Below are 140678 nucleotides of genomic sequence, written 5' to 3' on the forward strand. Positions count from 1 at the left end.
AAATGAACTAGGAAAACACTGTAACATTTGGCCATCAACTCAAGGAATCTGAATGCTTGTGGAGATCTGATAGGAACTGAACTTATTCCACCCTCACATGTTTCTCAGAATTTGAGCAGAGTGAGCTGAATGAGTCTTCCCTTCCACTTGGGAAGGAAGATAATGCAACTGAGCACTAAGGCATAATAAACCTTGGCCAAAAACAAGGATAAAGCATAATAACTGTAGTGCAGAATTCCACAAGGTCTGCCCGAGCAGAGCTGTCTATGTTTACTCACAGAGGCAATGGAGATTGCAGTTACCAGTTGCGTTAAATGCACCATTCAAAACAAGCTTCTAAAATGTGATACTATAAGGCGCCACCTTAAAGTTCTCCAGAATGCAACTGTGCAGAAATTTAAAATGGTTTCGTAAATTTAATTTTAAACATAACATGAGAAGGTGTTAAAACTGGTGGAATAGCTTCTGAGAATTTGGAGGAAGGGGTGAACAGGGAGATATTCAGTACCCTTCGCCAGCCCCACCGCACGGCCCAACGTCGCCGTGGGGTTGGGATCAGTCTATAACACCAGCCTGGCGGATCTTTCTCTCTGCACCAAATCCCTGCAAGGAAAACAGAACACACTTTTAGCTCTGGCATCACACAATCATGAAATCATTTAGGCTGGAAAAGGGCTTTAAAAATCATCAAGTCCAACCGTGAACCTGGCGCTGCCACTGGGCTTTGGGGCAGAGCCTGATCTGTTCCGCCCAAGCAGCTCCCTTCTAATTAGTCCTGTTTGTTTTCAGAAACAGAGACAGCAACAAAACAGGCTCTGTGGGGTGCTCTTTGTAGTCCAAAACACAACAGAGATTCCAAACACTTTTCTCCTGTTTATCAAGAAGTGCCAGAACGTTGTGTGAAAGCCATGTCTAGGTAAATGGACTTCACTTGCTCTCTCTGAGGTTTATAAATTAAGAGCAAACGAAGACAAACCATGACAGAAAAGCTCCAACACAGGCAGCAGTGGGTTGCTTCTCTCCCATGTGCTCCTCTGAAAGCACAGCACACAGCACTGACACAGGGAACAGCACCGTGCACAAACACAATCCACCCTCGCACAGCGGAGCTCGCTACAGAACAGCAGCAGACACAGCTCAGGCCCCTGAGAGGCAGCAGTGCTGTGTTCCCCTGGCCAGGCAGTCCCTGCAGGGCTGCAGCCCTGCGTGTGTACCTTTGAGTTGTCGGGGCCCCGGGGCTGGCGGAGCACCGTGAGCCGCGGGGCGTTGGCATCGTCCAGGTTGATGCTCTTTAAACGGTTCACGAGTCTATCGGGACGCGGAGCAGCCACGGCCTTGGCGCCTTCGCTGCAAGAGAGCACACACAGGGCAGGGTCACCCCCGAGCTGGACGAGGCACCCCGGGCTTCCCCAGGCCTTGAGCACAGCCATTTATTGCAGGTCCAGGCTGCAGGATTGATGCTGTGTGACAGCAGACCTGGCTGACGGGCTGGCCCTGCCCCAAACCTTGCTGTCCACACTGCACTCTGCACTAGCAGGAGCTCAGTGATCTCCAGAGGGTGTTCTTTAGGGAGCAGAGGTCTTGTATTTATTCTCATGCACACCTAACCAGTGTTTCCTACATTTCTATTGCCCAGAGAAGCTGTGGCTGCCCCATCCCTGAAAACCTCCAAGGCCAGGCTGGATGGTTGGAACAACCTGAGATAGTGGCAGGTGTCCCTGCCCACGGCAGGGGTGGAATGAGATGGGTTTTTAGGTTCCCTTCCAACCCAACCCCTTCTGTGATTAAACTGCAATAATAAAGGCTTGCAAGTTGCCAGCATATCATTAGAGCATTAACATCTCTGAAGATGATGGGAAGACAGAATTTTGAGACAAAAACACTAGCTTTCTGTTACTGCTGAAGTGCTATCTCAAGCTTAAGCAAAATACAAATTATGCAGTTTTATTCAAGTGTGCATATTAGTTAAAAAAACCCCAAATCCATCACTTGTAAGAAATGCCATGCCAAAAGGAAGAGTCTCTAAAATATGAGTTTTCTATTTAAAAATTAAAGCTGCTCTTCAAGAAAGAGATGGCAGCACTGTGAAGTGTGCTGGCCAGAGGCCAGCAGCCACATAGGAGAGCCATCAGTTTCCTTATCGTTAACTTCCACTTGCAAGCCTGTATCCAAATTCCTGCTACAGGGGGAGTTTAAGAATAGGTTAAAAAGAGAACAAGCCATCTGTAATTAGGAAGAGCTGGGAGTGCTGCTGCTGCCTCTACTGGATCTCCTCCAAGAGCTGGGAGCTCTCAGGTGCGGCTCTCCCTGGAGCCAGCTGGAGCCCAGAGCTCCTGCTGCAGGATCATCCAGCTCAGGCAGATGCAGCCTGCAGGGCTCTGCTGGGCTGCAGACACTGCCAGGGTCACTCCCTTCAATCCCAGAGCCTCACCAGACACGCCACACGTTGCAGGCACTGCATTTTCCTGTGCGCTGGTTCAGGATTACGGAGAACTCCACTTCATCCCCAGCCTGGAGCTCCACACCATCCTGCACTTCTTTGACATGGAAGAAGAGCTTTTTGCTGTCACCAACTTCATAGTTAATGAAACCAAACTGAAAAGCAACACATCACAAGGTTATTGATTTGCTCTGTATCCAGACAAATGCAGTAACCAACTAATCACTGTAGTTTAACTACTTTTAAATAAAACTTCAAAACTGTGGTGCCTAATAGAAGTGGAAATGCAATTTCTGCAGTGATCAGAACATTCTGTCTGGAAACAACACTTCTGGAAATCCAGGCACTCTTCCTGGCACTGTAAAGTCACATTTAAATCCTAAAGCCTATGGAACAAGTTCTGAAAACTGCCCCCAATGTTGGCAGCTGTATTAAACAGAGAAGAGCAGTGCCCCAAGCTCTGAAACTCCACTCTTAAGTTACACAAGAGCAATCACTCAATTTTTGGCCTGTCACTGGGATAAGAAGCCATTTACTGCTATTTTCCATTCTACTCATGTATAAGCCAGGAATACTCATCCAGCCTCTCCATAAATGACTGGAGATTAGTGCTGCATGGTAGATATAAAACCAGAAAGCATGTGCAGCATTTAACTTTTTAATCATTCCAAGATGCAACAAGGGCAAAGATCAGCCATTGCATTTCAGGTGAGCTGTAATCACTGACTACTTAATACTGCAAAAAAGCTTCTTCCAGAAGCAAAGTACATGCATCTTTTGTTTTTCTGAACACTTTTAAACACTCTGTGCAGCAGAAACCAGTTAGAGCAATTTGTAGGACATCTCAAACCCAAATCTTCAGAATTATCTGCTGCCCAGCAGTTCTGATATTTCGGCACCAAACCAGGCTCGGAGCCCACCTTTACTCAAGTCACACCAGGATCTGGCATAACCTGGGTTACCACACCTGCTCCCTAGAGCTGGAGTCCAGAGCAATCTGTTTGGGCACAGCTCCCTGAGTCCCAGTGCTGAAGTGGTTCTGAGTTGCTCTGTGCCAGCTGGAGCAGCGATTTCCCACCACCACGGCCCTGGTGCCCAGAGTCACTCACCTGGTCCTTGACGCACTCCACGGTGGCCCTGCGGAACGGGGTGATGTTCACAGCCATCATCTGCCCGTTCTGACCCAGCACACACAGCTGGAACTTTACTGTCTCCCCCTTCTGCAGACAGTCACCTTTGTTTGCCATGCCAACAATTCCAAAGGGATAGACCTCTCCTTTCATCTCACCTAGGGGGGAAAGTATGAGACAGAACTGAGAGGCCTTTGCCAACTGATGTCAGATTTCCAGTATTAGAAATGCTGCTTTTACAGCCAGCCTAGCTGTGTGGATACAGTTTGTAGTGTGAACAAAATCTCCATCAGCTCTTTTTACAGTGCATTCAACTTGTGCACTTGTGAAAAGAACACTTAATTAAAAGGAACCAATCTTACCATCCTCCATGACTTCAATCATGCCCTGGTACTCTGTCTGTGTGGGATCTACACTCCTCAAGGGACGAATAACTTTACCAGAGTAAACAGTTGGATCAGCTTCTTCAGTGATACCATTCACTGAAAAGAGACAGAGAACAAAGGAACAGGATGTTTTAATCATAGTTTATTTTAAAACTGGTTTAAATAAGTGATTCAGATTGACCAGGAGTCAACATTTTGCACTACATGACACCAAATCAAAATCACACTGATGTATCATACACGGAAACAGAAAAACTTTTCTCAAGAAACTTAGGGTCAGGAAGGTTGAAAAGCAAATCAAAGTGTTTCCTTCCTTTCTCTTCCACATTCCCTACTCATGTGTGTGCATTCCCCCCACCCCCAAGTCCTTAATACCCTCCCTCCCCATCTGCCCTGCTTCCTCTGTGAGGTACAGCACAATTAGTGCATGTACTGATCTGGCCAGTTCTGCTATCCAGCCTCTCCTTATAGCCCCCAAGTGAGGAGGATTGAGGACACTACAGGTCCACAGAATTGCTACTGTGCACAGAACTGTTGGCCTATGCTTGTGTGTTCTCTGCAAGCACAGGCAGCAGCTTTCAGGGAACCAATGACCACCCCACACTGAGCATCTTCTTGCCCTCAGCTCCAATTGTAAATGGACGATTAATAAACTTTACCCCTCACCATGGGCCAAGAGCCCTGCAGACAGAAAACATCAGGTACAACCTTACCTGCATGTGTTTTGTTTACTTTCTCTGCACTAACTTTGTTTCCTTTGCCTTTTGACAAGCTGTATTCAACAGTGTCTCCAAGTTCCAGGCTATCGATATCGCCACAATATTCACTACAGGAACAGAATGATAAACAGTTTTCCTTTATTTTCATGACAATAGTGATGCTCACCCAACATCCACATCAGTTATCTGAAATTATTTAAATGCCTCATCAGTTCACAAGGAACCTCCATTCAGGAAAATGAAGCATTTCAAACACATAACACAACTGGATTTCTTGGCCTGGGAATTAAGAGGCACAGAACACCAGTTCTGCTGACTAACAGAAAAGCCTGAACCAGCCCAGCAGAGATGATAAAACTGCAGATATCTAAGCATATATAAAAATACAGATATATTGTGTGTGTGTGTAAAGTGCAAATGGGTTCCACACTCAACCCAACACAACTCCACACACTCCCAACTCTGCCCCCCCAAACAGACGCACAATCAGATAATAAAACTGTCATTCACCTGTAGTGGAAGAAGATCTCCTTATCATGATTGGCTGTTTCAATAAACCCAAAGTTATCTTTCAGGGCTGCCACGTATCCCAAGAGCCTCTTGGAGCTGTAGTTGCGTCCCAGCATCCTGACAGAAACAGCCGTCTGCAGCCCGGTTCTCTTCACCTCACACACGCAGAACTCAACCTGGTGGAGACATGGCCATCAATACCAGACAGAAAGAGGCAAAGAAAACCATGACCACCAACAAAAAGACCCCAAGTTGATTCTGAAGCTGTGCAGCTCTGCACAGCACCTGGTCTCTCCAGAAAGTAATTTCCTAGCCACTACTTTCCCATAACCACATCAGTCACTGACTTTCCTACATTCCAGGGAGCAGCACCACACCTGGGATACCTGCAAGGCAAGGCAAGCCAGCCTCCAGCACTCAGCTTTTCACCCCCTTTAACAGGAGAACATTTCTGTCCATGGGGATCACCTCCTTTCCCTACACTGCTCACCAGTGGCCCACAGTGGGATGTACCTCACTTCACTCCTTGCTTCAGTTTTTAGAGACAATAATCAGTAACTAGAATGGCTCCTGAGGGTTTTGTTGCTCTTCCTGATCTCCAAGCTTTTTCCCTTTCATGAAGGAATATTCTCCCACTTCAATATCTATCTTAGTCTCTATGCTAATAAATTTCCTCTTGACAAGCAGTGTCCACTTAGTGATAAAAATTCTTTGTTTAAAAAGCATCATTTACACAGCAAGACACTATTTCCATCTATGTATCACCAGGGTATTTTTGGAGGGTATTTTTCACTTACAGAAGATTGACTCATTTAAACACAACATTCCAGGTGATATCACACCTTGTCCTCCATTTGTTCCAAGTAAAGGCAAAGAGAAGCTCACACCCCACAATACTCAGAACAGCATTTCCCAATACTACCCTTCATTCTCTTACCTTATCTCCTATCTGGGGATTAGTAGATCCTTCCACATCCTTGGCCTGGTAAGGAATGGTGAGTTTTACTCCACAGTCATCATACACAATTATTCCATCCTCAGCTTCCTGAAAACAAGGGGTCAGAATTCAGTAATCAATGTCTCTTTAGGACACACAGTTCAAGCGCTGCTCATTGGAGTCTCAGTGGTTTTACAGTAACTGCTCAAAAACACAACCAAACTCTAGGTAAGGAGCTTTAAATGATGCCAGACAGTATTTTAAAAGGCAATGAAGTATTGCCACCAGCTCCAGGAATTATTTATTGGAACTTTTAAGTATTCTGGCATTGTTTAAAACAGCAGAACAAAACAGTAAGAGATTCTTCCCATGAAACTTAAATAATTTTATCTAGAATCTTGTGTACTGAGAGGCAAAAAGAAACTCCCCATCAATTTCCTGGAAATTTTCCTCAACAACAATATGATCATTAACAATTAATAACAAAACTTTTATTATCTTGTTCAGATCATTTATTTTTCACTGACTGCTCTCATCAGCTGTAGTTCACATCTATACAGAATGAACAGTGCTTCAAACCCAGCTGAACTAGAGATTTTAAGGAAGCAGCCCCAGTCCGCAATGGCAGGAATGCAGAAGAGAGAGTCACAAGCAGAAGAGCAGCATTACCTTCTCTTTGCCTTTATTTGGGCTAGTGGCTTTGGCTGGAGTGGCTTCTTTGTCTATAGTGCCCACAAAGCGATGCTCTGACTGGGTGTGGAAGGAAACTGTGCCCTTGGGGAGCTTTTTAATCCTTATGGCATGGTTCCTCTGGGCAGACAGCATATCCTGGAAAAGAAATCCATCAGGTTATAGACAGACTGTGCATAATTCCCTTCAATGCTGAGATTTTATAGGAGTTTTAATCCCACTTACAGGAACGACGGTGAACTCTACTTCATCTGAAATATGGAGCTGATTTCCATCCATGATCTCACTGAAGTGGAAGAACATCCGAGCATCCCTGTCCACACACTTAATGAAGCCAAAGCCATCCCTCATTGCTGCAATCACACCCTGGAACAACCAAACCAACAATTACAGTTTAATCCCTGGTATGTGACACCTGTCCAGCTGCTCCACGTGTCAGGAGTGGACAGAAAGACCTAAATCCTAGGAAAACACCTGGTTTAAGCAATGTCCTTCCTTGCAAACCCTGGTGCTCACGGCCCTGGTCAACCTGAAATGCAGACAAGTTCTTCTGATGAAGAGTGAAGTGGAGAGTATTAATTCAAGGACTGAAGTTAAAGAACCTACCAGTACAGGGAACACAATGGGGCAGCTCTACAAACACTGTATCATCCACATGAATGTATAAAACATACAAACACACACTAAAAGTACAACCATCTATAAAAACAGGAAATAAAGTCTGTTTTCAGAGGAAAGTGTAAGAGAAAAACCATCAGATTTCCAGTCACAAATGAAGGAATTATAAAGAAGCTGATAAACAAGACTCCCATACCCGTGGGTGTGTTATGGGAACACACTCCCATGTGACACAGGAGTTTAGTGGCCTTCCTGATAACCACTAGAAATGGAATGCTGAGCGATAAACAGAACATACTGACAAAAACCCAAACCCTAGTACCAGATGCTGCCAGAATTAAGGCAGAATTTATTAACATATTGCCTTCAACCCATTTAATACAGAGTTTAGCAAGTCTCAGGACAAGCTTAGAGGATCTGCATGACAGTGCAAAGGTACCTTCCACCTTTAGAACATTTAACAGCTAACCCTTTAACAGCTTTCACAAACTCCAGCAAACCAACCAACCTTTCTACAAGCTGCCTGCACCTACCACCCCCATGACAGCTCAACTCAGGCAGGCAGGTGTATGTAGCCAGAGCAGAAATACAAGAAGTCTATAGGATAGAAACCCAAAATCTCAAAGGATGAAATCAAAACTCAGGGTTTTTTTAAAGCCAAGGGACAGTAATTCACAGCACACTGTCGTGACAACATTGTAACTGAACTCCAAATTGTAAAGGAAAGCAAAGTTACAGTCAAGCTGGAACAGAACCAACATTCCAAGTTACAGGAATGAAAGATATTCTGTAATACTCATTAGCACATCCATCTTAGTCCCTGTAGTCCACAAGGAGTTTCTTGTACTGAGAAAACTCTGCTCTTTACCATCCTTCTACTTGACCCTCAGACAAAGATTGGCCACAAAACTTGAAATACAAAAGCTGATCACAGTCCCTTGTCCAATTATTTACACTTTTCACTACCTGAACCAGGGTAGTCGCAGGGTCTTCCAAAGGAAGATGAGTAGTTACCTCTTTAGACTCAAGTATGTGCATTTTAAACTGTCAGTTCAAGACTACATACCTTCTGTCTGCTACAACCAGCCAGCAATCCCATCCAAGAGGGCCAGTTAAGGTCTAATTTCCTAATAGAATTTCATTTAAATGTTAAAAAATAGTTAAGACTTTATTCTTTTAAAGGCAAAGATGCAGAGTATTAATTCTGAATTTTCTGCTTTGCTTGCACTGCAGGTCCTAGAGCTGGATTTCAGAGCAGGCAATGGAAGACACAAGTGATTTTTGTATCTGTTGTAGAAGACAGCCCCCAACTCGTGTATAACTTTCACTTCCCCTCAAGAATTAGAAATGGATACTTTAGAGAATTTAAAAGAATTTAGAGATGGATACTTGCCATTTCTCTGGTTTCATTAGTAAACTGGAAGGTGTTGGGGAGAACCTCAATGTTGGTGGCTCGTTCCAGTTTGTCGCGCCTGTCCGTGGAAATGTTGAACCGAACGTGGTCACTCTCCAGCAAGGTCACCTTGGATTTTGTGTCCTTGTCCCCAAAGGGAAGCTCTTTAGGAATCACAAAGTCCACTTTGATGCGGCCGGGTAACGGATCGCTCTGGGGACAGAAAACCCAGGGGAAAGCTGAGTTCACCTGCAGGGCTCAGCACAGCTGCCAACAGCACAGGGGTTCCTGCCAAGTCCTGCTGGACTCAGCCTCTGCTCCATCTCCACCACTCCTCATCTGGAACGTGCCCAGTGCAGGGTGGCTTTTGGAGCTGTTGGCTGGCTTGAAGGTTTTTTAAGCCCCAGCCATGTCCTGCTGAAGGAATTCTCTCTATTTCAAGAATGAAGTTTATAACCATAACACTTCTAAAATGCAGGCTCTTTCTTACTAAGACTTCAAAACACACCAAACCTTCCCACACTAACAGAAGCTCACCTAAAACCTTAGTGGAAGTGCACATGAACACTCCTCCAAGTCAAACATTACAGCCCAAAAGCCTCATTAACTTAATGCTCACAAGAATCCATAGTTCTGGCTTATCCCAGTAAATATTTTTCCCTTTTTCCTTAGTCTTTTGCTTTAAGGATATGTTCTAACTCCACAAAAATGTATAGCCAGTATTTGAAACAATGAAGTATTTGAAACATTAAACACACACTCCATCATGTACCACTACGTTAAGTCTTCCTCTTTGGATATGAAATCAAGAAAAAGAGTAAATCTTAATCCTGACATGACGTTTATGCAGCAAACAGGTACTGGGAAATGGGAATAAATGTTTCCAGGTATTCACTGGAATTCCATACAACCAAACCAGCATTACATAAATTTATTTAACTACTGAAATTCACCTGGTTTTTGCTGGGTACTTTTGGAATTACTTTGGTTACAGTTCCTTCAAAATGTTCAATGCTGATATCTTCAAAAATGACAGTTCCTTGAGGCAGCAGTCTAACATCTGTTGCAACTTCTTTACCCTAAAAGCACAAAATTTAGTCAAACACCCAAAGAAAAGAGAGAAAGTAACAGACATTTCCCAATGAACCTCCTCCCCCTTTTTTAAAGCTGGGGAAAGCAGAGAGTTGTGCAGTTATTCCCTAGGACCTTTGCTTCCGTTTTACTGGATTTCGTCTTACATTTCTGTCTTTGATTGTAAACTCCACATCATCACCAGGCTGTAAGGTTTCTAGGTCACCTTTAAATTCACTATAATGAAAGAATATCTCCTTCACGACATCACCTCTCTCAATAAATCCAAAGGCTTCCTGTGGACAGAAAAGAAGTGTTTAATTGTCCATTATTGGAACATACCAATAAATCATTTGACAGGTTCTGTTAAACACAAAACAATCTCTGAATCCCAGCACAGCACTTCGAGGTGTACACAGCTCACTACCACAAGAAATATATGAACAGAAATAAATGGAACTTTCTTTGTTAAGAAGAGTATCAGTATCAAAGATGAGCTGTTTAAACCATTTCACGCAATTTACACCCACAGCCCAAGCTGTTAACAGCTCTAAACAACTTAAGTATTACTTTGAACAGCACTCTTCAAAATAGCATTTCATTTTCAAATGAAACTTAAAATCACTTACTTTCATGGCACAGACTACTCCTTGACAGCGAGCTTGTTTCTTTTTTAATAGCATAATGTTACGAGCACTTACAGCACCAGTACTAGAGAAAAAAAAAATAATCTGAAAACTCAAAACTGAAACAATTAACTAAGATTATATTTCATATAATAGTTCTTGGAATAAATATAAATTCTGCCTGACTACTAAAACAAAATATGAAGCCAAAAAAGCAACATCAACTTACTGTTTATTTGTATCAATTATAAAGTTTATTTTATCTCCTGTTTCCAGCTGTACATTTCCTTCAACATCCTCTGGGGTGTAAGTCAGGTAAAATACTTCCTAAAAATTAACATAAACTAAAGTTACTCTATTTGCAGAATAGTTGCTTCAAAGAAAGATTAACACAGTTGTAATAACAATATCTGCTTAATTTAGTGAGAAAATCAACAGTAATAAGCATGGCATGCAAAACATTCTTTTTCTGTCGTGCTGTTTTGGTGAGCATGTAACAAGCAGCTTAAGTTGAAAGGTTTTGTACATGACCATCTTTAAAGGCCAATTTCTAAAGGTCAGAAGTTCAAGGTAAGGAGACAGGAACTTCATCAAGTTTAAAAGAGAACAACTATTTGGCTCTGGGAAGTTCTCCACAGATACAAGCAAGCAAACTGTCTAAATAACATTATTTTCCGTAGTAATTACCAAAGCATGCTTTTTTTTTTTTTTGCCAAAAACGGCACAGTTTTTCAGTGCAGTGTCAATTGTCTACATTAAACTGCATTTTTAGTTGTGTTTTTTTTTTTCATAGACCGCAGTGATGGACCAGTGAAGAGTTCAAGTAAAATACGCAAGCTTTACCCCATTACGTTCGTAGCAAACACTCCCTGTTGGACTTTGACCCGGGGCAGCTGGAGATTTACTCTCTAAATTGTGAGGAACAGCACACACAACCTACCAGTCAAAAAAAAAAAAAAAAAAAAAATCCATTGCTAGTCATTTCAGGAGTGGCATTGTTGTACACAAAATGAATCTCAGTATCCTCTACTATACACCCAGCAGGGAATGCCACGCTGCAACTTTTCAGTTTCACAGAACCCCTCTTGGCTCTAAGAAGTGTTTGGAGCCAAGTAAGAGCTCAAACTGGACCTCTGAATTTTTACCAGAGCACACTGAAGTATATTTCAGTGTAACTATACTGAAGGTAGTTAATATCTATGCTCAATTAACCCAGTTTTCTGTATTGGAGTAAAGGATGGAAACTATGCAGGTATAGAAAATAGGCACTAACTTGTCCATTTATTCGTTCTTCAGGTAAAATTTCTGGCTTTATCTTCACCAATTTAATAGCAATGGGTTTTCCAGTTCGGCGATCAGAAGACACTTCAAACTCAACATCGTCTGCAAGTCAAGCAAACATTGCAATGCTGTCAGAGCTCTGGCTGGGACTGGGGTTTTTTACAAAAATCATTAAATGGCTGCCTTTAATTCACTGCTTGTAGCCAAACACAATCAAGTAGAACTCAGGTCCTTTTGTTACCAAGGAAGGACACATGATTTGCAAAAATTTTCTGGTTATTCTGCTTATTATCTCCTGCTGCCAATAAACTATTCTGGTGTAATTCCACAGCAATTCCCTCCCCCTGCTTTGCTCGCTGCACAGCAGACTCCCCACTAAAGTTCAGACAACACAACAAAGGCCATGAAACAGTTCAGAAACTTCACTCTCATGGTAATTATCAGCATGAAGTTGCAGCCTCCTCATGCTGAAAAACACCTGGCCACCCTCAAACTAACTCTAACTAAAGATAGAGTTTTACCTCGGGAGCACAAGAGCTAAATTCTCCCACAGTCTGAGTACTTGTCTCCATCTCAGCTAGACAAGCTTGACCTAACACTGCACCTTTTCCTTCTCCACACTGGTTTGTACCATAAGCTGCACAAAGTGCTGGGAAGGGCTCCCACCAGGAGCAGTGGATTATTTACAGGCAGTTTCTTTACATTATCCGTGAAAAAGAAAAGGATGTTGGGAGAGAAGTGTTCTAAAGAGTTTGTTTTGATTCTTACTACTTTTTATTCTTTTCGTTACTTTCAATAAAACTTTCTTTATAACCTTCTAAAATTTTAAACCTACTTTACCTTTCTCCTAATCCTATCTCAAAGCAAGAAAGAAATACCTTAATAATCAACCAACACTGAAGCTCACCACACTCATCAGCGCATTAATCAGCAAATCCCAAAATTGGGAAAAATCTGAAATTAACAAACCAAAACCACCCAGAAGCAACAGAGGGTATTTTCTGACAAGTGCAGAGCCTGCTGCTGGTGCCAAAGCTCAGGTACCTCCTACTTTGAGCTCCTGCAGGTTGCCGTTGTACTGGGAGCAGTGGAAGAAGAGCCGGGCCTGCCGCTCCGAGCACTGGATGAAGCCGTACGAGGTCAGCAGCTTCTCGATGACCCCGGTCTCGCGCAGCGCTGCCGAAGTACCATTGGGGTACCCGTTGTGTCCATTGTTGTGGAGCAGGTTTGGATCAAAGCTCATCTGCGCCACGCAAAGCAAAGAACAATGCTGAGCAACGGCTTCCTTCGCATCCCCATCACACAGTAAGAGCTTGCGTAGTTACTGACACGTTCCTAAAATGTGTTTTAGGAACGTTCCTAAAATGTGTTTTAAGAACGTTCCTAAAATGTGTTTTAAAACCACCGAAAGAGTTGAGCTTTTTTTAACAAAGTAATCCTTCAAATGTATACAAGCAACGTATTTATAAAACAAGCCAGAACTGTAACACCAAAACAAAGCTTGCTTAGAACAAAACAGACTTCTGGCATTTTTCAAGTATTACACCTCAAAGTACTCCCACATTCCCTGTTTCGCACCAGAGCCTGAAAATATCTGAAGTATTTACTCTCCCAAATTAAACAGGTGATTAGGAAAATGCAACAGTTCTGAATCAACACAATTAGGTTCAAATCCCTGCATAGTTTCTCCTTAGTTCATGTGTTCAGTCTTTCATATTAAAAAATGCTATTAAGTAATTAAGCATTTTTGCACAGTTATGGAATAAATAATTCTGAATTCAACATTCCTGTGGCATAGAAGCTCAAGTGCTAGAAAGACACAGAAAATTTGAAAATAGCACTAAAGGTGTAATGAACTCCTAAATTAACTGACATCTATTAAAACATTTTATTTTATGGGGTGTTTTTTCTTTTCTAGTCACAGATTCACCCATGAAACATTCCCAATCCCTTTACCAACTCATTGGCTTGTTTGATGTACAAGTCTCCTTTTTAAATCAGGGCACTTGGACTTCCACGTTAGCAATTAAATCAGATGAGATGCATTACACCTCACTAAACACTGCAATTCAAGAGACAACTGAAACAACCCTCTTCCCTCCAAACATCAATATGCATCTTAAAATATACAGGATTATTTGTTAGTTTCCAGAGGTTTTAATTTGGAAACAGTGAGATCATATCGGTTCTCTGCTTTCTTGCTGCAATAAGCAGAGAGATTAAAAATTATTCAGCAATGTGTTTAGTGGAGATAAAAGACACCTGAGCAACTTGCAAAAGGGTCATGTTCCTCGCTCTAACACAGCCAGTGAGTTACTCAACATATTAGGAGGCACAGCATTCTTATTCTGCTGTTTGGGAATCAGTTTAAAAGTGATCAAAGAGCACAAAAAAAAAAACCACCTGCTGTGAAGTTCTTGGGCAGAAATCTTTGGTCTTCGAGACTGACAATAAAACAAATAAATTGGAAACAAGCACACAAAGTAAAGAGTGACAGTATTTTGACCTCCAAGAAGAGGAGCTCTTCTCCCCCCTTCTGCTTCAGACCCTCATGGGGTACATGTAGATGAAGAAAAACACAAGTAACAGAAGGCGGGGGAGTGATTTGAGGGGGCAAAAGGATCCTAGGACACTGTGTAATAGTCTCCAGCCCACAGCACTGGTCAGCACTTCCACAGTACACTGTTACCACCCAAGGCTCTTTAAGAATTCACTGAACTGCTGAATCTGCTGTGATATCATTTCTGTAACATGCCCTGCTTATTTCCTTGCTCTACATCTCACTTTTCCTTCCCTTAAAAACTAGTAACACTCTTAATTTCAATGCTGCCCTCTTACTCTTACCCGACCAACCTGCAATAAGTGGCACAAATCAATACCCTTAACATGGCACAAATCAATACCCTTAACATGTTCAAGTCATGAAACACTGCCACGCCAGAAAATAATGAATCAGAAACAAGACCCCGTTAGAGACACACAGAGAGCTCCAGCCCATCCCTCCTCAAAGGCCTCCTGCTAACAAAGGCAGCCATGGCTTTGTCCAGCTGAGTCCTGGAGACCTCCAAGGACAGAGGTTCCACCACCTTTCTGGGGTAACTGGTGCCTCAAAGTTCTCTTTCCCCTTCTGTCCAGCCTAAGCTGCTCAAATGACAAAAGCCACAGCAGTCACATCATTTTTATGCACTGGATTGTATTTAAAAGGACATATTTTCTCTGAGTATTTTACAAAAAGCACTTGACAAAGCTGCTAAGGTTTACTGACTAGTTCCTATCAGCATCATCCCAAGATAATAATCCTCATCTTCTGAGGAAGGCAACCCCAGGACACTCCACACCAGAAAATGTCCTTGTGGGAACACAACAGCTGAAGTGTTTTAGGCTATCCTAGAGTTTGAAATACTTTTCAAAAATAAACTGGTCCTGCAAGTAGGGTGGCTAGGGGAAGAGAAAATGATATGTTATTATACCTTCTCCCAGGAGAATTACAGGCCATAGCATTAACCCATTCTGCAAGCTGGAATGGGCCTGCCAAAGGCTTCTGTGACTCACCAAATGGCCACCTCACCTCTGATACAAGGGAAGCAACAAACAGACACCTTGCCTCAAACATGAACTAAAGGCTCATCAGAGAGAGAAAATGACAAAAATCTAGCTTAAAGTTTAGCTCAGAATAGCCTTTCTTAGGGTTAGAAAGCCACAGTGCTTCACCTCCTGCTCAGACTATGATGCATGACATCATTTGAACAGTCTGAGTTTAAAGGAGCATTAGCAGCACAGCACAAAGAACTCCTCATCAGTCCTCTAAAGCCTGACAACTTCAGTTCAAAGATTCCTCAGGTGGCACAAAAACTTCCTGTACAAAGATACTATAAACTATCAGCAGCTTTTCCAGATTAACTGTCAAATTCCTACATCTTATAACAGGAATATGAACTATTAACCCCATCAAAAGAAATATTTAGAGAAAGAAAAAAATAACTGTGCCGTAAGATTAAAATACTAAAGAGAAGTTATTTGAGAAAAGGGATTGGAACCACAAACCTACTGTTACTAGAATGGAAAAACACCAATAATCAGCTCTCAAGGATTCTAAGTATTGTAAAATAGAACCACACTGCAGCTACTACGAATTCACCAAAATAAATGAACATAACAGCAAAGAGTCATGGAACCACTGAATGGTTTGGGTGGGAAGGGGCCTTAAAGATCATCCTGCTCCACCCCCTGCCGTGGGCAGGGACACCTTCCACTATCCCAGGTTGCCCCAAGCCCCATCCAGCCTGGCCTTGGGCACTTCCCAAGATGGAGTAGCCACAGCTGCTCTGGGCACCCTGTGCCAGGGCCTCACTGTTAAATTAATTTATAATCAAGAACTATTAAAAAAACTCTAACCAACCCCACCCCATTCTGTTAAAAACTTAGTAAGAACCAAGCTCAAAAATACACATATAACTCTTTCTCCAGCATGTGCACCAACCTCGCAGTGATATTCAAATATTGCACTTTCAGTAGTATTTGCCGATTCTTCTGTTTCAGCACAAGTTTCTAAGGATGAAGACTGCTATTATTTTAAAAAAGGGAACAAAAGGAAGAGAGACAAAAAGAGAAAGAAAAAGATAGCAAAAGAAGGTGATGTATCAGGCTCTAGAGAATACAAGTGCTGCTGCCCTGGGCAGTTTCACTACAGCACTGGAGAAAACAAAGACTACTATAGCAGCGTCGGGACGTGCTCTTTTGAAGCTGTTGAGTAGGCACAAACTTCTTGTTTCAGATCAAGCCTTGTATCTTCTTCAGTGTAAGTTGCCTCTTCTTTGGTCTTGAGTTGTTACAATGTGGTATACTTATATTCTTTTCCTGATCTGAACTTGAAGCAGCAGTTTCAGGTGGTAAATTCTGTTCTGTTCCACTTCATACTGGAGAGAGGAGAAAGACACACACACTAAGTATCACTTTGAAAGAAATTCTCATCAAATCACAGAATGGGACCTTAAAGACAATCTACTTACAACCCCCCTTGCACATCAGTTCTAGGTCTTAATAACAACAGGGGCATTTCCTCTACCTTAATGCAGTAGCTTTAATCCACGTTAATAAAAGCTATTTTGCAGACATTATTTGGCATTCCCACTTCCAGTTTTGTTTTCCAAAAGACTGGCTGACTTTAAGCCAGTGAGATGGTTATTTCCAATTTTGAGCTCTTCAGACACACTTAGGCATCTCAGGGAAGGTGCCAGTGTGTACCATGAAAATGGCAACTTCACTTTGATCATTAGTATTTGACCCATCAGCAAGCCTTAGTCCTCCTGTCAATAACTTTATATGGGTGCTTATTAAATTACAGCATAATTTATGTAAGTGCTCACACAGATCCTCAGAGGAGCAGTAGGATGTATATATGCATGGGAATTAAAATTTCCTAATTACTTCTGTTCCAAAGGTTAAGGACTAGTGATACCTGAAGCACATTTAGAATTGTATAAAAATTAACAAACTTCTCAATTATGTGCACAGACACTACATGTAAAACAACACAGAACCATTCTCTGGACTTCTAAAACAGTTTTTGTAAAATGTTGATTCCATGTAATGATATTTGTGTAGCTAACACCAGGAAAAGCCTTTCTGCACCAGTTACTAATTAGTAATTAATTCCCTCCTAAAGTTTTCCAGTGCCACTCTGTCTTTTCATGAGAAAAACAGTTTCAGCAAATTGCCACCTACCACACAAAACACAACCTTACAGAAATAGAAGCCTTCCTTGAGAAGAAACCAAGTTTTGAGTTTGCTGCTTACTCAGTAGATAAGAAAAAAAAAAGGGAGGATATTTTTGTGGCCAAAAAGCAGGTGAGAAGCAGCACAGCTCTGACCTCACAGATACACTGGAAGCTCTGCAATCATCTAAAGGTATGGAGCATCAGAGCACAAGTCTTCCCCAAATCATTCCACAAGTCCCACAACAAAAGAGAAAAAATATGGACAAAGCCTATCTCTCCAGTGTAGCAGGAAAGTGAATTTCACAACTTGCACTGAGCTTTGAATCCCCTCTGGTGATTTGAAAGAATCATTTTAAGTGACTGAAACCTGAATGCAAAGACACTTCCAAGTCTCATCCTCACCCCAGTGAAAACGCTGAGTGACGGCAGCTATTGCAAGAACCCCAAATGTGCAAACTCATCCCCAGTTTTACTGAAGTTTGTATTTCAGTGATTTTCCCCAGCTGAAGCATTTCCTTCAACCACCACTGAGAATTTCCAGCTGAAATGAGTTTTCCTGTCAGACCATCAAACACACGTGAAACAGATTAAATAAACTGGGCGAGGGCTGTCCAAATCTGGCTGGTCAAATCTTTGCACTGAAAGATTTGATTATAAAATATTATAAATCAGAAGACACAAAACTATTGCAAAGATAACAGTATCACTGCTTTTCTCTCACCTCAGCATTACACTGGGGCAACTGTTACCACAATCTTCAAGGACAGTGTTATTTTGGGGCAGCATTTCAGCTCTCAAATGAACACACTGCATCCCAGGAACTGCACAGACACACTTGCAATCTTCTCACGTACTTCTCTCTCATTTAATTACACTGATATTATTAGAGCTCTTCTAGAGATGTAACTCTTATCGCATTGCATTTATCATTTTTAGCTATAAAATAAATCACTTTTTCATTTAATAATCAAAACACCTCACGTGATCAAATATGACTAAAGCTCATTTTATCAGTTGTGGAATAAGGCATAAACCTTTCCATTAAAACCCAGTCTGATTTGATAACAAGATGGGTTTACTACACTTAAGTACTTAAAAAAACCCAAAAACTCATCAAGCAAGCATAACTCAAGCAAAAAGAAATCTCACTGTGCTCATCTGCCTCAAATTCCTTACTTTTTAATTCAGCTACTATAAATACTCCTCCAAATGGTAAACACCCTGAGCAGCTGCCCAGCCCCCAAGTCTCAGTGCCTTCTGCATTTGGGTATTTACAGCTGAAAGCTTTAATGCAAAGACAGGGAAGAGCTGGGCCCTGCTCCTGAGGCCTCTCCAGTGCAGATCCTGCTAAATGACAGCGGGTCACATGAAGCTGCTCACAGCCAGAAATCACCTAGAGAGCCCCACATGGAACCTGCCCGATGACAGCATTGTTCTGCTTCCCATTTCCTTCACAAAAAGAGGCAAGTGCAAGGACATGCATTCTGTGGATCAGAGCACGTGCTTCCAGAAACAGCCCTCGATGACGTGACCAAGGCACAATGCGATAAAGATAAGACTTCGTCTTCTCAGTGTGCACATCCAACACAGATCCATGGAGATCAGGCTCCTCCACCTCTTTTCAGATGGATATTGGCAAGCAGCACTAAGCCCTGGCTCCTGGGCACCCCAGCCAGTACGTGACAGCTATGAGACCAGCCACCACCACAGCAGTGAAGTCCTTTTCATGTCAGGAAAAAATACACATACGGGGGAAAAAGAATTAAAGAACTACCAAGGACATCTGTAAAGAATGTATGGAGGAAAAAAACCCAAAAAGTCCTTAAAAGAAATATCCGGATTTTTTAGGGGTTCTGCGGTGCGGAGACGAGCCCGGCGCTGGGGATCGGTGCGCACAGCAGAGAACCGACCCCGGACCGACGGAGCCGCCCAGGCCCGGTCCCTGCCGCGGCCCCGCTCGCTGCGCTGCACCAAGATGGAGGCGGCGGAGCGAGGGGCGGCCGCGCCGAGGGGCGGCGCCGGGGCCGCCGCCAGCGGGGCCGCCGTGCGCGGGGGCGGGCGGCTCCGGCCGGTGACAGCGCCAGGGCCGTTCGGGCAGGACGGGCCGGGGGGAGCGCCCGCCCCGCACACAAAGGGGGGCGATGGCGGCCGCTCCCCGCACACAAAGGGCCGCGGCCGCGCTGCGCCGGGCGGGGCCGCGCGCGGCACGCCGGGAGCCGCCGCCGCCCCTCCGCCCGCACGGCCCCGCCGCCCGCCGGGGCCCGGAGCCCCCGCGGCGCCGCGCGACCCGCGAGCCCCGGCGGCGCCCGGGACGGCCGGTCCCAGCGCGGCCTCGGCGGCGCCGCCGCCCCCGGAGCCCCGCGGAGCGCGGCGCGCACCCCGCGGCCCGCGGCCGCCGCTCCATCCCCGCACCGCCGGCCTAGTAGGCCGCACCCCCCAACCACACCACCCCCCCCCCCCCCACACCCGGCGCGCAGCCCCGGCGGGGCTCCCGGCGCGCAGCCCCGGTACGGGCAGAGATCCGCGGGCGCAGATCCCGCGGCGCCCGGAGCCCGCCGGGGCGGGCGGGGGGTGGCGGAGGCGCCCGGCCCGCACTCACCCCAACAGCTCAGCGCCCCCGCTCCAGCGCCGCCATGAGCAGCACGGCACGGCACGTAGGAGAGAAATCACGGCGCTCTCGCGAGAGCCGCCCGCGGACCGGGGGGGCGAAGGGGCGGGGCCGCGCGTGCGCGCCCGGAGCCCGGCGGGAGGCGCTGGCGGGCACGCGCCAGAGGGGACGGGGTGGGGGGGGGCAGACAGTGAGGGTGGAGCGCCCCCTGGCGGCCTGGGGAGGGAGAGACGGCGGAGGGGAGAGGAGCCCCCTGAGGGGACAGAGCGCCCCGGCTGAGGGGAGACGAAACCCCGGCCGAGGGGAGAGGGAAAACCTCAGGGAGGGAAGAGGAACCCCCTGAGGGGAAAGAGCGCCCCGGCTGATGGCACTGAGATACGGCTGATGGCACTGAGATACGGCTGAGGGAGACGAAACCCCGGCCGAGGGGAGAGGGAGAACCTCAGGGAGGGAAGAGGAACCCCCTGAGGGGAAAGAGCGCCCCGGCTGATGGCACTGAGCCCCGGCTGATGGCACTGAGATACGGCTGAGGGAGACGAAACCCCGGCCGAGGGGAGAGAGTGAGACAAACGCAGAGAGAAAACTCCGCCTGAGGGGAGAGAGAAAATCTCGGCTGAGGTGATCGAGAGGGAGAGCCCCAGCTGGGGAAGAGGGAAAACCCCGGCGGAGAGGGGACAGAGCCCCAGGTGAGGGAGGGAGAGCTCGGCCCGGGCCAGCACAGCAGCACGCTCCAGGCCCTCAGGAACCCCTGTGGGCAGGCAGAGCTCGAGGGAGGGACACGAGCCTTGCGCTCGCTGAAGCTCCCACTGAGCTGAAGGACCGGAGGATCAGGGGGAGAGGCTTTGCGGACAAAGCAGAGCATTTCCAGTCATGAAGCTCCAGCCTAGTTTCCAAGACAAGTGGAGCAAGTTCTGAAAATGCGCAGCAGCCCTCGGGAACCGTGTACATTTACAGTCACAGACTGCAGCTAGAGATCCTGAATGGGACAGGATCAAATGGAACATGGAGCTGTTCCAGGGGAGTTTAGGTTGGATCTCAGGGAAAGGTTCTTCCCCCCGAGGGTGCTGGGCACTGCCCAGGCTCCCCAGGGAATGGGCACGGCCCCGAGGCTGCCAGAGCTCCAGGAGCGCTGGGATAGCCCTCCAGGGATGCCCAGGGTGGGATTTGGGGTGGACTCCATCCTTCTGGGTCCCTTCCAACTCGGGATATTCTGTGAACATATTTGAACTTCCCTTGCCTATTTTTGTCTGCTACTTAATAACAATAAACTCAAACAAAGCAACTGCTATTTAGTTTCTGGTTTTTTCTGGCTGCACAGCAAGGACCCAAATGGAGGGATGTTACTCCACACTGAGAGTTCAACGGAAGATGAAAATGCATCACAGTAATTCCAGATTATGTTAATTTAAAAAAGAGAAAATTCAACATTTTGGTCATTGCAGTATTTCACTCAGGTGCAAAAGGCTTGGTAATATGCAGAATACATGAAATTCCCCCAGGACTCACAAAACACTTGAGAAAGTATTTCCCATTGGGTTTTTTATTCCCTCCTGAACAATTTCTAATAGAAAAGGATTGTATACAAGAGCACTCCTGTACAGAAATCCCTTATATCTACCAGTCTTGCTGGGTATTCCAAATGTTCACAATGTCTCCAGCACTCACTGTCTCTCAGTAAGCACAGGAACGAGTCACCTTCTGCATCAAAAGTCTCACTTGGGAAAAAGTGGCATTAAAAATTTAAGTGAATAGTGGAAATGAGATGTTCTTAGAAGATTATTGTTTGATCACAGGTAGGACAGAACTCTTTTATATAAAAGTGTCTTTAAAAATACCACAGTACTGAGAAACTCCTACAACACTGCACCTCTAATTCCACTCAATACAGGACCTGCAGTAACTACGGAACACCAGACTCACCTGTGATGTGACATTAAAATTCTGTGTATGAGGGAGGTTTGGTTTGGTTTTGAGGCAGACCAGAGCTCCCTCTGCCCGAACCCAAATTTGTGGGAGGCCAAAGAGCTTTGATCTGCAGGTGCTGTGCTCTGGCAGGCTCTGAGCACACCAACAGAGCAGGGCTGGCTGATAACTGGGAGCACCGGGAAGGCTGGGACAGGTCTATCTATCAAAAAAGAGTAATCCTTCAAAAAAATGTGCGTCAGGAAGGGTCGCTAACCCCATCTTCACCCCTAAAACAAGGTAAAGTTTGCTCTGAACAGGAGTGACTCCTTCAGGTGCTCTGCTGGCATCTGCTGTTCTCTCAGCTGCTCTCAGCAGTGGCCAGGTGACAAAGTCAGGCCAGCCAGACACTGAGGGTCCCTCCCTCTGCAGAGCCCAGCTGCCCTGTGCAGCCAGAGCAAACCACGTCCCTGCCTCTCACACTGTGGTTTCTCAATCATCTCCCGTTCCTTCTATCAAGCACAATCATCACAACCTGCATTATGTTCTCTAGCTAAGGACAAGGTGGATTTGAGAGCATCTGCACAGCTGGAATTATTAACTAAAGCTCATAAAAAATAACAAAGGGAGAGGAAATGAGCCATCACAAGGGAGGATACATCAAATACTTCAGAGTTAAGCATCCGAATGCTGCAGGTACTAAGACAGAGCAGGGTGCAAGGTTTTGCCATCAACACTTAAGAAAAATGCAGAGAAAACAGCCCACAACTTTAAAGATAAAACAAATATACAAGGAAACACCTGAAACAACAAATCCTTGTCAGGTGGTTTCATAACAGTCCCTGAAGGCTTGGAGATGAGGTTTGTGTGACTTAGGCATCAGTCTGGCAGATCTTCTCTCCCCACCTCGAAGGACTCCTTGCTGATCAACAGCAGCTCACGCAGCTCTTTGTTTTCAAGCTGCAAAATCAACATTTTTGCTGAAATAGAAATGAGCTAATTCACAACTAAAGGACTATCATAGAAAGGTGCCAATTCACAGTTAAAAGATGCTGATCTTTAAACAGTCCCACTCCTTCACAGATACATAAAGTTTGTACATTACAGTTTGTAATTGCAGCACTGGAACAGTGCTGGCACATTGGAACCACATAATTTAAAGCTTATCTTCTTCTGGCTTTATTTGTTTATATATAGATATAAAAATAATAGGAACATTAAGAACTTGAAAATAAACGGTCATGTTCTGCATTTCCTGACCCCATCCCTAAATTTTTATTGCTGTAAGTCCTTGACACAAACATAGAAAATACAGAGAAAGTCTGGAGACCCCCAAAGCTCAATTTATCTTCAGTAACTGGCTCAGTTCTTACCTCCAACTGAGCCAGTTTCTCCTGAACTTTAAAGAACTGCTCATCATCCACTTGAACAGCTTTTCTCATCACTCCTCCCATCTCACATATTCTGTCTATTTGACTTTCAATTTCCTGAAAGACATAAAATTAATACATTCAGTAGGTCCAGGCTAAAGCAACAGTCATCATTTATCCCTTCGAAATCACTTACTTCCATTTTCCTGATTTTGAATTCTCTTTCTGTTCTGAATTTTAATCATTTCCTCCCAAGTACTTGCAAGCCTTTCTGCCTTGTATACTTAAGGATAAGACCTTGTACCTTATTGTCCATTATCAGTGAAAACAGTAAAGAGAGACACAGCAGCCACCAAGATAAGGCACCCTGACTTAAAGGGAAATAATTTCAAGCATGCCAAGGTCTGAGACAGCATTCAGGTTCATGTAAACATGATTAGTAGGCAGCAAATTTTATTTAGCTTTATTAGAAAAGCCTGACTGAGTTTATTAAGGCACCAAAAATAAATGCAAAGATGATTTCAAGTGTGGAGTAAACAACTCTACCTCAGAAGGACATCACGCAACAAAAGTAAAGCAAGTAAGATCAGAGCCTCCTGAGGCAGATTTTACAGAATTTGTCTAGATACAGCAATAACCCTCTGGAAAATGCATTTTGCTGAAGCTCAGAAATGCACATGGAACAAACACTGACAAATTCCAGTATGAAGCAACAGTTCCTGCTTGAAGAGAAATACATAATGTGACAGGTGACAGGGTGGAGTTTCTTTAAGTGCCCATAGTTTTTCTACTGCCTCTGGAAGATCAATTTTTCACAGAGCAGAGAACTGAGTTTTGAAGTCCATTATTCAGAAAGTATGTAAACAAACTGGAGCATCCAGAAGACAGCTGGAGAACACGAGAGACTTCTGGGAAGAAAGATTATTATTTTTTCTAAACAGGAAGATGGTTATACTAAGAACATAGTTCTTCTAAAGACATTAGCAGTTTGTTACAGTTCTCCAAATGGCGGGGAGGAAAAAACGCAAGGACTTCACCTGAAGTACGGAAGACTTTGTCTAGACATTGAGACAGTCAAGGGATATCCCTTCAAGGGTTCCTTCAGAGCCCTTTCAGCTTTGCATTGTCAAGTTCTGTTCAAATGTAAAACCCTGATAAACAGCAATTCATGCACTCAGGGAGGCACTGGAAACCAAAGGCAGCTACACCTTCAGATGAGTTAAGCAACTCAGAAAAGAGAACCAGTGAATTGCCATATATCAATGCACAGAAACACATGAGAAAAGTTAGGCTAGCTCCAGTTCCAATTAAAAAACTACAGGATATGAGATGTCACTGGGTTGAACCAACCTGCTGTTCTCTAATCGGATAAAAAGGCATTTTAAAAAATGCCTAACACAACTCCCAAGTCTTAAATCGAAATTTAGCGTTATTCTATTGTTACTAGATACCTAAATATGAAACAGGCAGCAGATATCGGCAGCCACATCTCAGAGTTCTGAAGTCACTGAGCCCAATGTGCACAAAAGGACACTTTAGGCCACTACACAGAGTATCTGGATTTAAAAACACCAGGGAGTGAAATCTCTTAAGAACTAAACATATACAGCTCACAGTGTTCAGGAGGTTTTTTTCCCCTTTGTTACAGCTAATGAACAGGAATTACAACAACTTGGACATCTTTGATTTTACTACAGAGGATCAGGCACATTAAGCTTGAGCCTGGGAATTCACCATGCGGCTGAAAGAAAAATCCTCCACCTAGGCTGTGAAGAGGTTGTGCCTCTCAGTGTCCTCTGGGACAGCTGTTACAACCTGTGTGCTCTGAAAGAAGCAGAGGGTAAAATGCCAGCAAAGAGAGTCAAGATTTGGAGAAAATGTGTTTTGGAGCACAGACATTGCAGGAATGGAAACAAAGATGGCATGACAGCGAGCAGGGGACAGGGGTCTTGAGCACTCTGCTGTCCCCATCCCACCTTACCCCAGAATTAGCCTGATGGACTTTCAAGACTGGTTCTGCCTCTTCACGTTTTCTCCCTTCCAGCAGCTGTAACATCTGCTTCCTGTACTTGCTCATGATGAGTTCTAGCGCGTCCTGGTGCTCCTCCAGTGAGACCCACAGCTCTGCAGAACACAGCACGTCAGGGCCACGGCCGGCAGCCGCAGCGGGAGCCCCGAGGCGCTCGCTGGGTACCGGCTGCGGGCGGGACCGGCGCTGCCCCACCGCTCCCCGCCCCTGGCACTGCGGTGGGGCTGCCCGGATCCCCGCGGCCGAGGAGACTCCCTGACCCGCGACCCAGCGGGGCATCAGCGCCTCTGCTCTCCTCGACAAGAACCTCTCGCCGGGACCACCGGGCGCGCATCGCGGCCGGGACAGCCCCGCACACCGCCCAGCATCCCCGGGGCCCCTCTGCGCGTCGCCCGCCAGGATCCGCCCCCGGCTCCGCTCACCCCGGTTCTCCTGCTGCAGGTCGCGGATCTGCGTGTTCTCCTGCGCCAGCACCACGTGCGGCCGCAGCCGGGACGGGTCGGGTCGCTCCGCCGCGGGGCCCGGGCCCTGCCGAGGAGACACGGGGGTCGCTCGGGCCGCCCCGCCCGGGCCCGGCCGAGGCGCGGGGGTCGCCCCGCCCGCGCTCACCTGCTCGGCGCAGCCCGCGCCCGCCTCCCGCATGGCGGCCACGCGCCGGTGCAGCACGGCCGACTGGTCGATGAGCGACTCGGCCGCCGTGTCGTGCTCCTTCAGCCGCTCCAGCAGCGTCCGCGCGTCCGTCAGGATCTTGTCGATGGTGCAGCTCATGGCGGGCGGCGCTGCTCACCCCTGCGGCGGGCCCATGTCCCTCGCGGCCCCGCCGCCGCTCTCCCCCCTCAGCCGCTCTCGGCGCCGCCCCGGCCCCGCCGCCGGGCGCGGGCGGACGCGAACCCGCGGGGCCGGGACGCCGCTTCCGCCCGCGGCCACGGCGCCGCCAGTGCGCAGGCGCGGGCCGGCGCGAGCGCGCCGATCCGCCCGGGGCTCGCCTGGCGGCGCCAGAGCGCCACGGCCGGGCCGGGGGGCGGGGCCAGAGCGGAGGGGCGGGGCCAGCCCAACGGCGGGGCGGGGCGGGGCGGGGCCAAGCGCCGGGGGCGGGGCCCGGGCCGCCGCCGCCGCCGCCGCTGCCGGGGGACGCTCGCAGCCCTGCGGCTTTGGCTGATTTTGGGGTGGTCCGGGGGCGTTTTGGGGCGAGGGGGCAGCGCGCTCCCCGGCACACGGCGCCCCAAAGCCGCCTGCCCCAGGTGGATGTGCCCCCCCTCCCACGAGCCGCCCACGCCGCGGTCCCGCGTGTGCGAGCCCCCGTGTCCTGAGAGCCCCGCGCTCGGCCGCCGCGGCCCGGCCCCGGCGCGGCCGGGGGAGCCCGGGACAAGGCCGGCTCCGAGAGGCCGCTGCTCGACACCGGCTGTTTGCGGAGGGCCGGCGGCCCTGACCCCGCGTCCCGCTTATCTCTGCGGCTGCTCCCTCCCAGCGCGATCAATCCGGGCTGGGATCTGCGGGGCTCCCATCTTATCTGATCCTGCTGTTTGTCCCTTCCTACAGTAAACATCCGCCACTCAAAATAACAAGCTGTGCAATGCTGACTCGCTGCTTTGACTCTTATTTGCTCACTGAAGCTACTGTTGGTGATCCGGGGTGTCCTTGAGGCTTTGTGCCACAAAGATTTGTTCAATAGCACCGATTTCGTTAACAATGTTTTCAGCAAGAATATTTTAGCAGGACTGCATTTGATTTGAATAATCTTTCGAGTTTAAATCCCTATCACACAGACACATGAGAAAACTCCAGGATGCTTTATCAGATGAAGGTTCTTTGTGATCCCAGAGATAATCAAGCCTGGTGCAGAAGTGCTGAACGAGATAATTTTATAAAAGCAACAATCTCAAAACATGCACACAATGCAAAAGAGAACAGGCTAAGCAGCTGCAGTTGGAATATTTCATCAGAATCAGATTAATTAGTAAAGTATGAGAGCTATTCTGCAAATTTGGGAAATGTAATCCTTCCGCTAGTTTGGAAATAAAAGCCCAGACCATGGTTATAGCATATTTCACCTTCTGGTCCTTCCCTATTTTTCATCTTGTTAGAGAATACCAGAAAGTTATGACAGTTTATCAGAATTCCTTTTTCCTAATAGGCAAGTCATGAACGCTTGGAAAACTGACAAATATTGCTGTGTGGACCATCCTGGCTATGGAACAAGTTGGGGACTGTCCTGTCCCAAAATGGACACATCATCCCTAAGCCATAACCAGTGCTGGTTTCCCCGGTCCCACTCTCACATCCTCACACGACCCCTCGTGTGCAGTTCAGCACCTGCTGCTGCCTCCCTCTGCTCCCATTCCCAGCTCCGTGCCTGCCTCCAAAGCCTCTCCCCGAGCTCCCATTTCCACAGAGCCTCTGGGCAGGCTCACAGGGCAGGCCTGACCCAGCTCCATGGAACGAGCTCTGTGCGCCAGAGCCATCTTTCCCTTTTTCACTTTATCCAACACAGGGATTTCTGTGAAACCAAACTTGAAGTCCCTGAGGTTCCACTTAATTCAGGCACTCAATGAGCCATTGAGAGATGTGTCCCTGGGAATTCCAGTTCACATCCGTAGGAAATCAGCTGAAGGAACCCACGGTCTGGGCAGAGTGAAGGATCATTTCATCCCTGCAGGAGCTACACCAGGATGTGTCTGAGCTGCCTGTTCTGCTCTTGTGTTTATAATTCTGATATAACACTCACTTCTCCCTGGTGTCAGAGGTGCCATCCTGGCCCTAGGGACAAGCAGGGGTAGATGAGGGCAGCACTGCTGTACCAGACTGTCATTTCAGGATCAGCTTATTTCCTCTGTGGCATTGTGGCTTCTAGGAATAAAGTTCCAGGACGAGGGAGATGAGAATCTACGACACCACTGCCACACTGCACTGAGCCTGTGCTCCCACTCGGGGCTGGAGCTCAGCCCCTCTCCAGCAGATCTGGACGCAGAACCATTTGTCCAGCTCCAAGGGACAGCAGAGTTCCCGTGGCGCCAGGACACAGAGAGGATCCCAGTAGGACAAAGCTCCTTGTTTTAAATGCTGGGAATGCTTGTCACCAAAACTTCAAGTGTGTAGCAACAGAACTTAAACAAATCAACAAATGAGCATTTCTGAGTAGGGGTGCCTCGTAATTCCTTTGGCTTATCACAGCAATTCTGTGTAAACTAAATAGAATGTATAAATTTGGCCTCTCAAACTTTTTAGTGTTTAACTTCAATTCGATTAAACACTTATGTGTGTGTACAAAGTGAAAAATGGGGTTACAAGAGGTTAATGTTTTAATGCTTTTAATAACTCTTAACTACATGGCTGTATTTTGTCAAACAGAGCATGGGGTTGTTGTAGCAGGAGAAGTGAAGGCTGGATAGCAGAGTACTGGGACACTCAGAACAACAATGCTGCTGCAGAGCCCAAACTGCTCCCAGGCCATCTTTGGAAAATCAGATATAGTATTTCTGTGGTGGGATAAATACATAACAGTTCTGAGTACAGCTGAGGAGGCTCTTGTTAACAGTAGGAAAATCACAAAGAAAAGAAATCTAGATGGACATAAAGTGGACAAAATCGCTCAGGGCACAGGAGCACCTCCCCTATGGATACAGGCTGAGAGAGCTGAGGCTGTTCAGCCTGGAGAAGAGAAAGTTGTGTGGAGATCCTGCAGCCCTTTCCTGGGTCTGAAGGGGCTACAGGGAAGCTGGAGAGGGACCCCTCATCAGGGACTGGAGGGACAGGACAAGGGGAAATGGGTTCAGGCTGAAAGAGTGGAAATTCAAGTTATATATATGGAAGAAATTCTTCCCTGTAAGGGTGGGGAGGCCCTGGCACAGGTGCCCAGAGCAGCTGTGGCTGCCCCATCCCTGGAAGTCTCCAAGGCCAGGCTGGACAGGGCTTGGAGCAGCCTGGGACAGGGGAAGGTCCCTGCCTATGGCAGGGGTGGAACAGGATGGGATTTAAGGTCCCTTCACACCCAAACCATTCTGGGATTCTATGAACAGAGCAGTATCAAATGGCAATTCTGTGACAGATGGAGTGACATCTAGATATTGGAAGTAGAGAAAAGAATAAAGGGCAAATCTCTAGGATACTTCTTGGATTTTCAGTAAAATTACATTTATTTTAAGTGTGGTCAGCACAGGTAAAAACATTGTGGCTAAGTGTCTGAAAGCACAAGTCTCCCACGGTGATGCAGCTGGGCTTTTTGAAAATGGAATGTGACAATTCTCATTTCCATTAGAAGTTCTTCCTTCAAAACTCAACTATTTCAGCAGCTACAGCTGTTTAAAAAGCAAACCAGCCCCCTCTCACACCACACGCCCCAACACTTTCTGACTGCTTGCTTTTAAAATTAAGTGGTAGTGTTAAGACAGCTCTCAGCTACTGTCACAGTTTCGCTGGTATTGCCTTCAACGAAAGTGTAGCACAGAGACTCAGGGGCCAGGAGCCCAGAGGAATCCTCCTCTTGCGCTTCCCAGCCCATACTTCAAGGTAGAATAACGTGGCATAATGCAGAGTTGTCCTGTGACAAACGTTATTACCAAGGAACTCAGTCTTATTGTTCATCCTAATTATCTTGCTTTGATAAATCTCGAGGAGTCACCCACTGCACCACAGCACTCACACTTATGAGTCTAATATTCTTTCTACTGTTAAAACAAATGTCCTCAAGATGGAATCCAGGCTGGAAAAAAAGGAAAAACATTATCATTGATAAATGGATACATCCAGTTAGCTCAGTCTCTCAGCAGCAAGACCACTGCTGATAAAATGCTGAGCAAGGCATTCCAGAATAATTATTTTGTAATGCTTAACACAGTGTCAAGATCTGCTTTATGGAAATGAGGTCTTGGCTTCTCTTTGCTGTACATATAAATACTGCAGTGCCTGTAGTTAGGAGTATTCTCTATGAACTACCAACTCTTGGGATTGTAATCTAACTTAATTGATAGCTTTGCTTTCTTCCACTTTGTGCCTCACTGGAGCATTTTATTAACAAATCTTGGTCTTCCAGCCAAGGGGAAACAGATTTGGCAGAGGGAACTGAAAGGGGGAGGTGTTAGGGTACCCAGGAACTTTGTGAAGGTTGAATGGATGGGTTTATTGTACCTACTCTGCCTCCAGGCACTGCAGATTAAGTTTAAGAGAATAAACAGGAGAAACAGTAACATTTTGTGGGCCGTCCTGAGATTTTTCAGGTGAGTTTAAGGCAGTCTGGCTCTTGGACTGAAACTTGCCATCATGTTTAGTTCATCAAGATTCGCTTTACAAGCCTGTAAGAAGATGCAAGGTGAAACTATCCAACAACTTAATGATTAAGAAAAAAATCAGTCTTTAAAAGATTGAAATTGTTCTTCCTTTCTGGTGTACAGATCATCATTTAATCCCACAAAAGCATTTAAGAATTTAACAAGAAATTGCATCTTCTGAGTTATTTCTCATCTGGTTTGATAATGAGTATTTGTCTGATACATTTGATGCAAAACAAAGAGGATTTCTATTATCTCACTCTGAAGAACACTTCTCTGCAGTGCTAAATGGGAGCTGTTCACTGTGCAAGGTAACACCATCAGGCAAAATCCGTACTCACAAGGCTTTGTGCTGCTTCTCACCCAGGACTGAGAGGTTCTTCCACACCCATGAAGAACAATCCCAACAGTGTCAGCATTCCTGAACCTTTGGAAGATCTAGAAATAATAGAAGAGATGGGGAACAGAAAACTTCTATTTTTTTCATGAGTTCCTCAACAAATTGGAAAGGAAATCCAAGGTCTCGGATCACAAAACTTTTGGCATGGATGTGTCTGCCAGTGTATTTTATGCCTCTGAAGCATTTTATTTCTCTGACACAAAAATAGGTAAAGATTAGGTTAGATCATTTTGGTACGTGATCTGTATTGTTAATACTCAGCTTTCTGTAATATTGCTCAGAACAGTTTACCAACAGGAAAGATTTAATCCTGTAATGAAATAATCATTGTTTTAATGTAACCTTTAACTCACATAGAACAACAATTACTGTAATTAGCAATTAGTTTTCTGAGGGCTTTAGTCATTTAGTATTTGAGTCTTGCTTTCATCATTTAATGATTTACAGTAATGAGCTGGAACATCAGTATTTTGTACTGAAGTGGCCAAAATAGTTGTCCAGGCATCCTTGCCCTCATGTGACAGATCTCAGATGGCTTGAGGAGAAGTTAGCCAAGAGCAATAGGCAATGGCATCATTTCTGCTTCAGTTCTACTGAAAAACAACAACAAAGTGACTGCTGTGCCTTGCAGTCAGGGCTCAGTAGCTCTTGGAGGGCTGTTACTCTGCTGAGATTCTGCCCTTTGTTTGAGTTTTGTTTGACAAATGCTTTATAAATGAGCAGAAGAGGTGGTTTATGTTTCATTAATGAGGCTGATAGTGGTTAATTACTGAAGTTACGTAAACAATCCAATACCAGATCGAGCCAAACGGGTCATTTATGTAGAGAAGATCCAGCTGGAGTAGATGCGATTTCCTTTAACTATTCAGTTACCAAATGAGTCACAGACATCTGGAATCTCCAGTCCAGATGAACAAAGAATTGTGCTGACCTTGAAAAGGGATTCTCTCAGCAGGTATGGATCCAGGGAAGCTCTTCCTTCATCTCCAGCTCCCTCACCCATCAGACCCTTGGAACCAGCTGCCCAATCTCCACGGGGATTTGGCTGCCCAGAGCTCCCAGTTTGCAGTGGTGGCAGTGAAGCTGCACAAGTGCTGCAGCAGTATCCAGGTCAGGCTGCTATCACCACATCTGCTTGTTTCCTATGGAAAACATGTGTGTCCCTTATTCCCCACTTCAGTGCCACTTGTGGATGTTGGCTCATGGCATGAACTCCTTCAGCTCCTATATTCAGGCTGTATCTGTGAGTGACACTTTGTTTACTTACTGCTAGTAAAGCAAGCTTGGAGTCTGGTATTATTTCCTTTGCCACTGAAGTGGCTCTGGGCACGTTGCTGACCATAGACTTCAGCAGTGTTTTACAGAATTGATGTATGTATAGAAAAATAACAGAAAACAGAGCTGGAAGAGATCTTTCCAAAGTCCTTTACAAGAAGTCCTCTTTACAAACCAAAGCAACTCAGAGAAAACAATTCTTGAGTTCAATCTGCTTGCCCAAACTGATCTTCAAAACAGCCAGTGGAGAAGACTGTACAAGGAACTCACTCCAGTGCTATTTTTACCACAGTAATTGCTTTGTCTAGTTTGTAATTTAAATCTCCCTTACTCCTAAATAACCTTTCTGGTTTTTGATTATTTACAAGCATGGAAAAGAGTTTATTTTCCTCTTCTTGCAGCAGTATTTTAGGTGACTCAAGTGTGCCCTCAAGTCTCCCATTTTTTGTCATGCTAAACTTTGAATAGGAGCAGTGATTTATTAAAATAATGTAAATATCTGTATTTACATAAATATATGTATTTAGCCAGTCACCTGGTCTGAATCACTTCATGATTATACAAAATAATTTCATTACTACAGTGTGGGAGTTAATTAACCTTGGGCTAATACTTAATTACTGCAATTAATTTCTACTACAGCTTTTATATGGTTATTTTATAAACTTATTTTTATACTGATTTTAGAAACTGAATTTACCCTGAATCCAGCAGGCTTTATAAACTGAGTCAAATGGGGATTTGATGCCTTTTAAAAACCTGAGCTTCAGGCTTAAGTCCCCTGGAGTCAACAGTCTCTAAATACCCACATCCTAGAGCTAATTTGAACATCTTATCAGTAAAGTGCCTTCTATCAGAAAAAAATGCTAAAAATAAAAGTCAGTAGCATTTAAAAGCTAACCACAATATTTCACAAACCTCTGCTTGTTTTTCCAACTTTCATGAGAAAGGCTGGATGAAAAAGTTAATGGGATATTGTGAAAGAGATACTTCTGTGAAAAAAAGTTGTTATATCAACTGTAAAACCTTCAGTTTTACTATTGAAGTTTTTTTTTGACAACTTGGCAAGTTTCTGTATGAGGCTGCATTTACCAGAAAGACAAGTGCTGAGCATAATTAAGCTTAGAACATCATTATCTTCATTTCTGCTGTGTAATCACTGTGTTGCAGCCCCCCATCACCGCACGTGATCATTGCAGGACATCTGAAAACTTAGAAAACCCCACAATATGCTCAAATAACATTTATTAGTCAATGCTGGTTGTTCTCAAAAGACTCAACCATTCCACTCCACAGAGTCGTAAATGGCACATGGAAATAAGCAGCCTTAGGGGAGCTCTTCTCTGGAGCCCAGGGAATGTCCCTTGAAGGGTGATGGCCATTTATCCATGAAAACCTACTGTCCCAAAAGAATATTTTAAGTGACTTTGCTGTAAGTTACCCGACAGGAAATTACATTTTCCTTTTCCCATCTAATTCCATGCAATATCCAACAGGAGCAGTTTTTCCTGAGGTGAATGGAGAACTATCTTACACAGAAGGCAGGTGAGCTCCTCCTGGAGAGAGGAGATTTGCAACCTGCTGGGAGCACTGGAACAGCATGATACCTAACAAGAAAATTCCCTATCCAAAAGGTCACATCTACCTAGGAAACAATGAAAACATCGAATTGCAATATTAATTTATTAAAAGTTACTAATAATGGAATACTCAGAGGGTTAAGAAGGAAATTTTGCTGAGTTAACGGCAATGTGAACTTAAGTTCCCTGAGGTTGCCAATGAACTGAGTGTGAGCCTGGTGTGTGCCACAGGGGTGTCTGAATCAGAACATGGAGGACGAGGTAAGTGTTTGGTGTTTGGAGGTCCTGGCCTGATCCAGCCTTTCCAAATTAAATTATTATGTCATGTAAAAATCTCCAAATAATCCTACTGCAATATTGTCCCCACTTGGGAATTGAACATTTTCCATCACCACCCCGACATGTCAACGTGAAGCAACCAAAATGGGAGAATTTTGAATTCTAGCAAGAAAGCAGAATCTTCGTGCTGGGCAGGGAGGGCTCTGGGAAGCAGTGACGTGAGGGTCCCCATGGCCTCTGTCCCTGATGACCCAGTTCTGATGTGATTTATGTGGGCTCGCAGCTGCCCTTGCTCCGACCCCAGAGGAGCTGTGTGGGAAGTTGGTGTCTCGGAGCCACGGCGTGGCTCTGCCGAGTGTCTGGAGCCCGGGCTGTGCACACAAACTGATAAATAGGGAAAGGCCTGCTGGGCTGCAGCTGGAGCAGAGCTGGGACCGGCGCTGCAGCCCCACGGAGCCCGCGCGGGAGAGGAGCTCCCTGCAAGCACCGTGAGTACTTCGTTCCCTTCTCTGCATGCTCTGAGGTTAGAAATTGCTGCTCAAGCCATACATCAGTTTGCCATGTGAAAATATTCCAGGCACTGGGCTTTTTTCTTCTTTACCTCCTTTTTTCTTTCTTTTTAAACATCTGACTAAATGAAAACAGCAAACGTGCACTTTTAAATCTGGTTTTCTACTGCCAACGGTTTGTTCCAATAATACTTCATTTCACACAGATTGAAGAAAAACAACTTTTAAATTCAATCACTTGTTTCCCTTCCCAAAAGTACCCAGAAAACTGTGAGTTTCAAGCAACCTCTAACCTCTTATTTTAGAATGTATAAAAATTATGCTTTTGAAATAATTATTCATGGAATAACAATTCCAAAGGAAAATTTCAAGATAATTGCAATGCAGTCCATTGGTGAAATAAGCCAGTTGATATTATGGTTATTATATGGAATATAATAACCAGGAAGGAGCATGTTTAATAAGAAGAAAAGTGGAATTTCTTCAAAAAGGAGCTTTGGGGAGTTTCTTGGCACATTAAAACCGGGAAGAACAGAACAACCTTTAATAATGCGTGTAAGCTGCATACAGGATCAATCAAGTGATCCTACAATTTCCCCTGCAAAATCATTCTTTAATTAAGCAGTGATTACAGAATTGCTTGAGTGAAATTAAATAGATTAGCTGGCATCACACCTACTTGGCACTGATTGTGCTCAGTTACTTTTTTTCCAGTTTTTGGTTTAAATTTTCACAAATTAAAAAGAAAAAAAAAGCTTTGCCTTCCAGCTGCAAGCAAAGTACAGCGATTAAACCTGAGCCTGAAACGTGCTCTGAGTTCCACTACGTGACCACTAACGTGCCCCAAGGTGTGCTAAATAGATGGTGAAGACCTTCAGCTCGAGTTCCTAAAATTCCCTGTAAACAAGAAATTTCCCCATGACTCAACTGTCAAAATATTTACGACAGCAGCTAAAGCACTGTCAGTACTGACCTCTGAAAGGGCTCCCTGTAGCCCTGCTCCATGAAGGATGTTTTGTATCCCAATAAATTTGATAAGTTGATGATATGTTGCTTTATGATATGGGGTTTTATAGCAATAAAAATGATAAACCCGACATCTTTCATCATAAATAGAAATAAATAGATGTACGGTTCAGATTCTAGTCTGAATGTGTACATTCTATTAATAGTTCTACTTTACTTTTATCAGTCAATGGCTTTTTCTTTTTCTTTAGTGGATCCCATTTTTGATAAATTGTCAAGTCTTTCAGTTGGGACTAATAACTAAATTTCTGCATGAGATGGATAACCAAGCCTTTGAATCAACATGCTGTGGTTTATACTGAACGTTTGTAGTTCAGAAGATGAGCACTGACAAAACTAACCCTGTAAAAGCTCAACATTTTCAAACGTGCTTAAGCCACCTTGAGTGTAGGTCACCTCTTCCAAAAAACACCACTCCCCTCACCTGCTCAGGACTTCACAAGTGAAAATGCCCAGTAGTAGAAGGAGAAGCAGGAAAAGTGTGTGCTTTAAGCAGATGACTTTTTCTGTCAGCTCAGTCTGTGTGACTCGGGGCTCAAGGCTCCCACCCTAAGTGTGTTACTGCTTGGGATACTATAAAATAAGTAATTAAAAATTCATCTTTTGTTCCCAGTTGTTTCCATTTTTTAGGCTAAAGACCTTTATGCATCCTCTCTGGGAACGTATTAAGATTTTTGCTTCCTTTTAAAGCACTCATGAACAAATATGTGGTTATATTGGGAATACACAGAAAACAGAAAAAGGGGCACAAAACATTTTGTTTTGGGAATGGCATGTCTTCAACTGCCCCAAACATCCAAACCTGTTGCTCCATTCTTATTTCAGCTTTGTTCCAGTTCCTGCTTTGGACATTACACCTGGGCATGTCTGGTACCTTGTGTCAGGAACTTCACCGTGCTGGGCACGTGCAGAATTCCCTTGCCTGGATAAGGTTAATGAGTGTCTGTGAGGGCTGGGGAAGTGTCCCATGAGGTGTGAGGGGTTTGGGATGGCCACAGAGCCTTGGGGAGAGCAGCACATGGATCATGGAATCCCAGGGACTGCTGCAGTTTGGAGGAGGCCTCCCTGATACTGCCTTACTCACCAGGGGGGAGGCAAAGGTTGGAAAACATGACACTCACAGTCACTCATAAACAATCAAAACTTGCCTGGCCTAGGAAATCAAGTTCCTTCCTTGCATATCTTATTCTCTTCTTTTTTTTTTTTTTTCTTAAAAAATCCCAATGCTTTGTTTGATCAGAAGAACAAGCTTGTCAACACTAAATTCTCAAATGTCAGAAAATGAAACTCTTAATGTTTATGCATGTCTCATTCTAAGACAGTAGAGCATTCCTCAGATAACCATTTGATTTACTATTCCCGCTGTTCTAAATTAACTCTCTTAATTTAAGATTTCAGTTTATGAAGTGTCAGCCTAAGCTGGAAATTTTGTAGGTGCAACTGGTTACTGTTATTAGCCAAAAAAATTAGTAAGAAGGGCTGAATCCTTTCTCATACAATAACTAAGCTGAGGAAACTTTGCCTAAGGAAAATCTGCTTCCAAGTTTTAGGATGTTTAAGCAATTGACCACCTTACATTTGGTACTTCATACTCCCAATATACTGCTTTTATTAGACTGGATCAGTGTAATTTTTTAATCTACTATTCAATTATGACTTTTATTTAAAGAAACCACAGGAATTCAGAAACACATTTCTTCAGCAAACACACATTTTTGGGAAAAAAATGTAGACTTTGCCCAGGCCAAATTGATCTAACTGATAAGACCTCATGATTCAGTGACTTATTTTGCTCTCAAACAAATATTTACTAGCAGAGATAACAAACCCCCAGCATTCCAGCCTCACTGCATCCTTTCACCTTCTGCTGACAACACGAAGTGAAAGTGGTCAGCCCCAAAGCTGTGTGCAGTTTGGGGGAAGGGATGTGTGTTTTACCAGTCAGGACTTCAGATTCCCTGGGGTGATTCATTCATTGTACAGGTACAAGGTACAGGTATAGCACAAACCCCTTCCTTCAGGGAGCGTCTTTAAACCCAACTTGCTGTAAATTCTGCAGAGAATTCTGTTGAAGGAGTTGGATTTGCTGTATTTTCCAAATCTTTCCATGCCTTTTTCACCTTCTCTATCCTTCCTGTCTGCTCAGGGAAAGCATGTGAGTGGTTCATGGGCAAACTGGCTCTTACAGCCCTTGCTCAGTGGGCATCAGGCTCAGCAAAGGTTTAACCTGTGGCCACATCCCACTCATGCAGAGGGACAAGGGGGCAAGGAAAATATTCCTACTTACTCCTCTAATGGCTACTCTGTTAGCTCTCAATTCTAAGCAACACCAGAGGTTTGCTGTAGGCATGTAAACTCAAACCCAGCTTGTGCCACTGTCCATACAGACTTTTTTTTTCTCTAAAACTCTTTAATAGTTTTTAAAGCACACTTCTTCATAATTTCTCTAAATTTGAATTTATAAGTCAAATAACTGGGAAATGAGGTATGTTTTGAACTCCAAGCACAACAGCTCTTCTCACCATGTCACTGTGAGCTCTCAGTGCACTTTGTTATTGGGAATGTCAGTGAATCCAGCCAGGAGCCCAGGCTCCTTCAATGACCAAGGAGCAGTGGAAAGCTCTTTAGAGGTAGCACATCCTATAGGAAATCAATATTTTGGTCTTCACTGAAAACTTTATGCTGTTAAAGGAACACAGTAAGTGTAATTCAGGCAGTGCTTAAGCAAGGCAAAGTTGAGTTTTACTGCATAAATGAGTACTTACATGACGAAGAACAGATATTCCATGCTGGCCTTTTCATGCTATCTTCCTTGCTTCAACTCTGCATAAGAAGTGAATGAAATAAACTCATTAAAAGCCCATCTTTGTGCACAAACAGGACAGCCCCACATATACACCAGAGCAAATGCTCCAATTCATGCCCAAAGCAAGTTTATTCTATCCATTTAGCTCCTTTTAACCTTCTCTGAATTAGAGAATTTACCAGTCCAATTCCCCAACGTGGTTTTTTTTGTAAAACTCAGAGGAAAACATTTCTAACTATAACTTGGAAACTTACCCTGAATCTGTAATCTCAGGACACTCAAACATTTTGTAGTCTTGTTGAGGGTGTTATGTGACTTCACACAGACATCTGATTTTCTTATGACCTGAAAACTGCCATATTCTGGAGTTTTCTGGCTCTGTGTCTAACCCTACCCAGCAATTCTTTCCCCTTTCTCCATGCTGCTGTTTAAAGGCTGGTCTCACAGCAGAGTGGATGAAGCAGTGCAGCTGGGAGCAGAGCATGGCCAACACGTTTGTCACCGTCCCTGATGGGTACGGCCTTCCCGAGCCCATCCCGTACTACGGTGAGTAAAGCATGTTTTGTACTCTGGAAATGCAGCAAAATGAACTCCTGGGGGATTTTTTTTTTTTAAATTTTAATTTATCTTTAATGCACTTGGAAGATTTTACCAAGCTTGTACTGAAAGTGTATGGAAATATATTACTGTGTGCTCATAAAGGCTTTTGAGCACAATGGGATTATTCTGACTGAGCATTCCATATAAACATCCCCAGTGCTGTCTCCCTTTGACCTGCATGGAGAAGACACAGGTTTTATTACAGTATTCCAGACACATTATAAATAGATAATGCCTATTCTATATCTTACGTAACTATAATTGCAATAACTGATTTGATTCTGGAAGACTAAAGGCAGGACCCAAAGCCCACTAAAAGGAAAAAAAATCTGTTTTAAAGAATCTTTCCAATTTGTTTTATAGAGATTTTAATAAGCCCAAAGGTAGAATGAAACATGATGCATGTTGCACAGGCTTTGTTTGGTATAGCTGTGTGTATTTAAGGGAGGCTGGATAAAACTGAAACTCAACAGACAGAAAGACAGGAATAAACTCTCTTTGTAATTCTGTACCTACATTTTACTAAACTAAAATCTCATAACTGTAAAGACACATGTGTGGGAAAATACTGAATAAAACAAGTCTCTGCTTTTTACTCCTCTGAAGTTCAACTTTAAGACCCCTGTCACGGTATTTTTTAGTATTCTCTGATTTCTACACAATTTTTCTCAGACCCTTGTGCAACATTTTCAAAATGATGTCTGAGATATGTATCAGTAACAAACACTTTATTCATTAAGAAATTCACTTGTGGAAGATATTTGACTGTAGTGTGGACAGCTAATAAAAACAACCTTTAAGTGTAAGACCTGAAGGCAACTGTGCCATCAGTTGGCAAGTGATAGTCATTTATCTACTAACACTAATCCAGTGGCACCCACATGATATTGCCCAAACTGTTACTGAGCCATTTTTGCTACATTTCAGATTTCACTTAAGAACATTACAGGTTTAAATTTAAATAGAATGTGTCAGATTGCCCCTCTGAAGACATGTTCCTCTAATATTTATGCTACTAAATCTATAGAACATTTTTAAACCTTGGAGCAGCTGATGTAGAGATGTTCTCCAGGTTTTCACTCCACTTTGGATTTCCCCCGGAACAGATGTTTTACCGGAGCACATCAACTACCAGCTGCAGGACCCGGATTTCCAGGCTGCCCCGTACTGCCAGTACTCAGCAGTGCCAGTGCCAGCCCTGCAGCCCCAGCCTGGCCCAGCCCCGTACGGCTCCTACAGCCTGGACCCCCCGTATGACGGGCCCTGCGTTGGCAGCAGCTGCGAGCTCAGCAAGGGCCCCTTCCTGGCTCCCCACGGGGAGGATGGGGGGTACCAGGGGCTCAAGAGGCCCAGGTTGAACCACTCGGTGAGGCTGAAGGGGCAGGAGGAGCTGTGCGTGGTGTGTGGGGACAAGGCCTCGGGGTACCACTACAATGCACTGACCTGCGAGGGCTGCAAAGGTGAGTGGGGACACGGGGCCTCGGTGCCACCTTCCAAACAGATTCGGCTGGGGTTAGAGCTGGTGTTACTACAGTGGCTTTTCATTTATCTAATGAACCCCCTATCTAACACGCTTACTCCAAATTCACGTTTTTATAACATTCTTTCACAGTCTGTATTTAATATGAGCACGTTAAGCATCTCATTTTTGCCTTGGTGACTCGCTAGAATAGTGTCAGCGTAAGCAGGTGCTGGTTTTCTCATGAACATTTCTTAGAGATTTATTTCAGTGTTATTAATTTCACTTATTATTATAAGTGAATAAAAGCAAGTAGTAATTACTTGCTAATCACATTGTAACTTGTTGGTATGGGAGCTGTCCATGAGGGGCAGCTCTGATCTCTGCTCCCTGTGACCAGGGACAGGACTTGAGGGAAGGGCTGGAGCTGTGTCAGGGGTGGACATAAGGGAAAATTCTTCCCCCAGAGGGTGCTGGGCACTGCCCAGGCTCCCTAGGAAATGGGCACAGCCCTGAGGCTGCCAGCTCCCTGAACACTGCTCCCAGTGATGCACAGGCTGGGATTTGGGGGTGTCTGTGCAGGCTCAGGGGATGGACTTGGTGATCTTCATGGGTCCCTTCCAAATCAGTATATTCTACGATTCTGTGTATGGAGAATGTCAATTAATATCAGTCAGAAAGAACCAGACATAACTATATTTTTAAAAAGCAGATTTAAAATCAAGGCAATGTTTCCATTTAAACAAACCCAACCATTCAAACCCAGAGGACACTTTTAAATCCTTGTGAGATAAAGCTCCTTCGATTGCCCCAGCCATGACCTGGTCCTCGTTCCCAGGCTTCTTCCGGCGCAGCATCACCAAGAACGCCGTGTACCGCTGCAAGAGCGGGGGGCACTGCGAGATGGACATGTACATGAGGAGGAAGTGCCAGGAGTGCCGCCTCAAGAAGTGCAGAGCTGTGGGAATGCTGGCAGAATGTGAGTGCTCCTTCCTGCTGGATTCTTCACTAGTCACCGCAGATAAAACCTTCTCCAAAGTCAATCCCTTCCCGATGATACTGCTCTAAGCTTCGTTTGGCTGTAGGAAAATTAACTTTGGGGATGTAGCATCTTGGTGTGCAGAAGCCAGCAATGCTTGGGAAGTACCTCCTCACCTTAAGAAAGCTGTTGTTCAAAGACAGTACAAGGAAAAAGAAGAAGTACTAGCAAGATAAGCTAAATATCCCAAATCTATTCAGGATAGAGGTGAGCAGATCAGATGAGCTTTAGGGTTTGAGGGAAAAAAAATAAATAAAAATGGCTTGATGGGCTTTGGTAAAAAATTCTGATGCCTGTGTGTCACAGAGGCACAAGGACAAAGATGCCTGCAGACCCTCAGGCCTTTGGTGGCTACTGAACATCAGCTCACCTGATAAGTAACACACGGCCACATTCTCTAGGAAACATAGTTCATTATAGGTGACAGCTTCTGTGATGCAAGACTGGAGTTATCTCTAATAAACGTGATGACTTCAGACTGCAATTAATAGAAATGCAAGCACTGATGGCCACTTCACACCTCACAGGTTTGCTGACTGAAGTCCAGTGCAAGTCAAAGCGACTCAGGAAGAATTTCAAGCAGAAGAGCAGTTTCCTTTGCAACATAAAGCTGGAAGATGAGGGACTGAATAGTAAGCAAGTATCATCTACAACAAGATCTGGAAAAGTGGGATATTTTTCTATTTAAAATACCTCTTTTTGTCACTTACTCTTACTCCAAGTCGTTGTGACTAGATTGGTTTATTTTTTTTAGCAGATCCCAGAGAAGATGGAACTTACTCCAGGAGAACATCAGCTTCTTGACCACATTGTAGCAGCACACCAAAAATACACAATTCCCCTTGAGGAAGCCAGGAAGTTTGTAGGTATCCAGCACACCCAGCCTGCATTGCTGAGTCACTGTTGTCATGTATCTTGGCTATATCCAATGTGCAAATGCTCTTTTTGCAGCTACAGGAAACTGCAAGTCCTGAGGAAAGTTTCCTCCACCTGTCTGAAACAGCTGTTGTCCATGTCCAGGTGTTGGTGGATTTCACAAAAAGACTCCCAGGTGAGTTCCTTCCTTTGGGGAACATTAGAGGAACCAAATCAAACTGATGGCATGAACCAGAGAAAAAGACAGACTTTAAGAAAAGGCTTTAAACTGATTATTTGTACTTCTAACTTGCCATTTACGTGTCATGAAGACAACCTAGGAGCTTTCAGTTCAAAACTTTGCTATGATTAGATTTCTTCTCCATTTCTGACATGGAGACATTTTCTGGAAACACGTGGACCTCAAAATACAAGCTTGAGGGAATTACTATCTCCCCACATTCTCTGAAATCCAATCTGAGTCTACAATATTTCATAATCACCAAAGGAGAAAACAGATGTTCCTTCAAAGGAAAAGGCAGCACAGAAGGGACTAACCAGATGTTCTTATTCATATTTTTCTTTCATAAAGAACAAGGGAACATGCAATTAAATTCACTCAGTTGACAAAGTAACATTTGACAGGGAGAGTGATAACTTTTCTTTGTAAAACTCTGACAAAGGTCAATCACCATATCTAAAGCAGGTATTTGTTGTAATTTAGCATCTCCATGGGGCAGAGCTGAAGGAAGGGGTGAGCTGTCTGTTTTCTTGTGTTACATATCCTGCTTTGATCAGGATATTTAAATCACCAAAGTTCCTTTTCTCTTGAATTACAAGTGCAGACAATGAGCTTGTCAAAAGATGAACACAATTTCTAAAAAGAAAATAATGTAACAATTAATGGAATATCCACAGTCACTAAACAATGCAGCAAATTTATCAGGTGTTAGGCCTATATTTATCAGATATTAGGAAGAATGTTTTGATAACCCCTTGTTTAGTTCCCAAATTTTTTTACTTGTATCTTCCTGTGAACCTGGGAATCTTTTAACACTGAAAACTGCCGCCCCCCCCTTTTTTTTTTCTTTTTAATTGTCTAACCTGCAAACTAGCAAGAAAGATCCCAAGTCTTTGGCACATGCATCATTTAACTGTGGCTCCCCCTTTCTAGTAAAGATATTTATTTTTAAAAAATCACCTTTTTCACATGATATTGGGGGCTTAAAGGCAGCCCCAGCCTTCCCTGATCCTGAACATGCCCCTTTCTCTGCAGGGTTTGAGAGTTTAGCCAGTGAGGACCAGATTGCTCTGCTGAAAGGGTCCACAGTGGAGGCGATGTTCTTGAGATCAGCCCAAATTTACAACCAAAGAATGAGCGAGTGCCAGCCATCAACCAGTGAAAGTAGGTCTGAAATACTTGACTTGCATCATTGTGGGGTGAGGGGATGATATCAGCTATATTAATTACATATTGAACATTGTGTCAAATTTAACACAAGAGACCCTGAGCAATAAAAACGCAAGCAAAGAACTTGGATGCCAAAAAGGATTTTATACCTTCGTGGGTCTGGGAAAAAGTCACATATTTTCAGCAATGATACAGACAGGTATTTAAGATCACTTTAAGCTTGACTGGGAACTGTCATCTGCCTTGTTCCAGGTCATGTAAGACTTTCTGATCACGGGACATGTTGTCATGTTCAAAACCTTGATAAAAACAGTATTTATTCCATGGAAATGTGTCATAATAAAGAGAGACCAACTTCTACTACTACCACAGGTAATGGAGGTCTCAGAATCTAAACACTGTGAATTTTTTGCTTTACTGGCCCTATTTTTCTTACACTGAGCTACATTGTCCTTATGGCCACTGTTCCAGCTCCTTGCCTTTCTTCTTCCTCTCCCTTTCCTTTTTCTCTCCCTCTCTCTTGAGCTGCTCTGGCATTACGTCCTCAGGTATTACATACTGGCATGACATCCTCATGGCAGGAAGAGGTGTCTTCATGCTTGCTTATATCCTTTGAGTAATATATACATTCAAAGCTCCACAGTACAATTGCCATACAACTTTTGTTGTTATTTTAGCAATTAACAATGTTTTCACAAAGTTAGTTAGCTATTTCATGCAATGGAACAGCCCCAAGCCTTAAAAAGATTCACAGAATCACAGAATCATGGAACGATTGAGGTTGGAAGGGATCACAGTGGGTCACCTGGTGCCACCTCCCTGCTCCAGCAGGGTCATCCCAGAGCACATGGCACCAGCTCATCTCCAGATGGGTCTGGAATATCTCCAATTAGGGAGACTCCACACCCTTTCTGGGCAATCTGTTCCCTCACAGGAAAGAAGTTTTTCCTCATTGTTACAGACAAATTTTTATTTATTACACTCATGTTCAGGGGGAACCTCCCGAGCATCAGTTCCTGCCCGTTCCTCTGGTGCCATTGCTGGTCCCTGCTCTGCCCCTCGCTGCAGACAGGGACACCCACCCTGAGGGCCCCTCTCAGCTGGGGCTCCTCTCGAGGCTGAACAGCCCCAGCTCCCTCAGCCTTTCACAGAATCATGGAACCACTTAGCTTGGAAAAGACCTCTAAGATCACAGAGTCCAACTGTTCACCATTTCCTCGTAAGAGAGATGCCCCAGTCCCCTCATGAGCTCCACAGCCTCGGCTGGACCTGCTCCAGGAGCTCCATGTCCCTTGTCCTGGGGAGCCCAGAGCCGGACACAGTGATCCAGACGTATCAGGGAGGGTCCCCTCGCACCCTTCGGGCAAAGACGATTTGCAACTGTTTCTGCACTGAAATAACATCCTCATTATTCTGCAAATTGCTGGGGTTTTTTTTCCATTTTCCAGGCATAACTGAGGAGTTCATCACCGCCCTGTTCTACTTCTACAGAACTATGGGGGAACTCAAAGTGACCGAGACCGAATACGCTCTGCTCGTGGCAACAACAGTGTTCTTTTCTGGTAAGTTGGGCAGGTGACAACAACTGGCTGTCACTTGCCCCGGGGGAGCTCCCATTTGTCCCCTCAGGGGCGGCGGCGCCGACCGGACCCTGAGGGGCAGCGGCGCCCGGAGCATCCCGCTCACCGCTCTCTCCGTGCCGCCGCTCTCCCGCAGACCGCCCGCTGCTGAGGGACAAGCGCCATGTGGAGGAGCTGCAGGAGCCGCTGCTGGGGATCCTGTACAAGCACTCGAAGCTGCAGCACCCGCGGGACCCGCAGCGCTTCGCGCGGCTGCTGGGGCGCCTCACGGAGCTGCGCTCGCTGCGCCACGCCCACGCGGGGGCGCTGCGCGCGCGGGACCCGCGCCTGGCCGCGCCGCTGCGCGACCTGTGGGACCTCCACTAGGCGGCGCCATCGCCGCCGGCCCGCGCGCCCCTTCCCGCCTCGGGTGCGCGCCGCCGTTTCCCGCCCTTTTCGCCCTCCCTCAGCGGCCGCCGTGAGGTGCCGGTGCCGCTGTCGCTGCCGGGGCAGGTGGCGGTGGCGGTGTCGCTGTCGGTACGAGTGTTGGTGTCGGTACCAGTGCCGGTGCTGGCATCGATTCGGGTGCCACGCTTAGTGCCGGTGTCAGCGCTGGTGTCCATGTCGGTGCCGGTGTTGCTGTTGGTGTAGGCGGTGGCGGTACAAGCTGTCGCTGTTGGTACCAGTGTTGATGTCGGTGGCAGTGTCGGTGCTGGTGCCGGTATCAGTTTGGGTGCCATGCTCAGTGCCGGTGCTGATGTCGGTGCCAGTGCTGGTGCTGGTTGTCGCTGCTGGTGTCAGTGTCGCTGTTGGTACCAGTGTTGGTGTTGCTATCGCTGTTGGTGCCGGTGTCGGTGTCGGTGCTGCTATCGGTACCGGCGGCGATGTCGGTGCCGAGTGTCCGTGTCGCTGCTTTTCTCCAGGCCCACTGAGAAGTCCCCGTTCAAGCGGCTCGTGCGGCCGCGCCCGAGCGCCGGGCAGGGCCCGCGGCCAAAGCCCGGCGAGCGCTCGGGCCGCGGGGCTGTGCCAGGTCAGAGGTGCCACCGGCCACCCCCGGCCTGGCTGCAGTGGGTGGGGGACACCGACAGGGACACGGGGACGCTGCTGGGAGCCCCTGGGCAGAGTCCTGACCCGAGCACACGCATCTCGGCCTGTCCCGGGAAGTGTTCAAGGCCAGGTTGGACAGGGCTCGGAGCACACTGGGATAATGGAAAGTGTCCCTGCCCGTGGCAGGGGATGGCACTGGATGAGCTTCAAGGTGCCTTCCAACCCAGCCCATTCCATGGTTCTGTGTGTGTGTGTGAAATTGGCCGAAGTCATTTCTCTGCAGACTGCCAAGATTGGTGCTGGAAGAAACATCTTTGACTTTAATTTCAAAGACTTCCGCTGTTATTCTCTATCAAGATTGAAGGAAATCATCTCGATCATCTGCTCTGTGTTGTAACTGCACATCACCGATGATAAATCCACGTTTGATGTGGGTGATCCAGCAGCGAGCAGTGCCCCACTTGGATGCTTGCACTGGCTTTGAAGTCCTGCTTACACCAGACCAAACGTGCAGTGAAAACGTTCTGTCACCACACTGAGTTATGTGAATTAAACAAATGATTGTTTCATGTTGAGGTTCCTTAGGGAATATGTTTAGATTCAAATGTGATATTCTGACAGGAGACAAGTTACGCTATTTATCCTATTTTTTTGTGACTTGAAAACTTTGTAAAATGGCATTTTCATACTAAAACATAGTCAGATGTTGTGTTTAAAACTACCCACGGGGGTAAAGAAAAAAATAAATATCAACTACTGGACTTTAAAGGAATAATTTTGCTTCTTGAATAATTTATCATGCACCTGTGCACAGACAGACAGCAGCTGATGAATTCTCCTCATCAAAACCTTCCCTCTGGCCACAGCCTAAAAAGCAAACTACAAAACACCAGTGGTTTGAAAAGCCACTGTGAAGTACGAAGCAAGCGAGTTCCAAACCCATTACCAATTTGGGAATTTCAAAAATTGCAGGCAGTTGATTTATTAATTAAAAATCATATTTTCATGTTAGCTGTAATTTTATTTTCTTCTGGATTTTATAATCCTTCTTCACAAGTCTGTCCATAGGAAATTAGCTCTTAAGTTTGTGCAGGAGTTTAACAAATGCCCAGGTGATGATTTTAATTTGCCATTCAGTCCCTGTACTGTGGCAAAATCACCGATTCAGGTAAAACTAAATGTTACCTTGCGCATCCTTTAACATTTTTTAATATTGTCGAGTTTTAGTATTCATGAGTAGTCTAGCAGTTTAGTAGCTGTAAATGTTAAATACGGTTTCACTGTTAGTTTTTTTAAAAATATGTTGATCGAAATCACTTCATAGTTCAGATATGATTTCACAGCAAGTAAAACCTTGCTCTGAAGCAGATGAAGAAATCAGCTACACACCAACACTGCTTATCTAAATTCTTAGGACTTCTTAATTTGTTCACAAACCGTTCCTCAAGTATTATTCGGTGGATATTTCAAGGCTAAATAAGAAGTCAAAGGGGAATAATAATTCTCTGTTTCCTGTTTACAGCTGAATCACTTAGAGGAGACATTTGTGATTCAGGGAACATGCCTAGAGACAAACCTTTAAAAATTACAGTGATTCCAAGTTTGTTAGTTGGTTATTTTTTTTCTTTTGTTTTTCTTTGGTTTTTTTTGTTTTGTTTTGTTTTGTTTGTTTATTTGTAGTTTGGTTTTTGTTTTGTTTATTTTGTTTTTCTTTTAAAGTGCCTGGGAGAACTGTAAGTTTTAATCAGAATAAGATTTAAGTATCTTTGTGAAACTGGTTCTGAATAGTCTGTTGAAAGGTAGAAGGATTGAAGTCAAAGTATTCATTGGAAAAATGAAATAGATTACCCCAGTTGCACTGTCTGGCTTTATTTTATCTATAAACAATGCATTTAGTGCAGTGGTTTCCTCAAGAATTTAATTCTTCTCACAGTGTCTTCACCAACTGCTTCACTACAACTCAGCAAAGCTCATTTTTTCAGTACTTCTGTGCTTCCCGGACACAAAATGCTGTTTGCTGCCACAAAATGGAACTTATTTCTAGCCATTCTCCTCCTGATTTTCATATCCCTGAGGACTAAACTTTTATTCCTGGCAGCTCGTGAAGTCCAGTCAGGACTGCAGCAATAGTGTGGTGCAGCCAAGCCAAGGGGGTGTGGGGGACATCACACCTGAACCAAAGTGCTGCCTGACCTGCCCAGAGCCCTGCCCCAGCCCTGCCTGTCCCACACCCCAGAGCTGATTTTGGTGGAGTGCAGCTCTCTCTGGGCATGGCTGAAGGCACCGGAGGATTTTCCCCTTGTGTTTGTCTCCTCCTTGTCCTGCCAAGTCTGTTCATTCAGACACAGCAGGTGCACCAAGAGTCAAACTTGAGTTCCTAATCATGTACAAATCATGTTCCTAATCATGTTCCATCCTCGGTGGAAAAGAATTTACTCTTGTGATGTTTTGAAGAGATAAACAGGAATTTATAACATTGTTAACGAAACAGCATTTGAGATTAAATTGTGGAACTTGTTTCAATAGAGTGTAGAAACAATGAGTGAATTGCACTCAAAATTCTACAAAGAGACTGAGAAGATCAAGCAGTGCAAACTGACTGTGGAATCAGAACTAAACCAGAAAGGAAGTGCGAGAAAATGGAAAGGTTATTGAAGCACAGCACAAAGCCATTCAAGAACTGCAGGCCAGGACAGTACAATATACATTCAATAGATGAAGCAAAGGGAAAATGCTTCTTGATTTAGCATGACAATATTACTAATACAATTAAATATTAAAGAACGTTGCATGTTGATTTTTTGCATTGAGAAAATGATTATTCTGAACAGGGGTGTGCACCTGTCCTGTGTGACTGTGTGGATGAAGAAACTGCAAGTGTTTCAGTTGCTGGTAAATTACTGATTTTTATTCTGCCTTTCCTGCAAAAGATAACTCAGCATGGAGTACCAGATAAAACAGACTTCTGTCTTCTGATGAACAAAAATAATTTTCCATGCAAGATTTTAGAAACAAAAGTGTATTTCTAGGATATTTTTCAATAATGATGTAGTTTCCTATTTATTCACTTTGAAATTAGTTTGAACATGAAAAACTCGGTTTAAAACTGGAAGATGAGTAAGTAATACAGATAAATTTATTTTTATGAAGCATTTTTTGTGCTGACAACAGTGCTGGCATGAACAGGTATGTTTAACTGTTATACTTTAAAGGTCATCACATTGTTAATCCTCAGGCCCACGAAGGTTGTGCATTCCTGTGACACATATTATGGGGTTTTTCTCTCTTTTAGAAGCACTACTTCGAGGTTTCAAGGAAACCTGTAGTCACTTCACAGAGAAGTCCAGCAAATGTAAATGCTCTTCAATTCTGCTTTTAATTCTGTTGGTGTTTGTGTTTTGATTTTGGAGAACTTTCCCAAGACTTGATCAATATTTGGCTAGGACCAGCCACCTTATTTAACTTGAATGTCTGCTTGTCAGACACAGGGACAAATGAAAGTAGAATCTGTCCTTTTTCCTTCATTATCATGTTATTCTCATTCTTTTACATTTCAGCTCTGACCATAAAGAATGATGAAAAATATGATTTAATAGGAGACTTCAAGGCTCAGCTGCAGGACTCACAAAATCAGTTTGCTGACTTAATAGAATCAGAAAGTAAGAATTCACTTTGCTATAGTAAAATATAATTGCTTATAGAGGTATAGAAAACAGGATCGTGATAATTTTACTCTGTTACTCGTCAGCAGCTGAATTTTGGGGAACTGCAGGCCCTATTTTTTGTCTGGAACAGACAAATGATGTTGGATCAGGACTGGAAGGGTAGTTTGTAGGACAACTCAACCAGTGAGAACTTTTGAAGATTACAAGAGGAAAACACATTGCTTGAGTTTTACACACTTACAGTCAGGTTCCACTGAGGAAATATACTTTTCAGAACCTGTCAATATTTTAAGCAATTTATACTAGAAATATTTATAGAATATAATACAAATATACTTTTCAGAACCTGATTTTCAATATTTTAAACAGTTTACGCTAAAAATATTTATAGACTATAATACAAGTACGTTTGATCTTTGTTAAAATCAATAAATATATGTAATATTATATTTTAATAGCTTTTTAAAGTAAATATCCTATTTTTCTCAAATATAAAGGTGAATTGAAAATTCAGTTCTATAAAGACAAATACTGAGCATTTACCTCTTCTATTCTGTCACACCTGGTGCAGAGTTTTACCTTTAGCATTATTATGATGCTGGGTTGGTACCGTTCATCCTTGATAATACTGCAGGAGGCTCTGGATTGTCTTTTGTGCTGATTTGTTGTTTGTTTTTTTTTTTTTTTTTTGTTTTGTTTTGCTTTGCCCTCAGCACAGTGATTGTGTATCTCAGACTAACAGAAATATCTAGCACTTTCCAAAGAAATGAAACCAAATCCAAAGGGCTCTACCATCTGAGCCAAACAGCAAATAGGATTATGAAGTCTTTTCAGACAATGAATGGAGATTGCTGCCATATGATATGCAGCAGAGAGATTTGCTGTTTTAATCTGTGGTTGACAGGAAATGCTGCAGCTAATCCTAGGAAAGAAAGTGAAGAGCAGCCTGTGAATCTGTACATTTGAGAGATGAGAGCCATGGTTTGGGCTGTTACAGAGACCAGCAATAGGCAGAATAGCTTTGAAAATTCAGCAGCCACAGGCTGTTTAAATGCAAAACCTGGTAAAAACACTTGTTTCTATGACAGCATATCAGGATCTTATTTCCTTTTATCAGTGGAGGGCTGCAACTGGATGGAGTTGGAAATAATTCCTCTACCAGAATACTCATCTTTCAGAATCTGATTGGTTTTGTCTGTTTTTCATCAGCAGAGCTTCCAATTATTGGTTGCTTGCAAGTGTGGACATGTTTTTACTTTACTATCTACAGCTGCATATTTCATGGAAATAAGAGTGACCCTGCTCTGTAAGTAACCTGCTCATGAGATCACAAAGTTTTCTTTGTGTCGTACCACTACCAGCGGCAGAGAGAGCAGGAATAATGTCTGACAACTTCTCACTGTTCCTCCTTTTATTTTAGGCATTGGTCAGTGACAGAGAATCCTATTAAATTACTGTTACATATGAGCTTCTGGTATGCACTGAATTTCTGTAGCCCATTACGGAGACTCCTGGGGAATGAACCCAAGGTTTTTATAATTACTAAATTCTATTTACAGATGTCACTTGAAGCACTTCTGCAGAACATCAGCACACCCTCATTCACTTAATGAAAGAGTAAAATCACTGATGTCAGGGAATGGATTGGTTTGGTTAACAGAAAGGTTAAAGATAAATAATTAACAGTGTAACTGGCTGTTCCAGAGCAGGGCTGCAAAGCTGGGCTATAAAAGCACATTAAAAATTTCTATCACTGAGTCTCTGCAGGTCAGCAGGAGGGCAACCAAAAGAAACAGATCCCTAAATATCAGACTGTGGGTGGATGATGGATTTTAGGAAACTGTATGGAAGAAGCCTCAGGCACTCACAAATTGTGACACTGGACTTCGCTGTCCTGCAGAGTCTTTTGTCTTGCTGCTCCCTGTAGCTTGTGGGATCTCACTCCCATCAGAGAGGTCAGTAGTGAATGTTCCATGGTCACAGCCATAAGGACAATCAGGAGGTTTTTTGCCAGCTTGACAGTTTGTGTAAATGACTGAAGATACATCAATACTACCCTTTTGATGGGCAGGATAACAGTGCCAGCAAGGGAAAGGCAGCAGCCAGGAGGTTCTGTGACCATATCAGCATGGGGCTGAGCTGATAAGCAGCACTCACATTGGTCCCAAGCTCCACTCAGAGTAATTTATTGCCCTTCCAGATGAATGGATTTTCATTCTTAATACCTGGTCAGATAATTCCCCAGTGCAGTGCAGAGTGTTCAGAGGCTGGGTAAAAACACTGCAGAGAATAAAGGCACCACTGAGGTTAAACCAACTGCTCCAGTGGTTGATAATTGCCAGCATTCAGTATCCCCACACTGGGAGGACAGCTCTAAACCCTCCTGACAGGGGGGCTCTGCACAGATGGAACCAAAGACATTGCATCTGTGCAATTGCCTTACCAACCAAATTTGTAATCATTGCAAACAATTAAATTGGATTTGTTTGGCATGACCTGTTTCATGTAACATCAGTAATTACATTTTCATCTGTTATTCTTTATTGCTCAAATCCTGTATCAATTTTCTGTTATTTTACCTGGCTGGTGGAGAGTTACCTGGCTCAATGCTTTTTCCTTAATTATCGCCATTATATTAGCACTTTCTTTTAATGTTTTGAAATTTCCTCAGTATTCCAGACTTCTTGTAATGAGCATTAGCTAGCTAATAATGTTGAGTTTAAAATATTTATTCCTTGTATGATTAATTTAATAATTTTGTTGCAGATCTGTGTGTGGTTGTTCAGTCACTATGTTTTCAAAAGCACAAGTACTTGATGAAGCCTTTGCACTTACTCTGCATCAACAGCTTGTCTTCATCTTGTAATGTTCTCTGACTTTATTACTGGCCTCTGGCCTCCAAAAGTTTATTTCCTACTTTTCAGCTTCCTGTGCAAGTTTTCTGCATTTTCTCACCTCTAACAGATATTGTTGTTGGTTTTCCTCTATTTTTGTTGTTATAGTTTTTATTGTTGCACTCTCTTTTTCATCTTTACTATGACTTTCAAGCCTTGTTACAATTTGCTACTGATGTTTGCAGACATTTCACTATATCTTGTTAAATTCTTAAACAATATTTTTTTCCCTAATCTCTCCCTCCACCTTACACCCACTTAAACCTGGCTGTGGTGGTCTCCAGGGCACACAAATCCAGCTCCAACTGCCTAAAGCTGTGAATCTTTAGAGGAAAGAATCAGCTGTGCATGCAAGGGCTACAAGTGATATTTTTGCTTTAAGAATGCTGGTTTTTAATTCTTACTCTGAGCATTTTTTGTCCTCTCCAGGTTTTAGTTTTATGATTTTTTTCAGGTTCTTTGTGTCCTTTGAAATACTCTCTGTACTTCCCAAGAACAAACATTTTTTTCTGTGGTTAAAGCTTCAAATGACCAAACCCATACACGTGTATGTAGTGTGTGTGTGTGTACCGTGTATACATACACATTTCCATTATCTGTGTGGGGTTGTGTAGTGTATACTGAGAGAACCTGGGTGTATTCCAAATATATCAGAAAAATACAGAGTTAATAACATACTGGAATAGTAGCAAAGTGAGTGTTATTCTCCTGTTGCTAAGTGAGATGGACAAAAAAGAGTACAATTAATACTCTGGTGATGTCCCTAAGCCACAAAGAGGTTTAAATATAATTAAATTATATTTAATTCCTGAGAAATTATATGTAGAAATTAACCCAGAATTAAAGACTCCATGAAAACAGAAAGTATTTGGCTAGTCTTAATTGAACAAAACCTCTATTATGTTATCCTAAAAATGCTTGAAAAATCAGCCCAGGACACAGACCTGTGTGCAGCAGTCTGAAACCACAGGAAAAGCAGACCCTATTGTGCAGGAATTAGCTGAACACCAACTGGATCACTCCTCCAACAGCTCAAAGTAACCACATTTACCACCTCAAACTCACGTTTTCCATGTCTCTCATGGCTATGGAAATCAGGAATGGGGTTGACCTGCATAAGACCATCTGATCAGATTACATCCATTAGATCAGATTACAAATGGGAGCTAGGTGATGGCCTGGAAGGGCACGTGCTCCCAGAGCTACAGGCAGGGAGCTCAGGGAAGGGTTGACACAGAATAGTGGCTTTGTCGACCTCTTCTCCCTCTTGCTCCCCCAAATGTGAGTGTTTTCCCCCATCTGGGGACATTGTTTCATTGGTATTGATGCAATATTTTGTTTCTTACTGTGCTGCAAGGAGTGGTTTTGTAAGTTTTTTCCCTATCAACCAATATTCAGTGAATTGCTTGTTGCTTCAACGTTTGCTGAGAAGGTTCCAGGCCAGCCCATTTCTGAGTGTGCTTTACTTGAGCAGGTAAATCAGGTTGTGCCAGGCTGCAGTGCCATGGGTTTGATTTCAGATTTGTTGCTTGGTGGGCATTGCACAGACTTGGAGAACTCCAGAATGGTTTAAGTTGGAAGGAGCCTTAAAGCTCATCCCATTTCACACCCTGCCACAGGCAGGGACATCTTCACTATCCCAGACTGCTCCAACCTGGAGCGCTTCCAGGGCTGGGACAGCCACAGGTCCCCTGGGCACCCTGTGCCAGCATCTCCCAGCTGTGCCTGGTAAGGAGCACGCAGAGTGAACCAGACCTCGTTAAACCTTAGCAAAACACAGGTGTAAAACTCATCAGCTGTGATTCTGGAGGACTCCATATCCATGCCAGCCTTCCTGACATTGTCTTGCTGTCCTATGGAGCAATTAAATTAATTAATAATAATAACTTTTTAGAAGCACTGATTACTTTAAAAGCCTGAGGAGAAAATGCCTGTTAATATAATTAAATTTCCATCTCCAGTTTCCAGGTTAGGATATTATGGACATGTTTGTTCCTATCACATTTACTTTGTGGTTCAGTATGAATTTTCAATAGGTTACTTTACGATAAGAAAGCAGCAGTTCAGATGCAATTACATAAACAGTAAGATCAGCCCGGAGAATATAAAGCAAACACAGAGCTTGTGCTGGGTCACTGCCTCTCCCAGCTCAAGGCAGAATCAGGTTCCTGTAATACAGAAGAATTCTGCTGGCAAGAGGTTGGCCTTTCCAGACTGGTGGTGCTGCAGCTACAGGGTAAACCAGCCTGTGTAATGGATGACTTTGCTAAGGGAAACTGGCAGCTGGAAGAGACTAGAGGGTGATGTCCAGATGTTGGTAGACACTGTCATTTAAAGTTTATCATTTAGAGGCTCTAGAGTAGTTCCTGAAATTGTCTTGGAGCTAATCAAGCTTTGTTCTCAGGATCCCCCTGCAGGTCTGAGAAATAAGGTCAGCACAACAGACATATAAAGCAGGATTCATTAAGCTGAACTCTCTGCTGAAGTTCTTTATTGTAATTTGCTTGAATCTGTTATTTAGTTCTTGGCCGTGTTCCCATCTCTTCATGCCTCTAAGCCACTGGAAATTGAAAAATCCAGTTTTATGCCTGATATGCACAGCCTTGTCTTTTTGCCTCTTCAACATATTATAAGATGCTTTCTTTAGAAAATTGTTTTAAAGTGGTGAGATAATTTTATTATCTCTGCTTAATTCTAGAGCTCATGTTCTCCTATGTGTCACACTTTCAAATCTTTCAGCTCCTCTTATTTGTTCTGTCAGGATTTTATCACTCACTAGTGAGAAATTCCATGTAATATACTTTAGTGGGGGAAAGTGAACTTGTTCTATGTTGTTAATGGCCTCTTTGCCCTTATTCTCTGTTTAATGGTCAGTATTATTTCAATAAGGACTGAGATTGGAAAGAAATTGTCAGGCTGTAGCTTGAAACGTTACGATGACTCCAGGTCTGTGACTGTCCTGGCTGCTCCTGTCGCATGCCGAGGACACGGCTGGAAGGCACATCCCATTTTACCTGTGGTTTGCTCTGTTTGTTTGTTCTTCACCATCCAGCATGAGTCCCTTCTTTGTGATGTCTCTCCTCTTTGGCCTGATTTTTGGACAAACAGCATCACTCTGTGCTCCTTCTGAGTACACAATCCATGTGGAGAAACGGGAATGCGCCTATTGCCTGGCCATCAACACCACCATCTGCGCTGGATTCTGCATGACTTGGGTACGAGGTACAGGTGTTTCTGTAACAGCCACCACTGCAAACCAAGGCTCTGTTCTCCCAGAAAATAGTGTGCAAATGAGCAAATTGTAAAAGAGTTTATCACAGGCAGATAAACTGCACCGTCACCATGTTTTCAAGTTAGCTTTTTGCAAAGGTGTGGGTGAAAAATACCAAGACTCTGGGACTATGGATTTGATAACACCAGTGGCACAACAGAGACCTGACTGCTGCTGCTGCTGCAGAGCCTCTGTGGGCAGTTTGTGATGGCAGGATGGAACAGGTGAGGGGCAGATTACATTGGGTCACTCTTAATTAATGTAAATAACTTGGGTAACTTCTGCTCCCACTGCTGCTATCTCAGCTGGCTGTGGGGACAGCTCTGCAGCAGCCACACCACTCCACACAACTTCACTGTTCCACAGTGAATCCACAGCATTTGGAGTTCCAGCTTGGGCAGCAGGGAGCCAGAAGAGATCACAAAGCACAGGGAACACTCTGAGCCATGTGGATTAGTTAAACCATAAAAACAAGGGGAATGTGCCTGTGTGGGGAGGGAGCCCCAGTCACAATCAGAGCTCTGAACTCAGTAGTACCAGAGCTGGGCTCAGGTTTTTGGTCTCTGCACCTCACAGGATGTTTCTGACACACGTGTGCTTCAGTGAGACACCACATTTCTCTTCTCTTTGTAGGACAGCAATGGCAAGAAGCTGCTCCTCAGGAGTGCTCTGTCCCAGAACGTGTGCACGTACAAAGAGATGCTGTACCGGACAGTGCTGATCCCGGGCTGCCCTCACCACGCCAGCCCCTACTACTCCTACCCCGTGGCTGTGAGCTGCAAGTGTGGCAAGTGCAACACTGACTACAGTGACTGTGTCCGTGAGAGGGTCAGGACAAACTACTGCACGAAGCCACAGAAGCTCTGTAACCTGTAAAGCTCTCAGTGGGATGTGGGTGAAATGTACTGCTCTGCTCACACCTCAACAGAAATAAAACTGTTTCATATTTGGTTTGCAAACTGCTGTGCGCAAAGATTTATTCTGAAGGTGTATCATTAGTTGCTTCAATTAATTTGGTGTTCTGAGTCAGGCAGAAAAGAATCATAGAGGCTGTATGCTTGTATTGACAACCCACATGAATTTACTTTGAAGAAGGAGACAGGACTGTGTGGATGTACCAGCCTTTGCTCACAAATCCCAGATATTTTCTGAAGAGATGCTCAGAGATTTGTTATATTGACATATTTCAGAATTTGATATTGATTTATTTCAGAGTTCACCTATTTCACTTGATGTATTTCAGAGTTTAAAAAAGAGGCCATACACACTCTTGGTACTGAACTTTTAAAATAGATTTTGACAGATACTTACAGCCTTCAAATTAGCAGCAGTATTTTTCCATCTATGTATTATTAGTTTAGACACTGTAGATCTGTGTCCTCCCCACTGTTGTCCAGACCTGTGTTTATTGGGAATGCTTCTCTACATTAATGTCTCTACAAGAATGGCATAACCCCCCCTTCCCTGCTGAAACACAATTTGAAATAGGCCTGTGTCTGTGTGCACTGAGGAATCACTGCAGCTTCAAAGCTGGCTGCTCTGTTCTCCACAAGGGGAGTGTGCTGCCATCAAACAGAAAGCAAAACTCAAACATCCCATTTTTCCCCACAGGTGAAAAACCCCCCTGGGAGTGGAAGGAGAGCTGAGCTGTGTGCTGAACATGCACAGGTGAGAGTGCAGAGCCAGGAATAAAGAAAAGTAATGCCTGTAATTAATGTGAACTAACAACTGCTTCATTTCCACTGAGATTGTAGGTCCCAAGAAATTACAGATACTCCATTCACACATTGCTTGAAACAGTAAATAAAGGAACCAGAATTCACAAATATGAAATTAAACATTCTTAGAAAAACCCTGCTTTCAGGATTGCAGTTTTCATGACGGTTCCTAGAATCTGATTCTCTCTTCCAAACACCTTTATTTTATTTAATCTGCAGGAAAACCTGTGAGAAAGCCCAAGGGAAACTCCTGGTGACCCCTGGAGCAGGGGTTTGGAGAGGATGAGCTCCAGAGGTCCCTTCCAACCTCAACCAACCCATGGCAATTTGCATATGTGTCACGGATTCTACACAAGGTATGAACTGCAATTATCATGTGCATTATTTGGTGATAAAGAAATACCTTCACAGGCAAGGACTGAAAATTTAAATTCTCCAAAAACAAGTCTGAAATTTACAGAAAATCCAGAGCGTCTGCAGGAGCAGCCCTACTTCTGTAAAACAGATCCCTTACACCTATGGTTTAAACAACACAGTTACAGCTAATTTTGTACAAGACTATTTGTAAAACTCTTTGGAGCAGGAGAGATTAGTTACAATTAAGTTACAAATACTTTCTGGTGGTGAGAATGTGGTATTCCCAGCCCCTTCTGTGTATCACACAGACGAGCTGTGGTCTCCCAAGCTCTCCAAGAAGAGCTGCAATATGAACTGCTGCTCCCTAGTTGATGAAGAGCAGAGTGGTAGAAAAAACTTGGGAAATAGGTATTTATTGAACAAAACAGCCCTTATGGTATCTGGTAAACGCCAAAGAAACAAAGTGTTCAGATTTAAGGTCAGCCAGAGCTTTCTCAAGATGTCTGGACTGTTAAAAATGTTATTTAGCACAGAAAAATATAATTCTGTTTACTATTAAGAGGCACTTGTACTTAGCAAAACAAAAAGAGAGTACCTGGCCTATTTACAGTATCAGCAGCACTGCTAAGTTATTGTAATGTCCTTTATGGCCTGACAGATTTGTCTTCAGTACAAACAAAAACCAAGTCTACTTTTATAGTTAATGCCAATGGAAAATCACTGAGAGAAAATAGCTAATGTGCCTTCTTTTACACTGCAGAAAAACCCAAACTGAGACGTTTGTGCTGTGGTAACGTATCTATTTAACCATACATTTCCATGCCCTCCGAGGACTGTGTTGAGCAGTTTTCATGTGCAAGTTTAAGACCACAGGCTCATTGATAAATCCCTGTTCAGGGGACGATTCCTTCCGGACATGTGTTTGTTACCTTCCATTCCTCCTAAGACGGTTTCCACATAACTCAGCGATGGATTTGCAGGCAATCCAAACATCCTCGCCTCAGGCCCGCACCTCAGTCCGGCCGGGGAGAGCACAGCACGGGCTGGGGGGGCCCGGGGCTGGAGCCGCGTCTGCTCCCGGGGCTCCCCGCCCGCGGCAGGTGCTCGGAGAAGCACAAACCCGGACGCGTTCACATGTGGAGCACGGAGAGGGAGAAGCAGGAGAAGGAGGAGAGGGAGAAGCAGGAGAAGGAGCCCGCCTAGCCCCGGCTCCCGTGGCGCAAGGAGCGGCCCGCGCTCCGCGCCCGCGGGGGCTGCGGCGACACCCCCGGCCCCCAGGGGGCGCTGTGGCGAGGGCTCCGAGGGGCGGCCCCGCCTGTACCGGCCCGCGGCCGCCGCCGCTCCCCCGCGGGGAAAGCGGCGCGGGCGGCCTTTGAGGGGGGATGCTGCCCCTCTGCCCTGCTCAGGTGACACCCCACCTGCAGAGCTACCTCCAGCCCTGGGCGCCCAGCACAGGAAGGAGCTGGAGCCAGTCCAGAGGACGTACCAGGATGATCAGAGGGATGGAGCAGCTCTGCTGGGAGGAAAGGCTAGGGAATTGGAATTGTCTAGCCTGGAGAAGAGCAACTTCGGGGTGACCTTATTGTGGCCTTCCAGTAGCAGAAGTAAGACTGCAAGGGGGAATGGCTTCACACAGACAGTAGTGTATACCCCTAGTTAGACTGGGTAATAGGAAGAAATCCCTCCCTGTGAGGGTGCTGAAGCCCTGGCACAGGGTGCCCAGAGAAGCTGGAGCTGCCCCTGGATCCCTGGCAATGTCCAAGTCCAGCTTGGACAGGACGTGGAGCACCTGGGCCAGTGGGAAGAGCTTTAAGCTCCCTTCCCGCCCAAAACATTGTGAGGTTGTGGCGCCGCCCCGCCCGCAGCGCGAGCAGCCAATGGGGAGCGAGCACCGCCCGCTGTCCCGCCCACGGTGGGCGGGGCCTCAGCGGCAGGGGGAGCCCTGAGGGGAATTCCTGAGGGGAATTGCGGCGGTGCCGGCTTTGGGTCCCGGCGGGTCCTGAACCTGATCCCGATCCCGATCCCAATCCCAATCCCGGTCCCCAGTCCGGGGCCCGGCCTGCCTGGCTGGCCGAGAGCTGCTCCGTCACCTGGAGCCCACCCGCTCTCCTGGATGCAGCAGGTGAGGCAAGGCAGCCCCGGGGTGCCCTCAGGGCCTGGGGGGGCTCCGGCCGCACGGATCGAGTTCTCTCCGGGAGTCGTTTATTCCAGGTTATTTTTATTAGGAAGTTGTTTCAAATTCAAGACATAAAGCCGGTAAAACGCCACTTCGGAACACATCATAGGGAAGTGAAAGCTAATTTCAGCCACAGAGTTAAGTTTGTTTTCTTTCAAAGCAAGAGGTAATTCTGCCACAGTCTTGGCAGCATGAACCGAAACGCCAGTTCTGTCCAAAATCAGAATTTATGCTGTACCATACACATTATCCAGGAAGTGGTTAGTGTTTTGGAGAACCTCGTGGCTGGAGCACCAATAGAGAGGAAAAAGATTGAAAAGCTTTATTTATGTACATTTTCTATGAACAGCATCCGATGCTGTTAATCCATAGCCTGCGAAGTCTGTACCATACAGCATTTGAGGGCTTAAGACAACTCAATTTCTTTTTCAAGACACATGAAATGTGTTTTGTTATAAAACTATCAGTATCAAGACAAGTGAAATACGACTCTTCGTTGTGAGGGCTGAGCTTCATCAGCTGCTGTGTGATTTCTGAGAGGTACCAAAACTGGCTGAGGTTTCCCTGTGACAAAGGAAGCTCCCACTGGAATCAGTAACTTAGAAAAATTAGACAAATGTGAAATGTGAATAAGGATGTTTAGAGACACAGTGAGGGCATCAACGACTTACATCTCTATGCTATAGAACAAACTGACAGGAGAACAAGAAAACGTGTGTGATGTGCTTTCAAAATTATATCACCTGGAGGGATCTGATCTTTTGTCACTTTCCTCTGACACAGGTGTAAGGGACAGGATAAATGGGTATTTTTGCTGCCTTGTGTGGCAGTAACTCTGAAAAAATACCTTTAGTTACTAAGATGCAGAGAAAACTGCAATTATATTAAGCACCTCACAACAGCAGGAAACTACAAAAGACCTTTTTCCCTGGATTCTGTTAAAGGCACTAGTATATGAATAACATGTTGATTTCCAGCTTAATTTATACCAATAACTTAGAGAACTAAACCAGTAACAGGTATTGTCCTGTTCCTGCTATGCAGTGCAAGTATCCCCTAGACCTAAATAACTGCAACCCTAGAGCTTATGCAGGAATGCTCAGAAAATGAATGCTTTCTTTAGAGGAAGAAAAAAACACATCACAAACCCAAAACACTTCAGCAGAAAGTTGGTGGGTCGAGTCTGAATTTATAGAAGGTTTTTTTCTACCACTTTTTCCCATTTTCCTAAGGCACTGGGGTGGTTTTGCATTTCTGGGGGAGTGGAGGGCTGGGGAAGCAACAGCAGGTTCTGCAAGCTGCCTTGGCATTCAGTGCATCTCAAAGCAGGAGTGGGCATCTTCCAGCTTACTCAAGACATAATAAATATAAAGATAAACACTGGTCCTGTCATTACATTCTGGTGCTATGAATTTGAGGAGAGTGTAGATGTGTTTAAAATGCATAGAGTACTGTTATTATGAGGGGGAATGTAACACAAGGAAATTGCTTTATTTGCAATCAGTTTCTGTCCCTGTAGGACAACGGTCTTGGAACCTGAACCACTGGCTCTGGTGCTATTTTTACTGATTTTCCTGGAAAACTGGCTTGTTATGAGTGGCAAAAACGACACTCTTCTAGAAGAGTTTCTTCTTTCTGCCAGTACTACCTTGGGAGAACACACCCCAGCTGGGCACTACCCCATCATCTCTTCAGAGCACAGCCATTGTAGGGACAGTCGCAGGTACCCCTGGGAGCCAGGAAATTGCTTTGCTGGCTGCTGTGTTAAACTGATTTCTGAGGTTCAGCATGAGACCCTCATGGATTTGCTGCCACTGCTGTGCTCCCAGCTGAGCCTGTCTTAGGAGCGAGCAGCAGATCAGGGCCCTGTTTCCTGTGCTGGTTCTTGCAGAATGAGATCCCAGGCCCTGTTTTTAATTAACATCCATTGCTAATCAGCTGTGACAGAGTGACACAAGCCTCACTCTTTTCTGGTGTGTGATTTCATGTGTCCCTGCCATTCTAAAGCTCAGCCTGGACACGGTTCAGTCAGCAGTGCCTGCTGTGCCCAGCTCTTAGTGCAGTGCCCCAGCTTGTGGTTGGACGATTGGAAAAGAGAAATCCATGTAAAAGACAGCAAGATGTGTCAATTAAACCAGAAACTTGGAGCAGCTGCACTACCCCAAGTCCTGAAGTGACAGAAAACTGATGGGAGTTTGAGTTTCTTTGGGAAATAAGAGATTAAAAAAAAATAATAGCTAAAGGGAGGTATATCCCACACAGACATGTGCACTAAAATACAGACATTTCCTGAAATCCCATTTTGTTCCACTATGTTTCAGTGGAACAAGGACCCCATGACTTGTAAATTCCAAGGCCTCTTAGCCAATGGTCTATTGGAATGTGTAGTTTAATTGAACTTCTCCCCAGCATGTATGGAATGACTGCGTTAGGAATCTGAACTGGTGATCACCAGATATCTGCTGCTATGGGGGTATAGTTAGCAAAAAGCTGTTCTCTGAAACTGTGAATTATCTTGAGTAAGCCAAAAATTAAAAGATCCTGAGCCTTTGAGATAACTTATTTTTCTGGGGACAACCTTTCTTCTTTCTAGGCTGGTTCAAAAGGAACATTCTCTTATGAATAAATATGACAAATAGAAAAATTAAAATATAGGAAAAAACTATGTAAACGCAAGCCCTGAGGTATTTCAAGCACACAGTGTAATTTTTATACCTGACAAGCAATCTAAAGGTGCCAGTAAGAAAACTTACTTCATGGCTCTGTAAAAATGTCCCATCTTTCCTTCCTGCCTTCTGCCCCCAGGAAGGGGCGAGAGGTTGAGGTAAGAGCCCCGTGGAAGCTGTGATAGTCACAGAAGCAGAAACTGAGGATTTTAAAGTGCTGTGTGTCTTTTTCTGACCGCTTTCGCTCTTTGTTTGGCTTCCACAGGCCAGTTAGATTCTCCAGAGATCTGACAAAGGGGCTGCTTTTCTGGACCTAGGCTCCACTCCTGCACCAGTTCGTAGCCACAGTGAGGCTTTTGGGACAAAAGGGCTGCTGAATGTGGATTTTAGTGGCCCCTGGAACTCACAGTTGGGTTTTTTGGTGTATCTCAGCCTAGCTTGGAAAGCTTAAGCACACTTTGCTCTGCAGTTGGTCCCAAATGACTGCTGGTCTTGCCAGCTTCCCACCTCTTTCCCCCTCTTCCTTTAGCCTGGATCTCCTTGGACGTGTTTTCTCCCCCAGAGCTTTCTGCATTTGCATGAAGGGTCCAGTCCTACAAAAAATAAATACCTAGTCTCTGCATGACAGTGAAGTCAGTGGGTCTACTCTTGAAGTTTGCTGGAGCAGGCCCTTAGGCATTAATTGTTTTTTAAAATAATGTACTATTTTATTAGTTCTGCTCTGTTTGGGCTTTGGAAAATAAAGTCACAAAATGGTTCATAGGTCTTACTTTTTACAATGGCATTTGTCCCTCTGCTAATTTTTGGCAAACAGGGGCTTGGTGTGAGAGGATTCTGAGCACCGTGTCCCTGGGGGATGCGCACACACAACGTGTTCCATCTACAGATATTTACCTGGACAGGTACTGCACGTCCAGGGACCTGCTCACATCCAGGTGTGTTTGTAAGGAAACACATGCATATGCTTACACAAAGTCTATACATGTGTAAACTCTTAATTGCACATATACAAACATTAAAAGTCAAATTAGTCTTCGATGCACCTTTGCTCTTTTTTCATTAAAAAGGACATTTTAAACCCCTTTTTTTTGTTCACTTCAGTTTTACTGTAACTAATACAATTCACCTGATCACCTAACGGGATATTTTCCTCTCAGTATGTTAAAACACTGATTAAAATGCATTACAATTATTAAATTGGGTAGAAGAGCACTTCTTGTAAGCTTAGTCTGGAACTCCTGGGACATAGTTGTGCAGTGACAGTTTTAGATCATTTCTCTCATGTTACGGATCGTACAGCACAGAACCATGCTGAATATCATGCCAAAGATCTAGAAGAGAAGGGATGTGATTTAGGGATCCACTTACAAAACAGTTACAAAACAATTTGCATATCAGACAATCTGGAGGTCCCTATGGCAGAGTAGTGACTGCTTCCATCTAAAAACCCCAAAACACCAGACAGTGGAGGAGGTTTCACTGATTTTACGGGCTCACACTGGTTTCACTGTTCTTTGTTCTAAATGTCCAGCCAATCACAACTGCCCCAAATATTCATGTTACTAACATCAATTTAAGTCACATAATAACTGTGACTACTGGTGGTGTGCTGGTTTTGCACAGGAGTGTTCCGTGTTTCAGAATGCTTCTACATGGAATATGACACACATTTGAGTAAGAGCAGAGGGTGATTGCAGAGCCCCCGGAGCTGGTGCTGAGCTCTGAATAGTTCCTGCGCTCAAGAGCCAGACTATACTTTAAATCTAAACCGCCACTCGTGTCAGGGAACTTATTCACTAGAGGGAATGATAAAAGCAGAGAACAGTGGGTGTTGCCAGAGGCTCTGCTTTCTTGCCACAGGTGAGTTCTTTGAAGCAGCTGCCTCCTGAGGCTGCACTGCTGAGGGTGGGAGATGGGTAGTTTAAGCACTGGGTTCGTGTCCCCTCCCCACACGTGTCCCTAAGGACGAGCACAGCTGAGCTCTCACAGCCCAGCAAGTGGCAGAAACAAGCACAGAAAAAGGTGCAGGTGCATTTCTGCTGCTGAAGAGGTTGTGGTCACTTCAGGATCTTCGCTGTGTCTGAGGTGGGGATCGAAGGGGAAATGATCCCAGTTCTGGTGTGTCCTTGATGTTACTGATCTCTGTCCCACCCCCGCTGTATTTTTGAGTTCCTTCATGTTTCATACAAACCCCCCAGGATTGTTTAATTTACACACCATGGTTTCTGTTACCAGCAGAAACCCTCCAGCTGCTTCTCAGTGTCCAGATAAATCTGTGAACGTCCTGCTCTTCCCAGCAGCTAAAGGAGTGTTTCTTTACTAATATTGTGGCCCCTCATGCGGCTGGTGTCTGACTCTGAAAGAAATCATGGCACAGACGTGCTGGAAAAAGCTTTGTGCTAAAGCTTGGTGAGCCCCAGCCTGCCGGTCCTGCTGTATCCTTGGGACAGGGTGACATCTATTGGTCACAGCTCTAGTAGGTACTCTCTATTCCTCATGGCAAGCTAAGGAATGTATCCTAAAGGATTTAAAGCATCAGACTGCAGTTGTTTTGCAATACATTAAATGCTGCTACAGCCTTTTGCTTTTCAGTTTGGTTCATGTGCATTCTGCTCTCCTAAGCCTAGAACAAAAGAAGATTACCATTACTTTGGACCCTCTCTAAGGACACAAAATGAACTTGAAAAGCACAGTCACACAGCTCTGCTTGCACTGATGGGGGCAATTCCCAGAGAGAAGACACACTGAAAGCAAGAAGAATTGAGGAATCTCACCAGTTGCTGCAAAATACCTTCCACAAAGCTTTGAGTAAGGGACAGGGTACTGGGCTCAAGGAGAGATTGGAGAACATGGATTTACTCACTGTGATGCTAGCAATTGCAATTCCAACAATTCCAACTAAGCGCAGCTGAGTATCAATTACATTCTGAATTTCAACCAGACAGTTCTGTCAAAAACAAAATTAAAATATTTTTTTATGCCTGGAAATCTATATTTCAATCAATTCTATCAGCTATTCTCACTGAGCAACAGATAGACACAAAAATATTAGTGCAGTCACCATTCTAATTTTGGCATGTAAACCTTGGGTTTTGCTGGATAATTTTCCCAGCATCTTCCCTTTTCTGGGGAGGCATCTGTACCTCTTGCCTGGAAAGGCTGACACATGCAAGTAATTTTCTTACACTCAGTTTACTCCCTAAATTTAAACTCCTTTATATAACAGGCCATGCTAAATCAGGAGGTTTGCTGCTTCATTTTGACACTGAACTCACAAGCAGATTCCGGAAAAGACAGAAATTACAGAAATATCTTTCTTAACACCAATGAAGGTTCTAGTCAGGAGGCTCCATGCATGACTAAGGTGGGCACTTGCCAAAATCCACCCTCAATGGGGAATCTGGGATCCTGTTCTGTTCCCTCCTTCTCCCTTTTCCTTTCAGATGGTGCAATATTGTCTCAGCTACCATGGAATGCCACAAACAGGCGTCATGACTAAGGGCAATATGACCTCCAGCTTAATTCTGCCTCCACTCTTCTCCATTCCATAAGGAATTTCATGCTAGAATTTGCAAAGTAAAAAAAAAAACTTCTTCTTTTCTTTTACTTACAGAATGTCTCCAATTTTACTAAAAATCTGACATGAAGAAGTAATTAGAACAAGCAGAAGAGAGGACACTTGCCTTTGGCAGCTGGATGTTCTCTGGACAAGGTAATCCTGTTTGTTGTTCCACATTACCTTTACCACAGCACTGGAGCTGAATGAGAGAGAGATGGAGGATCAAAGAGGGGGAAACCACAGGCTGTTTCATGCTGAAAGTCAGTTATTATTTTGTCCTGGTTTAGGGACATACTTTCATACTGAAAGTGAGACAATCAATAACTAAAAAAAAGAATCTGTACAGATCAAATAATAACCTTATTCTCTATATTTAAATTGCTGTTTCTGGTAGAGTTCCAACTGCGTGGGACAAAATTCTCAAAAATTAGTTTCAACTGTCTGAGGCCACAGCAAACAGACACATTTGTATTAACAACAATGTCCAGAAGGGATTTTTATTACAGTACTTCATAACAAAGCAAACAAGTGGATTTCGGAAAAGCAGATCTCTGGCTTACAAGAAAACAGGAGTTGTTAAAGGGAGAATGCAGAAAGTTCAAATATCACATACAGAATTATGGGCAATACACAACAACTACAGCAGAGAATGCTGGAATTTTATTTCTGACACAACATAGTTCTGGGTTTGGAGACAGTAATAAATCAGAGTTTCAGAGGGTTTGTTTTTCCTGTTTGCCTATCTCCCACAAAATGCTTGGAATTCCTCTTTGGGTCAGAAATAAGAGCTATGGGAGAAGGACAAAAGGGTCTGAGGTTGTGAAATGTTTGTTCTAAAGAACGTGGGAATTGCTGTAAGGAGCAACAAAGCTTGGGCTTGCTCTCCATGGGAGGCAGTGTGGATCCAGGATGGACACAAACAGGATTAAAGAAGTCACAGGTTGTAGCTGATTCAGACATTCACTTTTTGGGTGGCCTGAACTATGTCACACATGTGCTTTTGGTCTTTCACCAACTTGGTTCAGCCACACTGTAGGTCCTGGGACACAGGTCACGTTTTCTCTGACAGATACAGAGGGATGCAGACATTTCTCCCTCTCTCTGCATTTGTAAGTATTTATCTGTGGATTTCAATATCCAGAAGGGGCCAGAACAGTCATTTCTTCTGCACACAAAGACCAGAAGCATCAGAAATTTCAAAGCCTGGCTAACTGCACTTTCAAATGTACAGATCCAAAAACTAGAATTCTGGCAGAGCCCTCAGGAAACTCTCAGGGTTGTGAGCCTCTGACTGGATTTTCAGTACATCCAGTTCTATTTTGCCATACCTCAGAGGGAGGAATTCTGGATTCTAATGGGCAGTGTGACAGTGGAGCAGTGGAGGGAGGTGTTAAGGTGGAGGAGTACTCACAGCCACATGGTAGCGATAGATGGTACTGTTGACCTTCCCCACTGGGTTTTTCATGTAGTCCTCATAAGCATCTTCGTAGATTTTCTGGGCTTCCTGTATTGCCTGCAGAAATCAGACTTTCTAAGTGAGTTACAAATCAGTCTTACCCCTGATCCAAGACTTTCACCTTGTGTCCTCAACCTCCAGAGCCAAAAGCAAAGCCTGGTAAACAGGTAGGTGACTCAAAAGTCAGGAGGGTTTGTGGCCATTCAGAGGGTCAGAGTGTTCATAGGCTCAATTCAGTGCTTTGGTTAAACACTCTTGAGTTGGGGAAGTTCAGTGCCTGAATTTGTCTGCCCTTCTCCCAGGCAATACCCTCTTTTCATACAGCTCCCTCTGATGCTTCCTTCAAGGCTGAACCCCCACACCCCCACTTTTTCTTGAACAGAGGAGGCAAAAACTTCATCCTATTCCAAACTTGTGATAACACAAGCTGTCACTGTCTTCAGATAAGAATGTCAGAGAGTCTTGCAGGGAAAAGTCTCCTGGAAAGGTTTCCTATGTAAGAGCCATGTCAGTGGGCACTGGAATCCCTAACTACCCCATTATTACATCAGAGGCTGTTTGCTACTTACCACTTTCTTGCCTATGAAGGCAAATACTCCAGCAGTGACCTCACCTGCAAATATCACCAACAGGCAAGCAAAGAACTGCAGAGGAAGGAGAGAATCTCACATGAGTGTAGCTTGTTCATGGGGGCTGCCAGCCAGCCCCTCGTCCTCCCCAGGTCTCAACAGCCCACCCTGAACCAAAGTTCCTGAGGAGGCTCTGCACAGGGCTGCCAAGGCAGATTCCTTGTCACATTCAAACCAAGGGAAAATGGCAAAGATGTGGCTCAGAGGGAGCTTCAGGAAAATCAGAGAGTAATTCCAGGGAATACATCACAAGGGACAAGCAAGGGCATCTCTGCATGTATGCCAGCTCTGCAGTAGCATGGTGGCTGCTGAGTCCAGAGAAGCTGGATAGCCAATAAAAGGACATAAGACCTTCCAGGTGTTGGACTGTAACGATCTTTCCATTAATGACACCAAGCACTGGATGCTTTGGATGGTTTCCCTGCACAGCCCAGGCCCTGGAAACCTTTTACTCACAGTTCCAATTAAGCACTGGGACTCCCGTGCTGCTCCACAGCACCCGAAAAATCCAACTGCTGACATGATGGCCCCTGCTCCCACCAGTACATAGAGCCCTGTGGAAATCAGAGCCAGGCAACAATTTCAGGAGGTTTCTCTTCCCAAAGCCTGCTACCTATTCATCAGCCCCACCCATTTACAGCTATAACAAGGTCTCTGGCTCTCACAAAACTGGTTACACAGAAACGGTTCTCTGACCACAGGAGGACAGCAATATTCAGAATTCTTGGAGAATTAAACAAGACAATTTGAGATTAGCTCAGCTGGTTAGACCATGGTGTTAAAAACACCAGCTTTGCAGGTTTGATTCCTGAATGGACCATTCATTAGGAGTTGGACCTGATGATCCTTGTTGGTCCATCCCTTCCAACTGAGAATATTCTGTGATAAGAATCTGTGACTTCCACCTTCCTGTCCCAGGGACAGCTCAGTGCAGAAAGAACAAGCCCCATACCACCCAGAACCCCCTTACACCTCTGCAATAAGCAATGTAAGGCAAAAAAACCCCAGCTTTGCTAGAGGGCTTATTTCTGGGAAACCTGGGGCTGGAAATGTGCTGTACTGTTCTGCAGTGGGGGAACTGAAAGGAACATGGGAGATGGCAGCATAGCCCCATACAGATCTAGGACCCCAGCTGTAACCTGACACCTAGAAATACTCTTATTCAACAGGTGTTTTGGTTTTGGTTTTAATTTTTGTATGGGCTTTATCTAGAACAAAAGGAAATCAGAGTACAGAGTTTTTCTTTCCTCGCTTGTGAATGTACATTTTTTGATCTTTGCTTGGGCAACACTCAGGTTCCTGTGGGGGTCAGCTCCCACCAGACCACAGCCACGGGGCTCTGCCTTGGCTCTGGTACTGTGTTGGTGTAATTCTAGTCCTTGCCCTGTGCAGGACGTGCAGAAATCTGCCATGCTGAGCCACTGCTGGGGAAAAGAGCTTCATCTTTCTTCTCCTCGTGTCCTTCTGGTGAGGGACAGTGGAGCTGCAGGCAGGGTGCACTAGAGGGCACAGTGAGCCTGGCTCCCAGCCTGGACTACCCAAGCTTCCAATGAGAGCCTTTAGTGTGCTCAGTTACCAGTGCAAACATTATTATAAAATCCGACCCAGGGTGAGCAGAACTGCTGGCGTTTGCTGTTAACAGGCCTTGTGTAACCTGGACTAGAAGATCCTACAGATGACAGTTTGCAATTGCTAGGAAAATGTAAAACCAGTCAATGTTTGAGTGCAGCGCTTCCATCCAGCTGCTCTGCCTCACTGGTGCAGCCTGCTCGGGGAAGGCAAACTCCTGCCTGCTGCCCATTCACTGCCACATCATTCTTCAGTCTCTGTGTCTATCCCAGTTATTGTGATCCCTCTCCTCCCCCCCCTCCCTCCTTCTGCCTAGTTCCTGCTGAGAGATACATTCTGATAAATCGCAATAAAACAAGTAATATGGCTTTGCCCTACTAATTGTAATATACACGGTGCTGGGGGGATGCTGTTTGCTGTCTGTGTTGGCAGTTCTTATTCCTTGTTTTCTGGATTTTTAATACTCAGCCACCTGTGACTTCCTGGGACTGAGCATTCTTCAGGCTGGTACTTGTACATATTCACAGCACTGGTTTTTACTGCTGTACAAAGATATTTATGTCTCAGGGGAGAAAGGTCAGCCAGCCCTGGTGGAAGATGAAAAGACAAAAAACCCTCGCTCAGGTGCTGAACCTGGTGCTCACCAGCCAAACACCAACACTGCCATTTCCTGGGATCTCCATGGTAACAAACACAGTGTAATTACAAAGATGTTTCCTGGATTCAGTGTGTCACTCGCTACTCCTGTCCCTGTACTTATCAGGCCACTTAGCAAAGATAAATTGGAGTAAGGAGACAGGAAAGGAGTCTTCCCGTTCTTTTTGTTATTTGCAGCTAGGAAAGACAAAGCTCAGTGAGTCTGGGGGTGAAACCACTTTCAGGAATTTGGATTTGCATTTGTCAGAAAAACAGCCTGAGCATTTCACTCGCATGAGTCAGAGCTAAACCACTACCTCAATGAGAACTTCCCTTTTAAGGCGTGTTACAGGAAGAACTCACACCACTCACTAAACAAAGCTGAGCCCCACAGCAAGCCAGCCAGGAGTTAAAATCCACCTTCTTCCATCTTCTGCTCAGGAAAGTTCATCCCACTTTGTCCTTTCTCAGTCTGGGACTACCACTTGCTGATACCCAGCTATTTCTAGATAGAAAATAATGTTGACACTTAAAATTTCCACAAAAATAATGATATTTTTACTTTTCTACTATATATACACACATGTAATCTTTCACACAGAAATTAAACTTGTGATTTTGGGGTTGTCCTGAGGCCAGGACTTGGCCTCGATGATCCTTGTGGATCCTTTCCAGTTGTGAATATTCCATGAGACACATGAAGAGTAGTTTGAAAAAAATTCAAAGGGGCCAAGTTACTTCTCAGCTTGCACTGAGAGGTTTCCCAGCACCCACATCCAGGGATGCTCAGTGGAAGATGACTTCCAGGAAGAATGTCTGTCAGAGATGGAAATGTTACAATTTAAGGCTTAAACATCTTCAGGAAGGACTTTTGCCTAATGTAGCAAAACCGTATTACAAAAGCTGCAGAGAAGACCACCACATCCTGACCAAGGCCCTGCTCACTACTCGAGATAAGACAAGAGTGGCTCAGCTCAGCTCTGGGGATACATTCACAGAGGGATCCAGCCCAGCACCTTCGTGGTGGAGACCGCAGCCCCGGGGCCATCGGTGGCCAGGCTCGCACAGGGCCTCGCACCAAAGGGCGGGAGGAGGAGAGGTTTTGGTGTGCGGTGCAAAAGCCCCTCTGTTCAGAGGCAGCGAGCGGCCATCCCCCGCTGGGCACAGGAGCCCAGCTGTGCGGCCTGCAGCCCGGGAAAAGCCGCATCCCCGCGGCGGACAGCAGAGTATGGCCCCCCAGAGGGGTCCCCAGACCCTGCACGTGATGCGACAGATCCTGAGCCTTGCGAGGGACAGTGGCAAACCTAGCCCCGCTCAGGAGGCAACGGGGCGTTCCCACCGGCCCGAAACGCTTATCAATCCACTAACTCTAGACTTTGTGGAGGCAGAGGACGCTCACCACTCAGAGGAGCAGGTGGAGGGGAGACATCGTTGGGACCCTCGGGGGGGTGATATGCTTTCGCCTAACCCCTGCTGTCGGGGTCAGCTGGTGAGACCCCAGCAGTGTGAAAGTCCTTGTTCCCCTAGCCCGGCAGCCAAAGAAGAGGTCTGGAAGGTGTGAAGCTGAGTTTTCAAGGTTGCTTATTTTTTCTTATCTATAATAGTTTCTCTCTGACCTGCCGAGGTCTGCCTAGTACAGAAGCCATGGCAGTATCTGCCGAGTCCCGGGTGTCTCCCACAAAATATACTCAAATTACGTGTACCATGTTCACATTCCTGTACCAATACCTAAGATCTATGTTGGACAGTGTGTCCCTATCCTAGACCAAGAGAAAAGTGTCACCATCACACCAAGACATGAAGGACAAGAAGAAGGGAAAGAAGGCTAGAACACGCCCAGATTCCTCCATCTTGTACCCCTGAATTACATTCTAAAAAACCCCAAAATTCTGCTTTTCCACCCTGTGTCAATTCACCTATTACACCACTCAAACCCTTTTGGCCTGTAATTCCTCATACAGAGTTGGCAGCCTCTCCCACAGGCTAAAATCGAAGCCACAGGTGTTTTTGACTTCTTGCCAAGGTCCCCGAGCCCCCTGCCAGGGTCTGGAGACAACCAGGGCAGCCAGAGGGATGTCCTGGACTCTGACACCCTGCCACTCTCTCTCCCTGGCCGTGCCACCCCCTGCCTTTTTGTTTTCTATTTCTTTCTTTTCTCTTTCTTTCTCTTTGCCTCTTTTACTATTAAATAAAATACATCAATTTTTTGGCACCAACATCTAACCTCATTTGGGTTTAATAATGTTCCTTAGTAGATAAGGTAGATTTGGAACATTTGCATCACATTTGGAACATTTCTGGGTTTGATCCATTTTATTAACAGATTTAATTTTCTTTGGTCTTCTGTTTTTAAACCGGTTTGTAACAATATCAAAGCTGTAGGTGCAGAAATATCTTGGATGGTGTAGTATGTAAGAAGGATCTGGTGTTTCTTTTCCTAGTGGGCTGTACATAGCAACGTAGGCATGTTCACCTCAAATTCTTGATAAGAACAGACCTAAATTTAAAGTGAGACTCTCGGGAGAGAAAAAAAAGCAAAGGGTGGCAATGTCTGGCACACAGCCCTTGGAACCCCAGCCCTACCTAAAGCCATCAAGCACTGAGAGCTGTCAGGGCCAGCAGTGCAAATCCAGACATGTGGTGGTTAATATCACACCTTTCCTTGCAATAGTATCCAGTGTCAGAAGTACCTCAGCTTCACTAAAACCCATTCCTTCCTAAAAAGCAGGATGGAAAGCCTTAATCAGCTTCTATTCATCAGCACTTCCATTGTAAAGTACAAAGCCTTGGCATGGCCTCCAACTTGGCATCTACAGCACAGCAGGGAAACAAAAAAAAAAGTCAGTTTATAGCCACAAAATGGAACAGGTTTGAGAGCTACAAACTGACTCAGAAAATTCACCACAAAGCTCAACATGGCAAAAAGAATTGTGTGAGTCAGGTCAGGATAGAGAGCTTGTTTAGGTGAGTGGAAAATGATGAGAAGACTGTGCAGCTGCAGCTTTTTGTGCAGCAGAAGGAAAAAAGTACAAGGTGGAAAGGAAGGAAAGGTTTGTGGCCTTTGTGAATTTTTTCCTCTCACCTCTTGTTGCCTCTGTTCATCTCCTGCAATTCTGCTCTTTGGTCTGTGTGTGCTCACGAAGAGGAGAGAGGGCTGGCACCTAAACTGAGAGCAGGGAACGCAGAGAGCAGAAACGCTGCCGTGGCACCGAGGAGGGCCAACCTGGCCCCACTGACAGAGCTCTGCCATCTGTAATTGCCCACACTTGGAATATTTATTCCACCTGCATTTAGGACCCACAAACAGGTCACTCTCAGCCCCTGAATGCAAAAGGATGAAGAGGCACATTCCAAAGATTAAAAATCCATGTGCAAATCTGACAGAAAATTGGTTGATTTAGGCAGACACAGCCAGTGCACTGATTACTGAGGGGGTTCTGGAGTAAATAGGGGCTTCTTTATAACCACAAGAGGAAGAAAAACAATGTCTTACAGGACTGGGGATTTTTGAACAGAGCCTATTCTCTTAATTTTTTTTTTTTTTTTTTGGTGAGGAAATATTGAGGTTTTGGGGTGTGGTTTGTTTTGCTATGCTAACCCCCTCCCCCAGCCCCCCATTTTTTTTATAGATGTGAAGAGAAATGAAGACTTCTCCTTTTAGCAGTAAATCAAGTGAAAGAACACCTGATAACAAATTGATTTCCCTTCTGGCTGTAATGTAGTGAGCGTAAGAGGGGAATCCCCTTCTTCTGCCATTGTTTTACTTTGCAAAGACAAATTTGGAAAGCCATAAAGCAGCAGCTTTTCTGTATATTTGATTTTTTGATTCATCTCATGGGGAAAATTATTCTTTCCTGAAAGGAAAATGTCAAATGGGGGCATTCCCTGTGAAAATTCCAACAGGAGGGGTTCCCATTTTCTAGCAGACTCTGCTTTGCAATTACAAAGGGAATTAAAATGTTATCTGGCAGTCTCAGAGCATCCTGTGGCTCCCAGTAGTGAAGAATGGCAAATCCACAACTCAGCAGATCTCTGGATCAGCCTCAGTGCTCCTGGCACACAGCTCTTCCCTAAGATACTGTCCCCTCTGGAGATAAGGACACATCCCTTCCTGGGCTGCACTTGGGGACAGGAGATCTGCAAGTCTGAAAAAACACCTTAAAAAGGATCAAGGGGTTCTGTGTGTTATTTCTGAATGTACAAACTCTCTGTGATTAGCAGTGATACAGAATTCTATCTCTTTAGACCAGATAGAAGGATGGAATTTTATTGCTACTGGCTGCAATATATTTTTATGTATATCAAGTGTGAGGGAAGGATCAGCCTGGGCTGGAAGAGGTGTAATTTCAGATTCTGGAAGAGAACCCGCTCCCACAGCTACTTTTATTAGTTTGTTTGTTTGTTTGTTTTTCACCAAGTCTTACTGAAGGTTTGAGGCACAAATCCCTGCCAAAGAGCAGGAACAGACAAACACACCCTGTCTCTGTCTGGCTTTATTTCACATGGGTTTCTTGTTTACCTGGCTGCTACGGGCACTTTCCATTTGAAATAATTCTTTTTTTTTCCTCTCTTTTGGGCTGAGTAAATAACACTGAACAAACCCCCAACTGTTCCTACTCCACAGAGAGAACAAGCAGCTCTGTTCTGGGGGTGAGGGACCCAGCAGCAGCGATGGCAGAGCCCGGGACCCAGACAGGGCTTGAAGGGATTTTCCTGGGGTTGTGTGTTCCTTGCAGCCCAGGAGGCAGATGTCCTCCTCCACGGAAGGACTGAGGCTCTCCAGCCCTTAGGAGAGCACCAAGGAACTTCTAGCACAGACACACTCCTGGAAAATATGAGAAACACACGTAGGAGTTGGAAAAAAAAAAAAAAACCGTCCACACAGGGACAGTTGTGTGTGTGGCACCAAACTCAGCTCCTGAAACAGGCCTGTTACTAGAAATTTCCATTGTATATTTATTTATAAAATACATTTACGGAACTGGAGAAAAGCTGCAGAGGCCTCTAAAGTGACATGAATTTCTGGAAAAGTGGAACATATCCTCAATTTGAGCATAATGGATATATCTGATTAAGTGTCTGGTGTGAATTCAGCAGAGATTTCGTGGTTAATCTTCCTGGAACCACAAAAGCATTACAGGCACCGGCCAGTTTGGAGGCTACTGCTGATGCACAAATCCTGAATTTCAATTTAAAAGCAGCCTCACTGTAATGTAACATCCCAGTCCAGTTCCTCCCTTTCCTACAGAACACCAGCCCTTGCTACATATCTTGCTCACGTGCATCCCAGAACCCTAAATAATTATGGCCCAGATTCACTGGAGGCAGTGTGTTCCCAAAGCTGTTCCCAAAGGCTCTGTCTGTCAGCTCTGTTCCCAAAGGCTCTGCCCTGCCACCCCCACAGACTGCTCTGAACTCAGGTGTCACCAGCACACCTGTGCCAGCGGGAGCTGTCCTACCCTGGCTGAACTTCACAGACCCCCGTGGCAATGGAGTCACATTTAATGATGTGAATAGTGTGGGAAAACTTCCTCACATGGAGCTGTTCAGAGTGCACACTGTGGTCAGAAGCCCTTGGTCAAATGTCTTGGTACTTTTTCTAGTTTTGGTGATTCCTTTTTGACTAGAACCACAGAACATTCAGGACACTGAGCGCACTGGAAATGTACACAATGACATTAAGATTTTTCAGCTGGATTCCAAATTCCTTTCTTCATATTTCCTGACATTTATATGCCTGTTTGGCTGCAGTAAGCAAAGCACTTTGCTGTCAGGAGCAACTAATAGTGAGTCTAAGATCACGTTCATTTGTGGTTGTAGCTAATTTAAAGTCTGTCAGTGTTTGTACTGCTTACATTATCTGTTACCACTTGCATCACTTTCTTGATACTGTATTTCTTCTGCCTTTGTAGTACTCAGTCATTTGGTATTCTGAAATCCCCTCGTGATTCTCTGCCATCCTCTCTAGATTAGGACACTCTGGATAATCCTGTGTGCGCATAAAACAGCTCAATCCAAACCCTCCTGAAGATGTTTTTGAACTGACAAGCCCCAGAAAGGACCCTGAGGGCTTTTTGATTGCTGGTTTGGCTTTTTTTTTTTCCAGCAGACAAAACACTTTCCTCTCAATGGCTTCAAAGTGGACAGTCCAAATGTATTTACAGCTCTGTCAGAGTGAAACACAGCACAGGACATTTCCCTCACAGGAGTTGTAATGGGTTATACTGGTTTGCTTGTTATGTAGAAACTGCTTCAGAGTATGTAGAGCTCTCTTAAAGAGACTCTGTGTGAAAAAGGAGCCTGAGCAACCCTGGAGTGTGGGTGCTGCTCCAATAAGAGGAATCATGAAATCATGGAATGGTTTGGGTTGGAAGGGTCCTTAAAGATGATGTAGTTCCAGCCCCCTGTCATGGGACACCTTCCACTGTCCCAGGCTGCTCCAAGCCCCATCCAGCCTGGCCTTGGACACTTCCAGGGATCCAGGGGAAGCCACAGCTGCTCTGGGCACCCTGTGCCAGGGCCTCAGCACCCTCTGAGGTTATACATGAATGTAACCAGCAACATCCTGGGGGCATCCAGGGATGGGAAGCACCTTGATGCCCTTTTCCTTCCCGCAGGACCAGCGGCAGGTTTATCCCCAGTCACCTCCTGCAGATGGCTCTTTCCAGAGAGCTCCCAGTGTTGCTGTGGTGAGCTCTGGGCTGGGCTGGGCAGCCTGACCAGAACAGGGACTCCTGGAGCCTGGGTGCTCCCCGAGGGGCCCCAGGGCACCCCGGGCATTCGGTGCTGGTAGGGCTCAGCCGTCACAGCAGTGCCACCAGTGAGCAGGAACCAGAGTGGCTTCCAGCTGCCTCGAGGGAGGAGAAGGAAATGGGGTAACTGTGGGTTCGGCTGCTGCTGTGGGGTGGGACTGGCTGACTTTTACACAGCTACAGCAGGGAGAGGAGGGTGCGAGAAGCCACCCAGGAGGACAATTTAATGGGCAAAAAGCATAAAGTACATTATCATGCTTAAGTGATTAAAGAAAAAAAAAAAAAAAAGCCTCCTGAACCTCAGCATCTTGCAAATATACAGCAATCACCCTGAGGCAGATGGAGAGATTGTCACATTAGGGCTAAATTAGCTCGTTTGCTCAGAACTGCCTTTTTTCTTGCCTTTATTCTGCCAGGAGGAATACTAACTCTTAGGAACTGCTGCAAGGTTCTGTGATCCACAACAGAGACTGAGGACTTTAGAACAATTTTCATTTTGAGTAAGGTTTTCTCAGGAGGTGGTAGTGGTGGTGTCATATTTTTAAAGCCAATTTTCAGTGCAGCAGCTTCCGTTTTCCACTCAGGGCCACTATCAGCCTTTTCTAAACCACTCTTCCTGAGCAGCAGAAAAAGATAGCTGCACACAAGATGATAGCAAGAAAGAAATTTCATTGCTTAGGTCTTAAGTACAGACTAAAAGCCTCTCCAACACATGATGGCAGGATAACTTAATGCTCTTCTTGTGGTTGCACATCTCTACAGAGAGCCTGCTTTGCCAACAGCTCTCATTTTAAAGGCTGGTAGAGTTTGAGAGGTGGTGGATTTAGCAGAGAAAATTCTGTTGACTAAGGGTATAGTGCTTGACTCCAAAATACATGAATAGAACTTGAACAAAGAGAGGCACAGGAGCAGAGAACTGCAGTTCACATGGATGGAACTCCAGCCAATTCCTGTTTGTATGGGCATCCACTGCTATGGAGAAAAACTACTAATATCCTTCAGCTCCAGACATGACTTCATATCCTAAGGCACGCTCCATCCACGTACCTTTCAAAGCCAGCAGCATCACTCCTGCTCTCACTGACCCCAAGAAAAAGCCACAATCACCCTAAAACTTTTGTCCACAGCTGTTTTGGCCCTGATGGATGCCTGGACCACAGACTGGATCATGGGACTGAAACACAGAGAACAGAACAGAGCATAGGAGGGTTGTGAGCTCTGGCTGTGCAGGAGAAGAAACATTTCAGGGCTGAGAAAGAGCCACCCAGACTGATTTGTTTACATTCATCAGGTTTTGTTACCATTCCTGAGGGGGTTTGTTGAGTACACACACTTGACTTTTATTTGTGCTGGCAGGGATGGGACCCTCTGCACTTCATTTCTGAGGAATACAGAGTTTTTCCTGATTGTTGCCCTTTGCCCATAAAAAGAAGAGATGGAAGAATGGGGATCTGGAACTGATCCTTAAGAATCCCCACGTCAGTTTTTGCTTCACCAGTGCTCTACTTGCATTCAGCAGCACCTGGTCTGTACTACTGGGCTTCAGTTAGTCTTAACATTAAGAACAGCAGTACTACAAGGAATTAATTAAGGACCAATTAATTGTGAGACGGCAATGCTGACACCCTGGCTTCCCACAAGCATCTTACTTCCTTCTGACTGTTGCAGGCCTTCCTGCCCAGTAAAAAATTTCCCAGTCTTGGTACAGGAGTCTCCATGAGGATGAGAAATCCAAGGAAATTCCCTTAATTCCACAGATCTTTTCTCCATTTGATCAGGCAGTGTCACAGAAAACTCAGAGTAAAAGATATCTGCCAGCTATAGACCTTTGCTGAAATTATCCTTTTTTCTTTCATTTTTTCTCTCTCAAGTGCAGCTAACAGAGGGATCTATGAACTCTACCAGAGCTGAACTGCAGCTGAACAGGGAAGCCACAGTTTTGCTTCGTCACTTGAAGCACAGGCACAGAAACTGTACTGTGAGATGGAGTAATATAAAAATATATCCCACTGTAGAGGGAACTCCAAAAGCTGGGGAGCTGCAGGGAGAGGATGTCCAATTTTAGGAGCATTCTCCAGTGTAAGATGTGTCTGGTAAAATGGTTGGAGACTGCGTGGGTCAAAGTGTTCCAATTCCAACCTTTTATGTTGTAGGTTTTTCACTGCAAACTGCAGTGGGGAATATGGATCACCAAACACAAAACCACAAGCAACAGAAAGCAAGGAACACATGTGTGCTTGCCCACAGCACTGCTGCCTGTAAGCTGTTCTCCAACCAACAAAAACATCTCAGTGGCTGGAAAAGATGAACAGGCCTGGTTGCCAAGTCATGGCCCGAACTATTCCAGGGGCAGAAAAGACAGCTGGGCTGCTGGTAGAGAACAGGGCTATTTAAGGAGACTCACTCTGGCCTAATGGAAAATGCAAGGATAGAATTATCAATTATTTTACACTAACCCAACATTTCTGATCCAGGAAAAAAACAATCACAAGGAAGCAGAAGAGAGAAGCTGGTTAGATTCGGCTGGCAGCTCAATCCAGGTACAGAAAGAGCAGAATGTGCTGCCCTTTAGAAAAAAGAAAATTAACTGTTTTCAGAAGGTGGTGATTCTGGAGTGTTTCAGCCTACAAAGCAAACTCCAAATGCACCTGCATTGTTGTTCCAAGCACTGACACAAAGTTGATGTGATCACAGGGCCTTGAGTTATCACAAGGAGCCACAAAAGCCATCAGTGGAACTGAGATAAAGAAATTATTTTTGGATGTATAGCTATATGCTGATATTTTAAGTCATACTGCTGATCTGCTTTCTCTTTCAGCCCTCAGGGCAGCTGCTCCTGCTGTGCTGCACAGTGTTCCATATTAAGAATTCCTATGCAAAACCCTGGCTGCCACCCAGAAGGCATGTTAGAGAGCAAACACACAGAGCCAAATAAACAACAGTCCCAGAGACTCTGAGAAAGGCCCAATACACAACTGCCAAGGGGGACTCCAAGCTGAAATCTCCTCGAGAAGGAAAGCTCTTCAGCATGACCTTCAAATGCAGCTTTGTCTGCTGCAAACCCCACTGTAACTGAACTTCTCCCTGTCCTTTTACCATGGCCTTGGTCCCAGACTGTTCTCAGCACAGCCTCAGCTGTGCCATCAGATGCTCAGGAGTCACAACAGCATTTAGCAGGGCTTGTAATGAGGGAAGGAGGGCAGCAGAAAACTCTTTGGTTTTCTTTCACAAGAATGCTCTATCAGTGCCTTTTACAAAAAAGGACCAAACCTTTGCTTTAGAATTCAGTCCAAGGTGCAAGTTTAAAAGAATTCTGAACATCTCTGTGCCCTGTTCCTCAGCACTTCCCTCTCACAGTTACATATTTCAACAGGCAGCTCTATAAATACGTGTGGCAGCCCAAAAGCTGAATGTCATGGTGTCTGATGAAACTTTTACAAGAACATTCCTCAGGACTTCCCAAAATTAACAACTTTGAACAACTTTTGTAATTTCTATTCAGGGCAGAAGCAGACTTCATCTTTTGGAGATTTAAATACACATGCACCAAAGAATATCTTGTTTACACCATGTGTTCCAGGCTGTACTGGAGTTGTGGTGCTTATTCACAGCACAGGATGTAGCACTTTCTGCCTTCCAACAAACCAGAAGCACTTGATTTTGAAGGCCAGAACATCCTTTTGTCTTGTTTGCTCTCCTAGGACAAACACAAGTGGATCGGGCAGGGAAGCATTCCAATCTACAGCACAGGGAATTCAACAGGTATAAACTGGATCTGGAAATGAAGTTGGTCCAATATGCTGTTGTCATAGCAGTTCAGATGTAAGAGAAAAAGTAAATCATACTTCCTGGCTCTCTGTGTCAGTGGAGGTGCTGCAACGTGTTTTACAATAACCCTCAGGTCCCAAACAATGTTTTCATCGGAATGGTTTTATTCAGCCTCACAAAATCCCAGGGGAACATTGCTGGAAATAACATTCTCCCCCATCTATTCCCACGGCTGCACAGCCAGTTCTGTGCCTCTAGCCTGGCTGCAGATGTTACACAAACCTGGGCCTGGGGCTGTGGTGGATCTGAGTCAAAGCCTCCACTGAGAGCATTGGGGTATTTAAGGCAACTGCACAATCTTGGAGTGACAGGTAACTGCTGGAGGACACCTCTGGTCAACTCCCAGTCCCTCCATCCTGTCAGAGTGCCTTGATGGCCAGAGCAGGACCCGGTATTCACTCACACTTGGCATTTGTAGATGGCAAAAAATGTTGGCACCAATGGGAGTTCATTGGGTCCATCTCTAGGGGTGATGTATTAAACAGAAAAAAGTTCAACTTTTCTGGTGTAAGGGTATGTTACAGTTGCCAGGGACAGAGAGCTGCAGTTGCTGGTAGTCCCAGACAGCTGCTATTTAAGGGTATCTATAAATATGAAGCACAAGTCCCAAAAACCCATCTGGAAATCCCAGGGAGAAAAAAGTTATCTTAAATGCTAAACTTAGATGTGACTAATCCCAGTTCTGTGGGCACGGGAACTAGCTGATTCCTGCCCACGTTGGACAAACAGCTCCTGAGATGACTGAACACCAGGTAGTATCACTTTTCAGCTGTGGAAGGATTTGCTTTGGCACTTTGGTCTCACTGAGGCCTCCACAGGGAGAAGTGTTGAGCAGAATTTTGCTGCTGTCCTGGTTCTGGGAACATTCTGAAAGGACATTTGTTTTGTTGGCTGGCAGTTACACAGAAATCTCTGGAGGTGAGCCCCACAAGTCTCTGACCTGTCTCACCTTCTATTCTGAGAGTATTAGCACAATTCACTTAGGATATGTGGGGACTGGATCAAATCCAGGAGAAGAGATTAGTTAGGTCTAAGGAAGTGGATGTCAAGCAGAGAAAGGTCAAAAGCCATCACACACGTGGCACACAGCACCACAATGTCCAGTTTTGTGTAGGTCAGCCCAGAAATTGTTGACCAAGGTGTGTCACCTGCCCCAGGATGCAACCAAGACTGGAGGCTGCTGCCCTCCCAGCACTGTAACTTACCCATGAAGAAAAGTTCCGGGGACTTTTTGTCTGTAGCAAACTCTGCCATGGGCCCACCAAACCGCAGCCACAGCCCGAAGGCAATGACAGCCAGTCCTGCCAGCTGCAAGACAAACAGAGCAGTCAGGGCTGCAGTGACAAACGGCTGCAGAGCGTCACAGCGGTGTCTTGGCACCTTTTGCTTTCTTGAAATCCCACAGCTCAGATTTGCACTGACAGAAGATTCATGCAGCACTTGCCAGCATCTCATAACAACAAATTCCTATTACAGTGCAATGCACTTCTTTCTTTCAGCTCTTCAGTGTAGTGGTGGTTCTGAACTTACTAGAGACTCTCAAAGCTTGTCAGTCATTTAATTATCAAAACTGGGCCTGAATTGTCATGAGAAATGGAGTGGGGCAGGGTACCCCCACCAAAACTAGGAGGTACAAGGATTGTTACTGGGTAGATATCTTGGATCACAGAAATTACAAACCAGTGATAGAAGCTGTCAAGTGCAAGGAAAAAAATCCCTTTGATGTGAACAAGACCCGGTCACAAATGAGCGTCACAGCATGCTGTTTGAGGGGAAAGATCTACAGTCAGAGATTTCAGCCTCACCACGTGCCAGACAGACCATTAACCTGCCAGGCAGTGCTGTGTGACCTGGCAGAGAACTCCAGCATCCCTCAGGAGCAGAGCTGTGTGCCCTGCAGGCAGCTGCAGCATCCCTCAGGAGCAGGCACAGGGTCCTGCTGCTGTCCAGGCCCAGAGCCTCAGCCTGTGGCACCTGCACAACCTGGACAAGGCTTACAAACACCTGCTGCTTCCCATGGGGGTGCCAGCCTGGCACGGTGCTCCCCTAACCTGTCCTGCATTCCCTGGCACTTGATCCATTGGCAGAGCTCCACAAGCCAAGAGAGCAGGCAATTGTACAGCTGGAGAGCTCGAGACCACGGCTTTCGTCACAGATGTGTCCGAGCAGAGGGTGAGGGTCCCCTGCCACCCAACAGCATGGGGACCTCCCCATTGGCAGCCTTGGGCTGCCAGGGCCTCTCCAGGCTGTGGAGTGCCCCTGACAGTTCGGGATGAATGTCCCAGCCAGCTGAGGAGATGGTTCCTTCCATCTCAGCGAAAAGGCAGATAACAAAACACAGTACTTGTCACTTTTGAGAAACAAATAACACAAAGCTTTGTCCTTCTGCTGCCTTGCAGCTGCAGCTGGGCAGCAATCACACTGCCCCTCCAGCTCGAGCACAGCAGCACTGTGTCCCCGGAGCACGCAGTGCTGTCACCACGAGGAAACAGCCTTTGGTTTAACTGTGCTTCAAGCATAAAGGAGACAAAAGCCCAAAACTGCTTGGTCCAGAGAGGCTGAACAGGATGACTTTGTGGCTTCTTTTAAAAAGACCCCAGTGAATCAGAAGGAAAGAAAAAGACATTTAAGAAGATAACATTGCTGATTGTTTTCTGTAAAGCTGAAGGGAGAACAGAGCATGAGGGAAAGTGAGAGAAGAGAAAGCGTGAATTCAGCAGCGTGGAACTGTGAGACTATTGAAAAGGTGCAATGAGGGGAGAATGGACACAGCATTCCCTAAATCTCTCGGGGTGATGTGAGGACTTTGTCTTAGGATGATCTTGTAGCAGCTGTGGGCTCCTTATTTGAAATGGCATTAGTATAAAGCACTGTGATGCTGTGAAATGTTCTGCTCGCTGCACTGGGGGAACCTCTCCCAGCCTTCTCCCGCAGCCGCGTGGTTGCCGGGGAAATGATCGCTACTTTAAATGATCCGTTGAGACAGATGCTGTCTCTGCTGAGCAATGTCATCTTACACCGAGCCGGTGCTTTCCCAGGCAGAGCTGCATCTCCCTAGGAGCGAGCAGAAGCCGGGAGCGCTGCCCGGGCGCTCCCGCAGCCTCAGCTCGGGCAGCGGATCCCGCAGCGCTGCCCGGAGGCAGCCGCGCCCGTGCCACCCGCCCGACCCTCGGCCCCCGCAGCCGCAGCAGGTGCCCGGCCCCGGCCGGCCCCGCTCCGCCCGGCGCGGCGCTCACCCAGAAGGTCAGGTTGAAGATGAAGAGCAGGATCTTGATGCAGCGCATCCCCCCATAGCCCACGCCCATGGCGGGCGCTCCGGCAGCAGCTCCCGCGGCGCCTCGGCCCGACTCCGGCGGGGCGGCCCCGGGGGCAGGTGCGGGGCCGGGCGGGGCCCGGGCGGATCCGCCGACCTGGGCCCGCCCCGGGGCGGACTTTGTGCCCGGCGCCGTGCCCGGGGATTCCCGCGGCCGCCGCTGCCCGGGCGGGGCACAGGCGGGGCCGGGCACCCCGCTGGCCCCGTGCCCTCCGTGAAATCCCTCTCGGCGTCCCGTGCGTCTCTGAAAGACGCTCAGATCTTGCAGATGCTGCCCACAAAATTACAGGCAGGATCAAGAATGTGATGTCGTTAAACTTGTCCTGGTTCATAGCCATAGCTAAGAGCCCCTCAAGTTCATTTTCCAGTCATTTATTTGTTCTCTAATTTGACCCAAAATGCTGACTCTGCGGTCAAAATCTTATGGGGTTTTTTCAGCTGCTCCTTCGAGGTCTCCAGGAACTCTGAGTCCAAAGTTGCCTGTGGGGCTTTGAGACAAGGGAGCACGAGGTAAGGTTGTGCCTCTGGAAAAGTGGGGTTTCTACATTAAATATTTCTTCTCCTTATTTAAAGAATAAATCACTTATTTCCTATTTATTTTCGTTTGTGCTCTAGTCATAACTGTAGAGTTATACCTATTCAGATTATTTTCAAGTTTTGAATAAATTTTCCCTGAGGTGTGTACGGAAACCATGCAAAAATGTGTGGGAAAAGATGTTTGGTGTTGTTATTTCAAATTACACTCATCTAATGACGCAATAATACCAAAGGATGTTGGAGGTGGTTTCCTTTTTCACTCACTTTGCTCTTCATTTTCAGCTGCGTTAAAACCTGGCCATATTTTGGAAAAAAATCCCAAACAGTTTATTTGAATTGCAGTGACAGAGTTTAATTAAGACTATCTTATTCCATTTGCAATGAATTACAATGAAATACACTTTATTGGTTTAGTTGTTTGGTTTTTATTAAAGAAACATTGAATCTACCTTATAACTCAGAGTAAAACCCCACAATTTCCCTTTTTTTGCTTCCGTGATGCTCTGTTAGTTGGTGTTGACCTACCAGGTCCAATGTATTCCTTCTAAAACAGCAAAAGCATGAATGCATTTGAATAATCAAAGTAACTTCAAGACAATGAAATGCATCAAACAGTAGCAAAAGTCTTCATTATCCTCTGATACATTTGAAGCAGAGGAAAAACGAGAGAGTGGTTTTGCCTTGGATTGTGATGGCAACAAAAACAAATAGGTTTTTTTAGAAGTCTTTTATTAGGCTTCTCGATTTCTCTAGTAATTTTCATGCTGATTTTCTCTAAAAGTGTAGGAATGAAGCATTCAGCCTTTGTAAGTAGTAGGTCTTCTTCCCACATGATTCTTGCAATGAATTAATCCCAAGGTGCTGCTTTTTAGCACGTGGTTCTTGGCATCTCTCAGAGGCACCTCACAGCTTCCTCCGGCACTGCCCAGGGGTCACACAGGTTTGGGTGCCCGGGGAGGTTCAGGCAGGGTTGGGTGCCCAGGGGCCAAAAGATGGCAAAACTTCACTGATGGGGCTCTGCTGGGCTCGGTTTTAGGGCCAGTGATTTGCAGTGTCTTCATAAACAACTTGGATCAGGACTCAAAGGGATACTGAGAAATTTTGCTGACAACACGAAACTGGGAAGAGCTGCTGACTCCCTTGGAAGCAGAGAGATCTTGATAAATGTGGGGGCTGGGCAATCACCAACCATGTGGAGTTTAACAAGAGCAAGTGCTGAATTCTGCACCTGGAGAGTTGCAGGACCTGGTAACCCTGGATGTACAGGCAGACTGGGGAGTGAGACCCTGGAAAGCAGTGCTGTGGAAAGGCATCTGGGGTCCTGGTGATGGCAAGCTGGATCTCAGTCAGTGTGCCCTGGAGCATGGAGGGACATCCATGGCAAGCTGGATCTGTGTGAGTGTGCCCTGGAGCATGGAGGGACATCCATGGCAAGCTGGATCTCAGTCAGTGTGCCCTGGAGCCAGGAGGGACATCCATGGCAAGCTGGATCTCAGTCAGTGTGCCCTGGAGCCAGGAGGGACATCCATGGCAAGCTGGATCTCAGTCAGTGTGCCCTGGAGCCAGGAGGGACATCCATGGCAAGCTGGATCTCAGTCAGTGTGCCCTGGAGCCAGGAGGGACATCCATGGCAAGCTGGATCTGAGTCAGTGTGCCCTGGAGCATGGAGGGACATCCACGGCAAGCTGGATCTCAGTCAGTGTGCCCTGGAGCATGGAGGGACATCCATGGCAAGCTGGATCTGAGTCAGTGTGCCCTGGAACATGGAGGGACATCCATGGCAAGCTGGATCTCAGTCAGTGTGCCCTGGAGCCAGGAGGGACATCCATGGCAAGCTGGATCTCAGTCAGTGTGCCCTGGAGCATGGAGGGACATCCATGGCAAGCTGGATCTGAGTCAGTGTGCCCTGGAGCCAGGAGGGACATCCATGGCAAGCTGGACCTGGGTCAGTGTGCCCTGGGGCCAGGAGGGACATCCATGGCAAGCTGGATCTCAGTCAGTGTGCCCTGGAGCCAGGAGGGACATCCATGGCAAGCTGGATCTCAGTCAGTGTGCCCTGGAGCATGGACATCCATGGCAAGCTGGATCTGAGTCAGTGTGCCCTGGAGCATGGAGGGACATCCATGGCAAGCTGGATCCCAGTCAGTGTGCCCTGGAGCATGGAGGGACATCCATGGCAAGTTGGATCTCAGTCAGTGTGCCCTGGAGCATGGAGGGACATCCATGGCAAGCTGGATCTCAGTCAGTGTGCCCTGGAGCCAGGAGGGACATCCATGGCAAGTTGGATCTGGCTCAGTGTGCCCTGGAGCCAGGAGGGACATCCATGGCAAGCTGGATCTGGGTCAGTGTGCCCTGGAGCATGGAGGGACATCCATGGCAAGCTGGACCTGGGTCAGTGTGCCCTGGAGCATGGAGGGACATCCATGGCAAGCTGGATCTCAGTCAGTGTGCCCTGGAGCATGGAGGGACATCTATGGCAAGCTGGATCTCAGTGTGCCCTGGAGCATGGAGGGACATCCATGGCAAGCTGGATCTCAGTCAGTGTGCCCTGGAGCATGGAGGGACATCCATGGCAAGCTGGATCTGAGTCAGTGTGCCCTGGAGCATGGAGGGACATCCATGGCAAGCTGGATCTCAGTGTGCCCTGGAGCATGGAGGGACATCCATGGCAAGTTGGATCTGGGTCAGTGTGCCCTGGAGCCAAGAGGGACATCCATGGCAAGCTGGATCTCAGTCAGTGTGCCCTGGAGCATGGAGGGACATCCATGGCAAGCTGGATCTGGGTCAGTGTGCCCTGGAGCATGGAGGGACATCCATGGCAAGCTGGATCTCAGTCAGTGTGCCCTGGAGCATGGAGGGACATCCATGGCAAGCTGGATCTCAGTGTGCCCTGGAGCCAGGAGGGACATCCATGGCAAGCGGGACCTGGGTCAGTGTGCCCTGGAGCATGGAGGGACATCCATGGCAAGCTGGATCTCAGTCAGTGTGCCCTGGAGCATGGAGGGACATCCATGGCAAGCTGGATCTGAGTCAGTGTGCCCTGGAGCCAGGAGGGACATCCATGGCAAGCTGGATCTCAGTGTGCCCTGGGGCCAGGAGGGACATCCATGGCAAGCTGGATCTCAGTCAGTGTGCCCTGGAGCATGGAGGGACATCCATGGCAAGCTGGATCTCAGTGTGCCCTGGAGCATGGAGGGACATCCCTGTCCTGGGGACACCAGGCATGGGCAGCATCACAGGCTGGGTGTGTGAGGGATTGCCCCACTCTGCTGTGGGCTGGGGCAGCCTCGCCGCCAGTGCTGGGGTCAGTTTTGGGTGTCACAAAATGAGAAGGATATAAAGTTGTTGGAGCTGTCCAAAGGAGGGACCCGAGGGTGGTGAAGGGTCTCGAGGGGCCACACGAGGAGCGGCTGAGGGCACTTGGTTTGTTGAACATGAACGAGCCTGAGGTCAGAGCTCATCGGGGGCCGCAGCCCCTCCCAAGGGACAGCGGAGGGACAGCTCCGATCTCTGAGAGCAGGGACAGGACCCAGGGAAGGGCTGGAGCCGTGTGAGGGCAGGGTCAGGCTGGAGATCAGGGAAAGCGTGCTGGGCACTGCCCAGCCTTCCCAGGGAACGGGCACGGCCCCGAGGCTTCCAGAGCTCCGGGAGAGTTCGGACAACGTTCCCAGGGCTGCACAGGGTGGGATTTGGGGCTGATGATCCCCGCGGGGCCCAGGACACCCCTCGGCTCCGTGGCGGCGCCGCGGTCGCCGCTCGGCCCTCAGGGCCCGGCCGTGCCGCGGGCGGCAGCGCCCCCTGGCGCTTGGGCCGTGCCCGGCGCGGCCCCCGGCCCGCGGCTCGTTGGAGCCGGGCGCGCTCGGCCCGGGCTCTCGGCCCACCGAGGGCTCTCTGCGGAGCAGCGCCGGGCTGGCCAGCGCTCTCATTTGGCAGCCTGCTCGGAACGAGCCAGTGTCGTTAAGGGAGGAAGAGGGGCATTGAATTTTTTGTCAGTGGGATTATCAGATTGGGAAGGAGGTATTTGCTTGTTAAGACAATTCACAGTGTTATTCCATGAGCTGCTGTAGTTAGTCCTGTTTGCTGGCAAGAGTGACGTTTCCATCTGGAACATGTCCAGCTTCAAAATGCATGGATGGAAATCCATCATGGATTTTATTGCTTTTTATATTCAAGACCCTTCTGTTATCAAAGTGTCCTTTCCCCCTGAGGTTCTTGGATGAAACAAGCATGTGGTTATTTGTAACAGACTTCAAGTCTGGCAATTTCTTTGCTGTTAGATTTAAATTATGCGGATCCTGGGGCAAAGACTATTTGGCTTTGGTTATTTTCTTGTTGCAGACCATGCTAGGAAACTTTTCGGCCAAGTGTTATCCAACTGTAGCACTAGGTGTTCAGATACTGCTAAACACAAGGAATTACTTGTACTTGTAGTGGCAGATGGATAAGAAACTGTCCTTGCTAGAGCAAGTGCTGTTTAATTTCAATTACTAAAAGAAATCCTGAGTTATTATTCCCATAAATATCATCCTGACTTGAGAATTAAAATATTTAAAAATGTATTTGGGTAAAGGGAGGGGGTGAATGTTACCATTTTCCTTCCAGATCTGACCTACCCTTCCTCTGTTTTTCAGTCTTCCAAATGGTTCTCTGGTAACCTATTAACCTTTCAGATATCTGGAGAGCACAATATTCTTTTTCCTTTCCGGTGTTTGTTTCCTAAGTGGTCTACAATTCCAGTTTTATGCTTTATGAACAGCAAAACTCCTATGAGTGTTTCTTAGCTCTGCAGAGGATTGTTCAGATTTCATAGAATTAAAGAATAAAACTATAGAATGGTTTGGGTTAGAAGGTACCTTAAAGCTCATTCAGTCCCACCCCCTGCCAAGGGACACCTTCCACTATCCCAGGTTGCTCCCAGCCCTGTCCAGCCTGGCCTTGGGCACTTCCAGGGATCCAGGGGCAGCCACAGCAGCTCTGGGACTGCGTGCCACAGTCCCACCACCCTCACAGGGAAGGATTTATTCCCAATATCCCACCTAACCCTGCCTTCTGGCAGTTTAAAGCCATTCCCCCTTGTCCTATGTGCTTCCCATTTTTCACCTGCTTCTATGCATGATAAAATCAAATTCCTTGTTCAGGGTCCAAAATAGCCCTTCAGAGTAACATCAGCCAGGGAGTGAGGAGGAGCTTCCTTAATAAAAATAATCTTATTCCTTGACTTAAATATTCAATTTACGTGGAACTACAACTGATTTTAAATTCCAAGCAAACAGCCCCGAACCCATACTGGACTCCCATTCTTCCAGGGACAATGAAACTTGCATCATACCTTTGGCATCTGTGGTGCTGTTTCCATTTCCACTGAGTAATTGCCAGGATTCTGGGCCTGGCAACTCTGTCTCTGTCTCTGAATGCAGCTCACGAATTGCTCCCTGGAATACAAAGGAGGTCAGAAGGGACTGTATTTCCCCAAGTGTCTGGGCAAATCCTCTGCTCCTTTGTTTCCTTCCATGCTTTTAATTTTTTTTTATCTATATTTACTTGCTTTGCATCAAGCACTTGCATGCTGGGTCAGTCTGCAAAGCTCACACGAGGCTGTTGAGAAATGCTTGGATGCCCTGGCCAATGCACCGGCCTTGTTTTCTTTTTTTAGGAGTGTTCAGAATATGCTGTGCTTCAAATCCAGGCCTGTCTCTGAAAGCTGCTTCTCAGAAAATGCATTGCAAGGGTAAAATCCCAGAATCCTGTAATTTCTACAGCAAGCATGATCTGGATATTATTTCTAGTATCACCCCTTATAGGCCTTAAGGTGGGAAGGAAGATAGAGGAACACCAAATTTCCTTTTCTGTTGTGTTCCAACAAGCCTTTCCCAGTCCCAACTTGGCGTTTTGAGTCCCCTCCCAGCTCTCCACTAAACAAATGAGAGGGGTTCATCCAACTGCCAGTTTTATTCTCTCTCTGCAGACTTTCTCTCTACTCAGGTAGATGTGAGCTGCACAATCCCACTTGGATTCAGCAACTCTTCCTGCTGAGTCCCTCTGCAAGGTGCAGGTGAGAGGTGCCTGACACTTGCCCAGATGATCATCGTGTGTGTGATTTTGGTGGGCAGGAACACGGGATGACCTGTTTGCAGGCTCCTGCAACAGGCACAGCCTGCACAGCCTCTAAGATGTGGGTGTTCCAAAGGAACATCCCCACTAAATCTTCCCTTGCCAAGGGAAGGAAGCTTCCATATCATAGTTCAGCATCTCTGCTCCACTCAGGTGAGACCCCGCCTGCAGAGCTGCCTCCAGCCCAGCACAGGAGGGACCTGAAGCTGCTGGAGCCAGTCCAGAGGAGGCACCAGGATAATCAGAGGGCTGGATCAGCTCTGCTGGGAGGAAAGGCTGAGATTTGGGATTGGTCAGCCTGGGGAAGAGAAGCTTTGGGGTGACTGTTTTGTGGCCTTCCAGGAGCTGAAGGGCTGGACAAGAAAGATGGAGAGAGACAAGGTCCTGGAGTGACAGGACAAAGGGGAATGGCTTCCACTGCCAGAGAGCAGGGATGGATGGGATATTGGGAAGGAATTGTTCCCTGTGAGGGTGCTGAGGCCCTGGCACAGGGTGCCCAGAGAAGCTGTGGCTGCCTCTGGATCCATGGAAGTGTCCAAGGCCAGGTAGGATGGGGTTTGGAGCAGCCTGGGACAGTGGAAGATGTTCCTGCCCATGGCATGGGGTTGAACGAGAGGGGCATTAAGGTCCTTTCCTGCCCAAACCATTCTGTGATGTGGTAAGAGCTGGAGTTGCTGTCCATGGGAAGAGCCCCTTTCACACATTTTTGCCATAGCAATATCCCATTCTCAGCAGTGGAGTTTCCCTGACCAAAACACAGAACTGCCAGAGAGGAACTTTTGTCCCTGGTTAATGTTGCCTCTGGACATGAAGTAGACTTTGAAAAAGCAAGCTTAGTTGTTTCTGCTCCCCATTAATCAGTAGCAAATTCTGGGCAGTTGATGTTGATTTATCCATGAACCATCTCTGACAAAATGTAATGAATGCTCATGAAATGTTTTAATTTGGCATCATTTCCCTGGAAGGATTAGAAAACTAAGAAGATGCTTTGTTTCCCAGGAAACCTGGCCTGGAAGATAATAACATGATCTGTCAAACTGTGAAAAACACTAAGGAAAAACAGGTTATCAGAACTGTTGCTCAAGTTTAGCAGAAGGAATTCTGTTACGTGTGAAGGCTGAGGTCTTTTTGAACTAATCTGGCTGTTTGGGTCAGCATGGAAAATGAGGTATGGAACTGATTCCATGGTGAGTCACAGGAGGTCCGGGACAGCTGGACAGGGATTAATTCATTTTGCCCAGGCCAAAGAGTCTCTGCTGTGGATTACAGTGGGAGCAGTTCCCAGGAGAAGGAGCTCCCTGCTTGCACGTGGATATTTTTCCTGTATTTACAGCCTTCCCAGTGAGAAGGACTGACACCTTTATCCTCATTCTTACAGACCAAATACCTTGAGACACTGCCTGCTCTCAATGCCCAGTGACAGAGAAAAGGCTTTTTTCCCAGAACTTTTGTGTGTTCATTGCCTCTGGACCCAGGAGGCTTCCACAGGTCCAGGGGACACGTAACACAACCAGTGTGGAGTGGAGATTTTCTGCAGAGATTGTGCCACTGGAGTGATCCCAGAACTATAAATTCTTGAGTCTGGTCCTAGCTCAGCCCTGTGGTTTACTCCCATATAATCTGGTGTTCTCTTCAGGGAATTAAAATCTAATACATATAAAAGGGTCTAACAGTGACTTATTTCATTGTGCTCTGGGATGTTTATTACAGAAAGCCTATTAAAAAGCTCTGCTAATCTCTGAGCTGTATTCCATCATCTTTTCCAACCTTAATGATTCTAGGAGGAGGATGTGCAGCTCTGCCCTTAGCCTGGAAAGTAGCAACAGCAGAAACCCAGGGTGCTGTACAGAGCTCCAAACATTGCCAGCCATTCCAGAAATACCCCTGGGGCAGTCCCCTGGGGGCATGTGGAATTTCAGTCAGCAGGAGGTCCCAAAGGCCCTGACTCACAATCTGCATCACAGGAGGGAACAAGCTGTTGCTGCTGTCTTGACTTGAAAATTGTTTGAGCCAAGTAGGAAAAGGAAACTGCTCCAAAGGGCAATGGAAAGAAAGAAAGTTACTCAAATTCAAAGCTTATGCCTCAGGATCAAGGAAGTTTACTAGACAGGTTTTAAACTGCACATTTCTGTGGTACTTCAAAAATGCATCACGGCTGGAATGTGAAATCAGAGAAGTGAGTGTGAAACGTGCCACGTCCTCTCTGCTTTCACTTGTCTGCCATCGGGGACTGGGCTGATTTGCAGCACCATGAGAAATACCAGTTCCACCAGTGAGGTCTGGGAGCCGGGTCAGCTCCCGGGGAGGGAGGGATGCCTTGCTGGGTGCGCTCCCTCCTCCCTGGCTGCAGTTCCGAGCTGCCGCCAGCTGGCAGGAGATGAAGATTTCACTGACAGCAGGGGCTGAGTGGCACTTGCAGGATTTGCATCTCCTTGTGGTGGTGGAGGGGGTAGCCGGCAGACAGCAGAAATCCTTAAAGAGAAGTGTCTTCTTCCACAAAACTGCTTTGAGCTGGGAAATGATGGAGGTTTAGGCATTTTTTCAAGTTTCAGTATAAGGACAGCAACAGCAGATGATGTATGAACTGTAGCAGGTGCTCAGTACCACAGAGAAATTCTCCCTGAAAACCAAGGCAAAGGGAAATCTGAACACGTTCATGGCCTTTAAGGAGGTAAATTTGTTTGTTGGTTAAACAGAAGAAAACAAGGGAACTGAAAAAGCCTAGAAAGCCCATTTATTTTCCTATTTCTGTGAATATTGATGGCTTTCCATCAGGAAAGGCAAATTTTAAAACAGACAAATAGCACTATGGAGTCTAAAAGCTTTGTCATAATTAACATTTGGTTATTGTTATACCTGGGGCACCACCATGCTGCCTGCTCTGCCCTTACTATGAAATGTGATTTTCTCTTGGCACAGAAAAACTGCCTGTGTTGTATCAGAAGAATATTTGGACACAGCATTCAGTTATCTGAGGGAAATTTTGGTTTCTGTTCAAAGAAATCATCACTCCAATATGTTTACGATAAATGATTTTGGGGTTTTTTTTGGGAAGATTTCTCTGCTATTTAATCTGTCCTGCAGGCCACAGGATGGCAAGGGCTCCACTCGAGTTAAACTGGCAGCAGCAGTGCTTTTCTCCTGCTCCTTCTCCTCACTCCAGTAGTGAGGAGTCAATTTCTTTGCTTGGCTGCACTTTGAATTCAATGGTTTCAACTCAGCTCCTTCACACGCACCATCAGTGTTGGGGGAACTTAGGGGTCCAGAGCCTCAGCACTGATTAAGTGTAAAATTATCCCTGCAGGCTGAGCTGTTGAGGACAGAATCCCAGTCAATGGCTGAGGAGTCCAACGAGTTTTTCTGAGTTCTACCCCAAGTTACTCCTTTGCAAGGATAAAACAGAAGGGAAAGGTCCAGAAAGAGCTTTGTTGTGTGACTGGTTTCTTCTCAAATAAACAAAAATGCTGCTGAGTTTTCCATTTTCCATGGAAATTTGCTAGAAAGCAGGGGAACTGAGGAGAGGAGGAACTTTAAAAAATGATGTACCCAAAGCTATTCTTGTGCTATTTATACAAAGCCTTTGCATCTGTAACTGCATGTTAGAGAGGTACAAAATGTCCTTCCAGAGCAAATGTACTCAGACTAATTCAGACATATTTGGCAACTCATAAAGGTGTTTAACTGTTCGTGGATCTGGGTAGAAAAGTCAAGTACTTTTGACTTTAAGACTGAAATCAGATGCTAATAGTGACTGATGTTTATCTCAAGAACCTGTCACTAAGACCAAAATGTCTATTTTTACGCTAAGTCAAATCAACCCATGTCTAAAATCTCTATTTACTGCATGTTAACTACAGAAAACTTCACTTAGTTTTATAAACCTCCTCCCCTCCCTCAGTTCCTATTAACCCCTGTAAGAAACAGTCATAAGGACTGTTAAAATATTTGCAGTGTGCAAAAATATTAGCAGGTGTGGAAAGGAAAATCATGGCAGTACCAGGACACAATTCCTATTTCACATGGATCCCTATTTCAATCATGATAGAATCTCATTTTATGTCCCTTCACATGAGTGCTGCTTTTCTGCTTCTGGCTGGAACACTTGAAGGAAATATATTGATGTGATTGTGGTGTGATGCTGTTTGGGTACAAGAAGAGAAAATTTCCATCAGGGAGAGCTGATCTGAGCACAGCTGCTGCTGCTCCTGCTTGGAAAATTGCCAGTGTTTTAAATAGACTTCTACATTTTCCCAGGTCTAAGAAGTAATAGAAAAGGCTGTTAAGAGTGGAGTAGGATTAAGTGTTTAGGGAAAATTAGAGGAAAGGTATTGGAGTTTTTGTGCCTGGCTGTGAAGTGCAGAGGAGAATTGGAGAAACCCATTGCTCCAATCTGTGTAACCACGAGCCAAGGGACAGGACTCTTCCTTTGGAATCATCCCACAGCTCAGCCTGCCCTTATGTCCATTATTCTCACTCTAAATTTTCTTCTTCTGATCTTCTTAAAACAAACATCACTGAATTCCAGCAGGCCAAACTGGGAATGTGCTCCTCCTATTCCCACCCTTACATTCCCAAGCTGTTTCCTTTAGCATTTACTGGCAGCTGCCCATAAAGTGGACGGGCCATGGTTGCTACCAGAACATACATTTATTTCTCTGGCATTTCTTTCAAGTCAGCTCTGAGAATTTCACTACTACGCAAGATGTCTGAAACAATATCAGTCCCCAGCCTGTGCTCTTCCCATCTCCACCTTCAGTCTGGAAAAAACAAACCCATTTGGTGCCTGAGTCTGTTCGCTCACATGGTGCGCACACGACTGCGGCTAAATCAGAATTAGCTAAAACAGGAAGCTTATTTCAAAGCCTGTGCAGCCCAGCCAGGAAAGCTTCCAGAAACATGTGCTCTGAGATGATCTCAGCACGTTCATTATTCACACTGTGAATAGCTTTAAAAGGGCCAAATTTCTTCGGGTTGAATCAGCTAGGAAAGTAATTCAAGTGGAGCAGTAAGGACCGCTTGAGCAGTTCAGGAAATGTTTGTTGGAGCCACTAAAAATGCAGGAGGTAGAAAAATAAAATCGACTTCGATAAATATGTATTAAAAGCTTGGGCTTATAAGAAACTGGAAAAGTAAATAGGAGTACCACTTTTTTTTTGTAGAACGGTGATGCTCTAAACCCTTTTATATCAAGAAAAACCATCCAGTAACAGCAACACTCCACAAGCAGATAAATTCATCATGAAAACATCAGACATGTTGAGCAAATTTTGCTGTTTTGGGGATAAAGTGAAAGTAGCCATAACTATAACTCAGGAATTTTATTTAAAAAAATCACAATCACCATCAATTTTTGCAGTCAACCTGTTTTTCAGAGTGGCTTAAGTCATGAAATTCTATGGATCTATAGAAGTGCTTCAAACCAAAGACAAACCCTCTCATTTCATACCAAAACCTTGGGAAAAGCATGGACTGGATGTTCTGAAACCACACTAGAGGGCACTTGAGCTGCTTCTTCTTGAGTAGATAAAGGTCAGAGTAGTAGGATGCTTTTCCAGGAGCAGCAGTGGACTGAATTGAACATGGGAATTATCAGGATTTATCAATACTCAGTTGCTAGAACAATCAGTGATTTCCCCCGACAGCCTAATGGGGGGGAGTAGGTGTGAATTTCCAGGTCTAAATTTTGCTTGTAAGTACTGTAAGCAATTAGGAGGAAATAATGTAAAAATTGCTGATTGATCGAAATAGTGTTTTGTCTTTTTACATGGATCAACCACTGAAATGTGGGATACTTTGGGAGTTTCAAAGAAAATCTAGTTTCAAACAGAGCAAGTGTCCGGAGAGCTGAGTTGCTCTTTGCTCCCACTGTAGTAGTCTTGCTCCTGTCCTGTCCCCATTTGGAGTGTGATGCCCTAAAATTATTGATTTTGTGGGAAGGGAACCAACAGCACTTGGCAGCCTTTCTGTAAAGTATCCATAATAAACACTGAAGGCTAGGGTGGTAGTGAAGACCCTACTGCTTATAACTCACTTTCACAGGTTTGGTTAAAAAAAAAATCAGTATGTTGATCTGGTTCCCAATGTGGAAAACACCCACAGAAGTCTGAGTGTGTTTAGCTGGAGCAAAGGAGGCTCAGGGGGAATTTCTGGCTCTGCACAACTCCCAGACAGGAGGGGTCAGCCGAGGGGGTGTCGGGCTCTGCTCCCAGGGAACAGGGACAGGAGGAGGAATGGCCTCAGGCTGGGCCAGGGGAGGTTTAGATTGGATATTGGGGAAATTTTTTTCACTGAAAGATTGATCAGACACTGGCACAGCTGCCCAGGGCTGTGGTGGGATCACCATCCCTGCGAGTGTTCCGAAGTCATGTGGATGTGGCACCTGGGGACAGGGGTTAGTGGAGAACACAGCGGTGCTGGGGGAATGGCTGGACTTGATAATCCTAAAAGGCTTTCCCAGCTGAATGATTCCATGATTCTCTGATCTCTCAGGGATCAAGGCCTCCCTGCCTTTGGTGCTGGGCCCCACGTTTCCAGGTCCTGGAGCCCAGAACAGCTCCTGGGCACCTTCCCTGCCTGTGCAGAGCTCAGGTGGGCTCAGGTGCTGCTGCACAGCCCCAGTGACAACTCATTTCCTGCAGATGACCATGATGTGTTTGTAAAGCAAACTCTGCTTGAGAGCTGGCTGCCTCTGAAGCAGGAGGCACTGGAGTGGCTGAGTTTCAAACAATTCCCCTTTTGCCCTGACAGGCACAACCAAACTCCAGCTCGCAGCAGCTTCAGTCTGTCATCACTGAAACAAAGCTGCAATTAAATTTCTGTGCAATTTACAGACTTTCTGGTAAGTCAGGTTTCTCATGAAGGACGTGGACTCTTTGTATGTACTGTGGAACACCCATTTGTTTTTGTGTATCACACTCCTCCCAGTCACAGGGAATTGCTGGCCAGCTTTGTGACCTTTCTGTCTGTGTCTGCTGTTCCTTAGCCTCACGTCTTTCCCCTTCCTGTGCCCTTGTGAGACCACACCTGCAGCAACTCTTAAAAGAACTACAGTTAAATTGCTACCCTACCCCTTCTGCCTTTCAGTACATGTTTCCTCATGAGTATCCAGGCACAGTGGGGGTTTTCCTGCTCCCAGCAGTGAGGTAGGACATGTTTGTTGACAGGCTGACACGTGCAGCACGTCCTTGCAGCAAGGACAAGCTGTGTGCAGAGGAAAAAGCCTTGGGAGAGCTGGACAAGCCCTCACAGGATCCAGGAGCCACCTCAGACCTCTCTGCATTCCATTCAAATGCCAGGTGTGCTCTTGTGATGTGGCTCCAGGAGCAAGGAGGCACTGAGTGAGGCAGGAGCACCTCCATCCGCGTTTCCATGAGGAGAGGGGGAGGATGTCTCGTGGCAGATGCTGCCTTTGCTTTTTTGGAGCACTATTGGGTTGTGCTTGGAACCTGTTAATGAGATTATTGCAAAAGCTAAGTGGGATGGAGACACAGATCTGGTTTTTACTACTGACATATTGATCTAATCTTTCCATGCTTTCCATGTATATCCCGGATATTTGTGGCATAAGAGCACACCACTAGAAACACTGAGCACCCAAATCCTCCAATTTTTATCACTTTTGTGAAGCTCCTCTTTGAAGTATCTTGAAGGGAATTTTTTGCAGTTTAGTTATAATCAGAATTTAGAGCACATGGGTAATAAAAGGAGTTATTCTGTAGTAACCTTCTGAATGGTAACAGTGCTGTGTACAGGGGAACTTGTCTGTCTAAAAGGAGTACATCCTTTAAAACTGAATAAATTTTACCTCCCTAGGAGGAGATTTCTGTGCCTGAAATAAGAAGAAATTACCTTTCTTCTGCTGAGTGGAGATTTTATAAATATATTTTGTTGTTGTTGGGTTTTAAAATTAATTTTATGTTGTTTTTTTAAGCAAATACCATAACTTGAAGTTTTTGGTGAACTCCCTCCTTGCCAAGTGTTTTTGGGTGAAATTCTGAGGCTAATGATTTTGTTCTTTAGCTTAAATTAGATTGTTTCCATGACAATCCTTCAGTTAATTGCACTTAAGCCACTTAATACCACAGTTTCTTCTGGGCTTCCTGTGCTGATGCATGTGTGGCCTGACAGGAGCTTTCTTAGCAAAACAGCTGAAATTGCATCAGGGAGGACTCAGAATAAGGAAAGGAAAAGAGAAGTGAACAAGAATAAGAGAACAATGGACAATAAGTGTAGTCTGACCCAAACTGCTGGGATGCACATGGAGCTGGAGGATGAGTTAGGCACAAAGGAAGGAATGAGAGCAAAACTTCTCCCCTGGGTTCAAGGCTCTTGGTAAAAGCATAGGAGAGACCCTCCAGTTGCTGAGGTCAAACATGGAGGAGATGACTGTGTAGAGATTTAGGATGTCTGGAACTGTCAACTTTCCAATTAAATTACAAAACAGTGCTCTGAACATGGAGAAAGTCTATGTGATGCCATATGACTTGATTTGGACGAGAGGTAAATTTTAAAAATAGTGCATGGGCAGAGTTGGCAACAGATCTGGACTCAGAATTTTGACCTGTTACTGAAAAAGCAGCACTTCAGATTTTAGATATGGAATTGTTTCTCTAAGCTGTGTGGCTGAAGAAAGCAAGATGGATGGGAGTCAAGATCTGTGAGAATTTTCTGGAAGTCAGTCCTTTTCCTTGGATGTTTTTGTTAATATAACCTGCACAAGTTCCCTGTGCTTCTTAGTGCCTATCAAGTGAAGTTGGGTGATGTTGTGTTGGCCAATATTTTCTTTTACATAACCTGGACAATGTAATGGGAACTCTGTCAGGAATTTATGAATGACAACAAAGCTGTAAAATGCTGCCAGAACTGGGGAGGACAGAACTCAAATTACAAATGACAGATTGGGGAAAAACTCTAAAAGAGTAGCTATAACTTAATCACAGCATAGAAGATCATGGACTAGTGTAGAAATAATCATCATCACAGGGGCAGCATTGGCAGCAAATGGCCAGGTAAGGTCTGCAGTGAGGAATTTGGGAGATGCTGCGAGCTGAGCAGAAAATATTGCAGGGAAGGAGGCAACCCCTGGTTAATGTGGACAGGTCCCTGTTTGGGGGTGACCATGACAATCAGCACTCACAGCCCCTGTGGGGTTCTGCTCCCCATTAAAGGTGGGGACCACTAGGGGACAATCCAGACCAACTTTCAGCTCTCTGATCCCTCTTGGAGCTGTAAACATGAGATCATTCCAGGAGATCTCCTGCATATGTCCTGCATATGTCTCAAATCTTCACTGTGAACTCTGCAAATACTGCAAAGAATAATATAAAATCAAAGCTCAGATGAGATGATATCAGAATGTAGGAAAAAAGCTTAGAATGTAGGGGGAAAAAGTTCCAAGTGACAAAAGCTGGAGGAATCTGGAAACTTGCTCCTTCGTAGCTTTGTGATTGGAATCCTGCTTTCTGTCTTTCTTTGGTTGTCCTGTTTGATTGCTCAGAAGTGGGGGAAGTCTACACCCATTTCCTTGATTCTTACAGTCAGAAGCTGAATGTCTTTTCCCCAGCCTTCCCCTGCACTTGCAGGCCAAGTAACTTCTCATGGATGCTTGTGGTGATTAAGGCTGCCTTGCAAAATTGCTGGTCCTGTTCAAAAGCTGCGGGAAATCACAGGATTTCTGGTGCCTCTGATGCTGGCTTGTATCTACCTTTATTCTGGGACTTTCACAGGTCCTTGAGAATTAAGCACTTCTGCTGGAATTGAGGTGGTGTGGGAGGGTCACCATTCCCAAATCTTTTTTCTTTCCACCCATGTCTCTTGGGTGTTTCTCTGCCTGTTGGTCGTGTGTCAGTCATGCCCTGTTGCAAACACTTGGGGAGACACGGATTTGTTCTGGCTCAGGATGTTTTAATGCTTTTAAGGTTAAAAAATTACTTTTTTAGTGTAAAAATGGGATGATCCACCAAGCTTTCCTGCTCTGACGACTGCCAGCTTCTCCTGATCCTGCAGAGGGAAGGGCATGGGTGGGGTGGGTTTAGATCAGATGTTAGGAAGGAATTGGCCTTCCCTGTAAGGGTGGGCAGGCCCTGGCACAGGGTGCCCAGAGCAGCTGTGGCTGCCCCTGGATCCCTGGAAGTGCCCAAGGCCAGGCTGGACAGGGCTGGGAGCAGCCTGGGAGAGTGGAAGGTGTCCCTGCCATGGCAGGGGTGGCACTGGATGAGCTTTAAGTTCCCTTCCAACCCAAACCGTTCTGTGGTTCTACATTTTTATGACCCCATCAATACAATGCTTATTATTGAACTTTTTTTTTTTTTTTTTTTTTTTCTGAGCAGTCACTTCAGCATCTGCTTTTGGTGCTGTAGTGAATTCTGGGCTGAGCTCAGATATCAAGGTACTCTTGGTCCTGTATTCCTGGTGAGATGTCAACCAGTGTCAGGGTTTGCCTGCTTGGAATGACCCTGAAATTGTAAAAGTCCTTGCTCCCCTAGCCTGGCAGCTGAAGAAGAGGTCTGGAATGCGTGAAATCGAGTTTTCAAGGTTGCTTATTTTTTCTTATCTATAACTTTCTCTCTCTGACCTGCCGAGGTCTGCCTAGTACAGAAGCCATGGCAGTCTGCGTGCCCTTTTGGGCAGTGTTTACCTTTTACATCAAAAGTTATGCACAGTCTGTTTATAACAATGCACCGATATCTAACATCTATGTTGGACAGTGTGTCCCTATCCTCAACCAAGAGAAAAGTGTCACCATCACACCAAGACATGGAGGGCAAGAAGAAGGAGAAAAAGGCTAGGACACGCCCATATTCCTCCATATTGCACCCCTGAATTACATTCTAAAAAACCCCAAAATTCTGCTTTTCCACCCTGTGTCAATTCACCTATTACACCACTCAAACCCTTCTGGCCTGTAATTCCTCACACAGAGTTGGCAGCCTCTCCCACAGGCTAAAATCGAAGCCACAGGTGTTTTTGACTTCTTGCCAAGGTCCCCGAGCCCCCTGCCAGGGACTCAAGACAGCCAGGGCAGGCAGAGGGATGTTCTGGACTCTGACAAACCAGCATTTAAATGTGTATTGAGTCCTGCCTGATAAACCTGGCAAATTACAGCTTCCCTATAAACACCACTTTGCATAGCAAATATTTTTCAATCAGTATCATCTGTCTTGCAGGTTTTGTTTCTTCCAGGATAACAAACCCCTCCTCTGTTTGCAAGAGTTTTTGCTCTTTCCAAGAGTTGCAAACTATTTACTGAGGCTACAGCCTCAGTAAAAAGAACCATACGGCTGAGTTCAGATCCTCCAAGGAGGAATATGGCTGGAAGCAGCTCAGGTCTCTGCACTGAGCTGTTAAGAATGAGCTTCCAAGTTTCTAATCAAAAGCTGAAACCAGATGGAAGTAAAATGTGAGGAATAATATGAAAAATATGTTTCTGAGTAGATCAAATGGAAGAAAGAAAATGAAAATGTTCTCAACTGACTTCAGGGTTCCTTCAGAAGCAGCTTTGGAGGCATCACCTCGTTTGTCCTACACCTTTATTTTGTCCCTCAGTGCATCCAGGTGAAGCCTGTGGAGCCGGGGCTCCTGCCAGCACTGAGTAGCTCAGGTTTTCTGTGTTACTAAATCAGATTTAGGAACCTAATCGGTTTTCTGTGCTCTCCAAAGGCTCTCCCTGCAGTAAGCAGCTGAAAGGACAATAATTGTAGGTGCCAGCTCTGCACGTAAAACTGTCCTTGTTTCTTTATTTGAGGCAGTTAGGATGACTTTCTCTGAAGAGCGCGATTTTGAAGGACCTGAAACCTCCTGATCTGAAGATACAACAATTCAAGAAGAAGAAGGGAAAATAAATAATTAAATCTCTCTGACAAGCAAGATGTGTCCTTATTCAGAGAACAGGAATACCATTCTTTCCTTCTTTGGGGAATACATGAACAGAAAAACGAACCCGGAGACAATAACATAAGAGTGTTGTCAAAGTATTCAAAAAAATAACTGAGACTTGTGCAGATGCCAAGTCTAACTTTGGCTGATTCTCTTTTTTAGGAATGTTGTAGAGCAATTTTCTGAATTCTATTAATATAACAAGCAAACAGACTTTGGATGCTCTGGATCTACATTGTGGGAAGTAAAGGTGATTTCTTGGAGATTTTATAGAGGCCAAGAACCTGCATGCTTTTGAAATATGAACTTAAATGTTATTTATAAATTAAAAGATGGTTAAAAGTTTAGGGAAGGGAAAGAGGAGCACCAGGCCTACGGAATATACTGGTGATGGTACAGGATGTGTGCAGGCCATGATGAGGGATGATTACAACAATAAAATCTGTTTGTTCCAGCCATGGCAGGGAGGATGGAGAGGGGAGGTCTGTCCATGGCTCTGAGTTAATTCCTTTCTGTAGCACTTTGCCTCCTGCTACAGCAGCTCTGTGTGAATGTGCATTGCTGTGTCCTTCTGCAAAATTAGGATGGGAGTGAACTCTGAACCTTCCACTACTGAAGTGCATTTGTCTTTCCCAGACTCCTGGTAACACTGGGTGTCCTCAAGCTCCTTGCAGGCATGACAGTTTGGGTGGTGAGCTCCAATACAGGAGGCTGAAATGTTTATTTGATTCCTTGCTCATTCCCAGCTCCCTCAGTGTCTTACATTTATAAAGGAAGAGGCTAAACAGAGGCACAGATACTTTTACAGTAATACCAAAATCCTGTTTAGGTGCTAAAAGCAGCTGGCTTTGACAAAGTTAAGGTTTTTGGGTTTGTTGCTGTTGGCTCAGGGGTCCTATATTTCCTATCTCTGTTTTTTTCCTGTTTTCTTTTCATACACTGATAAAATGAACCAAGAGCCTTGAAGTTTTCCCCCTCTTTTGGGGACCACACTGTCCCAAAGGCACCACAAGTCCCAGGTTGAAAGCAGTGGGCTCAGCTTTCCTCTGTTACTGCTGGAAACCATCCCTCAGCTGGAGCCTGAGCCTCTGTCTGCAGTGTCAGAGCTGTCATAGAGGAGCCCCACCACCTTCAGCTGCTTCCATCACACTGGGAAAATCAATAAAAGAAATTTCACTTTGACCTCTGGCTTAGAGAGGAAGGCAACTTCAACACTAAAAATAAGCATAAAATGGAGGACAATTGAAGCACTACCAAGTCACTCCTACGTATTCTGTTTATCTTTTGCTGTTGATCAGACTCTGCTTGACAAAGGATCTTCTGTGCCTTCACAGCAAAGATGTGAATGAAAGTAACAGGAATTTAACAACAACAGTGAATTAGTTCTTGTAATGTTACCTGTCAGCAGTGGCAGACAAGAAGCTGTCTCCAGATGATTTCAATTTCACACATCTTCTATCTTCTAAACAGCTTTAGGTAATATTCCAGCAATCACAGAGGGTAGGAAAAGCTGAGTAACAGTGTCACCTGAGTCAGGAAATGTTTTCCTAAGCATGCTGTCACAATATGACTGCAGGAATGCAGATTTAATGAACTTCTAACAATATATGTGTCAGATTTCTAGGCAGAATTCACTATTTTAGTGTTGTGTGGATGTGTGCAGAAAGTACTCAAAGCAATGTACTGGAGCAGTGAGGAACAAAAATTAATAAAACTCATTTGAAGTGGCTAAAAAGGCAAGGCTGTGCAGGTTGCAGAGTCTTCATTCAAAGTGAAAGCACAGGCAAAAATGCCTTTGAGAGTAGAAATGTTTTGAATAAGAAGCACAGCCTTGAGTGGAATCTGCAAACTGAATGAGTCCAAACAACTCTCACAGAAGAAAAAAGGGGAAACCAGAAGGAAGGAGTCAAAAACCCCAAGCAACACTTAGGAAATGTTCCTCCAAAGTAGTTGATGAGGAGAAATGAGTAGGGGCTTAAATTTTTAAGGCCTCAGAGGCTGGGTAAGCTCTGGCTGGTGCAGCACACTGGAGGTGCTAAGATCATGCTCCTGCTTCCAATTTCATGCTGCATTTGCACTTTCCAGCTCTCAGTCCTGACGTGCTCATCTTTCCTGCTGGATCACTGAATTAGGAGTAGCCTTTAGCTAAATATTTCCTAAAGTTCTTGAAACCTAAAATCTAGTGGGTCAGGAGAGAGTGTTTGATACCTTCCTTTTCTGATCTCCCCGTGTTTCTCCTTCTTTCTGGTTTCCATTTCATGATGTTTGAGTAACACAAGCTGAACCAAATGGCTGGTATTGCAGATCTTAGAATTCCAAAGTGGTTTGGCTTGGGAGGGACCTTAAAGCTCATCCAGTTCCAGTCCCAACACCTTCCACTATCCCATGTTGCTCCCTGGCATTGGACACTTCCAGGCATCTCTGGAAGTGAGATCTTATTTTTTGTTCCAATTCTTATTACTCTTAATTACTATTAATAAATTTTTCTTTACACCCTTTTAAAGTTTTAAACCTACTTTACCTTTCTCCTAATCCTATCTCACAACAAAAAGTAAGTATATTAATAAACCAACACCAAACCCACCACACTCTTTAAAACATTAGCCAAAAAAATCTCAAAATTCGCAAAATCTCAAATTAACAAACCAAAACCACTACACAGGGGCAGCCACAGCTTCTCTGGGCAGCCTGTGCCAGAGCCTCCCCACCCTCCCAGGGAAGAACATGAACGTGGCTGCACATTTGCTGGATGCTCCCATTTTTTTCCTCCCAAAAACCAGACAGAGCATTCCAAGGCTCCTCCCTGTGGCACATTTCTCCAGGCCTGGCTGTAACCTTGCCTTCTGTCCTAGGCAGACCACAGGCACATCTCTCAGGAGTGTTCTTTGCTGCAGGACTTTGTCTAAACATTTTCCCACTGGATCTAATCCAGTCTGGGATCGCAACTGTCGTGAGAATGCAACAAATCATTCTGGGAAGTATCTAATTTTGCCCCTATTGGTCAAAGCAATGTTTATGCACAGCCAGAGCCACATGACAGAGGAGAGGGTACTCTTGAACCCTGTTAGCAATGTGTACTAAAAAAATACCAGAGCTCCCAAGTTTTTGTATGAGTAAATGGCAAAACTACTGTTTCCTAGTTTGAACAACCCCTGATTTGAACATCACTGGAAAAAAGCCAGGAAAGCAACTGTAGTCAGCCCAGAAACATTTTTTTTATCCTTGTGGCTGCTTTATTTAATCAATAAACAAACAAACAAACAAAACTCCTCAATAAACCAACAACAAAGCCTTTTCAAAAGTGTACTTTTTCTTTGAAAGGGTGTTTTAGGGCTTTACAATGATGCTTGAGTTGTGGTACTTACACAGAGACTGCCAGGGAAATGTGGAACATAAAATAAATGCTACAAGTGCATGTGGTTTAGCTCATTTTCAGTCCTGCCTCAAATACATAACTGAGTAAATAAAACATTGTTCAGTTCCTCTGCAGGGACTCCTTCACATTGCCCAGGTGTCTGCAAAGGGCCAGCCTTGCAGAGAGCTCTCTTTAGCAGTTTTCCAGTGGAGGGGACTGCAGAGCTCTCCCACATCCAGGGCAAATAGCCAAGAAATGGATTATTTCCATGGCTTGCTCTGAATCCTCTGGAGGGGTGGCTTTACCTCCAGCTCGAACTGAGGCTTAGCTGAAAAACAGAGCATTTAAAATGTACCTGAGGGGAAGATCTGAGGCAGCTGAGTGACAGAGGCTGTGTCAGGGAGGAGGGAAGCAGCCTGTTCTGCAGGAGCTCTGCAGGGTAAAATGTCTTTGTTCCCCCAGCCACCACTTCATCAGAAACACTAAAACTGGCTGGGGTGCTCCTGCCTCCAGCTGCCATTTCACTTTAGGGTATTGACAGGGAAGATCCTTTGGGACCTGGTTTGAAGGCTCAGATTGATGGAACACCCACCCTGAGCATGGTCACCTCTCGGGGAGAGTCACAGCATCTCCTGGGTGACAATTTGAGATACAAATGAAGGTTTATGGCACGACGTGCAAAGCAGGTAAGTGAAATATATTGCAAAAAATAGGAAAAATAGGATGAGAGCTGCTGCTGTTGAGGACCATTTTAGAAAGAATATTAATAAGCAAAATCCTGAACACAAAAAAAAAAAAAAAAGTCAGTGAAAATATGCAAATAAAAGAGAAATAAGAATGGGATGGAGAAAATTGACTAAACCAAAACAGAAACTGGGCAATGCTGAGAAAGTGACAGTGTGAAATGTTTGTTGAATCACCTTTGATGCTCAAAAACAAGATCCTGTTACAACTGGTTAACACAAACGTAGGGCTGGTTGATGGATAGGAAGATAAGTGCTGTATACTTGTCTGAAGACTGATGGGTTGTTATGAACATTAAGAATAAACTATTACAATCAACACCATTATTCAACCCAGTGCTGAAGGAGCCAGAGCAGATCTAGTTTGCAAAAATCACATTTATTAATTTGATCCTCCCTGTTTGCCCTCACATGGCTTTGATGTTCCGAAGTCGGTGTTTAAGCCGTGCTGATGACAGCTGTATTGGGAGTTATTAATCACCAAATGAATCATCTGTTCACTCACATCAGACAATGTCTAAGCAGTTTGATAAAGCTGAAGGTGATCAGAGTTTAGGGAAGATTAGATAAATAATATTTTTTTTTCAATTTGTCCCAAATCCGTTGTAGATGAGATAATCTGTATCTTAAATTCTCCAAATAAATGTCTGGCTATTTTTAAGCAAATCAGAAAAATAGGACCTGTAATGTGTTTAATACATTGGTGAAATAGAAGCAATTTGTATTTCAAGTGCAGTTTTCGAGAAAGTTTTTGGGTAGGTTATACTTGAGGTGCTGGGGACTCCATTTTGCATTTTCAGAAAGAAAAATCTCTTGATGTAACTTAATTGGGTTGTTCTAAAGTGACAGAGAGTAGATTGGATTGGATATTAGGCAGCTATTCTTCCCTGTGAGGGTGCTGAGGGGCTGGAATGGAATTCCCAGAGCAGCTGGGGCTGCCCCTGGATCCCTGGCAGTGCCCAAGGCCAGGCTGGATGGGACTTGGAGCACCCTGGGGCAGTGAAGGTGTCCCTGCCACGGCAGGGGGAAGGGGATGGGCCTTAAGGTCCCTTTCAACCCAACCCATTCCATGATTGTATGAAAATGGGGGTTTGTCAGCAGTGCTGAGCTTACACAGAATCTGCTGCTCCTGGAACGTGTGGCCTTCATTGTCACAGTTCCACTCTCCTCCCTGTGCTGCCTGTAGAAATCGCAATCAGAGTAACTGATTGCACTTAGGGCTCAGCAGAAAGCCTTTAACTTCTCCCAGAAGCTTTCCTGCCACCATTCTCCTGGCTCTGAGCTCTCTCTTACTGCAGCAGCATGGAGGAAGCATGAAAACTCCAATAGAAGGTTGTCAAGTGAAAGTAACCCAAATGTTTGGGTTTTTTTCTCTTTCCCACGTCAGCAATTAGTCACTAATTGTACCAGTCCCTTCAAAGCATAATGAGCTGCATTCTGTGTAGGTCACTGTGCTGATGTGGCCAGGGTGGAGCAAGAAGATGCTGGGAGTTAGACGTGGCTTTTCTGCAGCAGCTTGTGGCAAGAAGGGTTTCTGCAGTTCCGTGGCAGAGCTGCGTGTGGCACCTCTGCCCCCGCAGCTGGCACAGAACGCTGCCCGGGCTGCCTGCTGGGGGTGACTCTGGGGATGGTGCTGGTGCCTCACTGATCCCCCTGGGCTCCCAGCTCGCTGCAGTCACACAGCTGAGCAGTTGTTTGTTTCAGCCTGACAATAACCCTGGCCAAGTTTGTTGTCTTTGGCTTCAGGGATCTGCTTTGGGAGCGCACTTTGAAAGGGAACTTCAAGAACTCTTGACTCCCTAGAACCAGAGGACTGGGCTTCCATCATTCCCCAGTAAACAGTCCCAGTTTAGAACAGCACTTTCCCATTAGATACTGCTTTTCCTGTGCTACTAATCATCTAAATTTATGGATATGATTCCAAAACCTCTTTTTTGCTCTCCTTGTCTATTCTGATTTATAGTCTTGAAAAGTTAATGGAGGACAAGGGACTTTCCACACAATTTTGCATTCTGGTCACCTTCACTTCTTCATTTTAGTTCATTACAGCTGTTCTGATTCAGAATATTTTTAACAAAGCCTCCAGTTTTACTGTTTGCTAAACAATATTTGTGGCTAAAAATTTCTTATAATTGTTGTCAGTGACGTAAAGGCTTTTAAAAAATTTGTGCAAAAACTGTCTGCTTGGCATTTTACTACCTTAATAAGAAAATGCTTTCCATGACTTTCTGAAAAGTATTCTGTGTATTCTGAAAAGTATTCTTGTGTGAGAAAACAAAATAAAAACTTGGGTTTTACATTTATAAGCTTGATATAGTGGACACTTTCTGGCAAATTGAGCACACTCTCTTGTTATTTCCCTGTTGAGCAGCTCCTTCCTGTGTCCAGCATGTTCCACCCCACTTAAAATGTCAACTCATGGTGTCTAAAGGCTTGGAATGCACATGTTTTTGAAAATTTGGGTTCCAGTCTCTGTAAAGAGCCTAGAACCAAAGCAATCATTTCCAGCTGGTGACACGAACTTTTTTCCTTTCCCTTTTCTTCCTGTGCATCATCAATCCAGAAAGAAAACAAATAGAGCTTGAATGTCACTGCAACAGATCAAACTGAATTTTGGAATGTGTGCTCAGCTTAGTTCCTAAATCAGACAAGTCCTGTTCTAATTAGAACCTGTAATAAAGGGCTCGTTATTTATTGCTTAATAGACCTGTCACCAGGGACTTGGGATTGTGCACACTCCTTCCTTCCTGCCACAGCTTAACTTGTTCTCAGACTTGGAATCCGCGCAGTAGAACTGGAATGTACCCAAATCCAATGATTCAAGAGGAAAAAGGGAAACGGAACAAAATCCCCAGAGGACACATCTGATCAGTAACAACAGCAGATGTGTTTTGCACAGAGGTGCCACGAGCATCTGTGTTCATCCCAGGCTGAAGGCTTCACCTGGGCTGAGGTTACCGCAGAGCTTTCCAGCCCCGTGAGTCACTCCTGCACCCATCAGCTTGGATCACAATCCTGGGGGCAAGATCTTGCTAAATGCCTGACAGGGCCCACTGAGAGTGCTGGATTATGGAAATAGAGTCGATAAAAAAAGAGGCAATCCGTGAGTCAGTGTGCTCAGTACAGGCTTGCCTTTTCCAGGCAGAAGGAGCCTTCACACAGGCACTGGAGCTGAGCACCACTTTGCAGAGTGGGTCTGGTGGGGTTTGTGCAGGAACTGCTGGCAATATTCTATTTAAAAGCCATGTGTGCCTAAGCAGTGCTTCAAAAGAAAAAGCCATTCGCATTTGAAGCAGCAATCCATTTCACTGACTTAGACACGAGCAGGTTTGGATTGGTTTTATTTTTCTTTTGGTGTAAAGCAAGAAAAATGTTTCCTCCAGAACAGTTTGTCAGAAACACAACAGAATAACCTCCTACTCCATCTCAGCCACTTTAACTGTCAAATTGTAGTGTCCCCATCATTCAGACACCAAAGGTGCACAGCAAAACTTGGCAGCTTTGCTGTTCCTCTTCATGTCTCAGAGAGTTTAGGGAAACCCTCCAAAAGCTATGAATTTCTGATTCCCTTGGGAAGTATTTGGTGTTTGAAATCTGGAAGGACAAGAAGGAAAACTCAAAGAGCACCGAGGAAGTGCTGAATAGATTGTTGAAGTAAAGAGAATTGTTGCAGAACAGTTATCACTGTGAGGATAAGGACTAAATATTTTATCTGGTAATTTGAGGCCAGCACGTGGGTTCTGCTGTAAAATTGGGCATACAGGAAAGAATTGATCATCTGATCTTCTTTAACACCAACCAAAACAAAGAACATCCATTTTTTAACAAGATCTTGGTCCTGTCAGGATTCCCTTCTGCTATCTGAAACCAATGGATGATGTCTCCTCGCCAGATTAGAAGCTGGATAATTCTGTTTTGTATTTTCTTACTTCCAGCCCTGTGCCAGGTGTTCTGCTGGAGTGTTTTCTCTATGTATTGAACTGCTGTTCAGTGGTAATCCCATATTTTGTTCTGCTTTGGGCTACATTCAGTGTTCCTTAGGTTTTGCTGACTCCTTTTCACTTCCCAAAGCAGGGTGATACTGAGGTGTCAATGTACAATCCTCGATGGTTTTTCTGACCAGGGGATTCAGGATTGTATGTCAGGCCCAATGATTTATATCAGGCTGGAGATGCCGCATCAGAGCATTTGCAGGCACAGAGACACTGACTTCTCCAGAGCACAGAATTCCTCAGGAAAACAGACTGAGAAAAGTGAAAACACACACACAGTGATTGCAACCTTGCAAGTAAATTCCCCGAGCGGTTGTAATTACTTTCCTGAGGTGCTGCTTACTAAGGAAGAGCCGGCAAGGGTGTGGCTGCTGCTTAATTGCATGTTTGAGCAAGGGATTACAGAGTGGAGCAGCAGTGTCATGTAAGGGGTGAAAGGAAACTGGGAGAAAGCAGGACTGTTATGTAAACCACCTCTTCTCTGTCAAAGTCAACATTTCCTGTCTGTATTGCAGCTGAAGTGAAAATAATCACCCAGGCCCGATGAAGTGCAGCCTGGTTGCAGGTGTAGGTGTTGGAATGGGCTTTCTGCCATTCCAGCAGCAGGGGTGACTGAGTAACCAGTGGGGTTTCACCACCACCCCCAAAAAAAAAAAAAAAAAAAAAAAAAAGAAAAAAGAAAAAAGAAAAAAAAAACACCCCACCAAACTAATTACAGCAGTGATTAGAGGATGAGTCCCATGCTGGCTGATGGAAACTGATTATGATCCATCTCTCTAGAGATTGATCTGTTTTCCTCCAGGCAAAATTTAACCTTCACTCCTTAGTCAGACCTGCTGAGCAGGAGTGAAATTGTGGGTGTCAGGTGTGTGGCATTTGGCTAAAGGTGAAACCAGATTGATCTGATTTGCTTTTTAAATATAAGGATCTCACTTTTCTGTCCTCAGATTCTAAAGAGAATTTCAGATTCTTGAATTAGCAACTATGCAATTCTTCCTATCAAACTGCTTCATAGCAGTCCCTCTAGTTGATCTCCTTTTAGATGAAGTAGCTTTATTTTTTCTTAGCCCTAAATGTTTTCAATCCTTATATTTAGAAGTAGGGCTTTAAAGAAGAAATGAAGATGCTCCATCTTTAGGGAAGCAGTTGGTTATGGTGCATATATATATATATATATAATTAAAACTGGTAGACTTCTTAAACACTGGGAAGAGAATTCAGCACACAGTGAGTAGCACTTTTTCCAAAAGCAGTGGAAAAGCTGAGGGCATCAGTGGAACTCCTGGGAAATGCAGAGAGCTGTGAGTGAGCAGCTAGTGTTGAACTAAGTTGGTCTGTAGAGATCCTCCCTCACAGGTTTTTCAGTTATTGTCACCTTACACAAGAAGCTGAGCAGGCCATCAGCTCCGTTCTCCACGCTGACCTACAGTCTTGACTCATCACACAGATTCTAGTGCTGCTATTACAAGTGAAAGTAAATCATCTGAGTGTGATGGTCCTGTCAGCCCTTGGATACAGCAGAAACAAAGCAGATGAGGCTGATTCGGGTGATTTGGCAGCTTCTGTTTCCGCAGCATGAGTTGAACTGTGGTGTCACCTGGCCCTTCTGTCCCTCACCCCTTCTCCTGCAGTTGTGGGTTAGGTTTGATCACCTAAGACAGATCTCACTCAGAACCCAGCAAGTTCTTGCACAGCAGTTATATCCTGCAGTTGTTTTCTTCTTTCCCTAAAGTGACATCAACAAATAGATTTCCCCCTCTGCTCTGCTGTGTGGCCTCTTAGTTTAATCTGTAATTAGGGATGGCAGCTCCCAAGATTGCTTTAATTATGATGGAATCCCAGACTGGTCTGGGCTGGAAGGAAGCTTTAGGATCACTTTCTCCCAACCCCCTGCCATGGGCACGGATGCTTTCCACTCTCCCGGGGTGCTCCAAGCCCCGTCCGACCTGGCCTTGGACACTTCCAGGGAAGGGGCAGCCACAGCTGCTCTGGGCACCTGTGCCAGGGCCTCAGCACCCTCACAGGGAGGAATTTCTCCCCAGTAGCCCATCTAAATCTACCCTCCTTCAGTTTAAAGCCACCCCCCACTATCACCAAGTGTCCTTATCTAAAGCCCCTCTCCAGCTTTCCCGAGGAAGAAAGGCATCACTTTCAGGGCTCTTGTATTTCCTCTATAAAGACTTCTGAAGAAATGCCAGGTCGTAAACATGTTTGGAATTACCAAAGGCATTCAGAAGACACTTTCAATTGCAGTTCTCTTATATCAGTGGTAAAATAATCTCATTCTCCACAAACCTAGGAGTCCTGAATGGGCAGCAGCTCCATTTTTCTCTAGTCCCATTGTGTCAGGTCTGGAAAACAGTTCTACAGCAGGTGTTCCCATGGCTTTAAGGCCACTGAGGGGCAGAGGTGGAAGCCTGCTCCAGTTCCATGCTTTCCCTGCCTCAGAACACTGTGTGTCACTGATGTCCCTCCATCCCTTCTGTGATGGTGACAGGATTCTGCTGCTGTGTCAGAGCACCTGAGACCTCTGGGATTGCACTCAAAGCACTCTGAGCCTTCCTTGCCTCCCCCTGCTCCAGAACAAGTAGTTATTTGGAGGATCAGGACAGCCAGGAGCCTGCCTCCTCCTCAGCCTTTCAGATAAGTGATTATTCACAAAAATATTGCAAATATGTTGTTCTGGAGAGAGCCATACTTTCTCACTGGGACACTGCTGCCCCACACCATAAAAACTTATCAGAGGGGAGTGAAAACTGGCAGAGCAGTGATGGTCAGGGGTGATGTCTGTGCCCTCCACGTCACACAGACTGGCACTGTCCCATCAGGAAGCTTCTCTTGCCTGGCCTGGGTTAATTCCACTGGCACTGTTTTACCCCAGCACATTTTCTCTGGAGATTTGCTGCCCTGCTGTGCTGCTTACGTGGAGGAAGCAAAGGTCAGCTCTGCTTTTTGCATTAAAGCAAGGACCGTGCAGGAGGGGAGGCGAGGGTGGCTGTGCCCTCTAGGATTTGGAAAGGACCATGCTGAAAAACCTTCATGGTATTTGTTTTGAAACAGTTTCTGCAATGGAGAACAGCTGCTCTTCCAAGGGAAACAACGAGAGGATCTGGAGCTTTTGGAGAGTGCAGTGAAACGCCCAGCACAGGCCTGGGGCTCCGCCGGGTATTTCTGGAGGTCGATGTCCCCAACACACAGAAATCTTGAGCACAGGGTTATTTTGGGTCCTTGCTAAAACACAGCCTCAGTGATTTTTTAATTATTTATTTTTGGATTTTAGTCTGTCATGCATGAAAAGACTTTCTTTTACGGCAGGTGCCATTACCAGAACACTGGCTTGAGAAAATTATCAAATTTGGATTATAAGGCACGTGAACTTTTTAAATTTATGTAAGTATATTGACATTTGAAATCCCATCACTCTGATATAGTCCTGAAGTAATGAGCTGTAAAATACCATTTTAACACAAAAATACACACTTTGAGATTCTATTCTTGTGCAAACAAATGTTTCAAAATATTTCAGAACGGATTATTTTTGCAATGAAAGGAACAGTGGGCAATTTTAACATATGCACTAAAGTTCTTATAGATTGATCTGGCAACAATGAAGAATTAGTTTTTCTACCAGGACTTCACTAAGATAATTAATTATATATGATTAATACCTTTATGGATTATTAGTAACACTGGAAAGTTTTGAAAGTTCTGTTTCGTTCTCTTGGTATTTGGACAAAAAAAAAATTTAAATTGAAAATAAACCTACAATAAACTAGCAGGGAAATTTTCTTGTAGAAGAGAGCAATACGTGTGAAAACTGCTGAAACCTTGTTCAACAGCCCAGAGTTGTAGAGGTGAATGATACTAAAACAAACACTCACTTTAAAGAGCTCTGCCAGTAAATAACTTACAAAACACCAAAGGTTTCCAAAAGAGTTTAATAAATAATGAGGTTCTTTCTGTACTGTATAAACTATAAATATACCATGCAGTCCTTTATAACTTAAAATAATTTACAGGCTGAGGTAGGGGGGTCGGAGGGCGCGGGCTCAGGGCCTGGCCGCCTTCCTGCTGAGCACGCAGACGCAGGCGGTGTCGATGCGGATGAACCTCCAGGCCGCCTGCTTGCCCTCCATGGTCAGGGCCTTGACGAAGGTGTGGGTGGTGGTGCAGTACGAGTTCCAGTGCTTGGCGTCGATGCCGCGGCACCCGCCCGACACCGGCTTGGGGTCCCTGCACTTGGTCTCGAAAAAGTACTGCTTAAAGACGTTGTTGTTGATGTTGACCTCGCCCAGCACCGTCACCTCCTTGCCCTTGATGTCGGTGGCTGTGGTTTTGTCCCCGACCCACATGCTGACGCTGTCGCACACCGAGAACTCCCCGCGGTGCAGCACGGGGTGCGTGCTCCTCCTGCTCCTGGCAGTCCTGTTGAGAGCCCCCGTGCTGCTGAGAAATCCCAAATTCCGGCCCTGCCCGGCCACTGGTGGGGGCTCCGTGCTGAACAGCACCCGGGGAGACCGGAAACGCCGCTTCCGGAAGATTTTGGGGTCCATGGTGATGTTTAGAGCTTCTCTCCTGCTGAGGCTCCACGTGGCGTTGCCGTGGGATGTCTGCGGAGCCTCCTGGGCAATGTGGGGTCGTTTGCTCCGGGTACTGAGCAGGGAGTGTTCTGCAGGAAACTCCAGTGGAGCATTGTCCTCTGACTTGGGAGCTGCCTGTGTGCCGATCAAAAAAGCTACAGTCAGAGTGTAGAACAGCATGGGCATTACGTTCTGACCTAGAACGAGAGAGAAGGGCACTGTTACTGCAGTCAGAGTGTAGAACAGCATGGGCATTACGTTCTGACCTAGAACGAGAGAGAAGGGCACTGTTACTGCAGTCAGAGTGTAGAACAGCATGGGCATTACGTTCTGACCTAGAACGAGAGAGAAGGGCACGGTTACTGTGAGCCAGACGGGCACAAACCGCTGCTGTTCTGGCCGTAAATTTATCAGATACCCGGGATCATAAGGATTTCATCAGGTATTCATGTGAGTGCCAGATGTTGTTCTTCCGGAAGAGCTCATTCAGACAGCATCAGTGTTCTTAATAAAGCGAGAACATTAGAAAATAATAGCTAGATTATTATTAATTCCTCTGGTATTTGTCGTTAGAGCACTGTTTATGAAGCACTTGTTTGGTGTTATTAATGTGGAGACCATATGGTGACAGCATGTTCCCAGGAGTCAGATCTCTAGTGTGTTTTGCAGCAACCTTTTTGGCCAGAGCTGGTCTCTTGGCTGCACAGGAGTGAAAGTAGAAGCAGTCCCTTGGCTAAAACAGCTGTCCATTCCCTACATTTGTCTGCAGAGGTTTTCTTGGGGCTACAGTGGGGGCCACCAAGCCAGCACCTCGTGCCATTATCACACCCTCAGCAGCCACGCTCACCTGCCACGTGGCCAGGCCCCACTGCTGGCTGGCTCAGCAGCCTCCAGCAGCTGCCAGCTCTCCCAGCTGCCCTTTCAGGACACACCACATCACTGAGTTAGGGCAGATAAAGCCCAAGCTCCTTCCTCGAAGGGCTCAGGTATCTGTGTCACAAGGGCAGATGGGATTTTTTCACATTCCAGGACAAATGTGGGAGCACTGTGGATACCAAACTACCTCTGCTTAGATACAGCACAGCTGTGTGGCCAATGTACTGGGAATTCTGGACAGGGAAACACCTGGTTTTTTTTCAGAATGCCACAAGCAAGAACTCCCCAAAAGTCCCTGCAGAGCAGATGCAGTGCCAGTGCTGGTCCTCCTTCAATGCAGCGGACAGGGACATCTGTTTGGGTGTGGAAAAGTGCAAGCCAAATGTCTAAACCTTTGCTAAGACCCATTTCATGCTGGAAGATAGCAGCACCAATACCTCATTGGGCAACTACCATGAGCTGACTAATTCAGCCACATGTTGGGAATGAGAGACATTCAAAAATGCTCTGGAATTGCAGTGAAGGGCAGACATTGTATTTCCTCTGTAAAGACTTAATAAGAAGAGACAGGGTATAAACAGAAAAGCCCGGGTGAGGCTCCTCCCCGTCTCTTTCCCTTGTTTTCCTGACATGTCTCAGCTGGCCCCGAGCTCTACCGTGGCTGGCCAGCAGGCAGGGAGCCCCAAAGCCACTGGACAAACAGGGTTTTGTACCAGAGGAATCGGGCTCTGCAGTTCCACTGTGATTTCCCAGAATTTCTCTGTGTTTTTTATGGGTGTGGGTCAATTATGGTTGCAGCTCCCCCTCTCTGTGGAGCTTTCTCAGATTAGAATCCCAAGCAGCGCTAAAGGAGTCAACCAGGGTGCTGTGCCAGAGCATAATCCTGTGGAAAATGCAGAACAACCCTAAGATGTCCCACAGGATCTCGTGTGTCTTATCTCAGACAGGAGCTGAAATGACATAAACAGCAAGGTTTGTGCAGGGCTGAGCAAACATTTAAGGAACCAACAGGAGACACCAAGTGAAGGCAGTGACTGAGGAGGGGAAGCAGAGCCTGCGTGGAGGGGAGGAAGGAAGAGAAAGGCTAAAAGCCGTGTGAGCACTTGTCTGTGCAACTGTTGGGCTGGAGGCATTGGGGACAAAATGATGACGAGGAGAGTCAAATGTTTGTCACAGAGCAAATCCTTACTGTTCCAAAGGCACTTTAATTTGTTTAAAGCAAGGCTGAGAGTTGCTGCTTTCCCACGTGCTGCTCGTGCTGGAGCACTCGTCATCCTCTGTATAAGGAAACAGAGCTGGGTGTAGCTCGGAGCTCGGCTGTGCACCCTCCAGAGAGTAACCCCTTGTTCCACAACCAAACCAAAGTCAGATGGTTCATTGCTTCTCTCAAGAGTCAGCTTTCCCGACAGAAATGTTAATGGAAAAGGTTTGCAGAATAAAATCCAGGCACAATTTAGCCATGCCAATAGCAGCCTCAGTGTATTGTGTTTATGCATAAACCCCTTTTTTATTATTTCCTTCTATAGGAAAGGGATGCTGCAATGTCAGCAAAGAGCTGGTTCTGGTTTTCTGCTATACAAGATCTGCTGCTCTGAAATGCAGCTACATTTACCTCCCTTCTCTGGTTTTCTTGTGTTGCCCATGCTGAGATTTTTTATTTAAGGCCATTAACACAAGAGCAGAAAGACCTTGCCTGCTTGCCTTTTTTCTGTAATTGCCTTGTATTTCTTCTCCTTGTGCTCAGTCGTGATGTGGAATGTGGTCCAAACACATACAGAACATATTTGGGGTACATGGTAACTTTTCTGAAGATTCCAAATGGAATATTTTTTATCAGTTAGTGAGTTAGTGGAGAATAGAAAGTGACACATTAAAAAAGTGAACTCAACTTGATGACAACCCAGGCAAGAGAAGTTAACATTAAAGAATAGGTGTGCCTCAGGCTGTGAGAGTTGTGAACTCTTTTGCTGGCACACAGAGGTATTTTATAGGCTATTTTGGGGAGTTTGGGGTGTCCCTGCCCATGGCAGGGGGTTGGAACAGGATGAGCTTTAGGGCAAACCATTTTGGGATTCTGTGATTCTCTCTCCAGACTTTGTCACATAATGAGTTATTAGAGCCTCTGATGGTGCTTTCTGGAGGTGCTCACAGTGGATGCCTCGTGCAGCCACCTGAACTTGCAGGGGATGTGCAGCTGCCAGTTCCAGTGCTGGGGGTGCACGGGTGTCTGATGGGAACCCTTGGCACAGAGGTTATCACAGGCATTGTAATGCCAAAACTGCACCACTTCCATGCTGGGCAAGTGTCATTACCCTTCCTCTGGAGCAGCTGCAGTGTGAGCCTGGCCACGGGTGCCTCCAGGCTGCTGTGGCAGTGCGTGCTGGCTTACCTCTGCGTGGACTGCACGAAGAACTGCTCCCCCAGCGAGGTCCTTATTTCATCCAGAGCTGAGCCGGGCTGGGCTGCACCTTGCCATGGGGCCCTGCTGCTCCTGCCAGCTGCGTGTGCCGTGGGTCACTAGGGCAGAAGGGTTGGTGTCAATAATCTGCCAGCAAATCAGTGTTCTCAGTGCCATTCCCCCCTTGGCAGCAGGAGCACAGGGACAAACCCCCTTGGCTTTCGGAGCTGTGCCTTTTCCCTGTCACAGCATCAAGCTTGTCCAAAGCAGTTCCAGACTTTGCAGAGCAGAACATTTGTAAGACAGGGCTGCCTTTCCTCAGCACCTTTACTAGACTGTGGTTATTGATCCACTGCTTCCCACTCCTCTCAGACACCCTCCAGGCTCAGCAAACCCAGGAGTGGGGCAGCAGTACCTGATGGCACTGCACAGCAGCCAGGCACAAACCAGGGCTCACAGCCCCAGCATCTGTTCTGGGAAGCAAAATTGGTTACAATTAAATTCAGGAGGAGAATCACAGATTGCCATTTATTGGCAGACAAATATCTGATTGTGGCTGATATTTGAGAAGAATTGAAGATACAAAACTCACAGGCACGTGAAAGCAAATACTTAGGTGTTTGTTGTGTTGCTGCTGTAAGGGCAGCAATGACTCCAGTCTTAATCACTACATTGGGAATGGTCATCCAGACCCCAGCTAAAGGAAAACCATTCTCTTCTGCACCAATTAAATCCAGGACACTGGCACCTTCTCAGCAAAACACATTTTCTGATTGTAAATTCATGGCACTGAATGGGATAGAAATAAAATTTTATTAATCTTATTATTCAATAGCTTATCTGCTCAATTTCATAAGGGAAGTAGGGGTTGTATAAGGTAAATAGGAGTTGGATAAGCTACTCCTGTACTGCAAAAATCCTGCTGCATCAGGCTGAAGTGCATTTGCTAAGGAGAACAAGCTGCTAACCAAAGCATGAATTGGACTCACTTTCCACCTGCACAGTCTGTCAGTGGGAGCACTGGCTGCCAGCAAAGGCAGCCACTGGGTTTGGCTCTTACAACACCCAGTTACAAGTTACTTGATGTTTAAACCTCCAGCTGAGACCTTCCCAGCCTGTTTCCATCAGTGCAGGGCACAGGAGTCACCCTGTTACGTGCGCAGTGGTTTGGCCACCCTGCCTTGGTCTGGGCTGTGGCTCAGGCTCTCCCTGGGTGTTGCAGTGTTTGGGAGCTGAGCTGGTTGCACTCATATCAGCATGTCAGAAAGGTCACACAGAGTTCCAGAATCCAGAGCTTCGTGCTACAGATGGAGCATGCTGTGTTTTTGCAGGAATGTGCTAGTGAAGTAATAACCCTTTCAGTGAACTCTGGAGAGTTGAGTACCAGTAATGATAGAGCTATGATGTGCTGGCCACTGCCAAAAATAATCCAACAACTTTTCCAACTGTTCTGCCACCCTAAGAAAACACTGTTTCAGTTCCAACTGGCTGGTTTTTAACCACAAAAGCATTTATTTTCAGCAGGACTTTTTTTTTTTTAAGTTCTTTTACTGTCTTTTTCCCGGATTCCTGGTTGTGGTGGAATCCAGTAAATGATGCAGTGTTATTCAGCATCCATAGACTATTCCTCTGTTCTGCTACTCCCAGACATTCATAAAATATCCTACTGAAGTGAGTCTTTCTTCAGGATTTACCTGTACACAGGATGACAGACCTGGTGGGTAAAAAATATCTCACTTCAATCTTATTTAGCTTAGTCTCAGCACATGCAGAGTAGAATTAAAGAGTCCCAGACTGGTTTGGGCACAGGGTGCCCAGAGCAGCTGTGGCTGCCCCTGGATCCCTGGAAGTGTCCCAGGCCAGGCTGGACAGGGCTTGGAGCAACCTGGGCCAGTGAAGGTGTCCCTACCATGGCAGGGGTGGAATGAGATGAGCTTTAAGGTCCCTTCCAACCCAAACCAGTCTGGCATTCCAGGATTCCATCATTCTGGAGAGTGGGGAAATGGATCACATCAAAAAGCAAATGATTCTGTGTCTTGAAAAGTTCTTTGCTTGCAGGACCTGTAAGTGCAACAAGTGCCAAACAAAATATGTTTAGAGAATTCCCCTTTTGTTAAAGTTACCCACAGAATCCAAGGGAAAATGGACAAACAGGGAATGTTGCCTGGAAAGTTATTAGGAATGAAAATTTAATAAATTTACTAAATTAATTGCTTCCAATAAGAACAGCAGTCAGTGCAGCCTTCTCACTGCACATTGACCAGATGCCATTAAAGCAGCTCCTACACAGAGAAAAGATAAATTAATGCTCATTTGTCTCAGTCAAACACAGCAAGTAAATTACTTTATAAATAAAAATAAACACAGTCAATAAACATAACCAGAGGATGTTATAATCTAAGGCATGATACAATTTGGAATGTTGTTTTCTGTCCTTCTTGAAATTGTTGGCATATTTTAGGGATATGCAAAAAATAAACAGAACTGCTTGGCTGTCAGTGCAGCAAATGGGATTATGAAGGTCACCAAAATAAGCAACAAGTAGTGAATTAGTTTTGTCTCATTGCTTCTGGTAGTGAGAGAGAAATGAGGGAGGCAGCTGCTGCTGAAGTTGCTGGTAAAGAGAAGGTACCTCTGGCACATGTCTCCTGGAAACATTTTCACCAGCATACGAGTTATATGAATTAAAATTTAGCAGTAGCAACTCAAGGAAAAGATTTCTGAGCCCTGGGAGGCCTTGAAGGGAATCCTGAAGCCATTATGACTAAGAGCAGTGTCAGAGGCACAGCTTTGCCTTGATCTTAGCTGATGAGCAAGAAAATGGGAATCTCTAAAGGACCCAACATTTCATTCCTGCATTGTATCTGCAGTGACTCAGCCTGTAAATAAGAGGTTTATGAGTGCTGGAGAGCCAGCTGGAACCTACCTGTGTCTCATACACTTCCTTTTTTTATTTTTTTTTTCCTTTTTTCCAAATGCCTCCAGCACTGAAATGTTCCTTTGAGGATTTCTAGGGAGAGCAGTAGACTGAGAAAAATTCTTCCCTGCAGCAGGGAGCATCATCATGTCACCGTGATCCTCCTCGTCATCAGGATGTGCACCCAGCATCTGCCTGCAGAGCTCTGACTCAGCCCTGGCCCAGGTGAAGATAATAACAGGGATGGTTCACAGCCCTTTGAGCCTCTGGGAATTTGGGGTGCTTAAGGGGGAATTGCACCATGAGTCTCAACCCATCCCTGGAGGTGCTCAAGGCCAGGTTGGAGGGGCTTGGAGCAACCTGGGATAGTGGAATATTCCTGCCCATGGCAGGGGCTGCAGTCAGATGATCCTCGAGGACCCTTCCAACCCAAACCATGCTGTGATTCTGTAGGGTGGGGATGCACCAAATCCAAAGCCAGTGAGGCTTTGGTAAACACTTCTTAATGTTGATTCTATATTTATTGAGGTATAAGTAATGGAAGTGGCTCATTTGCAAGGGCCTAACTTTATCCCTTCTTTCATCCTGAACCAGTTCATCAATATTTCACTTGCTGGTGTCTCCATAGAGAAGTCTGAAGTGAGGAAAATAAGTCTTTCCCATCACCTTCATTGATACCCCATTCCCTGAGAGCATTTGGTGCTGAGTGAGGCCATCTGCTGGGAGAGATCCAGCCTGGAGCCACAGCTGGAGGTGTCTGACAGGAGGTGACAGGTCTGGTGACACGGGACAGGCACAGCTCACCTTTAGAAACCTCATTTTAAAACTCCTGAGCGGTAAAACAAAATCAAAACTTCTAAGAATATAATAATTTGTTTTGCTTCTCAAATTTGTTTTACAGTGTTTGGCATCATGATACTCTGGCTTGTAGAACATGCTCATGGGAATTCAGAGACATCAACAGTCATCTAAAATGTGATTCCTTTGGGAAAAGCACCATGCTCTTAGGTCAGGGTGGCCATACCAGTAAAGGCTTGTGACAGGATGCAGCCCTTGCTGTGACAGATTGGCTGTTAGTGAGTGTTAAACATGCACAGAGCCACCCTGACAGAGCAGAAAGCTTTATCCTGCTGCAGATAACAAAACCAAACTGACAGTTATTAAATAAAAGATAAAGAAATTGTCTCTGTCAAGATAAAAATCTCTTTAAATAAAGTGAAGGGAAACACATCACTTACAAAACTAGTGACAAATCTGAAAATAAATGACAGAAAACAGCTTTTGGAGGAGCATGTGAATCTGATTCTCCTGAAGTCAATGACCTTAATGGCATAAAGCTGGTAAATTAAATGAGCTGGAAATAAAAACCCTGGCTAAGAGGAAGTTATGGGAACATACCAGGGTTGTATATCATCCCTATATTATTATCCAGAAAGCAAATCCTAAAGTCAATGATTGACATGTGATGATTGCTTTGGAACTTTCCATATCGCCTTGGAGATGAATATATATATTTTACAGGACTCCAGGGTTTCATATATCCTAATTCATAGGCACCAAGGAGTGACTAAAGATCTCAGGCACTAACTGAGAGGAAAACTACTGCAGGATAAATGGGATAAATCCATCCATATAAAGTTAGATGCCTCCATCCTACCCAGCTGCAGCCAGGAGGGGATTGCTGCTCTCTACAGTTCCTGTCCAAACACAGCAGGACTCATTCCCTATTGCTGCTTAAAACAGTGAGTCCAAAGACCTTCCTGAGGCTGGAGCATGGCTTGCCCTTCTCCCCTCTACACCTTTCCCAAATGGATTTAAATTTGGGAATAGTTGGCTTGCTATATTTGGCCCTGAGGTTTCCAATACAAAATTACCAGGAATGAAAGAACTGGAATTTCAGACTTCACAGCACTACCAAAATCAAACTGGAATTCAGCTGGGAACAGAAAGTATGAGGGCAATCAGACTGTGATGTTACATCCCCTCTTACAGCCAAGAGTAGTTAAGGCAGAAAAATACAATATCTTTAGGGCCAGTAAACCTTTCCAACTAGTGATCTTATTCCAGCTATTCAGAAGGGAATATAAATCCTGATTATTTTCCAAACCCTGATTAATAAGAACCAGCTGAATCCCAGCAGCAATGCTAGCATTTCGTTTTTATTCAGGCTCACAATTTTCATTTATATTCTCCTTTTTCACTTTTCTACAACTGCACTAATAAACTTGAACACAGGCGATTTTCAGCAATTGCAGTTCAACAATTGTAGTGTAAGGCATCAGTGCAGTGATTCCAAAAATGAGGTAAAAAACAAAAATGAGCTGGGATGTCATGATCACATTCCCAAAGGTAGACTCCATCATCTTCAGTGTTTCTCTGGATCATGAATTTGGAAAAGAACATTATGTAAGGACAAGGAGCAGCCATAAATTATGGCCGTGACTCTTCAGACTTTCCCGTTCGATTAATTATTTACATCCAAAAGGAATTTTATCTTCTACACATCTTCCAGTGTGTTTATAACTATTTTCAATGACTCAACGATATTTTAATAGGGCAGGAATTCTGAGAAGTTCCAAAGGGAAGCTGAAGGGTGTCTGTGCTTGGCAAGCCAGAGTACAGAAGGATGCAGCAAAGGTTAGAGTTTTGAGAACTTTAAAATCTCTGTTCTGCTGAACTGAGGGCCTGGCTGCACCTGATAAAAAGTTCTGTAGCTGGAGCAATTCAAACTGATGTGCTGGGTTTTTTTCCATTTAAAAAACCCTTAAGGACATAGACAAAAATCTGCAAAACTGAAACTTATGACATGGAGGTGCTCTTGTGTTCACTCAGAGTGCTGAGATAGGGAAGAAACAATCCATACTGGAATGGAATATTGCTTTGCTTGTGCAGGATTTTTCCATCCAGAAATGTCGGGTGGTTTTACAAACACTTAATAAAATGATCCTCCCCACTCTCTTATGGTCAGTAGAATTTACTTCTGTATCATAGAGAATAACACAGGATTCCTGCCAAGCAGTGGCAATGTTCCTCTTCTCCACTGCCCACCTCCTTTTGGTTTTTTTTAATTCCTAGGATATTCTTTCCCATTTTAAAATCTATTTTACTTTCATGAGACCTACAGAATTCAATTGCCTTCTTAGGGATTGAATAATGATTGCCCTCTCTTATGATTTATTTTACATTACAATAGGAAAATCATGACAAAAACCCCTAGAATGACACCTTTAGAATCGAATTCCTTATTTTTATTGCAGCTGGAAATGGATACTGACCCCAGACCAGTCACAGTCATTCTGTGCCCTTCTTACTATAACTCACAAGGCACAGGCATAATACTTTGAACTACAGAAAAATCTTAATATTTTTCCTTAAACCAGCATACCCCAAGGTGAATTTTGTGTACAAAAACCCTGAATCATTGGGCTGTTGCTCATTAGCTGTTTGATTTCTGTATTCTTTGACATGTCCTCTACATTGAAGAAGGATGTTTCTGTATTTTCTGGACAACTGGACATAAGCTTTGTGTCCTGCTGTACATGAGGGGATCTTCAAGATTTGGGCAGATATTTGTCTGTCTGCTCATTTCAAAGCCTGAGTTTTTTCTGCAGATTGTAAAGGTGTGGTAATGCTCAAACCCTTGTACTCCCACCTGCCTTTCCCTTTTGAAATTGAGTTCAAAACAATTTTTTTAGAATTCCTAAGCACTCCACTACAGAGATTGAAATGCATTGAGTTTTAAACTGAGCAGATGTAAATAAATAGTGATATAGTAATATATTATAACAATTTAAAATATATTAAGTAACAATCTTTGTGTTAAATCGAAACTGAGCAAATACCTTAGTTGGGTGCAAGAAAAACTTTCAGCTTTGAAGTTTTTTTGCTACTTGCTGGTGGCTTAAAAATTTAGTTACCAAAGAGGTGGAAAAAAGGGTTTTCTTTCCCTGCACAGCAGGAACCTCTTAGATGTGGTGTAGTTTTGAAATGAGAGGGTAAAACCTCCTAAGAAACAGGGCAAAGATTTCCACAAAAAATCTGGAAACACCACCAAATAAAACAAAGTAAACCGCAGAAACACTGAGTTATCAGATTGCAGTGTCATCTTGTAATGTTCTCTGCAAGCACAAGTAGTTCTTGCAGGAGAAATAGGAGTCTCCTGTCGTCTAGGGTAGTTTACCAAGAAAAACATGAGGTTTTTGCAATTGCTTAGACCTTTCAGATATTCCTTTTAATGCCATGGCTCATCTGAGCACAATCAGAAGAAGGAAGCAAGCAAAGAGAGTTCCACCTTGCAGCTCCTGCACTCCAGACAACGGTGCTGCATCATTTTCCACAAAGAGGCAGACCTGGTTTGTAAACTGTGCTGCTGCTGGAATTTTTACCCCTGGGCTTTCATACTTTGTATGCCTGTACTCAGCACTTACTGAGGATTAAAGCCTGCTTTCTGTGGGAGAGTGTTGACACCCTGCAAAATGCTCCATACCTACATTTTCCCCCTGTATGTTTTTCTGAGCTCAGCCTGGGAGATCATCTTGATTACTTGGCAGCAGAGTAAACCACTGCAAAGCACAAGTGTTTAGGATGTTTGGGAAACTGATCCTATTTCTTCACATGCTTTTATTTGCCTTATTGTCCTTATTTGTTCATTGTATTTTAGTGTCTGCATGCCTCAAGTGGTAGAAAAAGAAGAGTGGTTTTGCCAGTGTTTGTAATCCATGTGAGTACCAGCTCCTTCTCTCTTTAGCAAAACCCTTTTCTGCACCTTTCCTTATGGAGTGGATGGATTAAAAAGCAGCAGGAAAGTGGGACAGCCATCCCTAAAAATCTATTCTCTGACTCTCTCATTGTTGCCCCTGGTCATGCCTATGTGTTGACATCCTCTGTTTTGTTTCCTCTCCAGCTCCAAGTGCTGCTTCACGTGCTTTCTGCCTCCTTTATCTGCAAGGCTCCTGCCTTCTCCTGTCACACATTGAGTCCAGCTGCCTCAGAGCTGCTGCCCCACACAGCCTTCTCTGCAGCACATGTGAGTCCTCTTCAGCATCTTGGCTTTCATCTGCTGTGGAAGGTATTTACTCCGTGCTGTGTGATTGTTTTAACTCATTGCTGCATTAACTCACAATGCCAGACAACTGCTGGCAACTCTAAGGAGGGGTGGTAACAAAATGTGACGGATTCTGTACATTGGCAACAAAATATACATTCAGAGAAACTAATCCAAGTAGTGTTTCCTTGTGCTGAGTTAGCACAGAGATTGATTTAGGTGTTGCTTCATTCCTACCTATGCTCCGAGAATCTCAGCTCTCCTTCAGCTGCCACCCCACCACCAAACCTGTGAGGCCAGAGAAGCACAGCCCAAACTTCAGCACTCTCAGCATCCCGAGTGTGTCAGGCAGCTGCTGCACAACAAATCTGCTCATGGTCCCAGAGAGCAGAGACAGTTTGAGCTGGGGCCATATTTCAGCTGGGCTGCTGGGCACGGACCCAGCCAGCGGTGGGGAGTAGGAGTTTTCCATCTTTGTATTATGTCAGAGTCTGAGGGGAGGCAGCTGCTGTGGATGTTTTAAGATAGGAGGTTTTTATTCCCTGCTCAGCCATTTAAGGTGAAATGAAATTTAAGGTGACATTTCAATGTGGGAAGGGGTTTGTTTGTCTGGATCTTGAACCTGTGGAGCCTGACAGCTCTGGAATATCCTCACCTCACACAAAGCTTGAAGGGTGTAACACGCAGAGCAGTGAATGATGCAGCATGCAGGACGTCCTCCCTTGCTGGGAGCCTGCAGCTGTCTCTGGAATAAATGTCTTTGAACAGCTCCCCTGGCCACACAGACCCTCTGTGCAAAAGGACTGCTCAGCAGAAGAGTGTCTGTAAAGGAAAGATCAGATCCTGTCCTGTGCTGTGGGAATCCTTCAAGCACAGAACAGAGAGCAAAGAAGTTTAAATGAAGTACAGCAACCTTTGCTTAAGAACAGGAAACAGGGAGTTGGACTGACCTGGCAGTCTCAGCAGCTCCTATAAATCTGTGTTTGGCAACTCACTCATGTGAGGAGGATTTGAAGGGTCTTTACATTTTCTGGCATCATCTGGTGGTTGAAAGCATTTTTGCTTCAGTACAAATGATAATGGGAAAGATGCCTCTTTTTCCTTTAAACTGTGCCCTTGAGTGCTTCTACCACATTTTCTAGAACTCTCTTTGGCCCTGCTCTGAGTCTGGACAGCTCTGAATCCCTGAGTTGCAACACAGTGCTATCACTGATAGCATTGGACATCTCTGAACTACTCGTACTTCATCTTTCTGTGGGGGTCACTGACTTCCCTGTTATGAGGATTTGGAAATTAGGGAATTCTTATAAAAGTAAGCCAGGATTAGAAGATTACTGTTCCTGTGTTTACCAGCATATTATTTTCCTTGCTACGTTTTATTATATTAGATATCAATTTTTTTTTTCCCATTTCCACAGTGAGATCAATCAGTGGATTGAATGTGGGAGCTCTTGGACTGGGAGGACTAAACTGCTGTAATGAGTTTCCTCAAGCTACATTCACCAAAGCAGACTTGCAGAAGCTGATTAAACAAAACTGTCTCGTAGTGCTGTGTCACAGCCTCAGAGAAAATAGGGGGAAGGAGTGAGGGCTGGAGGGGCTTCTGAAACCTGTGGAGTGGTGCCTTCATATAGCAAGGAGAAGCTGCAGAACTAAAAGCTTTGTAAATAAAATTTCAAGGCTGCACCTGGTAAGTGAAATACAGCTTGAAGTTCACAGGATCATTAAGGCTGGGAAAAACCTTTAAGATCATTAACACAGCACTGTCATGTCCACCACTAAAGCATGTCTCCAAGCACCACACTGACATGTTTTTTGAACATTTCCAGGTATTCCACTCCATCAGTGCCCTGGGCAGCCTGTGGCAATGGCTTCAGTGAAGAAATTTTCACTAATACCCAATCTTCCCCTGGCCCAGCCTGAAGCTGTTCCCTCTCCTCCTGTCCCTGTTCCCTGGAGCAGAGCCCAACCCCCCCCGGCTGTCCCCTCCTGTCAGGTGTTGTGCAGAGCCAGAAATTCCCCCTGAGCCTCCTTTGCTCCAGGCTGAGCCCCTTTCCATCTCCCTCAGCCCCTCCTGCTGCTGCAGCCCCTTCCCAGCTCCATTCCCTTCCCTGGACACGCTCCACTCAGATCATGCCTCTTCCAGTTTGATAAGGAAAAAATGCTGAAGAAAAATGCACGTGTGCTCCTGACAGGACAAGATGCTGGGAGCCTTTGGTTGGCAGGGAAACCTTCCACCACCCCAGGCTGCTCCAAGCCCCATCCAGCCTGGCCTGGACACTTCCAGGGATCCAGGGGCAGCCACAGCTGCTCTGGACACCCTGTGCCAGAGCCTGCCCACCCTCCCTGGGAACAATTCCTAATTCCCAATATCCCATCCATCCCTGTCCTCTGGCAGTGGGAAGCCATTCCCCCCGTCCTGGCACTCCAGGCTGTCCAAAGTCTCTCTCAGAGCCCCTTTAGGCACTGGAAGGGGCTGTCCTGTCTCCCTGGAATCTTCTCTTTTCCAGGCTGAGCATTCTCAGCTCTCCCAGCCTTTCCTTGTAGGAGGTGATGTTGAACCCACTACAAAATGGAGCCTGTTATTCAAACCAGAGTGGATAAAAAGTCATGGCCTGCATGGAAGAGAGCTATCTTTGTGCAAGCTTTGATGTTAAAAAATAGTAACTTGAACTCACAGATGTACTGATTACCCTGCTAAAAGAAGATGTGGAATCTCTTCTCAGAATTACAGCATTTTAATTAGAAGAATGTGAGCAAAGCCTTAATCTTGTTAGTAGGGATAGATAGGGATGAGGCAGAAACAAAATCCACAGCAACACAGTCCAAACACAAAAAGCTGTCTTGGAGGTTGGTAACAGCACCAGAACTGCTCCCTGCCACTGCTTTTCCTGCAAGACTAAGCTTGACACTGACTAAGTTGGAAGAAATTGCTCTTCTGCCTTGTAGCACTGAGCTACATCACACAGAGCTGTTTGAAAAAAAATAGCTGAAATGTAGGAAAGGTACTTCAGATTTACAAACCAAATCCATAGATACTTGATTATTCTCTTTAAAGTTCTTTTGAGCTCTTCTAAATTCTTGTGGCATTCAAGGATCAATAAGAATCTCATCTGTAGCTGATTCTGACAGATGTTAATCTTTGCCTTGGCTTTGCAGTCTGCTCGAAATAGTACTTGTTCCTTCATGTCAGGCCTCTGGCAATGCTTACAGAGCCAGGATTACAGTCTCCAGTCAATCCCATTTGTACTGTCATTAACTTTCTAAACTGTTCCTCATCGCTGGCAACCTTTCCATGCTTGGAGATCTACTTAGTGGGAAGCTGGGAGAGTGATGGGTTTTGCCTGTCTGGAATAATTGTGCCTTTAATTGAGATTTGTTTAATTTTGTCATTAAGTCCATTTACATTATAGGCATTTCATGACCATGATTACACACTGTGACTGTACCCTGGCTGATTTTTTGTGCCATTTACCTATTAAAGAAAGAGAAAAAAGCTCTGTGTTTACTTAAGATTTTTACAAGTATCCTTTGGTTTTTTTCTTCCATTAACTTATTTAATAAATTAATCTGATTTTTGGATTGGAAAAAAATTGCTCATCTGCAGATTCTGTGCTGTGTTTCTAAGGAAGTGATTAGATTTATTTGCAAAATAAAAAAGGTGAAGATTCAGTACCTGCTTTTCTGGAAGGAATTATCAGAACCCACAAACATGGGAATTATGTTTCGTTCCAAATTAGGGACACATCTCAGTCAGAAAGCAACAGGAATGGGAACTTCTTCCTGCAAACAAGGACTTTATGGTGAACAGGAATCCCTGGGTGCAGCATTGCTGTGTCCCTCAGCCACAGAGGTGTGGGAGGGCTTGGAGCAGCCTGGTCCAGTGAAAAGTGTCCCTGCCCCTGGCAGGGGTGGAATGAGATGAGCTTTAAGGTCCCCTCCAGCTCAGACCAGTCTGGGATCTGTAATTCCATGATCCTCTGACAGGTCAGGTGCTGGTTTTTGGTTTTTATTCATCCAGGACTCCAACAGTCAGGGGTGCAGGTGACTTTTCCTTCTCTCAGAATGTGAGTCAGGGGTGAGCAAAGCTGGGGGAGTTACAACACGAGCTCGATTGTGATCACTCCAGCAGCTGGGGAAGCCAAAGTCTTGCTTCTTAATAGGAGACAAGAAAGCTGATTAATCAGCTGAGTCATCCTGCTCTGCCTCAGTGCTGGTATGAGTGGCATTCCCTATGGATCAGCCTATTCCAAGGGAAAAGCCAAACCATAATCAAGGCTAATTGACTGAGCTCAATCAAATGTTTCAAAATACCACCCATGAGTTTGACATCAAATAAAAAGCAGGGATATTCCCAGTCAGACAGTTAATTGCTTCCTGAAAACCTGTTCTTTGCAATAATTTGAAGATTTTCACCAGTGCTCCCTTCTGTTTCCATTTCCTAGGCTTACAGCAGGCTCCAGTGTAATGTACAGATTTACAGACTGGAACTAGACACTAGCCCTCTCTCATTTCTTGCTTCTGAATGATGCTGCAGTGCTGCCTTGTCTCTGGGACAGAAAATTCGCAGCCTCCAGGAGTTAAAACAACTTTTTAGAAGGTTTTACAAAGATAAATAATACCAACTTCTTGCAGCTATTAGTACTAGCACCAAAAACTGCAGTATTTTAGAGTAAAGCCTCTTTAGTCATTATATTTAGAGAATCAATCCCAAAAGGATATTCCTATGGGTTTTGTTTCTTACATCCAGCAGAAATTGTTTCAAAGAGGAGCTGAAATGTCAGACTTTTTACAAGAGTTTCTCTAGTGGAAAATAACGGTGGTGTTTAAACATTTGTCTGGTTCCTGATGTGCCCCAGGTTGGGTGCAGTGATGAAAAATCAGCAGCACATCTGTAAATGAATCATCATTTTCCCTGCACGCACATGGTTGCACAATTTTATCAACTGCTTGCTTTGATGAATATTTAATATTTGTCATGTGTAGCTATCCCATCCCACTGTAATAGCAGGAATTCCATGCACAATTAACAGCTGAATTTGATGTCACAGTTGATGAGCCACAGTCCTCCTGTGACCCAGGGCAGCAGCACACAGGGTGAGCCAGCCTTCTGTAGTCACCAGTGCTATCAGGACTGCAGTTACACCACCAACACCTGGCTGCAGCCCCTGCAGCTGGACTGGGCATTTCCTCACCTGGCTGAGTGTGCAGAGCAGGTGGGAGGACCTCAGGTGAGGCCCAGCTTTAGAAAGAATCAATATGGATTCCTGGAATGGTTTGCTTGGAAGGGACTTTAAAGCTCATCCAGCTCCACCCTGGCACCTCCCACTGTCCCAGGTGCTCCAAGCTCCAGTGTCCAACCTGGCCTTGGACACTGCCAGGGATCCAGGAGCAGCCACAGAATTCCCTCCCAGTATCCCACCCAAACCTTTCACCATTTCTGTCCAAGCCAGTGTTTGGGTTTCACAAGGAATCTGGGAATGCTGAGTCCTGAACTGCTCCTTCAGCTTCTGGGATCTGCTGGGAAGGCCCTGCTGGGACCCCCAGCTCAGGGGTGGGGGTTTGGCCTTTGCTGTGGGGCACTGGTCACAACAGGGGGTGCAGAATGATTTAATGGGTGTGCTGGTGTTCAGGCAAAGGTTGGGCTTGATGATCTTGGAGGTCTTTTCCAACCTTAATGATTCTGTATTAAATTCCATGATCTTTCCCCCACATAATCGTGATTCTGGCTTGGATTTCACTTAAAAATCCATCACTCTTCTGCAGCAGGACATGAACATAGGTGTCACAGACTTCACACCTTCTGTAGCTCCACAAAACACATCCAGAAAACTCCCAAATCTGAATTTCCATGGGGTTTGTGCCAATATGAATTAGTACAAATAACCTGATATATTTGAAATTAGCTGTCATTACAACACTTAACCCCATATGTAACCATGTCTTTTCCTTGTCTGGCTATTTGCTGTGCACCTTGCATTTATTACAGTGTTATTTGTTAATGCTTTTGTGTGGTGAATCAGTTGTCAGGAAGAATCATTGTGGTTACAAAAAAGCAGTTTTATTGTGAACTGGAAGGAAGAGAATATGGATGAGGATGGAGTGGGAGGAGACAGAAGATGACATTTGTAGCCAGATGTGATTTGTAGTATGAAAATATTAAATGCTGTTGAAAAGTGGGACTCCACAGATTATTGACATAATTGTGGCAATAGGAATAAATTTTTCTTTGGTTTTTGCCTATTTTTGCTACAATTTTCATCGGATGATGAATACATGACAATTTTACATTGTCTAACACAAAAAATTGGCTTTTTATTCTATTTTTTAAATAACATATGTCTAGCAGATTTCTAACTGAACCATTTTTTAAAAGAAGCCTATTGTGACTGAATTTTGCATCTTTCAACTTTTCTCTGGGGTTTCTTTGCATTAGTATTAGGTTCAAAGCAATAATCAAGGTCTGAGCCTTACAATATCATTTTTTGCCTGCTTAAAATGAAAACCAGAGGGGAGTTTTGCTGATTAGGTGTGTACTTCATTTCTGTGCACAATGCCAGAGTTTGAATACATGTCACTTGGAAATGAGCTTTTGCAGATTCAAAGGGAGAGAGATGAACTTCAAATCTAAACTTTAAACCTCACATCAGTTTTCCTGTGGCACTGGAGATGTGTTATTTTCACAGAAAGTATTTCCTCTTTCTTTCAAATGATGGCATAAGCAAGTGCTGAAGACTGAATTCAAATTACTCAAATTCTTTTTAAAATTTGAAATACTGAACAAAGGGGAGAAATTCTGCGGGTCATTAAATGGTTTTCTAATTTCTTTGCTTTCAAAGAGGAGGGAAGAAATGAGAAGGAAAGGGCCACACACTTTTCTGTCTCAGAACACACAGAGAAAAGAAATGGTCTCCAGAACAGCCCTGCCCAGCACCAGGAACGTGCACCCAGGGAGAGCTCAAGGATCAAACTCCCTCTGATGCTTTGGATTCTGGGTGCTTTGCCAAAACCAGAAACTCACACTTTTGGCATAGATAAAGTGTCCTGGAATGTGAGGCTGAGCAGTGACCCTTTGCACTCTCCTCTTTACAGCTTGTGCCTGAGAAAATGCTGAGAGGAAGGTTTGGCAGGAGGGACTGGGGCAGGGAGTGCTTGGATCCAGGCAGAACGAAAACATGGATGTTGAACGTTCAGAGCACTGATAACACCCATCATGGAATTCCAGGATGGTTTGGGTGGGAAAGGACCTTAAAGCTCATCCCATTCCACCCCTGCCATGGGCAGGGACACCTTCCACTGGACCAGGTTGCTCCCCAGTAAAGAGGGAAGGGATGGAAAAGATTTTTGACATGGAAAATAAACCCACACCTCACCTCTGTGGCTTGTTCTGTGCTTACTTGTTTCTCTTGACACACTTCATGTGCTTTCTCCTCCCAGGTAAGAAGTGCAGTTGCTGTGGTCAGTTTTGCTGAGGGAAATGGATAAGATTGCTAACACTGAGCAGAAACAAGAATAATCAACTTATTCCTTTTTAGAGAGAACCCTTCAATGTCCTCTCAGCACAGGACAACGGGGAGTGAAGGGCTCGTTGTGTCTGACAGGGGCAAATAGAAGATTCTAAGAGCAAGGTGAGCATGTTATGGTATAAATAATTCACATAAGCAGATTGTATGGCTGTGGGAATGCCCCCGCCTCAAACCCCTCGCTGGCCTGGTGCTGGGACACAGAGTATCCCAAAAGGATCATGGAATAATGGGCAGGAAATGATGCATTTGGAAAATGCAGGCTGTGTCATCCACCACAGGGCAAAGCTCTTTGTGAACAAGCACAGGTCTTTTCTCATACCTGACTCATCTAGCACATAAAGTCATCAAAGAAAAAGAATAAAAGCTATGTTTCAAAAGAGAAAAACATATATTCTTTGAGCCAGAACTCTTAAATGTATCCTAATCAAAGTATTACGTAGCAATGAGGTTCCTGGGAAATCCCCATCACAAACATTTCTGAATAACTCTTTTTTTTTTTTTTTTTTAAAGAGCCTGGATCACACATGGTTGTGTCAGGAACAAAATAAAACAGTCAAAGTGAAGCAGTGAACCAGACCAGTAAAAAAACCTGTGTCACCTTTCTACTCACACAACAGGGGGAAATACAAAGTGATTAAGAACTGGAAAAAATCAAAATAATAGTTTTTCACCTTGCAAAGCCATACTTGGCAAATAGAAGGTTATCAGACACATAATCTGCTTCCCAGCTGTATTTACACTGGGCTAATTTACTCATTGGAGGTCAGAACTCTCAGAATCAGTGTAATCTTTATAAATTTCCTGGGCAGTTAACAAGTAAATGAAGGCAATTTTCACTGCATCCTCTTTAAGGCAGCAACATTTCTCATAAATATGGCAGTTCAAAAGAAATGACCAGCCCTGGGTTACAAACCAGATTCATTTTATCCATTAGTCATTCATTTAATTCATTTCTTTGATTTTATTCTTGGAGGAGCTTCATGTTTGCATAACATAAATGGTCATTATGGTTTAGTGGGCATCGTGGTGTTTGTCAGAGGTTGGACCTGATGACCTTGGAGGTCTTTCCCAACCTTAATGATTCCATGATTCTTTGATTTTGTCAATCATACGTAAACCAAGGCCCAAAAAAAAAAAAAATTCAAAGAACTGGTTTTACCTCCTGGTTGTTTTTTTTGTCTGTCTTTTGTGCTTGAATCCCAGTTAGGATTTTGATTCCTAACTAGTCAGTGGGAGCAGAATCTGAACTTTTATTAGCACATTGTTATGGACCCCATGGGGACAGGAAATTGGATTTTGGAGCCAGGAAGATAAATGAGGGAAAGACTTTTTGGAACCAGTTAATGGTCTGTGTTGATGTTCAGTTTTAGAAAATCCCTGAATAAAAGAAGTCTTCAACTACCTCAAGTGTTCTGGTCACTGCAGGTTTGATTTCTGCCACACTGAGGGGGGATTGTGTCAGGGTGTGGTTGGAAAGTCCAGGCCAGGGAGCTCCTCACCTTGGTGCATTGTCACCACCTCTCAGTTTCCTCCAGGAAATGCCACTGTGAAATGTGGAAGTCCTGTCCATGAGAGAGGACAAGGAGGAATGGCTTTAAACTGAGAGAGGGCAGGGTTAGATGGGTACTGGGGGCAAACTCCTCCCTGGGAGGGTGGGCAGACCCTGGCACAGGGTGCCCAGAGCAGCTGGGGCTGTCCCTGGATCCCTGGCAGTGCCCAAGGCCAGGCTGGATGGGGCTTGGAGCACACTGGGACAGTGGAAGGTGTCCCTGCCATGGCAGGGGTGGGATGGGATGAATTTCCTTGTCACCCAAACGATCCTGGGATTTTATGTGATAAAACCAATCCCAGCAACAGACAGTGTGTGACTGATCCATCCTGATTTGGGTCATCTGGTGGTGTCAAGCACTGTGCCATAAATTCTCAAAGCATTGTTGCAAATGCAGGAGCCTCGGGGAATAAAGGAGAAAGGTGATAAACAGCTGCCTCCAAGCCAAGGAGAAGTCAGAGGTGTTTCATTCAGTGAGCTCAGAGGATGGCAGAAAAGCCATCAAACGTTATTTCCAACTACCTGCTGCAGTCATTTGAATTTAGATACTATGGCAGAGGCCTCCTTGGGGAGTGTTTTTAGGGCCTGATTTCTCCTTGCACTGGGCAGCTCTCAGCTGTGTGCAGGCTCCAAATACTGAGCAGCACTTTGCTGATTTTCTCCTGCTGTCCAGCCCTGGTGTGATCTCAGTGTCTCTCCCAGGAGCTGTTCTGACTCTGGGTTGCTGGAGCCAGCTCTGGATGTCCTTGGTGACTCCCCAGCTCTCTGCCAACACACTCAGGTTCCTGGCATCCAGGATTCACTGCTGGCATTGCCATTCTCTGCTGCATTTCTCGGGGGGATGCAGCTCTCAGAGTGAAAGGTTATTGTCAGTGTAATTAATGAGGCATTGCCCTGCTACCTTTTACTTGAGATTTATTGGTGCATAATATTTTTAGTGGAAGCTGTTAGAAAAGACCTGAGTTCAGTAAAAAATTTCAAATAAGATGCCAGCTCCATATGAAGGCCACACTGAGATGAGATTAAATGGTATTTCCCCATTTCAGTGAGTTTCACAAGATGCCCCAGGACTCACAGGCCCTTCCCCACTGCCTCAGACACTGATTTGCCTGAGGAGCTGTAAATCTCATCACCGATGTCTTTCTGTAGTGGTAGCATCCATGAACACTGGCCTACACCTAATCCTTGAGCAAACACCAAAATGAAGGATGCTATTTTACCTTTTGCCATTCTTTCACCGATGATCTGGCAAGCCACAGTAAATATTACACAGTCACCTTTTTTGGGGGGGGATAGGTCAAGTATTTGACAGCTGAAGCACCAAAGAGAAGGAATTAGAGCAGCAGGTCAGGAATTCTGCCTCCTGCAGCCCCTGGGGCTGGCTGGGGAGTGGGGGACACGTGGGGAGCATCTCCTTGGGCCGCTCAGAGGTCATTCTGGAACCACAGACTGATGGAAGCACAGGCAGCAGCTTTGCTCTCAGTGTGTCTGATTGCTCCCTGAGCCCTGTGACCTGCAAGATCTGTGGGGAGCAATTCCACAGCTCCCTTATGCCCAGAGAGAGGAACCACCTTGTTTTGTTTGCCTCGACTTTGCCACCTGCCAGTTTTATTTCCTGCTCCTCGATTTTTGACAACTGCCATTTCCTCTCTACATCTTAAGGACAACTGTGACTATAAATATCTCCCTCACACCCCTGCTCAGCCATCTCTTTTCCAGACTTAGAAATCATAATCTCTGTAGTTTCTCTAAATACAGAAAATGTTCCAGGCTTTCATCACCCTGCACCTTTTCTTGTTTTATTTTATCCTTTTATCCTTGTAACCAGTGACCAGAACCACCAGCAGCACCCAGGATTTGGGGATGGCATGGGTTTATATTGAGGGTCTGAGATCTTCTTTCCCCCAAATTCCATGGCTTTAATGTTAGTGGCACTGGGCAGACAAGAGTGCACATAACTTACAGTGGCTGACACTGTGATCTCTTGGCAACAGCAAAAAGCAAACTTCCTTTGCTTGACCACATAATTTTTGTGAATAAATTCACATCCACACACACACAAATATTTAATGAATTCTGTGGGGCTGCACAAAGGGCATTGTGGGGAGAGAAAAAGCCTCAACATATCCCACAGGACATCTGTCCCTGACCTTTGGTTGGAGAAATGCTCTCAAATGCTTTGGCCTCTGTGACCCTGCCCAGGTCAGACCCAGCAGAGGGGGAATTTCCTTCTGGCCAGGGCAGGACTGCAGTTGTAGGAGCATTGGTGCATGGCCTTTTGCTTCCACAGGATCATTAAGTTTGGAGAAGGCCTCTAAGAAGATTGAATCCACACCTTAACACAGCACCACCAGCTCACCACTGAGCCACGTCCCCAGTGCCACACCTGGGCATTTCTGAACCCTTTGGGGTGGTGACTCCAGCACTGCCCTCAGCAGCCTGTCCCAGTATCTGGCAACCCTATCAGGAGAGAAATTTTCCATAATATCCAACCTGACCCTCCCCTGGCACAACTTGGGGCCAATTCTTCTCCTGCTGTCCCTGTTCCCTGGCAGCAGAGCCTGACCCCCCTGGCTGTCCCCTCCTGTCAGGAGTTGTGCAGAGCCAGAAATTCCCCCTGATCCTCCTTTGCTCCAGGCTGAGCCCTTTCCCAGCTCCCTCAGCCCCTCCTGGTGCTCCAGCCCCTTCTCCATCCCCACTGCCCTGGGACAAGTTTCTTTCTTTCATTCCACGAGATAAATTCGGTGGGAAGAGGTGTTGCCCCTTTCTCTGGGAGTAGAATGAGATTTAATAAATATTTCGGTGTAACAAATCCTTTGCCCGAGCAGCTGCCGGCAGAGGTCAGCGTTGCTGTAGCTGGGCTGGAAGGGGTTGAGTTTCCCCAGCTTTTATTGGCCCCACATTTGGGATTGACAAATATTTCTAACCCCTCCAATCCAGCGCTCACTGTTGCTGTTAGAGCACTGAATCTTTTGGAACGAAACCATCGGGTTTAGTAACCCTTTATCTTTTTTTTTTTTTCCTTTATCAGCAGTTTGTTTGTAAAATGTAGATGAAAAAAAAAAAATCAAAGATTTCTGTTAAATTCTTAAAACTGCCAGTATTTTTTCCACGTGCCTTTAAGTCAGTAATGCTAATTAGTATGTATTCAATATTCTGTTAGTCCTGAAAGCATTTTGTAAGGAAACAGAAAACCAATTAATAGAATCTATGATGAAAGGAACATTTATATGGCCGAAGCCATGAAGCAGTAAGGGAATTTATGGGCTTTATTCTATTGATTGAAACAATCTAGTTTTCAATGTGTTCTATTTGACCCCTATTCTAGACTCCCATTAAATAAAGACATTTTACACTTGAAAATGCTAATCTTAATATGTATTTTAGGTCTTTTTCTGAACTGATTTTTAAATTAATATCCCGTGGTTATTTCATAGGCTGCTCAGTTAGTCTATGAAGGAATTGTTTATTTAGCATATGGGTAAATAATGATGCTCGTGCTCATTGTAGCTCTCCACTGAACTTAAATGAAGACATCTAAAAAGATAATTTCAGACTTTGGTGGGGAAAAGGGGCACTGCTGAGCCACGAGGATGAGGAAATACAGCCACAGTTGCTTTCTTTACCACCTTGTTGGGAGGGCCAGATCCCTCCGGGGTGAGTGGCTGGGATTGATCAAGCTGTGAAATCACTGGGACTGCACAGATGTGTTGGGGGGCTCCTCTCCAGACCTGGCTGAGATTTGTTTTAAAATGATTCATATCTATGATTATTAATACATTTAAAGGCCAAGTCTCTCTTATCATACTTGAGAACTCTCCAATATATTTGATTCATTGTTCAAATCCCTTCGTTCCATCCCTGTAACCTCTTGAGGAAGTGCAGAAAACACTGTAACCCTCTGAATTTCAGACAAAACTGCCTGAAATGGCAGCTGACAGGGGGGTTTAAAAGCCTGTTTTCCAAAATATCTGAACCAGCTCAGAAGTGCCACAAGCAGGAATGCACAGACAAGTCAGCTCCCTCTCTGTCTTATTGCAGATAATTGTCACATTTTAGTTTGGCTGAGCAAAAAATGTGCCCCAAAAAACTTTATTATGATACTCTAATGCATGAAAACATCCATAAATTATCTGTCTTACAGCCACAAT

General features: G+C 45.2%; 6 protein-coding genes and 3 long non-coding RNA genes across 15 annotated transcripts in view; 4 read left to right on the plus strand and 5 right to left on the minus strand.

Annotated features, from left to right (window-relative positions):
• Positions 1-396: 396 nt before the first annotated feature.
• CSDE1 (cold shock domain containing E1) lies at positions 397-20256 on the minus strand. 2 transcript variants are annotated; one of them, XM_068173325.1, is made up of 20 exons: positions 20118-20256; positions 16282-16717; positions 12846-13044; positions 11794-11903; positions 11364-11456; positions 10750-10847; positions 10524-10605; positions 10062-10190; positions 9777-9902; positions 8824-9036; positions 7038-7178; positions 6792-6950; positions 6123-6230; positions 5186-5361; positions 4670-4782; positions 3933-4052; positions 3550-3728; positions 2432-2595; positions 1215-1347; positions 397-603 (listed from the first exon to the last, which is right to left on the minus strand). In XM_068173325.1, the coding sequence occupies exons 3-20, from the start codon at positions 13042-13044 to the stop codon at positions 556-558; spliced, it is 2391 nt and encodes a 796-aa protein (XP_068029426.1). In that variant the 5' UTR covers positions 16282-16717; positions 20118-20256; the 3' UTR covers positions 397-555. The 2 variants fall into 2 exon arrangements, with proteins under 2 accessions (XP_068029426.1, XP_068029427.1); XM_068173326.1 differs by lacking the exon at positions 11364-11456.
• A 1392-nt stretch (positions 20257-21648) lies between these two features.
• SIKE1 (suppressor of IKBKE 1) lies at positions 21649-26456 on the minus strand. 3 transcript variants are annotated; one of them, XM_068173546.1, is made up of 5 exons: positions 26037-26456; positions 25850-25955; positions 25380-25522; positions 23402-23515; positions 21649-22988 (listed from the first exon to the last, which is right to left on the minus strand). In XM_068173546.1, exons 1-5 carry the CDS (start codon positions 26193-26195, stop codon positions 22908-22910), a joined length of 603 nt encoding a protein of 200 aa, XP_068029647.1. In that variant the 5' UTR covers positions 26196-26456; the 3' UTR covers positions 21649-22907. The 3 variants fall into 3 exon arrangements, with proteins under 3 accessions (XP_068029647.1, XP_068029645.1, XP_068029646.1); XM_068173544.1 differs by having other exon boundaries at positions 25850-26456; XM_068173545.1 differs by having other exon boundaries at positions 21649-23008; positions 25850-26456.
• Positions 26457-32265: 5809 nt separating this feature from the next.
• Positions 32266-40640, minus strand: LOC137462822 (uncharacterized). Its single transcript, XR_010993791.1, has 4 exons — positions 40610-40640; positions 38526-38583; positions 36185-36333; positions 32266-34011 (listed from the first exon to the last, which is right to left on the minus strand). It is a non-coding gene; the product is annotated as an uncharacterized lncRNA (long non-coding RNA).
• Positions 38976-46028, plus strand: LOC137462820 (bile acid receptor-like). Of its 2 annotated transcripts, none has more exons than XM_068173587.1 (10): positions 38976-39112; positions 40273-40626; positions 41464-41604; positions 42192-42331; positions 42419-42526; positions 42616-42715; positions 43796-43924; positions 44183-44302; positions 45379-45492; positions 45647-46028. In XM_068173587.1, the coding sequence occupies exons 1-10, from the start codon at positions 39022-39024 to the stop codon at positions 45874-45876; spliced, it is 1527 nt and encodes a 508-aa protein (XP_068029688.1). In that variant the 5' UTR covers positions 38976-39021; the 3' UTR covers positions 45877-46028. The 2 variants fall into 2 exon arrangements, with proteins under 2 accessions (XP_068029688.1, XP_068029689.1); XM_068173588.1 differs by having other exon boundaries at positions 42422-42526; positions 45647-46026.
• Positions 46029-53513: 7485 nt separating this feature from the next.
• On the plus strand, positions 53514-57325 carry TSHB (thyroid stimulating hormone subunit beta). The gene is made up of 2 exons (XM_068173240.1): positions 53514-56310; positions 57000-57325. Exons 1-2 carry the CDS (start codon positions 56149-56151, stop codon positions 57240-57242), a joined length of 405 nt encoding a protein of 134 aa, XP_068029341.1. The 5' UTR covers positions 53514-56148; the 3' UTR covers positions 57243-57325.
• A 3076-nt stretch (positions 57326-60401) lies between these two features.
• Positions 60402-82339, plus strand: LOC137462750 (uncharacterized). Its single transcript, XR_010993768.1, has 4 exons — positions 60402-60563; positions 66727-66859; positions 78301-78384; positions 80038-82339. It is a non-coding gene; the product is annotated as an uncharacterized lncRNA (long non-coding RNA).
• Positions 60639-85110, minus strand: TSPAN2 (tetraspanin 2). Its single transcript, XM_068173392.1, has 8 exons — positions 84949-85110; positions 82918-83020; positions 69384-69481; positions 68868-68942; positions 68254-68355; positions 66559-67041; positions 66147-66230; positions 60639-64614 (listed from the first exon to the last, which is right to left on the minus strand). Exons 1-6 carry the CDS (start codon positions 85015-85017, stop codon positions 66913-66915), a joined length of 576 nt encoding a protein of 191 aa, XP_068029493.1. The 5' UTR covers positions 85018-85110; the 3' UTR covers positions 60639-64614; positions 66147-66230; positions 66559-66912.
• A 30345-nt stretch (positions 85111-115455) lies between these two features.
• Positions 115456-140678, minus strand: part of NGF (nerve growth factor) — a 26565-nt gene continuing 1342 nt past the window's right edge. The window contains exons 2-3 of one of the 3 annotated variants that reach the window (XM_068173112.1): positions 119483-119610; positions 115456-116414 (exon numbers count right to left, since the gene is read on the minus strand). In XM_068173112.1, the coding sequence (XP_068029213.1) occupies positions 115687-116403 (717 nt within the window). In that variant the 5' untranslated portion in view covers positions 116404-116414; positions 119483-119610 and the 3' untranslated portion in view covers positions 115456-115686. Of the gene's footprint in view, positions 116553-119482; positions 119611-140678 lie in introns of all 3 variants that reach the window. The other 2 variants (XM_068173111.1, XM_068173113.1) reach the window with 2 other exon arrangements.
• On the plus strand, positions 123020-129571 carry LOC137462586 (uncharacterized). The gene is made up of 3 exons (XR_010993731.1): positions 123020-123161; positions 127069-127128; positions 127312-129571. It is a non-coding gene; the product is annotated as an uncharacterized lncRNA (long non-coding RNA).

Source organism: Anomalospiza imberbis, chromosome 26 (genome assembly GCF_031753505.1).
Source record: "Anomalospiza imberbis isolate Cuckoo-Finch-1a 21T00152 chromosome 26, ASM3175350v1, whole genome shotgun sequence".
Lineage (NCBI taxonomy): Eukaryota > Metazoa > Chordata > Aves > Passeriformes > Viduidae > Anomalospiza > Anomalospiza imberbis.

Excerpts from the sequence above, each read along its gene's own strand:
- CSDE1 (XM_068173325.1), bottom strand. The coding sequence starts at position 13,044 with ATGAGCTTTGATCCAAACCTGCTCCACAACAATGGACACAACGGGTAC. Across the intron at positions 3,729-3,932 it reads GATTGAAGTCATGGAGGATG|GTGAGATGAAAGGAGAGGTC; the intron begins GTAAGATTGGTT and ends TTTCCCCCCTAG. Across the intron at positions 604-1,214 it reads GGGGCCCCGACAACTCAAAG|GGATTTGGTGCAGAGAGAAA; the intron begins GTACACACGCAG and ends TTTTCCTTGCAG.
- SIKE1 (XM_068173544.1), bottom strand. The coding sequence starts at position 26,195 with ATGAGCTGCACCATCGACAAGATCCTGACGGACGCGCGGACGCTGCTG. Across the intron at positions 23,516-25,379 it reads TCCATCAGGCTAATTCTGGG|GAAATTGAAAGTCAAATAGA; the intron begins GTAAGGTGGGAT and ends TATGTCTTTCAG. Across the intron at positions 22,989-23,401 it reads AGAAACTGGCTCAGTTGGAG|CTTGAAAACAAAGAGCTGCG; the intron begins GTAAGAACTGAG and ends TTGATTTTGCAG.
- LOC137462820 (XM_068173587.1), top strand. The coding sequence starts at position 39,022 with ATGAAGCAGTGCAGCTGGGAGCAGAGCATGGCCAACACGTTTGTCACC. Across the intron at positions 40,627-41,463 it reads GACCTGCGAGGGCTGCAAAG|GCTTCTTCCGGCGCAGCATC; the intron begins GTGAGTGGGGAC and ends CCTCGTTCCCAG. Across the intron at positions 41,605-42,191 it reads TGTGGGAATGCTGGCAGAAT|GTTTGCTGACTGAAGTCCAG; the intron begins GTGAGTGCTCCT and ends CACACCTCACAG.
- TSHB (XM_068173240.1), top strand. The coding sequence starts at position 56,149 with ATGAGTCCCTTCTTTGTGATGTCTCTCCTCTTTGGCCTGATTTTTGGA. Across the intron at positions 56,311-56,999 it reads CTGGATTCTGCATGACTTGG|GACAGCAATGGCAAGAAGCT; the intron begins GTACGAGGTACA and ends TTCTCTTTGTAG.
- TSPAN2 (XM_068173392.1), bottom strand. The coding sequence starts at position 85,017 with ATGGGCGTGGGCTATGGGGGGATGCGCTGCATCAAGATCCTGCTCTTC. Across the intron at positions 83,021-84,948 it reads TCTTCAACCTGACCTTCTGG|CTGGCAGGACTGGCTGTCAT; the intron begins GTGAGCGCCGCG and ends TTTGTCTTGCAG. Across the intron at positions 69,482-82,917 it reads CCCGGAACTTTTCTTCATGG|GGCTCTATGTACTGGTGGGA; the intron begins GTAAGTTACAGT and ends TGATTTCCACAG.